The following is a 110,309-nucleotide window of genomic DNA, read 5'->3' as shown; positions in this document are numbered from 1 at the left end:
AACATAGATTCATCTGTTTTAGAGATTGGTCCAAAATGTTCACTTTGCTTAGTTATTTTGAACGATGTAATGAATTTTTAACTCGAAAAGTTGTTTGTAATATTTTTATTATCATCAACATATAATTTTTTTTCAACTTAACCTAAATATTTAAATTATTTTCTTAAAAGCAAAATTCATACATGTTCTTGGTCTTTAATAACGGTTCTTTATTAGAGCACCCTTACTAATATTTGCGTTAGTACACTACTTGAGTTCATAGCTTCTTTTAGTGTCACTGTCACGTCACACTTGAACCAAATTTTATAAGGTTTCGCTAAAGTGGAGCCAATAAGTTCTCTCTCTAAGTTAATTAATAAATATTTTATAAATTTTCTCACAATTAAGCTGAATTTAAATTATTAAAACACTGACTATCTCTAAATTAAGTTACTCTACACCGATTCTTATATTTAAATTGAGCTCTTTCGAACTGCTAATTCATCACAATATATATCGTTAACAAATATTTCAAAAAAACAAGTAATAATATTATTTTTATATTTGAATTCCGTGATACCATTTTATTATTTAGTGAATATGTGTTGAACTAAGATCCTTTAATCATAGAGCCACTTCAATAACTCATCAAGATAGCTCTATTGCTTAAAACAAACTGCTAAACTATAAAGTTATCCTATGTTTACAACAAATCAAGATAGCTCTTTTTCATCCAACAGTTTGTGTGCGGACCAGAAGAAGGGGTTGCTTAATATGTGGTTATCAATGCGACACTTTTTCGTAATATTGGAGCTCTTATATATTGGATTCGTTGTCGGTGCTAGACGTGTCCCAATAGAAAAAAAAAATGCTTGCTAATAAGTTAAAAACTCAACGAAAAATGTCAAATAGTATCCATTGTAAATATGGTAGGCGATACGTAGGACACGTATCTTAGATCTGGCCATAGTCTTCACAAAATTAAATACTTGACACGCATGATGTTCCCCTAAACACGTGGTGATATTTGATATGAACTGTAATTATAACACTAGGCTAAGTAGGTACCGATATGTTAACATACAAACATTTTATACAATAGAAGCTAACGTCAAATATTAATTAGAAGATAATTAAAGATATGTTATTCGTCTTTATCATGAATTTAATTTTAAAATGAAATTTATAGATGTTAATATATATCAGTCTCAAACTGTAAATATGAAAGATCTAATAAAGTGTGCGTTAGGTCAAATAAAATTATATAATGTTAAAATATCTCAAGAGTTCGTATGTAAGAAATAAAAAAGCATTCAAATGATTACTTTATATATTATTTTTGCATAGGGAGCTCAAATTTATAGTGGAGATATTTTGCTTCCATATTGTAAAAATAACCAGCAGCTCATTCGTTTGGATTAAATAAAACTAAATCACAAAGACCCTCACGATCACTCTTATTCCTAAGATAAAGAGACTTGAGAAAAAAGGTGATTAATGGCCAATCAATTTCTACTATGTACAACATCATCACAAAGACCCTCACTAACCGAATGAAACTCATCTTTGATTCTGTCATATCCCAAAATTAAAGCACATTCGTTCAAGGTCGGCTTATTACTGATAATGGTATTGTCGCTTTCGAATTGCTAAAAGAAAGAAAGGACATAATGGTTGAGTTAGCCTTAAACTCGACATGAATAAGTCATATGATAGAGTCGAGTGAATTTTCGTAAACTTGGTCATGAAGGAGATGGATTTTTTATGATCGCTAAAGTAATAATGGATTTCATCTCAAATCCTGTGTAATTGACTTATATGAGGCAGCATATGGTCAAATGATAAACTTCCAAAAATTAGCTCTCAAATTTAACCCGGATGCTAGCAATAATACCCAGAAGGAGTTGGCGGATATAATTGGGATGTAACGAAGATCAGAAACTCATGTTGGCCGATCGATGAACAAGCCATACTGAGCATCACACTTAGTATCGACTCTACACCTGACTTATTGACATGGCACTGACAAGTCGGGCTACTGCGAATCTTCATGAGGCCGATGCAGAGTGGCTTCCTCCCATCGACTTTGTCCTTAATCAGGCATGGAGTTAAGTGTTCTAGTTCATGCTCCTTTTGCGGTGTTGATAAATGCGATTTATTCACACTTATCGATGTTTTTCGACTAAGAATTGAGAATTTTTCTTAAGATTTGATGTTATTTTTGTAGTTTCTTCTTATGTTCGATCTAGGTTATTAAGGAGCTACATGTGTTATGAGGGTAATCGAGCAATTTTATGTTGATTCCTAGAATTCTCGGACAAGTTAGAGCAAAACAAGAAACATACCGCTCTCTTCTACACGATTTGGAGATTTATAACTGACGACTTTGGATGAGTTTTTTTTTTTTTTTTTTTTTTTCAGAACTGAATATATCTTCCTTGTAGCTTTCCATCACATATTCGTTTTCTAAAATCGGAGTTCGAAGTAAGGAGTTATGGCAAATTCAAAACCCTTGGGCATTCTAGACAGAGTCTCACGCGAAGATCGCGGAAGGTAGGCACGACCAAAATTCTAATTTTGGCGATTTTGAGCTGATCTCTTGACCCTTGTATCACATCCAATGGCTCAAAAGGCTCCGAAAATACTCATGGAAACACTAAATACTCTTTATTAGGTTTAGTTGATATTATCTCAAATAAGACTTAATTTTGGAGAGTTAAGGGGGAAAAACTAGAGCTAAGGAAGGCTTCGAGTGAGAAGAAGAAGCCATTGAAGGAGATTGAAACTTTTGGAGAGAAGAAGATGAGGAGGGAGTAGAGGACCTTGTGACACTCTCTCCAATAAAATTTCTCATCAACATCAATCTTATAGTTTTATCTTCCTATCCCTTACTCTCTTTATTTGTTGATCTTGAACTCTAGTTGTTTATCATTTTCATTTATTGTTTGAATCCAAATTAGTTGATTTGAGATAACTTTAGTTGATATGAATTGAGACTTGGATTTGCTTATTTCGATTTGATTGTTGTTTTTGAATGAATATGTCTCGCTTTGTGTTTATGTTTGGGCTCATCTATATAATGCTTTATCTTATCATAATTATGAGTGACTAAATACATAGGAGGGGCACAATGTAGTTGGGTGAATTGATTCGGTTTGTATTATTCTAGATTTGTGCTTAGTTGTGGTTTGTTTGTGGTAATAAAGAGAATTGGGATGGTTAATATCTTAGCTTAGCCTAGCTAACTAGGTAATGAATCTCTAAACCTGTTTAGACACTGAGAGATGGTAATCGAGTGTGCTCAACCCGTTGTCTAATCCACCCACCTAGCTCTGTAGAAAGACTAGGGGAGTTTGTGTAATTTTTTGAATTCCCGTAGCAAATGCAATTGTTTGTTTTAATAGGATCCAAGATGAATGTGTAAGTTCGTCAAACAATAAAGCCTGTTTCTACTCAAGAGAGATTGAAGGGTATTCAAGATGGAATTAGACTAGGTTTTGATAAGTGCAATTTCATTCATACTTATAAATGCTTTCCGAGAGTGAATCGAGGCTTGTTCTTGAGGTTTTTGATGTTATTTTTGTAGTTTTTAATATTTAAATGTTTTTGAGCCATAGGGAACATTTGGAGCCTAATGGAGCAATTTTGGAGTGATTAAAAGACTTTTGGATAAGTTCAAGCAAAACAAGAAACATAGCGCATTCTTCTTCACGATTTGGAGATTATTAATTGATGATTTTGTATTATTTCTTTCAAGAATTAATTACAGCTTTCTCTTAGCTTTTCAACCCCTATTTATTTGGAAAAATCGGGATTCGGACCAAGAAGTTATGGATAATTAAAGTTAGTTGCGCGTTTCAGACAGCTGGTTAGCGCACTGGGCGCGCTTCAAAGGCACACCGCACCAGTGCATTTTTTTCAATTGGGCAGCACGCCATACAAGTGGCGTAGCGTGCCATGTCGCAAACCAGCACGCCATACAAGGCTATGAAAACACCCATATACTATGGTTTGATGTTCATTTGGGTATAGACTTGATTTGAGGGAGTTTAGAGCGAAAACCTAGAGTTAAGAAAAGATTGGAGAGAGAAGAAGAAGAAGCCATTGAAGGAGATTGAAGCTTTTGGATAGAAAAAGATGAAGAAGGAAAAGAGCTTGTGACACTCTCTCCAATCGAATTCCTCATCAACATCAATCCATATTTTTATCTTTCTATCGTTTACTCTCTTTATTTGTTTCTCTTGAATTCTATTTTGTTTATCTTTTCCGTTTCTTAGTTGAATCTTGTTATTATTTTGAGATAATATATGTTGATATTTATTTAGACGTTGTATTTTATTGAATTGGATATTGATTGTTGAATGACTATATCTCTCTTTGTGTTTATGATATTGTTCATTTCAATATTTTTTTTTGCTTAATAATAATACTCATGAGTAGCTAAATACATATGAGAGGTGCAATGCGGTTGGGTGAATTGATTCGGTTAGTATTATTATAAGTTTGTGTTTAACTGTGGTGTGTTTTTGGTAATCAAGAAAATTGAGGTGGTTACTATCATTGCTTGGCTTAGCTAAATAGGTAATGATTTTGTAGACCCGTTTAGACATCGAGAGGTGGTGATCGAGCGTGCACAACCCGTTCACTCATCTTCCCACGTAGCTCTATAGAAAGACTAGGGGGTTTGTGTAGTTGTTTGAATTCTCGTAGCGAATGTAATTTTTTGTTTTAATAGGATCCAAGTCGAGAGGTGTAAATTCATTAAACAAGCTCAATTCTTTTTACATTTTCTCAACTCAAAAAGATTTTCTAATTAGTTTGCATTGAAATATAGACAAGTTCCTTGTGGGATCGATATCCATGCTCATGCACACTTTATTACTTGACGACACGTGTGCTTGCATCGTGTGAGTTTTCTTAGTTAAGGATAATATCCATCAAGTTTACACAAACACTAACCGTTGCTAGAATTTTTAGAACCGACCGAATCGATGAACCCAACGAAATCGCGCCCCTTCGCTCTCCTATCATTTGTCAAGTCTTTGTTTTATTGCTTGATCATTTTTGCATTTTACTTTCATTTCACTCTAAATCATCAAAAACTCCCACTTTATACATTTTCATAATTCATTTAGATTTTCTTGTTAATTAATATAAAAAATTAGAAAATTTTCTCCCACTAACATTGACCTGATTTTTCAGTATACTTTAGTGCTTAATGAGTAATTTATGGTACATTCCGCGAGTCACAATAACACGTCGAGATTTATCCAACATCATATGCTAGTATAAATTTGTGAAACATGTTATTTTATTTCTATATCTTTAGCTAATTATAATGTATATAGACTGAGTTTATCCTATGTCTTTTTTTTTATATAGTTCTTAGCTAACCTATGTAGTTATGCTATCACGAGAGTGTTGAAACCAAAATTTACAAAGTTTTTCTAACATGTGCGATATTGTTTTTACCAGGGTATCATAGTTTCCTAGGTCAGCTTCCGCAAACCTCTCATCTTTCCCTTTGGGTGCTTTTAGTCACCACCAATGACTATCGGCTTAAAAATAATAAAGAGCCCTATAATAAACTGTTTAAGAACAATATGTAGATAAATATCAAATCCGTCTGTAAATAAATTTTAAAAAAATTAATTTTGCCTTAATATTGGAAGAAATTTGACCAGTTAAAAATTTACTAATTTGTTTTATTATCAACTTTGGCGAGGCCTCGGTGCTATAGGACCTCTTAAAAAAAAAAAGAGTACAGATTCACCAAGAAAAAACAAAATTACTTTCTATGTACAGATTATAAGCATTAATTGATCAAACAAAAAGCAGCCCAAAGCTGCCTAGCGAAGACGAATAAGTGTTCAAACTTTGCATGAGTCAACAGCACTTATTTAAACAACCACCACCGCCAAACACCCTCCAAACTTCCAACACACCCAAAATCCTGCGTATAAAAACACCACACAAACTTCTCATTTTTTTCAACACTTGACTAAAACTCACAAAACACACTAAAACAGATTCTCAGTTTTATTTTGCACTTTAGTCCCTCCCCCACACACAAAAAATGGCAATCAGCTCCTCCGTTGTTGCAAAGCTCCTTTGCTTGGCATTGGTCACCGCGGTGGCCATAGCTCCGGCGGCAGAGGCGTTGACATGCGGACAGGTGTCGAGCAGCCTATCTTCGTGCATCGGGTATCTCAGGAGCAGAGGTGGGGCCGTCCCATCCGGATGCTGCTCCGGAATTAAGTCTTTGAACGATGCCGCCACAACTCCGGCGGACCGCAAAACCGCATGCAATTGTCTCAAATCCGCCGCCGGAAGCATCAGGGGCTTCAATTACGGCCTCGCCGAAGGACTCCCCGGAAAGTGCGGTGTCAGCATTCCGTACAAGATCAGCCCAACCACCAACTGCAACAGGTAATGCATAATATATCCAATATTGTTTAATAAATATTGGGTTAGTTTTTGGCTTCCTACTATATTTTTGTATTTCATTTTATATTTGATGGACATGCATGCGGTACAAGAGTGTTTCCGTAAGAGACCTATATTCGATATCTAATGCCGTATCTATATATGATATGTTTTTTTTTTTACTGCACCAATTCATTAAGAGATTAAATTTGTCTAACTAGTGTGATTTACTTTGTGATAATGTAGTGTTCAGTGAAATCCCGGCGGAGTCGATGAGTATTTTCAGCTGTCAGTGATATTTGATGTATTTCTGTATGATATAATACGCATATATATGTGTGAGAAAATAAAACGTGTGGATGTTTATGTCCATGCACGCTAGCTTGGTTCCGATATAGTGTTGTTTTCTATTACGAAGCGCTCTTTAATTCGTGTAATATAAGTTGAGTTAATAAAATGTATTGGTTTATATATAGTGACACTACTCTTTTTTCGTCATGCATGTCAAGTATACCAGTGTTCGGACTAGTTACCAGAATTAACAACCTTAACAAAAACATACTTTATTACTAGTACGGGTCAAGTCATAACTGTCGATCCTTATCAATTTTGTAGGATCGCGACACATCTGATAAAAAAAATTAATATAAAAAAAACGAAAAATAAAAAAATAAACGAAATAAGTAACTTAAAAAATTGAAGTCGCAAAATAGCCAAATTTTTAAAAAAAATCCAAATTTGATGATATTATAATTAATTCAAATTTGCATTCCGATCTATTCATTTGCTTATTTAATCGGGTTTTTGTTTCTAAATCTGACTAAAAATTGGGCTAATTAATTGTGTGATTCTTTGTTGACGGGTAATGTGAAATCCCAACTTTAAAATTCACGTTATGTGTTCATAATGATTTTAATATGACCTTTGGTGGCATCATAAAAGCTGCTACCGAGGTCATTGAATCGCTTCAATGCAATCTCCAAGGTACGACTCCTTTGAATATAAGTCATAAAAAGAAGCTGCTCCACTTTGATATAGATGTTGCCAGGCTTGTCCCTAATCACGTTGTTTGGTTGAGATGATGGGCTTAAGCTTAATATTTGTTATTCATATAATTTGCGCAGTCCGAGCTGGAGCTCGGATGCACCGAGGATAATGGGGATTCAACGCCGAACCTGAGTCAAATAAGTCCGAAGGTTCATGACATGTTAATGAACGACCTGTTCATATATATATATAAGGAAAGAACGACTTTTACCGAGCAGAACTTCGGAGATAAGAGAAGCTGATATATAAACATGTGTAAACCAATTCAAAATTAAATAAAACGCTCACTTTAACGGTTATGCCGAGCAGACGAGCAAGTAACCGTCCACTACCCACGCTCTGTGGTGGTTATTTAGCAACTGTAAAAAAACGTGGGACTATAAATAGAAGGAAGCGCGGCTGAAAACATGACAAGAGACATTCTCATACACACAAGCACTCGTCGGAGACTTCACCTATTGTTCAACACCCTCATTTACTTTCTCTCTTTTACTAGATGAGATAATCTTACCTAGACACTCTGAGTTCTCGGGACTGTGTTCTCGAAACTAAGTATTCTTCATGAGACAATTGTTGTACTACTTTTGTTTGTCAACAGTTTGACGTTAGAAGGAGGGGGGTAGCGTTGAAAATTATTCATCGAGATCAATTTTCAAAACCTAAAATCTAATCTTGACTTACTTGAAGAAAAATAAGAAAAAAACACGATTAAGAAATCAAGCTAGCTCGGCAATTTAATAGGAAGATCCGACCAGAAGATTCACAATTGGTGACAAAGTCCTCAGCAAAGTCTTTCTTCACACCAAGTTTCCACAAGGAGCGCTCGGTGCTAACTGGGAAGGATCACATGTCATCAAAGAAGACTTTGGAAACGGGGCATACTGATTACAATCGCTAAACGGGAAAATAGAAAAGAATCCATGGAACACCGAGCATCTCATCCGATTTTATGCTTAATCGCATGTTTAAGTTCAAAAAAGCGGCTTGGTCGCAATATAGTGTTTAATTTTCCCAAAGCGGCATTTGTCGTAGCTTTTATGTACTTATCGGAACCTTGTTATCTTTTTCATATTAATATATAAGTAAATTTTATTATATATGTTTCGTCTCACATTTTATTTATGTAAAGTGTTAATTCCTTTTCGGCTCATATCCTGTTGTTTTATCATTTACTTCGATAACAAAACACCAAGGGGATGGGAAGAGGTGTTTACCTTGGAACCACCGCCACTTTACTTTTTAGTTAAATCCTCAAAGACTTAGAAATTTTTTGAAAACTTTTCTTTCAAAATTTTATTTAGAAATAATTAACAAACCTTTTTTGAGAAAAATCTTGGACTAAATACTTATTATTAAGGTCCGACCACGTACCGATTCTATAAAACCCACACGGGTCAACAAAACATAATAATATTACAAAATTATAAAGATCCGACCACAGATCTATTGTTCAACAATCTTTCGGGTTAGACGCAAATAATACTAAAAAGGATAAAACAATAGAGTTGTCTTGTGCAAGCTTTCACTCTCCACCTCGGCCTCCTTCTCTTGAAGCTCCTCGGGACCTTCAGACTCTTCATTAAGGTCCGAAATATCCAGGTTAGGATTCTTCGCACCAAGAAGTCTAACCGCCTCGTCTATGCCAACCGAGTATAGGTCGTCTCTTGGCATACTCCTCTGAGGATTTGTACTCTTCAAACTGCGGTGGCGCGAGCGGTTTAAAGATCAGCGTTGTGCTTCACCCCCAAGGTTTCCAGTTTGGAGCGGACCTTCCCGACCTCGGCCCAAGCTGCATCCTGCTCCCGAATATAGCGATTGTTTCGACTCTTCAACGAGTTGAGCTCGCAAACCGATGGTGCCGACCAGGATGACAAGTCCCGCCAAACCCTGAAACAAAGAAAAGAGGATTAAAAAACGAAAACAAAGGCAATATGAAGATGAGAAGAGAGATTAGTCACTATAGACTTAGCGACAACGATCAAGCGGTCAAGAGGACCCTGGGATTGTAGGCGATAGATGGTCTCTGACGATAAATGACTTCGCAGAAACTCGACTGTCGGGACCAAATGGTCATTCTCCTCCGAAAGTCCCGAGGATACCTCTTTCCCACGAGAGGAGTTGGACAACTCCTTTTGTTTTGGAGGAGCCGGATCCGGAGCTTGAGCAGGAGCTTTGGGACCCCGACGACGTTTTGGGGGTCCGAGTGTACCATGGCATGAGCGCTCCTTCTCTCTGTCATATCTATGTGAAACAAGGAAGATCTAATAAAAAATTAGTAAGATTTTGAACAATAAACAAAAAAAAGATAAATCAAACAAAGCTTACTCAAGTACGGAAAATAATAGAAGTCGTCCAAAAAATATGGATCCGATAACGTATAGGTCGAGCGCTCACATTCCGACAACTAGACAATTTGAAAAAAGGTCAGAAACGCTAGAATCCTCGTACTGAGGGAGCAGGCTAGTCAAAGAAAATCCTAATCAAATACTTAACCAAAAACTGAAAGTATATAAGTAAACTAATAAGAAATCTCTGAGCCACATCAAGCTCGGCATACACAGTGGACATCGGGAACTTCGGGAAGTCATAAGCCCCTTCCACCCAGAAAAAGTAATCTTTCCATTCTTTTGACTGGTCGGAAGATACTCCACGAGCTTGCAAATTATCTTCAAAATAGCTTTGTTGAAAGTCACTTATGCCTCATTTTTTTTCCTAGTAAAAAGGATGTCGATGGGATCCGGAATCACAGACGGGAGTGTGAAGTTTGTTTTGCAGGTCCCATTGATGTCCATTCAAGCTTGCAAGCTAAAATCAAAAGCTTAGTTTGGTGTATTCATCATCTAACTCCCCTTTACGAAAATTGAAATTATTGAGAGAAATAGTAACATACTTATTGATGCTATTTAGTTGAGTGGTATATCTCATGTTATTATAAAACAAAGGGCACCGTAGCTGCTATAAAACTAATTTTAAATTTGATTTTAAGGAACTACTCAGTGTTTGTTTATTTTAGCATATTAGTCATTTATCAAATTAATGTATAAAAATGCTAAGGACAATCTTGTAAAATACTGTATGATTAATGAGGTCATGTCATCAAATGTGCTAAATTTTAAATATGTCTAAAATGTTAATTAGATTATAAATATAACATTTCATGTGACCTAATTCATGGAAAATTATTTTAAAATAATTCAAATTTAATTATTTTACAAAATTAATATTTGCTAATGGCTAATTTACTACACTATCCATGAAAAACCGAAGACAAATAAAACTAGGGCTGTTTGAAGCTGATATCTCAAACAAAGGTCATGCAAAAATCATCGACCACCACCACCGTCCCTTTAGTTTTTTATATAGCTAAATATGTAGTTTTTCATCAATTTTGATAATCAGTATTGTTGACGTGGCCCAATTGAAAAAGGCATATAAGTTAAAAAGTCAAATAATAATATGCTTTACATAAGATTGTTCTAGGGTCATACCATTGGATGACAAGGACACGCGTTTCAGTCTCACCAAAGCTGTTGAAAAAAAAATTAATATTTTTCATACTATAGGTGATATATGATATATATGAGGCGTCATTTTAGTCATAATTATTAAAATTCCGCTTACGCAAAGACAGCGCGTCAAAAACTATGTTAAAATAATTAGTTTATAAGATGCTATGATAAAAACTAATGAACAAATAAGTAAGCGTAACATAAAGAAACAAAGCATTATTAACCTAAATTTAATTTAATATAACATTGGGGTTGTGATTTGTTGAAAAAGAAACTCACACACCAATAAGCAATTAATAGTACATATCGATCTTATTAATTTGACTGGTCATGTGCAATGCTTTTATTCGTATAACTATCTGTGAATTTTAACTCCACTTATATATGAGATATTCAGTCACATTGTACTCTAACACTCACCAAAGTATTTGTTAGATCATGATACATTACAAAGTCAAATCTCTGTCACTCCCAAATTTAAAAGAAGAACAAGGCATAGATACATGCATGCACTTACAAACTACTTTTGCCGCGCAAAATGGCTCAACAAATTAAAAAATATATTGCCAAAGTTGTGCCAATAAAAAAAAATCGTCAATAAAACACGTAACAACAGTTTGATAGAATCTAGCAAATATTATAATATCTATCAAGTAAGATATGTTTATTTTATTTTATAAACTAATATAGAGATGAAATTTTAAAGATATTAACATAACATCTTCATCAAAATATATAAGCTCTCAAGTGAGGGTTCGGTCCAAATAATAGATTAAAAAATTAATCATTTTTAAAATGAATATGTTATGATTTTATATATGACCATGAAAAATGCACATATTTAATTTTTCGGATTATAAATATTTGTCAAGAAATAGTTAAAGCAGCTTCTACAACATTGTAGTAGCATTAAAAGCAGTCCAAGCCCAAAGCTGCCTAGCTGTGACGAATAAGAGCTCAAAGTTCAACGAGTCAAAAAATCAAACATAACACTACCACCGCCAAAAACACCACACAAACGTCTCATTTTGTCCACACACAAAAAAAAAAAAAAAAAAAAAAAAAAAAAAAAAAAAAAACACTTGCCGCATAAACAAAACCATTCTCATACGCAATAGCTATAGTGAATAGGGCTGGCTGTGATTTAGATGGAAAACGTCCTTATTTTTCTTTCCGTTTTGGAATGTCTTAATAGATTTAGTTGGGATTCTTAGTATGCCCATTTAAAAAGGCTAATAAGCTGTAGAAAAAAAAAAAAAAAAAAAAAAAAAAAAAAAAAACAACAACAACGACGTATGTCAAATAAAAAATAACCATTGCAAGAGAGTGCAGGATCATAACATAGGACGGCATGGACCGTTGACTTAGGTTTGCCAATGTCTCACTAAAGCAGTTGGGAAAAAAGTTATTAATCAACAGATATGCTGTTACCCTAAACACGTGGTGATATATGATAAAATAATTATTAATATCGATAGTCTAGTCATCAATATATTACTTCAAATTTATATGACATAATACATTGCTGGACAGTATAAATTTTATAAGATAGACATGTTAATTCTGTTTGTTGTGAACTAATCTTGAAAAATAAAAATTATGGTTGTTAATATTCTATAATAATCTAAATATAAAAGATCCCAACTCAGGGTTCGCTCCAAAAAGAAATATTACAATATTTATAATCTAAACATGAATTATATTAGAAGATTTCACATGATGAACAAAAAAATATTTGAATTTATTAACTCAGTTAATTTCACATACGAAGGTGGCTATAACGACTTTGATAACCGTTATTTTTTTCCCTTGTAAATAAGTATTCATCAAGCAATAGTCAAATCACGTTCTACATAACATGATAGCGTTAATTGATGAGAGAAAAAACAGCCCAAAGCTGCCTAGCCAGGACGAATAGGTGTTCAAAGCTACATTAGTCAAAACCAAACATCTAAACCACAACCACCAAAAAAAAACCCTCCAAAGCTTCCAACACATCCAAAACACTGGCCTATAAATACACCACGCAAACATCTCATTTTTCCCACACAAACAAAACTAAAACACATTTACCAACATAACCAAAACACTTTCTGTATTCTTTTTGCAGTTTAGTCCCTCCCAATCACAAAAAAATGGCATTCAGCTCCTCGATTGTCGCGAAGCTCCTTTGCTTGGCATTGGTCGCCGCGGCGGTTACAGCCCCGTTGGCCGAGGCCTTGACATGTGGACAGGTGTCGAGCAGCATGTTGCCGTGCATCGGGTATCTGACGGGCAGCGGTGGGGCCGTCCCGTCGGAGTGCTGCTCCGGCATCGAGTCTCTCAACGCCGCCGCTCAAACTCCCGAAGATCGCCAGACCGCATGCAACTGCCTCCAATCGGCGGCCGGAAGCATCGCCGGAATCAATTACGGCCTCGCCGCCGGACTGCCGGGACAGTGCGGTCTCACCATTCCCTACACGATAAGCCCATCCACCGACTGCAACAGGTAATCAATAAATCAAAGATTCTATGTCATATCTTAGTTAATATATGTATTTGTATACCGAATATTTTGTTAAATTTATATATATATATATATATAATATCTTATGTTAGGGTTCATTAAGAAAATAACCAATTTAAACATTTGATATTGTTAAATAACCAACGTTTGATAAATCTTAGATAAATAACCATTTTCATGTATTTAATTACAGACGTAAATTTTAGATAAATAATTACCTTCATATATTAGGCTATGTAATTATTAACGGCTATTTATCTAAGATTTATCAAACGTTAGCTATATAACAATGACAATCGTTTAAATTAGTTATTTTTCTAATTTTTTGTATATCTTATTGCATGCGTTTCTCTATCTAGCGTCTCAAGTTATGTTATATTAATGGTACGTCATTTTTGTCAATGCAGTGTGCAGTAAAATCGCGGGGGAGTCCATGAGTGATATTTTCAGCTGCAGAGCAGTAGTATATTTGATATATGTCATTTCCATATATACGAGTATGTGTGAGAATATATAATGTATGTGTGTTCATGTCCATGCATATTGTTATAAAATATATGTTGTTTGTGTTTACGACGCTCTTGTACTACACTGTATGAGTTGAGTTAATATGATAGCTATTGGCCGAGTTTATTAAATCTATAAGTTGGCTCTTTTATTTTGTATTTTTGTGACGGAAGCAATCAGTGACGGAGCCAGTATAGGCTCAGCAGGGGCTTAAGCCCCCCCTAAAAAAAATTGCACTTTTTGCCCATTTAAAAAAAATTACATTTTTTCTCTTGAAAATTTATACTTTTGGCTCAATTTTTATAAATTTTTTACAATCAAACCCCCCTTGAATTTTTTTTTTTCAAATTAGCCCCCCCTGATGGGCTTTTCTGGCTCCGTCACTGCCATATGCTAGTATGAATTCTTCTTAAATATGGTATGTGTATTCTAGTATCACGCCAATATTGAAACCAAAATTACAGAGTTTTTTTTATAACATGTGCGATGTGTTTTTTCACAATATTAAGTCAACTGTTGCAATAAGGAATTAAAAAAATAAAAAATTAAATTTAAATAGTAAATGAAAAGGATTAAACTGTTATAAATTTTAAAAAAGTATTAATATGTAAACTGAATTATATGATGAAAATTTTAAAAACTTAACTATATAATTAAATTACATAAACTAATCTATATAACAAAAGTTATATGAAAAATTTAATTATGTAATGAAAATTTTAAAACCTAACTATATAACAAAATTAGAATATAAACTTAAGCCTCCTTCAATTATTTTACACTTTTACCCCATTTTATACCTTGAAAATTTACAAAATAATTTCAAAATGTGTTACTGAAACAAAATCATAGTCTAAATGTGGGCGGCTGGAACAAAATAAAATAAGTGTTAACAATCCAATCCTCCGGGGAGCATGAAGCCTAAGAGTCAAGTCAACTGTGCTGAGGTCAAAGATCAGGCAGTCAAGCATGAGGGTCAAGACCAGTTCACAACGGCTCAGCTGCTTGAGCAATGCAACCAATTGATGTCCATGTTCTCCAGTCACATGAATACCTCCAAGCCTAGCTCCTCCAACTCAGATGTCAATCAAACTACCTATGTCACTGGTGCTTGTTACTATGCCAACTCTTGTGATTATCTCTCGAATACACATAAAGTATGGCTTTCAGATTCTGGAGCTTTCAAGCACATATGTGCTCATAGCTCTCAGTTCACAAGCCTCAAACCCATAAATGGTGCTACTGTTACATTACCCAATCATACAGTCATACCAGTGCATTTGTTTAGAGATGTGAAACTCAACAATAATCTGGTTTTGAAAAATGTGCTATATGTTCCAGGATTCAAGTTCAATTTATTGTCAGTTTGAGGTATCACTGAGCAGTCTGGTGTTGAAGTTACATTTATAGATGGTGATTTCATCATTCAGGATACTCGCAAAAAGATAACGATTGGCAGGGGTGAGAAACATGGAGACCTTTATGTCATAGAGGGATCACCGAGTACGACAGACGTGCAAATTAATCAAGCCTCTTCACAGCTATGGCATGATAGATTGGGTCACTTGTCGTTCAAGAAAATGGAAACTTTGAAAAATGTTTTGAATTACTCATCTAGTAGTAAAGCTTGCCCTCATCTAGTGTTTGTCCATGGAGACCTATCTGCTTGCTGTTTTGATTTGGTTCATTGCGACGTGTGGGGTCCATATCATGTGGATTCCCACTCTGTCCATAGATTATTTCTCACCTTAGTAGATGATCACTCTCGCTTCACTTGGATTTACTTCATGAAAGCAAAGTCTTATGTTCATGCTTTGATTCCAAGATTTTGTGCTATGGTGGTGACGCAATTTGGCAAACAAATCAAACAGTTTCGTTCAGATAATGCTCGTGAGTTGGTGTTCGCTGAGTATTTCTCCAAAATAGGTGTCCTACATCAGTTCTCATGCGTTGAGTCTCCACAACAAAACTCGGTTGTTGAGCGCAAGCATCAACATATCCTCAATGTCGCTCGCGCCTTGTATTTTTAGTCTCGCGTGCCCATCAAGTTTTGGTCAGAATGTGTCCTGACAGCTGTCTTTTTGATCAATCGCACGCCATCTCAGGTCTTGGGGAACAAGTCACCGTATCAACGACTCTTTAATTAACAAAGATTTTGACTACTCTATGCTTAAAGTCTTTGGCTGTTTGGTCTATGCTTCCACACTCACAACTAAGAGAACAAGGTTTGATCCAAGAGCTCGCCGGTGTGTTTTGATTGGATACCCTCAGGGAGTGAAGTGCTACCGATTGTTTGATATTGATAAACAGAAAATATTTATCTCACGTGATGTCATTTTTTATGAGAATATTTTCCCTTTTGTCAAAATCACAAATCTGGAAGACCCTGTTGATCCCTTCAACAATTGAGCAGGGTTATCAATTTTCAAATTCTTTAGCACAAAATTGAGCACGTGGTGCTAGTATACAGTTTTTCTTAATATGGTATGTGTTCTTTCACGCCAACACTTCCTTAGGTCAGCTGTCGCAGCCCCTCATCTTACCCTTTGGGTGCTGTCTGTGACCAATGATCGTTTTAAAATATTCAGCCATCATAGTTAAATAATCTTTTTATAACGGTAAACTGTCATTTTAGTCAATATTGTGTAATAATTGAAAATTAATAACTTAGATAATTAACTAACTAAAAAAGACGAAATCTCTTTTGACCGATTTTAATTTAAACAAAATAAAAAAAGACGAAAAATGTTTTATGGTATGCAATATAATTTAATTAGAATATGTTCTTTGTGCTAAGGCTTTGCAATTCAAACTTTAAGTCTCCAAGACTAAGAAACATGAGAAGTCGATTAACATAGATATGTTAAATCCTGAAAAAATTAGAATGGTAGTTCTTCATGGAGATAAGTTCTCAGGGAAAGATCATAATAATGAGGAAATTTGTGAAGGTCTCTATATTAGTAAAAGACATTTATATTGATCACAATGGCTAGAAATGATCATTCTATAGTAAAAGAGATATAGGCATTTATATTGACTAAGTCATCATCTGACACCCAACTCACTGGATTCCTTGAGAGATTAATACCCAAAAGTTACAGGTTCAAGGTAGCACCAATGAATTTTAGACAAATGTCTCGCCACGCTGTCATTTTTTTTTTTTTGTATTAAATTTTCCCGTCCACCAAATGCCATCTATATAATTCAAAATAAATCAAAACTGATCATTTCATCTAATTTTTAATCGAAATTTGTGATTATGTAAACAAAACTACTACAATATCCATATCATGTTTATTTTAATGTACATTATAATTTTCTTAATTTTACAGTCTTAACCGGCTTGTGGTACATCTACACATACACACACACACACACGCACACTAGCTCAACGCGAAAACTAGTTCCAACTCCCAATATATATGTCATCAGTGCATCTTTCCAATGTGATTACGTAGCTTGTAATATATCATATATGAAATAATATAGCCTCTTAAAACAAAAGTTCATTGGAGAGAGCTAAATTTAACTCACTCTCACAACCACCACCAAATAACACCCACAAACCCTATTCAATGAGCCCAACAAATTACCCTATATATTTCTGATAAATCATAAACACATAACACTCACAAACCCTAGCCAACAAAACTCGTCTAAACTCGATCTTGCATCCACAGTCCCTGTCCTTATGGCTATCAAAACACGCCCATCACTTACTGTGAACCTCCTCATTTGCTTGGCGTTGCTTGCCATTGCGACGGTGGTTTCTCAGCCTCAGCCGCCACTGACGGAGCGGTTGAGCTGCGGACAGGTGTCAAAGAGTCTGTCGCCGTGCGTTGACTATCTCAAGGCGGGCGGGGCGGTACCACCGCCACGGTGCTGTGACGGCGTTAAGTCTCTGAGCGGAATCGCTAAAACTCCGGCGGACCGCCAATCCGCTTGTAGGTGCATTAAATCGGCCGCCGCCAACATCAAGGGAATCAAACCTGAACTCGCCGACGGGCTTCCCGGCCAATGTGGCGTCAATATTCCCTACAAGATCAGCCCATCCATCGACTGTGACAGGTTTAATTATCTCTCCAATTGTTATATAATATGAGAAATATCAAGATGATGATAAGGTTTTTTTCAGCTAAATATTAATAACAATGAACTCACCTCTCATAGTCTCATATATATTGCTTATACATTCAGCATGTTAGGTTTCAAATTATTATTATTATTATTATTATTATTATTATTATTATTATTATTATTATTACTAGGGTGTCCGATATATTTAGATATATATGTATATATATACTTATATATATATATATATATACACACAAATGTTTCGACTTCAATTGAAAGGTAAAAATCTATTAGAAATTCTACGTAACTTTATAAATGTACAACACATATACATAACACAGTGATTATTGTTTCTGATTTCCTGTTTACGAACTATGCGCGTGTTAGTCCTAGAAAAGGAATTATATGTAATGAAAACAGTCATTATAGCTTAGATGTTAATCGTGATTAATTTATATATGTTACAAATTACGTGATATTTACTTTTGAATATTTCCGCAGTGTGCATTAAGAGCTTTATGAACTGGCGTTGAGTCAAAGGTTGGACGTTGTGGTGGTGTTCTGTCCGAAACAATAAGTATACCATATGTGGTAGTGAGAATAATTTGTCTTGGTGTTTTTTTTTTATTTTCTGCACTCTTGAGTTGTTTTCAATTTCAAGTTTGTAGCTAGCATATTGATCGTAATGAAATTATGATATCTTATTAAGTTACCGTTCACGATACTCTGAGCCTTGCCACGATTATTTAATATTTTACGATTTGAGAACATGCTGATTGAAAAAGATAGTAATTGACATATGTTGATAAATAGTGGCGGCATATATAAATATATATATATATATATATATATATATATATATATATATATATATATAATGCCAATACTAGGACTAAATATTAAATAAACGTGCTAATAATTATAATACGAAACCAAGCGATAACTATTAAACATTATCTATCCCTATAATATCAAATATATATCTCGATTCATTGATACAACATCAAACAATTAAATGGATCGAAAATGATATAATGCAAATCCATTTAGATTTCTATATGAGCGAACTCAAGCTTCTTGAAGAAGAGGGTGAACAACGAGTGTTCGAGACAAATTTGAGACGAAGAAGTACAATTGTATTATGTATTCCATTACATGAGATTAAAAAAAAAAAAAAAAAGCAGAAGTGCTTGACGAAAGAAAATGAGTCATCGACATAGTATATAGTAGTTACTATTTAGTTTCAACTTTCAATTGAGAATTGAATGGCTGATAGATCCTTTGGGTATCATCAAAAGATATTTTGACCGGTCGGGCTATCAAAATGAGGGGCGATGAACTATTTTACTAGATGATACAAGAGGTGATGACACTGAGTGGTGCCTTTAAATATTTGTTTAAAGAGTTCAACTAATATTTACTCCAATTTATAGCATCTAAATCCAAGCTTGTGGCCATGATCATGGCAGGTAGTGGTTGCGGTGGTTGGGGCAGCTATGGTCGTGTTGTGGTTGGATGGGGTTCGATAGGATGGCATGGGTTACACACTATACGTATCACCATCGGACGAAGACTATGAGCGTCTGTATCTTGATTGTTTCTTACAAAAGATATAGACAACCAACAATGAGGTATGAGTGATGTCATGTCTTTATGAGTTTTGGGTGATCAAAAACATCGTACCGAATGTTGATCAATATTGTCGTATGAGCGGCTATGTTGATCAATTGTCCAAATTTTTTTTACCGTTTTCACATACTCTCAAGAGATCGAAAACTTTATACCAAATGTCGTATGACTTGAACAACATTCAACCTGATCGCCATTCAAGTACTATTTTACCTTTGAATATAAACATTGTTTTAAGTATATATTTGTTATGAAAATCTCTTGGTTTACCTCTTGGTTTGCGGTTTTTTTCTAGGGTAACGATTGACACGTAGATATGAGTTACATTGCTTTCCAATAACTCATGGTAATTCCCTGCGGTAAGGAAATATCCATAAAATTTGAGTCTCGCGTGGTAAAGTGAAGCGGTAACTCAAGCTTCAATCGGTTTATATTTTTAGTTTTCAGAAATATCAGACATATTCCTTCAGTTTAATATAATTGACATATATCTCTCTTACAAATATATTATATTATAAATATCACATTTTTCGTTTATTTTTTACAAAAAAAAATTTGAATTAAAAAAATTTTTACAAATAATTTTTATTTTCTATTCTTTATACAAAAAAAATTAAATTAAAAAATTTCTTCTTAAAAAGTTAAGGATTTTTTTATAAAGAGAGATTTTGATTTTTTTTTAATAAAATAGTAAATAAATATTTATTCTATTAAGGGTATTAAAGGTGATATTTGTAATATAATATTTTTTTAGGGGAGGTAAATATGTCATTTATATTAAACTGAAAGAATATGTCTAATATTTCTAAAAATCGAAGAGATAAATCTCGCATTTCGATTAAACACGAAGGTCAAAGTAGTTATGACGCTAGTAAATAGTAACATGTGCTATTTTTACCAAAGAAAAAAAGAATGAAGATATAAGTAGTCTTTTTTTATCTAAATATTGAGTATTTTTACCACAATTTCTCTTTTTTTTTTAATATATTCATTTTTATTATATAGTACATATTTTTTCAATTTTGATGTTGAAACTAGTCATTTACTGTTCTAAAACTATAGTAATTCAATACATATTTAATACCTAATATATTTGACCAAAGAAGTAGTTTAGAAGTCGAGCACATCCACGTACACCCATGTAAGACGGTGGATCCGAGTCAGATATAGGACTCTTAAAAAAATATTCAATCCTTAGGCCATCTCCAACCGATCACTCTATTTCTCACTCTATTTCTCACTCTATTTTTCTGTAAACAGTGATTTCTCTCCAACCGAACTCTATTTTCCACTCTATTTTTCACTCTATTTTTTCCCCCTTTATTTCCTATTTATACTTATACCCCTATATTTTTTATTATTATTACTAATTAGATAACTTAGAAGAATTATGATAATGAGTAAAATATTAGTCTATAAATTAATTAAAATTATAAATATAAATACACATTAAATAAAAAAAAATTTATTTAATAAAAATCACAACACAAAAAATAAAATACAACACAATACAATTAAAATAAAAAAATTACAACACAACTCAATTAAAATAAAGTAAAACAAACTACAACACAACAAATAAAAGTAACTTTAACACAAACAATTATGACTCGGAATTAGAATACTCTTCCCACAAGTGCTCAATCAATGCATTCCGAAGTGCGATGTGTGCATCTTTATCTCTTATTTGTCTATAACGATTAACGAATTGCTCAAATCTTGTGTCATCATCCCCCACCATTTCAACATTCGCTGGTGGTGTTTCTCCCGCAACTCTTATTGGAGCACTAAGATCTCGTTCATCTTCAATTATCATGTTATGCATAATTATGCATGCAGTCATTATATCTTGTAAGACGTCTTTTCTCCAAAATCGTGTCGGTCCGGCAACAATTTCAAATCGTTGTTGGAGAACCCCGAATGCACGTTCTACGTCTTTTCTGCACGCTTCTTGCTTCATTGCAAAATACTTTTTTTTTTGGCCACGTGGCTCTCGGATAGTTTGCACGATGGTTGACCATTTTGGATATATACTATCAGCCAAATAGTAACCCATATTATACTCTATTCCTTGTATGACATAATGGGCAGGAGGAGCGATACCTTGAGTGAGATTGGAAAATAAATGGGAAGAATCTAGCACATTGATATCATTATTGCTCCCTGGCATACCAAAATAAGCATGCCATATCCAAAGATCATAATCTGCTACAGCTTCAAGTATAATAGTAGGCTTTCCACCGCGACCCGTGTATTGGCCGGCCCATCCAGTGGGACAATTTTTCCATTTCCAGTGCATACAATCTAAACTTCCTAACATTCCTGGAAAACCACGTTGTTGACCAACATGCAGAAGTCTAGCAATATCATTGGTTGTTGGTGATCTTAAATATTGCTCAGAAAATACCTCAACGATTGCCCGGCAAAACTTCTTCATGCTTTCAATCGCCGTTGACTCTCCTATTTTGACGTACTCGTCTGTGGCATCTGCCGGAACACCGTATGCCAGCATCCGAAATGCAGCTGTTATCTTTTGAAGGGGTGACAAACCTAGTTTGCCGGCGCGATCCACCCGTTGCTCGAAGTAGTTGTCATGACCTTGAACAGCATCCTTTATGCGGAGGAATAATGAGCGAGACATCCGATATCTCCGACGGAACATGGCTTCATCATACATCGGGGTTTCTGAAAAGTAATCATTGAATAGTCGATGGTCTGCACTCACTCGATCACGGTTGATGAAAGCACGTCCTGGCACTGAGCCTCCCGCTCTCATGTCTACTTGGCTTGAATGTTGACGGATAAGCTCTGTAATCAAGATATTGTTGTTGATGATAGCACGAGTTATGGCCTCCTCCTCTTCATCCAAACTAGTAATGAAATCGTCATCCGAGCTTGAAGACGACGAGGACCAATTAGTATTCATTTTGGGAGATAAAATGAGAGAATGTGTATTATATTCAGAATAGAATGAGTGTGTGTATTAAAACTCATGATAGAATTGGTATTTTATAGAGAAAAAAGTTAATGATAAAGCTGAGAAACGAGTTGAGAAACGTGAGAATCTTGTAAGTGAGTAGTCAAATCGCGTCAGAATGAGTTGAGAAGCGTGAGAATCTTGTAAGTGAGTAGTCAAATCGCGTCAGAATGAGTTGAGAAACGTGAGAATCTTGTAAGTGAGTAGTCAAATCGCGTCAGAATGAGTTGAGAAACGTGAGAATCTTGTAAGTGAGTAGTCAAATCGCGTCAGAATGAGTTGAGAAACGTGAGAATCTTGTAAGTGAGTAGTCAAATCGCGTCAGAATGAGTTGAGAAACGTGAGAATCTTGCTATAAATATTGTCTTCATAAGTTGTAATTTCACCACATCACTCACCTTACTAAAAAAAATGTCTAGAGCTTCTAATTACTCTCGAGATGAAGACAAACTCCTTTGTAGGGTTTACATGGAGATTTCGCAAGACCCAATCATCGGTATATACCAATCATCCGATCAGTTTTGGACTCGTGTTGCGGAAGCTTACAACAACGGCAAAAGTCCGGATTCAGAGATGCGTTCGACGCGATCAATCCAGTGCCGTATTCAAGTGATTGAGAAAGCTACAAGGAAGATGCATGCATGCATTCGACAAATTGAGAATAGACACCCAAGCGGTGCTTCAACTGAAGATATTGTGAGTAATATAGTTTATTATTTTCTCACGATTAGATTTTTACTTAACCATTGTTTTATCAACTTTTAGATGGATCAAGCTAAAGTATTGCTTTCACAAGATGAAAAATTCAAGAAAGGTTGGAAGTTTGATCATGTGTGGAACATTATTAAGAATTTTGAAAAATTCCAAGATGGAGCCTCAAGTGCAAGACAAACATCTCGAGGTTCATCTTGCCCACAAGAGTCAGAAAATCCAACTCCTGAATCTGCTAGACATCCATCTCCTCCTGAGCGGCCGATTGGGGTGAAGAAAGCCAAATTAAAAAAAAAAGTGGATGATGGAATAATGTCTAGAATTAGTGGTATTGAGGAAGGAAATAAAGAACTTCTTGAGCAATTGAAGAAGACAAGTGTTATCAGGCAACGCCACTTGGAATTGAAAGAAATCAAGGAAGAAAATAAAATATTGTTCCGGGATTTAAGTTCAATACCAGATCCACAGGTTCGGGCATATGTTCAAGCCGAACAAGCGAAAATTATGCAAAAGAGGCTTGAACAACAACAATCCCATGCACCACCTCCGACTTCTGATTCATATTCTCAATATTTTACCGGTCTCGGGGGATCCGGCACCAATCTTCCAGAATATTAGTTTATCTATTGTTATTTTATTTTGTTGCATTGTGTTTTTAATGTCTTTTGAGTTTTTTTGTTGACTTTCTTCTAAATTGCTAATGTAATTGTGTTTGGTATTAGTTGATTATGACCGTTTTAATATTATAATTTTCTTGCAATGTGCAAATATCATTGTTGTATTTTAAAATATTGTTGTCTTTTAAATTATGCACAATAATAAATTTTATATAAATTAAATAATTTTAGGGGTAAATATTAAGTAATTATATACAATTTGGGCATTTGGGTAAATTTTAAAACCTAAAAGAGAAAAAAAAAAAAAAAAAAAAAATTTTAACGCGTAAACAGTGCAGCGCTACAAATAGCGCTGCACTGTGGGGAAATAACTTCCCACGCTAATATAGCGTGGCTTATTGCGCTCCAGTGGGGGCACTAGCGCAATAACAGGGAGGTTATTGCGCTCCACTGGAGACGCTCTTACTGCATAACTTGACTATCTAAATAACCACAAACACTTTATTAACTCTTCCATGAAACTCTAATAACACTAGTTAAAATGTCATGAAATTTCCTGTAAAATTAACACAGATTATTTATGATTTTTTAAATTTTAAACAAATACATTTTTTAAAGAAAACATAACCATATCCATAAGAGCTATCAATTCAGCTTTCATACTAAAAAAATGGACAAATAAACCATTATATTTAATAGAAAAAGCGAAAATGTAGATATGTAAGTATAGACACACCTCAACTTTTTGTTTGAATAAAGCTTGCTACCTCATCTTTTATTTCGGTGGGTAACATACTTGTTTTTTTTTTGTTCCACCGTTATGAGTTAAAGTAAATAGATGGTCCAGATTTAACAGCCCTCATTTTATTCTTCTTTTATATATTTATTTATCATAAAATCATTACAAGAACAACTAAAACAAATAAATTAATTATCAAAACTTTTGGGATAAATTAATAATTTTTTACCCTAAACCTTATTACATTATTTATTATTATTAAGGTGAGTTATAAGTTTTAGGTATCCACAAACAAAAAATTATACCACAAGAATTTTTAATAAGGTAAATTATCATTATGTATGTAGCCAAAGCTCTCAATTATATATACATACATATATATATATATATATATATATATATATATATATGCATATATATTGTGCATTAATAATAGAACGATAACTAACAGGTAATTTCAACACGTACGTACGTCAATCTTAATAACCGTCCTGACTTCCAAAACATTAACTTATTGCCGCCCAACTATATGTGTATAATCAGCAATTATAGTCAAAACATTAATAATTAACTCGCAACTTCCACCTAATTACCTCCTAAGGACCTAATAACCACATTATAGTTCAACTATAAAATCCCCTAAACGTTGCTGAGTTTTAGACACACCAAAATAAGTCAGACATAACCCTAAAACAAAAACACTTTCTCAAATTTATCTTGCACTCTAGTCCCTCCCCCAATCATGAAAATGGCAATCAACTCCTCCGTCGTTGCAAAGGTCCTATGCTTGGCATTGGTCACCGCGGTGGTCATAGCTCCGGCGGCCGAGGCCTTGTCATGTGGACAGGTGTCAAGCAGCCTGTCGTCGTGCATCGGGTATCTTAGGGGCAGCGGTGGGACCGTCCCGTCGGGATGCTGCTCCGGCATTAAGTCTCTGAACGATGCGGCCCAAACTCCGGCGGATCGCAAAACCGCATGCAATTGCCTCAAATCGGCCGCCGGAAGCCTCAGCGGAATCGATTACGGCCTCGCCGCCGGACTCCCGGGACAGTGCGGTGTCAGCATTCCCTACAAGATCAGCCCATCCACCGACTGCAACAGGTAATTAATTAATTAATTTTTTTAATCTACATATATTTCTTAATAATATTTAGTACGTATGTGTTGATCAATGCTACGTTTTTATTTGATCATTATAATTAAGCCTTTGATTTCTGCATATATATTATACGCTTAAACGTCTTGGAAAGAAACAAGAATTTTTAAGATGCATAAAAAATAAAATTAAAAATTAAAAATCAAATGAGCTGTTATATAACTCAGTATATTGTTTTATGTCGTGTTGCAGTGTTCAGTGAGTTCGGTGCAGCGAAGAAGATCGATCGTGTGGCTTCAATATTATGTTTTATTACTACGAAAAGAATGAATATGTGAGAGAATAAATCGAACGTGGGTGTTCATACCTGCATGCGCATGGTTGTTACATATATGTAGTGGTCTTTTTACGGATATATGTAACAAGCTTTCATGTATTATATATTACCGAAAAATCTATGCTACTATGAGTTATTAGTTTGCAATTACACCTACTCCTAATAATAAGATCTATCCGATATAATGTGCTACAATAATCTCTGCATAGTGCTTTTGCATATGAATAAAATTCAATACCAAGCAAGGCTTCGTCTGGAGCCAAGGAAAAAATATTAAGAAAAAGAAATATTGCTCTTTTGTTTGGACGTTGAAAATATTTAGGATAAAAGTTTCATGAAAAATTCGGCAGAACCAACCTACCTATGTATGGATTTTTTTTTTTTTTTTTTAATCTTGGAGAAAATCAAGACCTAAATTACTAATACAGATGTTGAATTCTCATTCCCCACGCATTTATGACTTATTTCAATAATTTAGAAAATTAAGTTCAGTCGTATAACACTAGAAAACAAGTTTTTAAAACATTAAACAATAGAAAAAAAAAAAATAGCTATGTAATTTAGGGTGTATAAACGAGAATCGGTTTATCAAATAACTGAACTGATCAATAACTGAAATTCATTCAGTGCCATGTATGTTAAAAAAAAAAACGAATATTCAGTCCAATCCACTTTATGAAAGTGGCCCGGTTATAGGTTTTGATTTCCAAGATACTGGATTTCAGTTATTTTAGCCGATATTTCTTTATTTATTGTATATTTTCTTTTGGAAGTTTGTCACATACTTTCCGTGAAAGATGAAACTGTAATATTATTAATTGGCTGAACTAACTAATCCATGCTCTTACTGTAAATTTATTTTTATTAATTATGTGTTGTTTCTTTTTCTTTTTCTTTTTCTATTTATTTTCCTTTTTGTGTGTGTGTTATCTTTGTGGCTATGTACACTTGTATTCATGTTGCTGGAAATATATTTTTTGCTTTAGTGTACATTTTTTTTTTATCGATGTACATTTATTTTATTCAATGTAAATAGCTAGAGGTAGAGGTTCAAAACAATTTTTTGAAACTAGTTTAAAAAATATATCCAGGTTTTAAAGAAACAGGTAATCGAATTATCAAAACTGGATTAAAAAAAATAGATCGTTTTGCCTTTTCTAGGATTACATTGGTAAGCGTTCATCTCAATAAATGGTTGGTTAACTTAAATAGTTGAGAAATTGCCCAATTTGCCACCAATTTCAAAATATTTTTCCACTTTCTACCAAAAGAATAATTTTTCCCAAAATACCACCGAGATGTCAACATTGTTGACATCTATGTCAACAATGTTGACATCTCATAGTGAAGGGCAAAAATAGATGTCAACATTATTGACATAGATGGTGGCATTTTGGGAAAAATTAATCTTTTGGTTGAAAGTGGAAAAATGTTATGAAATTGGTGACAAATGGAGCAATTTCTCTAAATAGTTACAATTACTTCGTTATCTTTGCGACTTAAGATTCTTTAAAAATCTCACATCAAAACATAAATAGCATATGTAAGGTTTATAATGTCATGGATTATTTTTCTTTTTGTCCCTTGGTTTTTAGATCGAACTTTATGGCATTTAAAATGTTATTAGAACTATGAAGCCCATACGGGCACCGGCTTATAAATAATGGGATCCCCTCTGAGATTAACAAACACAAAGAGCGACTTTTTGACAATTAGAATCGATTTTTGTCGCTTTTGCAGGTCTTATTTGTAGTAGTGCAACCAAATGACGAAAACAAAAGGAGCGGATCCACTAGTCCTTCCACTAATCAATGTTCATCACATCACCAACTCAAGCACCTTTTTTTAAACAAAAATAAACATGTATTTCTTAGCCTATAAACATACTTTTTAAATCGTCATATAGTATGTATTTTTCTCATCATTCATTCTTATTAAAACCTCTAGTTTCTCTCTAAATAAAAATTAATAAAGAAAGAAAATGGGCCATGCTCAATAAAAATGCACTAAAAATATAATTTCAAAGTGACTTGTGAGGGATTTATTTATTTATTTCAATACTTTATTTTTGTGGAAATTACTTCTGGTAGTCGTTTATTGCAATTTATTGCGAAAATAACATATTTAGAGTTTTTACTACAAAAATAGTTATTTTTTTATTTTTCTTGATGTTTACTATTTTTTTTAAATATTTGTATACTATTTTGGGTAACATTATTTACTGTTTAAAATTTAATTTAAAGGAAAATAATTATTTATTATTGGATTTTTAATAATCGTTATTTCGAAATCTTACACTTAAAATAATTATTTTTTTAATTCCCCTTTTTCTTAATACTAAAATTAGTCGCTGAACTCCTCCACAATTAATAAGAAAATCACCGCCCACCTATCTCTGTGTGCATTCTTTGTTATGTACATAAATAGATAAATGCTCTCTTTTTTGGGATGTATTGGTTAGAATGTACTTGCAAGTAACAATTATTCCTATTCATATGGTTCCCATTTGTGAATAGCTAATATTGAGCTCATTAATTGGCAGGATTAGGACTACCAACTTTAATGGGAAAATCTTTTTTTAAGTATGTGTCAAAGCGCACAAATGATAGAATGCATTTGTGCTTTGTATTTATTACAGCCAATGTTTTGACCCCATATTTAAAACTTGGGATTTTGGACACTGCATTTCTTTCTCTTTTTTTTTTTTTTTTTTTTTTTTTTTTTATCTTTTTCCTTTTCAACGCAATAGGTTAATTTGGGTGATATTTCATCAGTACATATACAGCCACACGATGTCACGCGTCAAATAAGTATAGGATGTAGAAATAATACTAGCTATTAATTCTAGCAGATGAATTATTCAACGGTACGTATTGCTTGTAATAGTTGAGGCCATATTTTATCTCTGGTCTAATATACAATAGATACCACGTGGTTGGTTGCCATTGCATAATAGAGAGAGAGAGAGAGAGAGAGAGAGATCTAGAGAGAGATGATATATATTTATATATGTGTGTATTGGAGAGATGATAATATATTTGGCTAAAAACTGATGAACCTATATGTCGGCAAACGTAGATCTTTAGAAAAGAGAGAGCTATAGTAATAATTATTAATCTATCGAAAAACAAAAGGAGAGAAAATTAAAGTAATACCGGCCTAACAGGAATTAGATTCATTCTTTTTTAATTGGCTATAAAATATAGTCATTAACAATGGATCCTTTTAAGAATTAAATTTTCCCAATCTCGTATAACAGCATTTTGAAATCAACCACATTGATTCGTTTCAAATGGGTGTTATGATATACGCTTGTGAATTATTTGGACCATAAATAAAATAGTCTCATGGTTTAATTTGCTATATTATATCAAGAGTTGTGTATAAATTTCGGAGGATGACATATATAATTAACATGATGCTGATCAGTACTAATAATTAGCAGCATTGATCTGAAAGACAACAGAAAAACTAAATCCTGTTTGTCACATAGACGAGGACAGGAGATGTATGCAAAGAACGTTTAAGAAATTAATATATTCCTATTCTTTTTAATATCATTTATAATTTTTCAGGCTAATTCTTTTTTCTTTAAATGTATTTTGACATATATAGAGTTTTGATCATAGTCATACCTGTTTTAAGATTACAAACTTCCACACATTTCCGATACTTAATTCTTTCAATTGGTGTTATAAATTGAAAATATTGACCACATTTTAAGATTTGAAAGACTAGTCTTTTTCACGAAGTAATTACACAGTCAACATTTTAGCCGGCCGGGCACGCAATTGACTCAATGGAATCCGGATTGAAAGTGCAACCATTCGTTTTTTCAGCACATCTTACAAACCAGGGCACAAAATCAATTATTTAGTATATAGAAAGAAAGCTCTAGTCATATAGCATATGCAAGCATGCATTTATGCATACGTCCCATCCCATCACAAACACAAACATAGATAGCATTTAACACTCTCAACCACACACACACAAAGCATTGAATTCCCAAACCAACCCCTTCAAAAAATAACCCATACCCAATCGAAAAGCCACACATCTTCCCTCTCTTATTCACCGCCAACTTTTCGCCTATAAAACCCTAAAACAACCACATAGTGTTGTACTCCACACAATATATCACTAACCCAATCCCTTAAGAAGAAGAAGAAAGACAAAACCCTAATATACATCATGGCGAAATCATCATCATCATCTTCTTCGCGCATCGCTACGATCCTCGTGGCCGTGGCGGTGGTGGCGGCGGTGGTGGGGTCCGCGGAGGGTCTGACGTGCGGGCAGGTGTCTGGGAAGCTGGCGGGGTGCATCAACTACGCGAGGAGCAACGGCGCATCTCCGCCGCCTAAGCCGTGCTGCGACGGAATCAGAGGCCTCAACTCGTTGGCCTCGACGCCCAAGGACCGCCAGGACGCCTGCAACTGCCTCCAGTCCACCGCAAAGTCCATCAGAGGTATCAACTTCAAGCTCGTCGAGGGCATCCCCGGCAAGTGCGGCGTCAACGTTCCTTACAAGATCAGCCCCTCCACCGACTGCTCTAGGTAAATAATCTATCTTTTTTTTTTTACATATTTATTTACGACCTCTTTTGAGGTGTTACTAGTGACTAATATTTAAGTGACATTAATCTTTGTGCTTATGTATATATAATTAACTAAAAGTCATTTTTTTGGGTGGTTTTGCAGAGTGCGTTAGTGAGATGTGCTAAAGGGGATGATGAGTCAAGTTGTTTTCAGCTACTTCAGGGATATATAATAGTATCAAGCCTTGAGAATAAATTTGTAATGGGTGTTCTATGAATACCCTTACAGACATTGGTTCCCCTACTTTGGGGAGTCTGTGACGGGTGTGTTTGTTTGTTTGTTTGTGTGTTTGTGTGTTTCGTTGCTTTATAATTGTACCTGTAAGCTGTAATGTTGGATCTTTCGTGTAACTGTGTTCATCGAGAGCTATCAATTTCTCCGGATTTCATTTGTATCGATAAATGATAAAAAATTCTCTGGTTTTCAGACAATAATACTTCTTAACTGCCGATTACTTTTTAAAAAAAAAAATCATTACAAGGATGGCCCATATTATCTGATATATATTAACTACTAAAATTTATAAGCATTAATATTCTTTCAAATATATCTTACAGTCATCATTTTAATTATTTTCAAAGAACTAGTATTAATGAAAAATATTAGTTATGTATCATCATATATAAATAGTCAGACTGAGTATCCTGGTCCAACATGATAACGTGCATGTTATAATAAATTAGACGTAACGTACATTTGGCAGAGTACGTATAGTCTATTACCATTAGGTCTCTAACACTGGCACATTCAAGAAGTGTTATATCATGATGATAAAAAGCTATTAGAACATCAGTGAATTAATATAAAAATTTATCAATGAATAAGTAACCCTCATTAAGTCTATTACCGTCAAGTCTCTAACAGTCTATTACCATTTAGTTGAAATGTTAATTATATTACACAAGTTAACACTTAAACTTATAACTAATAACTTTGATGATGTTCTCATGAGATGCATATTCTCATGGCTAGCTTCGCTAGGTCCACTTGCCAAGGGACGAGCAAGCCATCGCTTGCTTTTGAGTACAAGTCTTCGGTTGTGTACATGTTTAGGTTCACATTTCAACCTGCTTAAATAGGTTAATAAGGTGTTGAATGCGTTTTTAATCCACGTTAATTAAAGACGTGTTAGAGTATGATTCAGACCAAAATTGTGATTATACAAACTTCTCCTATGGTGATTGAGACGCACAAAAAATGAAAAAAAAAAAAGTGGATGAAATAGAGAGCCAGATGTCCTATTTATAGCTTAAGAGATTCATAAATCAAGCAAAAAATAATCTCATTAAAATCGAAACAATATTAGAGTCTCTCTTTATAAATTCTTCACTCAACATATTTCAATTATGTGCATGAATTCTTTGTCTTTTTTCTGAATAATGTGAGAATAAATCTGCACAGAAAAATATTATCTAAGTAGAGTAACTATTTCCTAACTACAATATCAAAGATATGGAGTCAAATGCTATACCTATTCACATTTTTTTTTTTGTTATGCAATTTCCCGAATTGGTTTTGCTGCTGGCTACTCCTACAGGCTAGCTATTTATGAGATACATCTAATTCAAACTGAGAAGAGATGACCTCAAAGAAGACGTGTTCTCAAAACTGAAAATTTGATTGTAGGAGTGTATGTCTTTTTCTCTTATTACATTATCCTATCTAATATATATAATTTCTAAAAATCTAGTTTAAAAAATTAAATTTGAAGACCAAACACTTTATGAGAATATATATATATATACACATGAAATTTCTTGAAATTTGACTAAATTACATCAGCTCGTATAAAACACACTCTAAGAGAAATGGATGAGCTTATATAATATATTTCCTATTATATTAAAACCATTAGTAATTTTCCTGGTAAATTATTTTTTCTTACAACTAATTTTCTTATATAGCATTTATCATGCTAGTCAAAAGATTATTAACTCCCAATGCATCCCCGCACCGACATATGTTTTCTTAATTAATTGTGTACTAACTAGGACGTACTAGCGCAGAAGAGAATTTATTGATCTGTTGACATTTTTTACCACATATTTCTTCATCAACGTATTACCTTCGGATATGAAAGACTGCTTTTTATTCTATTTTTTGTATTTTGAAAGACTAGTCTTTGTCACAAATTAATTACATTCACTTTTTAGTTGGACACCTAGATTTGGAAATATATCCTCATTCGTCTCTATCTCAGTCTCAATCTGGATCGAAACCGCAACCACATAGATTTATATGTTGATCTTTAATCGGGAACTTTTAGCTCAAGTAAACCTCATATATCCATATATGACAAAAAAAACATGAATAAGAAAGAAAACATACTTATATATAAAAAAACGACACTTTATAATACGATGTCTATATCCTTCTTATATTAATTTTCTAGAGAAAGAAAGCTCTAGGCTTATCTAGCAGTATATAATCTCATTAAAAAAAAAAAAAAAAAACATTAATGCAAACAGCATTTAATAACCAAGAGGCTCAACCAAACACAATAATTGGGTGGCCAAATTACCAAAGCATTAAATTTCAAAACCAACCATATACACGATACACCCAACCGAAAACCCACACGTCTCCTTCAATTATTCATAACCCTAATTACTTTTTTCCTATAAATAAAACCCCCCCTTAATCACACAGCTTAAACCACCACCAAATCACTACCTCAAAAAAAAAAAAAAAAACCCTAGCTCTCAAATTTTGTTCCCTAATATGGCCAAATCATCATCATCATCATGCATGGCTAGGATCCTGTTAGTGGCGGCGATCGTGGCGGCGGTGATGGTGGCTTCGGCGGAGGGTCTGACGTGTGGGACGGTGTCGGGGAAGCTGGCGGGCTGCATCGGGTACGCGCGGGGCCCGGGCGGGACCACTCCGCCGAAAGCGTGCTGTGACGGCATCAGCAGCCTCAACGGGTTGGCCGCCACGCCAAAGGACCGGCAGGACGCATGCAACTGCCTCAAGTCGGCCTCGAAAAGCATCTCCGGCATCAACTACAAAACCGTCGAGGGCATCCCCGCCGCGTGCCACGTCAGCATCCCTTACAAGCTCAGCCCCTCCACCGACTGCACCAAGTAATATATTATTATTATACTTATTATTGATTTATGACTTGACTTTTAATCACGTAGATGCATGGGTGAGTCATGAAACTTAATATAGTTTTTAGAGGGGGCTTATATATAAATTTTAGCTATATATATATATATATATATATATATATATATATATATATTTTGTAAAGAATTGTATTAAACATAGTACAAAACTTTAGGGCGGGCTTACACCTCGTGTCTATATGATGGATCCGTCCATGCATGGATGCAAGGATATGAGGTGGACCTAGTTTTTCAAAAAAAGATATTATTACCGTTATAGTAATCACTATTAACTATATACCATTTTATTTTATATATGTGACGGTTGAAAATTAATGTATTGATCCTTAGTTACACAAATAGTTCTACTTCATAAGGCGTGGAGGGATCGGTTTTATAATAAATGCTGACTAGTTTCTAATAGTTATCCCTTTTTTTTCAGAATTCATTAGTGAGAGTGAGAGCTTGAAGGGCATAAGTCAAGCAATTTTCAGCTGCTTCCGGGATATTTTAATAAATAAATGAAATAAAAAAGCTTTGAGAATAAATTTGTATGGGTGTTCCATGAATGCCCTTCAAGATATTGGTTCCCCTACTTTGGGGAGTCTACGTTGTGTGTGATTGTTGCTTTATACTTATATCATGTTGAATCTTCGGTTTTATTGTGAAATCAACCTAGCAATATATCCAGGTTTCTTTGACAAAACAATTCATTGTTTTTCAGACATTATAATACTATATTTTTCAATATTTCAAAACATTAATTCTTTCAATTATGTCCTGCGATCATGATTACCTGTATGATCGGATATTACCATAGTTTTTTTTTTTTTTTTTTTTAAATCTCCTTTTATTGAAAAGACATATATGATAATATATCGTCATACATAATACCAGAATGAGCTAATGCTAGTTACACAATGATCAATAAAATGTATGGCTAATTGAAAGCATCCAACTATTTGCTATTTAGAGGTTTATCGTGTGACGGTTTGCTACAACTCTCTTAGATAAAATGTATGGCAATAATTCTGCTAAATAAATTGTAAATCGTTAATTTGGAACATTTAAGAGTTGTAAATGATCCTTTATTTTTCGTAATAAAGTGGGATAAGCCATCACTTTTATTTTAAAAGCTTCAACCTCATTTGAACATTTATAGCTCCAATAATCAGAGCCAAAACTTGTACTCATGATGAATATATTTATATATATAAGAAAATGAAATCATATAATTTTTAAAACTTAGGAAAAAAAAAACAGTAGGTAAACGTAAAACATAAAAAGGACATTGACCTTTGAACCACCAACAATGAATTAATGGCTCCGACTCCGAGTTCTATCAGACAACAGCGTCATTAAAATCCATGTGCCCCTTATACATTTCAGCTACCTTTCATCACCAATGAGACCACTTTAAATGTGGGGATTTTATAATAGCTAAACTTTAAAAAAAAATATTAGACAAATAACCAACAGGCTGACATGACACCGATTTATACTATTATAATCCTTATTAATTAGATTAATTATAATTTATTTTTAAAATTAAAAAACTCAATTTATTATTTAAAATCCTTAATTATTAGGATCTCATATCTCTCTCTCTCACACACATATTTAGCCATGGACAAAAGTAAAAAAGATTAAAATCGCAATTAATAGTCGTAATAATTGTTAATAGTTTTCTGATTCAATTAATAGTCGATAATAGCTGCCTATTGACAGTTATTACCGATTATTAACTGCAACGTTTTTATTTTTGACCTTCGCTATGGCTAAACATGTGACGAGAGAGTATTTAATTATATATAAATTGTTTTCATTTAATCCAATGCTTAGTGACATATTTAAATGCGACATGTCGCATCTAAAATTTAAAAATCTAATTTAAAATTATCATTTTTTTGTGAAGTTCGGTGATGCGTTTGGATTCGACTTGTACTTCTAGTCGCATCCGATCAAAAGCTAAAGACCTAATTTGTCTAGTGTTATATATATATATATATATATATATAAAATCTTTTATAGGGATGTATAAAAATAAATAACATAAGAAAGCAACTCCAATGAAAATGAGAGTGCCATCCCACCAAAAGAGCAACTGCTATTACATTTTGCATTGTGAGAATTTTGACGGGTCTTATAGTCTAGCCGTTGGTACTCCGCATCTTCATGGAGAATTCAATATCACCGGGTCCATGTTTGGAGACAGCGGGGCAGTGAATATTGGGCATTGGTGCCTTGCCTTTTTCTTTATATAATTATTATATAATGACTAACAATACCTAAATAAAAGAGTTATTAGCGGTAAAAATATTTAATGTACTCGATTTGTTACAGTTTAATACAACTCTTTAAACGTTGCGGGAAAAATACTCAATGTTATCATATCCTTCCTCCATTAATACCGGCCCGTTAAAATAGATGGAAAAGAATATGTTATTTCTATTCTATGACTTGTACCAAGATTTTGGACCAAAATCTACTAAACCCAAATAAATCCTAAACTATGACTACCTATTTTCACTAAATACAAAAATACCCTTACTTTTAATAATATTTGATTTTCTTTCTTATTTAATTATTTGACTTTCTTTTCGTTTTGGGTTCAGCTCTCTTCCACTCTCTCTTTTCGTTTTTCAGTTCGTCATCTTTATTTGGGTTCATCTTTGTTTTTTCAATTTGTCTTTTTAGTTTAGGGTTAGATTTTCATGAAAAAAAAAATTTGACTCTATTCAAAGTGTTTAAGTCGTTGAATTTCTGTGGTTTTTGAAGTTAAAAAACAAATAAAAAAACAATTCTCGGGATTCTGGAAAATTTTGAAAAGTTTCTGAAAATTTCTGGGTTTTCGTTGAAGATTTATTGACATTGATGTCAATAAATATGCATTTTTATTGACATTAATGTAAATAAATCTTCAACGAAAACCTAGAAACTTTCAGAAACTTTTCAAAATTATCCAGAATCAAATCTTCAACGAAAACCCAGAAACGTTGAAGATTTATTGACATTAATGTCAATAAATATGCATTTTTATTGACATTGATGTCAATAAATCTTCAACGTTTCTGGGTTTTCGTTGAAGATTTATCTTCAACGCTTCTTGAAAATTCCTTTGAAGATTTATTGACATTGATGTCAATAAATATGCATTTTTATTGACATCAATGTCAATAAATATGCATTTTTATTGACATCAATGTCAATAAATCTTCAACGAAAACCCAGAAATTTTCAGAAACTTTTCAAAATTATCCAGAATCCCGAGAATCGTTTTTTCTTTGTTTTTTTAACTTTAAAAACCACAGAAATTCTACGCGGAATCCATGGCGGGCTGTTCCGGCGGACACTTCGAGGTCGCCGCCACCGGGATGGCCATGGGCTGCTCTCCGGCGGCTATGACCGTCGTTCCCAGGAGCTTCAGCGTCGGAGATTCCCAGGGCTGCTCTCCGGGTTTTTGTAATGATGTTTGTTTTCATAATATAAACTAAATAATTGTTTTTGTTTTATTAATTAACTAATAAAAATAAACTAAATATGAAGGATAAATATGTAATTACTTATTTCATTAAGTCATAGTTTAGGATTTATTTGGGTTTAGTAGATTTTGGTCCAAAATCATGGTACAAGTCATAGAATATGAATAATTAAGTGGGAAAAACAAAAAAATATTAAAATTATCTCTCCTCTCATTCCTTATGAGCATTTATATATGATTTATGTAATTTATTTTTACAAACTTCATGTATTGATAACATTTATTTATTATTAATTTTTTTCTTTTAATGCTTTTGAAAATAAATAATAATTTTTATTTAAAAAATAAATAACGTATATTTTTAACTCTTTATTTATTGTTAGTTTAATATATTTGTAATTTATTTAAAAATAAATATTATTCAAGCCTTTTCAGTGTAAAATAAGTATTAAAATAAACGAAAATGCGTTGAAGGGAAAGATGATTCAGGCCAAGGAGAGAGAGAGAGAGAGAGAGAGAGAGAGAGAGAGAGAGTACAATTTTGTTTTTATTTTTTTTAAATATTATAAAAAAAATTATGTTTATTATTTTTAATGTTACTTATCTAGATGACTTATATGTGTTTTTCCATCTATTTTAACGAAAGTGTATTAACGGAGAAAGGACAACGTGACATTGAGTATTTTGTCGTAACTTTTAAAGAATGAGTATTAAATTACAACAAATCGAAAATATGAGTAATTCTGCCGCTAAAGCTCTAAATAAAATAATAGAATATTAAAGTAGATCATAACGAGTAACTTTTAAACTCGTTTACTTGTGTCAAAACCAACACCTCTAAACATTGAAGTTGCTCAACAGAATATACAAAAAAAAAAAAAAAAAAAAAAAAAAAAAAAAAAAAGAAGCTGTATAACTTGTTCAATATTTTCTAGACGCAATAATTGTATGGGCATTCATGTATTTTCCAGATCGATAATAGGGCCTTGTAGATTTAGTCTAGTTGAAGCTCGACACTATTGTCTAAGACCATCTCCAATATATCTTTAAATTTCACCTTTATTTTACATATTTACATCAGCGAATAGTATTTGTTATCTATACTCAATCTCTATTTTACATCTTCTTCAAAGAATATTTTAAGTATATCATCTCCCACTATAATTTTTTATAATTTGGTTCTTAACCCATTATTATTTCTATATATTACAAATTTTCCCAACAGAACTAATTTTGTTCATATTAGTCCGAATACATATATATAATTAATAATATGTCCTAAAATGAAAAAAAAATGATAATTCCATTGCACAAAAAATATGATAATTTATTGTACCTTTAAGTTTTTATTTTATATGTCTATGTAGTATTGTGACTTAAGTTTTAATTACGTAAGTTTTAAATGTCTTGATTTTTTTTAATTGTTTATGTCAAATATTGTAATTTCTATTATAGTAGTTTTATTTTATTTTAATTATAAATTGTATTTGAATTAATATTTTTTAGAATGCACTAATTTATAAATAAATACATATAAAGTATTAAATTATAGTTATAAATTAGACTTTGGGCTAATTTGATAATTTTTAGATATTTTGGGTATTAAAAATTATAAAGATAGAATAGTGCACCTTCAAAGATACACTGTTTAATTCATCTTCAAAAATGAAGGATGAAGATGAGTTTGAAGATGCATTGCAAATCCATCTTCATCTCCATTTTCAAATTGAAGATGCATTGCGGAAGCTCTAAATAAAGAAAAACAGTAAAAAAAAAAAAAAAAAAAAAAAAAAAACTAAAAAAAAACACAAAGTTATTTATCTTTGAACCACCAAACATGAATAATGGCTCCGAGTCCTATCAATCAACAACGCCATTTAAATCCATGTCCCTTATTCAGCTACCAAAAATTAACTGCATTCCAAAAAAAAAAAAAAAAAAAAAAAATCAATAATTTAAATCTCGCTGGAAAATATATGGCCCTTGTTAACTATGACCCCAACAAGGCAACTTAGTCTAAACGAGAGCACATTTCCAATTCCATCATAATATATCATAATATTTAAAAAAAAAAAAAAAAAATGCAAAACAAGGGAAACATACCATTCCTCCTAGCCCTCCTATGCATTTTGTCAACAATAATGACGATTCTGCCCCCGGGGCGGGCAGCGGTTTCTTGTGGCCAAGCCACGAGCATGATGGCTCGGTGCGTGCCGTACCTGAAGCTGAGAGGGACCGGAAAGGAAATTCCGGTTGCTTCGTGCTGCAACAACGTGAAAGCCCTAAATCGCATGTCTCCGATGAGGAGCGACCGCCAGGCTGTTTGTCGGTGCCTGAGCGGGCCCGTCAGAAACGCCCGTCGTATCAGCGATTACAGGCTCTCTCAGCTCCCCAAAGTTTGCGGAGTCACGCTCTCTTTCACCGTCTCTCGCAACTTGAACTGTGCAACGTATGTACCTAATATATATATATATATATATATATATATATATATATATATATATATATATATATATATGTAGTGTTTAGCTATTGGGGGGTTTAAATTTAAGTTTTTTTTTTTCCCTTGTTTCTTTTATGCTGCAGCATCAGGTGAATCCATGAAGCTGGTCGGGAATCCGGATCAAGCCAAGAAATATGATAATATGATTGTTGGTATTGTTTGTTTTTACCTTCTTCGTAACTATGTTTGTATTGATCGGTTATAGATCATCTGATGGTGTGTAATACTTTGGACTTAATTTTTGTACTAGATCTACCATATACGCATGGCCAACGCAACATTTAGTCTCCAAGGAGGAGCTCTTTGCAACTATTTTGCAATTTTAACATCTATTGATGAGAAAGCTATAGTAACTGCATTATGGATATATTAATATGAATGTAGTTTTAACGATTGGTAATAACTGTCGCTCTTATGTTTTTTAATTTCATGATAAAATGTTTTCTTAAGTTTCATGAAAAAAAACCGGATATATTATTTTTCAATCTAGAGATAGTCATTTCTATATTACAACTTTTTAGGACTATTCTTTTAAAATTGTCGCATAGTTATATCTTAGCTCGAGTGAAAATATATCGTGTAAAGTCATTTTCACTATAAAGCGCGATAAAAATTCAAGTGCTCCGGAGAATATTATGCGGTGTTTGCGAAGCTTAGGGGTGCTTAGCAGCAGAGCGGGGTTCACTGAGATCGGGCTCTAATTTTGGCTTTATAAGTCACACAAAACCGGTACACAACAGAAATGTATTTGCAGGGTGAAGCCTTCCTCTAAAATTTGTGCTGATATTTTCAGCCAAAAATTAATTGTTCTAAACTTGCAACAAATTTTAATGTAAATTCTAAGTATGTCACTAATTCTTTTGCAAAACATACTGCTAAAAAGAAAAATTAAGTTATATTTTTTTAGTTTTATCTACATTGCAAAGCTACACATTAGAAATTAGTTGTCTTAAACAATGTGCTACATTTCGTTTAACATAGCAGCGTTAATATTTTGAGGGACATGGATGCCAAACTAAAAACTTCATGGAGGTGAAGTGAAGAATAGTAAAATAAAGTGCAGTTTACCAAGAAGAAAAATTAAAAAAAATAATATTTTTACATTTTTTTCATCAAGAATTTGTTGTAACTAATCATTCCCTTAAAACTCTATTTAAGATTCTAGTCATAGTTTGAATTTATTAATAAAATAGCTCAACTCGCAGTAAATTAATTAACTAAAAAGTAAATTTCATTTACTCTATAATTTACTCTTTACTCAATTAATTTACCGTGACCCTTGCTGTCTTTCTTTTAATAGAATGAAACTTGTGCTATTTTTTTAAAATGAGAGTGGATTATTGGACTACTAACCATAATTGCCCATTTTTTCATGCATCTTTACTATCTTTAAAAAAAAAAAAAAAAAAACTATATGAAACAATATTTATTCTATTTGTAGCTCACTTACCTATTTGCATAATTTTAAGATTAGTAACTCGTAATTTTTCTAGTTACTTTTAATATGAGATTCCTCAAGGGTGTGCAAGAAAATCGAAAAACGGTAAACTGGATTAAACCAATGGCTTTTAAACTGATGGTCCGATTTAAGACAATTTTTTGTCTTAATATTGGTTCAGTCCAATTTCAAAATATGAAACTGCGCACCGGTCCTAAAGTTTTATGGTTTTTTAATTTTTTTATTATTATTCTAGACACATCTTAATCAAAGAATGTTTATGTTCATAATTTTTTAAAAAACTTTATTAGCTAATCTATTTTAAATTTGTAAGAAAATTTTAAACTTTTTAAACCACTCCAAACGTTTAATTTGTTCCAGTTTATATTATTTTCTTAAATGATTAGCATCAATTTTTCCGTATTATCTAAAACACTCCAATCTAATTTATAAACCATGTTAAGACATGAGTAAACCTTTTTAAAAAAAAAAAAAAAAAAAGCCTATTGTTGGAAAATTTGAATCATCAATTGGGATTTTTCAACAGGAGATATTGTTTTCTATGTGCCAATGACAAAGACATTTAATGAATAAAGGGTGTATATAATAAATATAGAATACATATGCAATTTGGCAAAATTTATCTCGAGCACATAGATTTCAAATTTTAAACTTAAATCTATTTCTCTCAGTCTACCTCTCTCATACACGTCGGCTCCTCTCTCCCTTCTCTCACTTTCTTTGATGATGAATCGTTGCCGCTCTCTCATTTCTTACTCATTTTGGTTGCCTATTTTTTGCGCAAGCGCTCCACTTGAGCTTCATTCCCCACGCTATAATAGCGTGGGATGTATTTTGACAACAGTGCAGTGCTAAATTTATAGTGCTGCACTGTTAAGTGCTTTATTTTTATTTTATTTTTTTAGTTTTAAAATTTGCCCAAATGCCCAAATTTCATATAATTATTTAATATTTATCCCTAAAATTATTTAATTTATATAAAATTTATTATTTTGCATAATTTGAAAAACAACAATATTTTAAAATACAACAATGATATTTGCACATTGCAAGAAAATTATAATATTAAAACGGTCATAATAAACTAATATCAAACACAATTATTACATTAGCAATTTGGAAGAGAATCAACAAGAAAACTAAAAAAAAGACATTAAAAAACACAATACAACAAAATAAAATTACAATAGATAAACTAATACTCTGGAAGATTGGTGCCGGATCCCCCGAGACCGGTAAAATATTGAGAATATGAATCAGAAGTCGGAGGTGGTGCATGAGATTGTTGTTGTTCAAGCCTCTTTTGCATAATTTTCGCTTGTTCGGCTTGAACATATACCCGAAACTGTGGATCTGGTATTGAACTTAAATCTCGGAACAATATTTTATTTTCTTCCTTGATTTCTTTCAATTCCAAGTGGCGTTGCCTGATAACACTTGTTTTCTTCAATTGCTCAAGAAGTTCTTTATTTCCTTCCTCAATACCACTAATTCTAGACATTATTCCATCATCCAATTTTTTTTTAATTTGGCTTTCTTCACCCCCAATCAGCCGCTCAGGAGGAGAGGGATGTCTAGCAGATTCAGGAGTTGGATTTTCTGACTCTTGTGGGCAAGATGAACCTCGAGATGTTTGTCTTGCACTTGAGGCTCCATCTTGAAATTTTTCAAAATTCTTAATAATGTTCCACACATGATCAAACTTCCAACCTTTCTTGAATTTTTCATCTTGTGAAAACAATACTTTAGCTTGATCCATCTGAAAGTTGATAAAACAATGGTTAAGTAAAAATTTAACCGTGAGAAAACAATAAACTATAATACTCACAATATCTTAAGTTGAAGCACCACTTGGGTGTCTATTCTCAATTTGTCGAATGCATGCATGCAACTTCCTTGTAGCTTTCTCAATCACTTGAATACGGCACTGGCTTGATCGCGTCGAACGCATCTCTGAATCCGGACTTTTGCCGTTGTTGTAAGCTTCTGCAACACGAGTCCAAAACTGATCGGATTATTGGTATATACCGATGATTGGATCTTGCGAAATCTCCATGTAAACCCTACAAAGGAGTTTGTCTTCATCTCGAGAGTAATTAGAAGCTCTAGACATTTTTTTAGTAAGGTGAGTAATGTGGTGAAATTACACACACTCATTCTATTCTGAATATAATACACATTCTCTCATTTTATCTCCCAAAATGAATACTAATTGGTCCTCGTCTTCTTCAAGCTCGGATGACGATTTCATTACTAGTTTGGATGAAGAGGAGGAGGCCATAACTCGTGCTATCATCAATAACAATATCTTGATTGCAGAGCTTATCCGTCAACATTCCAGCCAAGTAGACATGAGAGCGAGAGGCTCAGTGCCAGGACGTGCTTTCATCAACCTGTTGAGAATATTGCCCACTTGAAGATAATGATTACTAAATTCGATAATAAGATTACTTTATTAGCATTATATGATTAGTGGGTTGAGTTCTAAACAATTAGAATCAATAACAACTATCTTCCATAGCCTCCGTATCTAACTGAGTCACGTGCTGGGCACCTGAGTTCGGGCGGTGTGCTAAAACATGGTCGATGACTGATATACGCATGGAAAGCTATATCTAAAGTCATATATGTGGAACACATAGGTGAAGGCTGATCACTATGTGGGAGCATTCTACACTTGTGGTAAGTGTACGACCTGGACAGGTCTTGGTGTAGATGTGTCGTTTAAGGACCGTTACGACACACTAACTGAGGCCACTATGATGGTCACAGTGAGACTTGATCTAAATCCTGAAGTGATCATGGACACTGGGTTATGTTACTGAGCTCTTTGACGCATTCGCTAAAAGGTTATTCATGCTAATCACAGCTTATGTCTTGGGAGTTTTCTCAGAGCATGATTCGAGTGGGAAGTGATTTACAGATACGGAATCCAGCCTTCCTGAAAGAAGGTTAATGTTCACTCACCTAAGGGTTGATTCCAGAACCGATAGATTGCTAGCACTTTCGAAGTAAGTAACGTTTGAAAGAATCTTTCGCTGGGGAAGCAACAATGCTTAGGGCCGATATGTATCAAGAGAAGTATAACGGAAAAATTGACTTCTCTTGACACGGGTTGAACCTGGAGGATCTTGATCACGAACTGACTATATCAGTGGACACTCGTCACGATGAGTAAATATAATTTTAGTATAAAGGAGAGTTCAGTCTTGGCTTACAAGGTGGAGTATTTGACCAAGATTAGACGAATCGATGGACAAAAGAGAAAGGACTATTTCGTCTTTTTCATCGGATTTGTTAAGCTCCTATTACTAGGTCCATAGTCCCCGATTCGGCTCTGATAAAGGCGGATAAGAACTTTCGTATAATAATGTTTATCATTATTAATCTCATTTGCTGTAATTGTGATTGACAGCATTAATTCTGGAAAACGGGTATTCGCATAATTAAATAAATATTTATGGTAGAATTGTTTATTTATTGTTTGATCAAGTAAATAAACAATTGTTAATTATTTGTTTATTGTTGGACCAAGTAAATAAATGATTAATTGGGTTTTAAGCAATTGGGCCTTGCACACATGGAAAAATCGAATTGGGAATTTCGGCATAAGGACTTGCGCAAATCCCCTTGGCCGTGTGCCTCCAAATCCGATTTTTTCAATATTGGTATTTACCAATATTTTCTCTTTAGTTGTTTAAATAAAGGAGAGAGAAAAATATAAGATATTGTCCTATATTTTCTCTTTATTTAAAGGAAAGTATTTAGGAGAATAATATATTCTCCTTTATTATCTCACTAAATAAATTATTCTCTATTTAAATAAAAGAATAATATCACATAGATATTGATCTGATGGATTAGAGAAAAAGTAAGATTCACTAGATGAGATCCAATGGCCTAGATTTAATCCACTAGTGTGAACACAATAAAAGGAAATAAAATATTCTGGAAGATTCCATGAATATCTCCTTTTTACTACTATAAATAGAGGTTCATGAGAAGGCAAAAATAAGCAATTATTTGGTGAAAATTTCGTGCTCTCTAGCCTACCTTGGCCGAACACTTCTGCTTCTCTCCCCCTCGGAAATTCGTTTCCATTCTTAGTAAAATAAGAGCGAGATCTCGAAACACCTAGTTTCGTGATCTAGTGAGATAAAGACTGTGCTCACTCATCTTTTTTATTCGTCTCGGAGATTACGTTTCGGAAAACTAAGGTGTCATCCTTGAGTCCTTCATCAAGACGACGCAAGGAGTACGCGATTGGATTGGAGCGTTCTGTAGCTGAACCGAAAATCAATGTAAGTACTCGTTTACTCTTATATCGGTTGCTTGACTTATATGCTCTCGTGAATTAAATTAATTAAACATAACTAGATCTTGTTAATTATAACCATAATTTAATTAGCTTATGATTAGCGTAATTAATTATTTTTCCGCATTAATATGGTTATATGGTGGAATCATCTCAGACGAGTCGCATCGGAGCGATCGTTCGTGTCCGATGCGAGCTCAATCCACCGACAAGTGGTATCAGAGCGATTGTTCGTGTCTGATACCCACTCGATCCACCAACACAACCGTGATCGAGTGAGTGCAGACCGTCGACTATTCAATGATGACTTTTCAGAAACCCCGATGTATGATGAAGCCATGTTCCGTCGGAGATATCGGATGTCTCGCTCATATTCCTCCGCATAAATGATGCTGTTCAAGGTCATGACAACTACTTCAAGCAACGGGTGGATCGCGCCGGCAAACTTGGTCTGTCACCCCTTCAAAAGATAACAGCTGCATTTCGGATGCTGGCATACGGTGTTCCGGCAGATGCCACAGACGAGTACATCAAAATAGGAGAGTCAACAGCGATTGAAAGCATGAAGAAGTTTTGTCGAGCAATCGTTGAGGTATTTTCTGAGCAATATTTAAGATCACCAATAACCAATGATATTGCTAGACTTCTGCATGTTGGTCAACAACGTGGTTTTTCAGGAATGCTAGGAAGTTTAGATTGTATGCACTGGAAATGGAAAAATTGTCCCACTGGATGGGCCGGCCAATACACGGGTCGCAGTGGAAAGCCTACTATTATACTTGAAGCTGTAGCAGATTATGATCTTTGGATATGACATGCTTATTTTGGTATGCCAGGGAGCAATAATGACATCAATGTGCTAGATTCTTCCCATTTATTTTCCAATCTCACTCAAGGTATCGCTCCTCCTGCCCATTATGTCATACAAGGAATAGAGTATAATATGGATTACTATTTGGCTGATAGTGTATATCCAAAATGGTCAACCATCGTGCAAACTATCCGAGAGCCACGTGGCAAAAAAAAAGTATTTTGCAATGAAGCAAGAAGCGTGCAGAAAAGACGTAGAACGTGCATTCGGGGTTCTCCAACAATGATTTGAAATTGTTGCGGGACCGACACGATTTTGGAGAAAAGACGTCCTACAAGATATAATGACTGCATGCATAATTATGCATAACATGATAATTGAAGATGAACGAGATCTTAGTGCTCCAATAGGAGTTGCGAGAGAAACACCACCAGCGAATGTTGAAATGGTGGGGGATGATGGCACAAGATTTGAGCAATTCGTTAATCGTTATAGACAAATAAGAGATAAAGATGCACACATCGCACTTCGGAATGCATTGATTGAGCACTTGTGGGAAGAGTATTCTAATTCCGAGTCATAATTGTTTGTGTTAAAGTTACTTTTATTTGTTGTGTTGTAGTTTGTTTTACTTTATTTTAATTGAGTTGTGTTGTGATTTTTTATTTATTTTAATTGTATTGTGTTGTATTTTTTTTTTTGTATTGTGATTTTTATTAAATAAAATTTTATTTTATTTAATGTGTATTTATATTTATAATTATAATTAATTTATAGAGTAATATTTTACTCATTATCATAATTCTTCTAAGTTATCTAATTAGTAATAATAATAAAAAATATAGGGGTATAAGTATAAATAAAAAATAAAGGGGGAAAAAATAGAGTGAAAAATAGAATGGAAAATAGAGTTCGGTTGGAGAGAAATCACTGTTTGCTGAAAAATAGAGTGAGAAATAGAGTGATCGGTTAGAGATGACCTAAAGCACGCTTGTCATCGCACGCAAATCCTTCATCCTCACCACCACTCATTCGCCACTGCCCATAGGTTAGAAATTAAATGATTGTTGGATTGACAATATTGGATTCTTTGTGGGTTTCATGTTTTCAAGTTTTTTGTCGTAATTGTTTATGATAGATATGTTCCTTGTGTTTTTTACGAAACTCATTCGTGTTGTGTTCAGTTTGATGCTATGACATGTGGGCTCCTGCACTGATAAGTAGGAGCATAAACTGAAACAAATATAGTTATTAAATCGTTAGAACCATATTAAAAAAAATCTTCTACTGAACCAACTAATTTTGGGTCAGAGTGACATTTCACCCCGAATCACAACTCATCTGATTCTTCAACATGAGTCAATTCAAACCTCCACTTAATTTCACATAAGCTTCATCTTGCTCATGAATAGATCACTCAGGTTTGTGTCCATTCTTCAAACTCTGATTTAAATATTGTTCGTGGAGATCTAATCAAGAATAGACCAAGATCCATATTGCAAAAAATCATGATGTGACCTTGGGTCAAGGCTTTGGTTTGTCCAGCGATTATGGAGAGATTTGTCATAGTTCTTACGAGTAGTGCTAGTACTCGGCCTAGATAACAGCAATATGGTGCATCATATAGAGATGATGGTGAATGTGGTGATGCATATGAATACAAGAATAAATGTGGTGCAATGTTTTCGACGTGACACAGACTCTAACGCTACATAAGTTTGCATAGTCATATTGACGTCTCCATTGTTAGCGCAGACTGAGTTAAAATGCAAATCATCAAGTCCAAGATCCACATTATATTTGTAGACAGCTTCTTCAACGAGACTAGAGTTTAGGACATGGACATGACTGCAAATTACTCTCTTGTCCTTTCTTTGGCAGGAACGGGACGATCAATGGTTACATTCTTCTCATTGCGAGTGACACAATAGATAATTCTAACCATACTTAATGTAGTAATAAACTTTGTCATCATGGCAAATTGGACTTGGAGAACATTGCACATCACCATTCTATACGGAACCTCTATTTTGAGATTAAAAAAGAAGAAGTAATCCACATTGAATATATTGTATATATAGCTTATCCAATGGCTTGCAAAACTTTATGTTCATCAAAATATTCATAACATGAGTACTGCTACATCTAAACGTGGCCAAGTCATCATGTTTGAGACCCCAATTGGCTATGCAGTCCCAAGACCTCTACAAGCAGTCTTCTTCCGCAGATGTCGCACACTACTGCACCAAATTTTAGCGTTTCACAATTTTCCATGTGTGCGTAGAATTTTTCATAAATCTATAATAAAAAGTTTAAATTTATGCTATTTCATTACATTATAGTACGAAATATGTTTTAAACCTTGAAATAACAAAAATAACACACTTATCCATTACAATTTAGAGTTTCACGTCCCAATTTAATCGAGTGACTTAAAAGCACTGATGCGAGCGATGAGATGGCCATGGGATAACGACAAAAAATCTATGGATATGAAGAAATATGATGAGAGAGAGGGAAGATTGTGAATTATACCTTTTTTTTTTTTTATCATAGGACTGAACTTTATAGGGCAAAACCAATATTTATCTGCAATAATTGCAAAAGTTATAGAAGATGGAACATCATAAATCAAAGTAACATAATTAAAAAATTTCAAGGTAAATTTAGCAAGTACACTAGCTGGAACTTGGTATTTCAAGGACAAAAAAGAGATGGTGAAAGATTGAAACTCCATGGTGAGGTGGCGAATATCGTCAATGATGAGTCCCAACTCTGTGATGGGAGTTGTGGGGGCTGAGATGAGCTCAGGGACTTAGAGACAGTCACATTAAAGTTACATAGTGAAGATTTCGCCCATGCACGAGTGCAGACCCTCAAGAATGACTATTGCTTCAGCTATATCCGGCGCAAATAGAGTAGGAACCGAAATAAACTAAAACAAAACATGTTGTAGTACAGAGAAGAATGCCAAACCCGTTGTGACCATCTGAGTCGTTGATCGTTGCACTGATGATGACTATGGTGACGTTGGTGTTGCGAAGGGAAAATGTGTGGGTTGACAGGTTGGCGGTCGGTGCTGCTTGTTGGAGGCTAGATTGGATGCAATGCGTCGATGAGGCGGTGAGCTCATTTGAGGAGGTACTGAGGGTTGAGGCACGTTTGGCCGTTGTGAACTTGGTCGCGATAGGTCCAACACGACCAATCAAGAGTGAAGAATAGACGGGGTAGATGCGGGTTGAAGAGCGTGTGTCACATGCATTAGGATTCCAATATGGTTGTTGGTGTTTTGCCAAAGTGCATAGGCATCGACACATGTCCAAATGGTGTGAGCATCGTTTTCTGAGGTTGATCTGCTAAATAAACAAGTCGGATCAGCAATAACATTTCTTTGGATAAGGGAAGTACCAATGGAGAGCCAACTACTATTGAATTTCCATAGAAATATATTGATTTTGAGGGCGAGGTCAAGTTTCCAAATAGTGTTCCACCATGACTTTGATGAGTTTGAGTTAGAGGGGGTGGTGGGTTGATTAAGAAAAAAATGCAATTAAGTCTTTAAAAGGAATAGATGCTAGTATATGAAAAATAAATATAAAAAATAATAGGTGTTGTGCTTGTGTTTAAATATTGTTTTCGGATTAAATTACACATGTATTTCAAATTTATTAAATTTAACTTCATTTATTGAAGGGAAAATAACACATTTATACCCTGTGTTTTAGTGAAATGTCGAGTTTAACCATCGGTTTAAAAATGTCGATTTCATACCTTCTGTTTAACTAAAATGACGAAATTATACATTTTGTTTAACTAAAATGACGAAATTATACCCTGAAATGAATAATAGCGTCACAAATCTCTCTTTCATTGATATTAACTCTTATATAAGAAAAATTAAATCAAATCTAAATCAATACTCTAACTTCCAAATTCTAAATTTTGAAATAAAAATAGCCTTAAATTGAAATTAAATAATAAAACTCATACCTCCTAAGAAATGACTTCATTCCGTGTTCGAATTGTAACTCTAAATCCTGGATTCTCTATTCGAATATGCGATTTTGATGACTATCAACTATCGATGTTTACCCCTTTGTCTCTTTCTGTGTTCTTCACGATCAAGAGACTTGTTTATTTTTTAGTTTTTAAATAAATTACATATATTGCGCGAATGAATAAAGATAATTGGTGTTTATATATAAATATTATAGTCAACGTCAATGAAAAGTCAATAAAAAGAATATTCGTGATACTGTTGTCTATTTCAGGGTATAATTTCGTCATTTTAGTTAAACAGATGGTATAATTTCGTCATTTTAGTTAAACAGAGGGTATGAACTCGACATTTTTGAAAACCGAGGGTTAAACTCGACATTTCACTAAAACACAGTGTATAAATGTGTTATTTTCCCTTCAATAAATGAAGTTAAATTTAATAAATTTGAAATACATGTGTAATTTAATCCGAAAACAATATTTAAACACAAGCACAACACCTATTATTTTTTATATTTATTTTTCATATACTAGCATCTATTCCTTTTAAAGACTTAATTGCATTTTTTTCTTTAAAAGGAATAGATGCTAGTATATGAAAAATAAATATAAAAAATAATAGGTGTTGTGCTTGTGTTTAAATATTGTTTTCGGATTAAATTACACATGTATTTCAAATTTATTAAATTTAACTTCCTTTATTGAATTCATCTACCATAGAAACGAATTTTCCCTTTTAGGTATTGATATATTTCTAACATAAAAATAGTAAACATTTCTCCATATAAAAAGTATAAATTCTACAAAAAGTCATTTTTTTTTTCAAAATATTGCCCCTTTTTATTTTTCCTGCCAAAGAAACAGAACAGTAAGAATAAAGTTCACCGTCGATGATGTTATGTAATTATAAACAATAATAACAAAACCATCAAGGAATTCGAAAATGGAAGACGCAGAGACGCTGGTTGAAGAGCTCCAAAAAGTTGGCGTTGAGATTGAAGAAATAGCAGGCGAGTATTCAATCTATAGATATTCTTATAATTACAATGATTATCGGCGTCCTCATCTGAAATCCAAAAATCTGTTTGCCTAGAACTTCTTTGGCGTTATGATGTCTGAAAAAGAGACACCAAGTATTGATACTAACGCAAACTCTTTGAAAATCTGGCAACGAGAAGGTTGCAGTTTGATTTTTTGTTTTGTTGTTTGTTTTTCTTAGTTCTGCTTGAACATGTTCAATATAATCAATTAGGTATTAATTTCCGTAATGTGTTTTACTGTGGTAGCTAAGAAATCTAAAGCTACTAGCTTTATTCATGTATGAGTACTGGTGGGGGAAATTAAAACTTTTGGGGAAATTCGAGGAGAGGAAATTCTTTATTTTTTTTGTTGGGTGAGTCATTCTCATTTACGGTAAGTGTGATTCAATTCCTTGCGCAGACGAAATAAAGGTTCTGTCGGATATACAAGAGGGTTTGTACCAGAGACAATCTGAACTGAAGGCTCTGCTGAAAATATTGAAAGGGTCAGAGAATGATGCTAAAAACAATGCTTCTTTGTGGTCCGTGGAAAATTGGTCCGGGGCTTTTGAGTGGGATTCCAAGGCCAATGATGCCCGGCTCGATATATTTGGCTTATCCACGTATCGTGCGAATCAGCGTGAGGTAACAATACTCGTACATCGAAATTACCTCTTGAATTGGATTCTTAATTGAAGATTTGCACCCCCAAAACAAAAAACAATTTCGGGTCTTTTTTTAGATTATCAATGCAGTGATGAGTGGAAGAGATGTGATGGTGATAATGGCCGCCGGTGGTGGGAAGAGTCTATGCTACCAACTTCCCGCTCTACTCCGCAGTGGAGTTACACTCGTTGTCAGTCCTTTGCTCTCATTGATCCAAGATCAGGTGTGATTTTTTGAGGTTTTTTTTTTTAATGCTTTTTTATATTTATATATATATATATATATATATATTTTTATTTTTGTTGAGGGTATACTTAGTGTTTTTCAGGTAATGGGTTTGGCGGCATTAGGCATTTCGGCGAGCATGTTGGCATCAACAACCAGTAAGGAAGATGAGACACGCGTTTACAAGGCTCTTGAGAAAGGAGAAGAGGATTTGAGAATTCTGTATGTGACGCCCGAGAAGATTTCAAAGAGCAAGAGGTTTATGTCAAAGCTTGAGAAGTGCCATCAAGCTGGGCGTCTTTCTCTCATCTCAATCGATGTAAGTGTTAACGTTCTGTGTGCTTTGACCATTTTTTGCTTGATCCTATGCACCAAATGTTTGACCAAACGGAACTTAGGACTGAATCACGTAATGAACTTGGCTTCGTTTTTGTTTTTGTTTTTGTTTTTTGGTCCACCCAAGATTTTTATGCATAAATTTATCGACCCTGATTGTCTTCAAAATCATATGGTTTCATTGATAGGAGGCACATTGCTGCAGCCAATGGGGTCACGATTTCCGACCAGACTACAAAAACCTTTCTATCCTCAAGACACAGTTTCCCAAAGTTCCTCTGATAGCCCTTACCGTATGTTTTTCGATTACCTTTTGATTATTTTCTTTTGATTATACGTAGTTATTATGCTTTTATTGTCAGATTGTTTGGTTGAGTTCATAATTTTTTGCTTTATATGTTTCAGGCAACCGCGACGCAGAAAGTTCAATCTGATCTGACAGAAATGCTCCGAATTCCAAAATGTGTCAAATTTGTCAGCACAGTCAATATAGGCCGAATCTTTTCTATATGGTATGCTTTAATTTTTTTTTTTTTTTTTAATTAAGTACAGTGCTTGAGTTCTTGTGGTCGAAAAAACTTGCAGGTACGTGAGAAGTCTTCTGTTGGCAAGATCGCCATTGACGAAATCGCGAAATTTATTCAAGAATATTATCCGAATAGCGAGTCTGGGATTGTTTATTGCTTGTCCAGAAAGGAATGTGAACAGGTCTGTGATTTTGTTCATGACTGTGTTTATCAGAATATCAGATATGTATTAACTTCATAAAACGGTGATAAACAAAAATCTACAGGTTGCACATGAGTTGCGTGAAAGAGGAATTAAGGCAGATTATTATCACGCAGATATGGATTCAAAAGCTCGTGAGAAAGTTCACACATCGTAATGTTCTCGTGGCTTTGCAAATTTTCTCTCCCCAAACAGTTCCTTATTTAATTTTCCCAGTAATTTGATCGCTGATTTTGGGTGTATATTATTTTACAACATAGGTGGAGCAAAAACAAATTGCAAGTCATTGTTGGCACTGTACGTGTAGAATAAATCTACTTTATTTCCTCTATTTTCTCTTTCCATTCTTCTAATAATTTACCTCGATATGTTTGGTTAATATCCCAATTGTATTTTCCAGGTAGCGTTCGGTATGGGAATCAACAAACCAGATGGTTAGTAAGTCGAAAGTACCCGGTTTTCTTTTTATTTATCTTTTTATTTTATGTATTGGACTTCCCATAATTTAGTACTTATTTTCTTTTCCACACATCTCTCCATTTTTCTCATATAATGTAGTCAGGTTTGTGGTTCATCACAGCTTGAGTAAATCCATGGAAACATACTATCAGGTTTTTACTCTTAATTTTCTAGAGCATATTGAGTTCGTTAGTACAATATTTTGTTTCGTCTTTGTGACCGACTTTGTTTCAGGAAAGTGGCCGAGCTGGACGAGACGGACTCCCTTCTCAATGCATACTTTTTTTTAGGCCTGGCGACGTTCCTCGGCAGGTAAAGTCAACTACTAATATATATATATATAAATATATATATATTTGCATAATACATACATATGTTTATTTATTTTATTTTGTAACTGATATATACGAGCAAAGTTCTTTTCTTAACAGAGTTCGATGGTCTTCTACGAAGCATCAGGGCTGAAGAATCTCTATGACATAGTACGATACGCAATGGTAAGTAATACCATATAGCGGAAACTAATCACATTGACTAAAACTAACTACCACAATTTTTCAAAGGTTTTACTTGCAGTTATTATGAAAAAAAAAAAAAAAATTGGGTTACCCTTTTCTTTTTCTATTCGATTGCAATTTCATCATTTAAGGACTTGATTGATGCTGTAGCCACTCATTGAACCTTTATATACAAGGATACACTTTAGTCTTGTCCGATATATCTAATGTTTTTTTTTGGCGCCTCGTTTTTTTATGAGATTTCGGTCCTATGATGTATATTTCACATAAATGTCTTCCGTTTCTACTATCAGAAGTAACTCAGCGTTGACTCTCGTGTGTAATTTCAGTCCAGAAAACGATGCCGTCGAAGTTCTATATTTCGACATTTTTCCGAGCTACCCCAGGATTGCAACGGTAATTTTTTGCAGCTGAGTGGCGTGTCAAGCAAGGTTTTATATTTTCATATCTAGATAAGCTGAGAGTACTAAAATGCAATTAATGCTGTCTCAGGGATGTGTGACAACTGTGCATCCCCAAGTGATGATGTACAGGAATTGGATGTCTCGGGTACGGTTCTATCCCAATTTATTTATTTGTATTTAATCTTTTTTCTTTTTTTTTTTTTTTTTTTTTTTTTACAAAATTTTATTACAATGTGAAGTGTTTATTTTGTACTCTAGACTCTTGAACGAGTCTTTCATGTATAGTTATGTGTGTCAAGTAGTTTTTTTTTTATATGTTTTATGATGGTATTGGGTATGCAGATTTTGCAAAGATTATGGTTTCTTTGGTGCAAGAAACACAAAAAATGGAACAGCGATTGACAATGTTACAGCTAATTGAAAAAATGAAAACCAAGCGCAATGACAAAGGTCGGTTTATTTAAATATATCTTGTATGAATAATGACTTTGAGAAACATGAAACAGATATGCGGGTTCTGAAGCCTTTTTTCTTTCCTTTTTATCTTTGCTGTATTTGAATTTTAATTCCTCAGGTCAAGTCTTAAAGAGAGAAGAAATGGAACAACTCGTCATACAGCTAACCTTGGATCGCATTTTGGTATCAATTTTTCACCTTGTATCTTGAGTTACCAAGTTACTTGTAGCACACATATCTTCCTCGTATCTTAAGATAAGTAACTTTGATTGCTTATCTTGTTTTGAATTCTCGTTCATTCTTTGTTTCGCGTTGGATCAGGATATTCTAAACAGTTTTTTGTTGTCATTCTATTTGGGCTTATTTTACAATATTTAACCAACAATGATTCCCAGTTATTTCTCCTAATATAAAATCCGTCTTGTTTCTGTTTTCTATAGAAATAAGTTTTTTCATTCTTCGATCTGCTGTGTGTTATAGTTATCATATTTGGTATGTAAAAACAAATATTTCATGATTTTTATCTTAATTATGAATTGTCTTTTTGTCACATTGACACAAGACCTTAATCACTTTTGATGTAGAAAGAGGAATTTCAGCATACAGCTTATACCACTAACTCTTACGTAATAACTGGAGCGCTGGCTAGTCAATTGTTGCAAGGTAAATAATGTTTCTATTTCACCCAAGAAGACATCGGTTTTCGCGTTAGCATCTCCAATTATTATTCATCAGAATACATGGTCTATATTCAAATCCACCAATCCTCTAAATTGAACTTTTTGTTTTGTAGGGAAGAAAAGTGTCACACTCGAGGTATGTGGCAGAGAAGTGCTCAAAAAAGCATCTCGCACGAAAGAAATGAAACGCGAATTATCGGGTTTGGAAAAAAAGCTTGACAAGTTGCGTAACGAACTCTCATCTATCCATGGAGGCATATTTCCTCATTCTATTTTGTCTACTCAACAAATCAGCGCTTTGAATACCCAGAAACCGAGTTCTGTGGCAGAGGCAAGTTTTTTTAGTTGAATGTATGGTTTAATGGTTGATATCTACAATTGCATATTTGATCTTTAAAACTTGGTTCTATAATGCAGTTGGAGAAAATAATTGGCAAAGTGAAGAGCGATAAGTACGGCGTTAGAATTCTGGAGGAGATAAGCGAGTACTGTGATTTCGGGACATCAGAAGAAGAAGAAGAAGAAGAAGAAGAAGAAGAACCGAGCGAAGAGAGAACCAAAAAGAGGCCGAGAAACCACAAGACTATGGTTGTGATAGAGAGTAGTGATGAAAATGAGTAGCAAAGAAAAAAAAATGTCAGTTGGATGAGTAATATCAATGCTAATTTAAATTCATATTACTGCTGGTAGTCTTCATAAATTAGAAAATAAAACACTATGGTAAAAATAACTTAGCCAAATACAAATTCCATGTAAATACTAAAAAAAAAATACAAGTTCCATGTTCTCTGACGTTGATGCTAGTTCTGTTTAAATTTAATTGGGTTTTGTCACAGCTATAGATTTCAATTGTTTAAATGGTTTTAAATTAAAATTTTGCTTTGGTTTGTACTTTTTAGTATATTTTGTTCCCACAAAATATAATAAAAATTGTTCTTACTAATACTTTTTTTTTTCTTTTATCATAATAACAACAGCTTTATCCTGGAATTCAGATTACTCTACCATCTAAACCTAGAAATAAAGTTGAAAATTCGTTATTTGAGGTCATTTCTCCTATATACATATGTTAAGATTAGGATAGAATTGTAATAGGTTATAACACTATTTAGTTTCATACGGGTAATAACCAATAAAAACATTGTCACAATGGGCTCTTACCTTTCCTTTTTATTACCCACGATTTACATGTTACTACTTTCATCAAGCTATAACGTGTTAATTCAATTTAGTCTCTCTCTCTCTCTCTCTCACACACACACACAAAATTTAGGCCGTACTCACCAGTCCACTTAAGCGATCCCATTTGTTCAACATAATTATCCTACTTCAAGTGGTTGTATTTTAACGAAACCTCTTTCCCTTAAAACCACCCTTCTTAAATGAAAATTAAAAGTTACAATTTTTATTTTTATTTTATATTTTTATTTTATTTTATATTTTATTATAGTACGCTTGCAAGCAGAAAAGAACAAGGAGGGCACAAGCCTCTAAAGTGGTCCATACGTTAATGGAATCTTTCTCGTGAAAACATGATGTTATTCCCGCTAGTCTTGTCCTTCTAGCTAATAATATAATGAGTTTTAGCTATATGAATGTCATGAGCTATCCTATGCTATTTTATATCTTTATCCACTTAAATCCCATTGGACATCCACTTGTAAAAAAAAAAGTAGGTGAAAACATTTCAAACGTGTCTAAAGTAAACTACTAATTATTAGAATATCACTACAAGAAAACTTGGCCTAATTTTGCCCTAATCACAAATTCCTATATAAACTCCCTTATAAGCACACTTCAAACATCACACAATTTGATATATATTGAGAGGGTTTTTTTTTTTTTTTTTAATATAAATGTGTTTTTTTGTTTTTAAGGATCGGATATTATAAGTGTTACAATATTTTCTCATGTTCATGTTTGTGTTAGCGAGTCTTAATATGCCATGTCTTCTAATTTTAAACTGGTCATTATCATTTTGGGTATTACCGATATTAGCAATATACTTTGCAAGTTTGTATAAACCATTGAATAAATTGCTCGTGCGTGAACTAGTATTAAGGGTCTTGGAGACAAATGCCCTGTTTATGTTTTATATATATCAAATTAATTGACTTAATTTGATGTATGTTTTTCTTTGTATAATTTTTTTCACGTTTAATTTTTTATTCCCACGTTCAATTGTTCAGATATATAAGACTATATTTGTAAAAATATTTTTGAAGTGATAAATTGTGTATATAAATTGACAACGTGACTTTTACTATTTTACTGAAAAATTGATTTTTTTTTATCTATCTTATTAACGAATTAGCTTCAAATATTTATTTTTATATAACAAATATTTGTTGCAACTAGTCAATCTCTTACATTATTTTAAAGATTTAGTCAAAATTTCATTTTATTAGAGAAATACTTCATCAACCTGAAATTAATTTAATTAACTAGAATTATTTTTTTAATAAAATAAATTTTAGATTATGTTTTTTTTAAAAGCAGAGTAGATTATTGGATTATCGACTTAATCACTTTAAAATAAATTATGCGTAAAAAAGGGTCCTAGCTCAACATTAAGTAACTTTACTACCTAGGGTAAAAGTGAACTGACTTGACTTCCTTTTTGTCATCACTCATCCCGTACCCTTTAATTATCGTTTGTTCTCTTATGTGTAAATGACTAAATGCCAATAAATTGTATACATTTAAGTATGGACTTATATACGGTGCTTTAGTGCCCTATTTAATTATATGGTGCGTGAATCGCAAACCTTGGCGGACGATATTTGGTTTTTGAAGTGTACATCATCACTCTTTTTTTTTAGTAAGATGCGAATATTCTTAATTAAGCTATACTATAGGCTCCATAGACATATATCACTTTCTTTTATATCAGTAAGGTATTTCTTATATACTTCTTAATAGATATTTTAGTTCTTTTGGGTGTTAATTACCATAAAAATATGGAATTACCGTAAGCTAAACAAAATTAAATAAATAAAAAATCTTTTGGAGATTCGTAAAATAAAATAATAATAATAATAATATTAATAATAAAATAAGAAATGAAGGCCATGTTTGTTAAGCAACTCAAAAACTGTTTTTTAGTTTTTGAGTTGAAAAAATTGAAAACAAAAATTGAAAACATGTTTGGTAAAGTGTTTTTGGAAAAAATTTTCAAAAAATTTTGAAGTTGTTTTGGAAAAAAGTAAAGAAAACTGAAAACAAATAAAATGTGTTTTTGAAAAAAAATTTCTTCTCTTCTCTCCTCTTTCTCCTCATCTTCTCTTTTCATTCTTTCAAAAACAAAAATGAAAACTATACCAAACACTTTTTTCAGTTTTTTCACTTTCTCAAAAACAAAAATGAAAACTGTACCAAACAACTTTTTGAAAACAACTACAAAACAGTTTTTCAATACAACTACAAAAATTAGAAAACAGAAAACAAAAAACTTTTTGAGTTAACTAACAAACACAACCGAAAAAGTTTTCTTTCTGTTTTTATTTTTCACCACTTAATTGTTATCCGTTCCGCAACGGCTGTCCACAGAGTAATAAGAAGGTGAAAAATAAATTACACCACATGACTCAACTCAACTCAACAAAACAAATTAAAAATAATAAGCTTTTTGTTTTCTTTTTTATTTTTATCATCAGACTCTTATTCCACATCGTAAATGTTATCACTTTACACTTACGCCACAAAGGACGTCCACGTGTAACAAGTAGGTGAAATAAATTAAAACAACGTGACTCAACTCAACAACCATGTTATACAATAACGAAATATCTCCAATGCCCAAAAAAATCCCACAAATTTCTTCTATAAATACTCGCAATTCATCACATCACAATATCAAACACCATCACAATATTATCTTCATAAGCTCTTTCTTCATAATCAAATTGAGAAAATGGCAAGCTCTTCTTCTTTGGTTCTTAAGCTTGCTTGCATTGTCATCATGGGCCTCGTGCTGGCGAATGAGCCTCCGCGGGCCCACGCGATGAGCTGCGGGCGGTTTTTGGACAAGTTCTCGAAATGCAATCAATACGCGAGAGGCGGGGCCCTGGAGCCAGCGTGCTGCCAAGGGCTCCGCGACATTAAAAGAGAAGACACGACGAAGGCGGCCCGCCAGCAGTCTTGCAACTGCATGGTCGGAATTCTAAACAACGTCCCGGGTCTCATCCCATCCCGTGCACTCGAAATTCCCACTCTTTGCAGAGAGCCCATGCCGTACCCGATCAGCACCACCGCCAATTGCAACAAGTAATTTTTTTTAATAATACAAAATAAGTAGTTTTGAGGCGCTATTTCACTCCCAAACTTTGTTTATGGACCTAAATTGTCATGCACATAATAGTTTCAGGTTTATATTTATTTATTTATGATAAAGGATCGTTTATTAATATGATTTATTAATTAATTTTAGTTTAATGAATAAAAATATCGAAAACTAAACAATTTACTAGATTGTACGACTAATTTTAACATAAATTGATACAAAAAATAAGTGATTTTCTTTCTTCTTTAAAGATTTTTCTTAATTTCCTTCAATTGTCTTGCAGGGTGACTCTTTGGTCGATCATTGATCAACTTTATATGATGGCTTGATGTATGTTTTGAGGAACGGAGATAACAAGTACTATAAGTTTATGACTAAATAAATATCCGTCAACTTTATATGTATGTGTCCACGTGTATGTACGAGTACTTACATGAATCTCTACGTCCGTATATTCAGCAAGAGTTCACTATTCATTTCGGTGGATTATGTGAGTGGCTTTGGAAGTACTATAGTATTTGCAGTGTACTTTGCGATTATCCTTCAATAAATGACTCGCGTTCAAATTGTGACAAAAGCTGTATTTTCAAATCGATCTATTACATAATTATAATAGATATTACAAACGGGGCAGGCCCAATACTTACGAAAGTTTAGGCAAAATATAATTATCAAGCCTAATATTTTTTTAAATATGGCAGAAAAAATTATATAAAAAAAAACATAGAGAAAAGCCATTAAAGTAAATCATACTTATTACATTGGATCTTTTTTATCCAATAAAATGAGTCATCTTCAAAATTGTGAGGCCTTAAGCAATTGCACCACTTCTTTTAAGATCAGACCGGGCTTGATTACAGTCGTTGCACAAATTATTTAGAAATAAAATTGAAAATTTTAAGTTTTGCATGATTTTGATAAAGTAACATAATTTAATAGTACATGTGCCAAAATCATTATATATTTTTGTTCGAATTATATTTTCAATTCTCTATAAGTAAAAAATTATCTTCGTACAGTTTACATATAGTATAATAAAGGAATATATTTTCTTTAAATCGGGGCCACAACATACGAAAGTATACCAGAAGTAACCAAAGATAGAAGAAGTAAATTAACGACACTTACAACAAATATCACGCACACATTTTTTTTATGACATTTATCATTTAATGTTGCGGTTACTTTTATCTACAATGACATTTTGCTACACTACTACAAAATCACATTTTTGGTGCGGAAGGGTATTATGAACGACATGTCGCACTTAAATGTCGCACTTAAGCTCATATTCGGTGCGAAATATCACACCGGATACTCATCCGAGTGATTAAAAATTTCGCTAACGTTAGTGGTATTCGGTGCGACATTCGTCGCACCGAATACCTTTAGGTGCGACAAATGTCGCACCTAATGGATTTTAAATTTAAAGTTGTCAAGCGAATCCCTCCGAAATTTTTTGGATCTGGGATTTCATATTGGGTGCGACACAATATGATTATTAGGTGCGACAGCGTCGCACCCAATAGTCTTAGGGGTTATTAAACCCAAGCCCTCTTCTTCTTCTTCGTCCGAGCTCTCACTCATTCACTTGAAAACTTGCGCATCCCCCCGTCTCTCTCTGCAACTCCAGCGAGCTTGACCTCGACCCAACCCCCCACGCCGCCGTCCTCCTCTCTCGATGTGTCTCTCTTTCTCTCTCAATCTGACTCTCTCTCTCCGACCAAACGCCATCGGCGTCGCCGTCAACCCCCACCCCACCATAGCTCTCCGGCGCTCCCCTTCAGCCACTCTCCGGCGACCAACCCCCTCCGGTACGCCCCTCTATCTCCCTCTCACCCTCTCTCAATCTCACTCTGTCTGTCTCTCTCTCTCTCTCTCAGACCAGCCCCCCGCCCCCTCGCCCCGCCAGCCGTGACCAGCCCCCCGCCCCGCCACCTGGACCAGCCTCCTCCCTGCCCCCCGCCGCCTGGACTAGACCCGCTCCCCGCCCCTCGCCCCGTCGGCCATGACCAGCCCCTTTACTGCCCGTCGCCCCACCGACCGTGACCAGCGCGTCCTCGCTGCCCCCCGCCCCACCAGCGACCAGCCCTCTCCACCCCTCGCCCCCACCAGCCATTAGCCCTTCTGCAAGCCTCTCGCTCCGACGACTCGCGCCCCTACAAGGTTCGTTAAGTTTATGTGAAGTTGAATTGAAATGTTTAATTTAGTTTGGTTTTAAATTATCGTAATTATTTGAATTGAAATTGAAATTGAAATGTTTATGAAATTGATACTTAGTAGTTGAGTTAGTTTAAGTTGAATTGAAATGTTTAATTTAGTTTAGTTTTAGATTATCGTAATTATTTGAATTGAAATGTTTATGTGATTGTTACTTAGTAGTTTAGTTAGTTAAGTTGAATTGAAATGTAAAATTTAGTTTAGTTTTAGATTATCGTAATTATTTGAATTGAAATGTTTATGTGATTTAATTAGTTAAGTTAATTTACTATTTTTCGTCTGCTAATTAGTTTAATGGATATATGTTGACTTAAATTGTTTGTTTAATTTTATTGCAATTTGTTGAAAATTTGATTAATTAATTAATTAGTAACATGTTTAGATAGATTAATTAGTAATATATATGAATATGATAGTCTTGGTTGGTTATATATGTGGTTTTTTTTTTTTAATTGCAAATTTTGGTTAGTCAATATTATAAGGGAAACTCTGTCGAATTTCTTGTAGAATAAAATGTATTTGTCAAAAAATTAACCCTTTCGATAATATATTTTAACGAATTAACTAATTTGTCGAGATTGGTTAACTTATTAATGAAATCAGTAGTGAATTTGTATTAACGATTCACTCTCAATTTCATAACAATTCACTCTAAATTTCAAATATTAACGATTCACTCTTAATTTTACCTCTCAATTTCCTAATAATTCACTCTTACAAAATGAATTATAACGATTCATATTTATCTCTCAATTTCCCATCTCATTTAGCAGAAATGTCAAATCCAAATAGAGATTGGATTACCGAGAACAATCGGTTGAGTTTAAAATATAAAACACGCGTGTTAACGAGTCCGCCTTGCAAGCGAACTCCCGAACGAAAACGGTCATTATCGTTGTCCTTGTAAGTCTTGCAATAACGTGAGATGGCTGGACATCGAGGTCGTAAAGAATCACATTTTGAACAAGGGGTTTACCCCGGGATACACCGAATGGTATTATCACGGCAAATGTCATGTGCTTACCCAAGTAGAAGATGCCAGCGAGACTAACCATAGAGGAGTCGGTGGATTTCATGATGCTCTCTATGATATAATGGATCACGAGGACTTCGATGATTTTACGGATCCGACTCCGAGTGAAGTGCGTGCAGAGGAGCAAATTGAAGACTTATTCGTCGAGTTAGAAGCAAAATGGTACCCTGGATGCAAAGAATTTTCGTCTTTGTCGTTCTTGGTTTCGTTGATGCACATCAAAGTCACGAACCATTGGACGAACAAGTCGCTTACAGAATTGTCGCAGCTCTTGAGGAAGTCTCATCCAATTGGTAACCGAATTCTGAAAAAACACTACGAGGCAAATGCGAAGCTGAAGCGTTTTGGCATGGGATACGATATGATCGACGCGCGCATCAACGATTGTGTATTATTTCGAAAAGATCTCGAGAAAGCTGAAATGTACCCAATTTACAATGAGAGCAGATGGAAGCCAACCGGAAAGAATGTATCACAAAAGATATTACGATACTTTCCTGTGAAAGATCGACTGAAGCGATTGTACGCTTCTCGACACATGTCGCTTGAGATGCAGTGGCACGAATGAGATCGCGTCAAAGAAGATGGCGTTTTGCGACATCCTGTGGATGGTTCGACGTCGAAGAATCTAGACGATTGATACCCAGATTTTGTTGCAGAGCCTCGTAACGTACGTCTGAGAATAGCTTCTGATGGGTTCAACCCGTTTGGGGAAATGAGTCTAGCGTACAGTATGTGGCCCGTGGTACTAACTGCGTACAACTTGCCACATTGGTTGTGCATGAAAAAAAGTACTTGATGTTGACGTTTCTGATACCTGGACCGAGCTCACCTGGAAAAGACATGGACGTGTTCTTACAACCACTAGTTGAAGAGCTGAAAGAATTGTGGGATACTGGGTTCCAAGTGCGAGATGGGACGAACGATGAAGTGTTTCGGTTGCGTCATCGCCCAGATGATAGATATTTTGTGGCAAGCAGAGAAGCAAAACACCGTGATCTCCCAAGAAGATGCAGAGATGTACGCGATGCGCGACATTTTGGGAGTACGCAGAGACTGGGAAGTCGGTTTATGGCATTCGATCCCAAGGTCATCGCTGGGTGTTGCCGAAGCACTAGATAGAGGCTCGTCAAGTTTGTCATCTCAGACCGATCCATTGGTTGCCGAGATGTGAGTTCAGATGGATGCCCAACAAGCCGAGCTGCAGGAGATGCGGCAACATATCGCCTTCCTTACCCAGATGCAAAACCAGCCTCCCACGACTCCCCAACCTCCGCCTGCACCGCAACCAGGTGGCACTGATCAGCAGACGTCAGGTTCCACGCCGGGTCCTACGCCTAGTTCTATGGATTTCTTGCGAGACCGTCCTTACGGAAGCAGCGGAACGAGCGGCAGCGCGTCAGGCAGCGGTGGACGAGAACGCGGAAGCGGTTCCCGAAGTTCTGGAAAGTTATTCGGTAGAAGGAATTCTACTATCGATAAGTTGTATAGGAAAAAAAATTAGGAATTATTTTTTTTCGTTTTCGTTAGAATGGATTTGTATTTTTAACTAAGAATTCTATTTTCAGAATATTATTTCTAATTTAGAATTTTGTTAATTAATTTTTATTTAATTATAGATGAATTTTGATTTAATTTTCTAATTTCTAATTTCGTAAAAAAAAATTTTAATTCAAATAACATATTCGGTGCGACATGTCGCACTGAATATAATGGCGGGAAGAGTATTAGGTGCGACAATGTCGCACCCGATATGAATTTACCCGCCAATTTCTATAAATTTGGCAGGAAAATAGCTTGGGCATTAGGTGCGACATGTCGCACCTCAAAGTGTCGCACCTAAAGATATTCATATTAGGTGCGACATGTCGCAACTAATGCTTTTAGCGACGGACTTTTAGGTGCGACTTTGTCGCACCTAAAGTCGCACCTAATAAACTATTAGGTGCGATTTTTGAGGTATTTGATGCGACAATCGTTGCACCGGATGACTATATTTGTCCTAGTGCTAAAGATTTCATCAAATTAAGTAACTATGAAATATTTAATGATATTTGCATGAAAAATGTTGTGATTTATGTAATGACAATAAAAAAAACCTTTGGCCTATTTTAACTAAATAAGTACCCCCTCTACTACCATATTTTCTAGAAACTTGTCGCTTTGTATTGGATATAGAAATTATAAATAAAAGTTCAGTAAATACTATGCAACAACACAAAATATATATATATATATATATATATATATATATATATATATTAACGATTTATAGGTACAAAGAAATGTCCAAGTCATATATATATATATATATATATATATATATATATTTTTATTAAACGTGTTATGATCTAAATTTAATAACACCGACTAGTCACAAAATACTGAACAAAATTCCGTTCGAAGTTTGAAAAAATGAGGAATGCACAAAAACATAAGCTGAATTCCGAATGCCAATTAGCATAATAAAAAATGCCGAAAAAGCACTCGATATGAGAAAGACTAGTCGAATCAAATCTTACTATAGTCACATAAAGCATCATTAACCACTTAAATAACCTACGACTAGTTATCTGAGCAGTTACAACGCACAATCAAAGCAGTTATTACATAACCGATCAAGACATGCAAACTGATCAAAGCAGTTATTAAGTTCCTTTTCATATCTGTCCCTGGGTTGAATGACTGACAGTTCGCTAGTGTTGACCCGGTTTCGAACCTTAATATTTTGGCGCTATAAGTAGAGGGGCACGAAAACATTCGCGTGCTCTCACCAAATCCACGTTTAGAGGCCTTACACCGAGACCTCCTAATTTCTCACACCCTTAATCTCCACTCGAGACACCACACTCGATGATGGCACCACCCCGCAATACCTAAAGAAGAGGCACCTCGATGAAATAGGTATTCAAGAGAAGTAATAGATTTATATCCTTAACTATAAGTTTATATCCTTTGTTCCAATAAGTAGTTAGGTGTTCAACTTATTATTTAATCAGATAGGTGAACAATAATCTCATTACACGTCAAGTACTTTCAAACGGAATGAAAGAGTATTTAAAATTAATCATGGTTGAGTTTGTGGTAATAATTTGAGCAGGTCCAAGAGGGTTTTGATGGATTCTTATTATTCATAACAAAATTCATAAAGTTAAAAGTTGATTATTAATTTGCAAAAATTGAAGGGAAATAACCTCAACTAGTAGTAACTTTGATACTTTGGACAAAACTAGTAGCAACTATGTTTTTAGACACTTTTACTAGTAACTGTGAACTTATATATCTACAATTGTTGTTAATTGTAGACTTGTAAGTCTACAGTTTATGGCAACTGTATACTTTTTTTTTTTAGAAACAACTGTATACTTTCATGTCTACAGTTACTAGTAAAAGTGTTCAAAAACATAGTTGCTACTATTTTGGTCCAAATTATCAAAATTACTACTAATTGAGGCCATTTACCAAATTTGAAACTAAAATAAATGAAAAATTGATGCTAAAATGTTACTAAAAAGCATTATTTTATGAAAAAAGGAAAATAAGTTCGGCGCAGGTTAAACTGTGAAAAGCAATGAGATGTGAGCGTATTTTGCAAAGAAACTTTAAGAAGTCGTCAATAATGTAGATAATCTATCTTTTATATTTGACAAGTAAACATTTTTAGCTTATTTTATAAATTGCGATGTTTGATCATCTGTAGTGTGCTTTTGTTCTTAACCTCATGAATAAAATGGAAAATAATTTCGGCGTAGGTTAAACAATGAAAAGCAATGAGTTGTGAGCGTATTTTGCAAAGAAACTTTAAGAAATCGCCAATAATGTAGATAATCTATCTTTTATATCTGACAAGTAAACCTTTTTAGCTTATTTTATAAATTGCGGTGTTCGGTCATCTATAATGTGTTTTTGTTCTTAACCTCATGAAAAAAATGGAAAATAAGTTCGGCGTAGGTTAAACAGTGAAAATCAATGAGTTGTGAGCGTATTTTACAAAGAAACATTAAGAAATCGCCAGTAATGTAGATAATCTATCTTTTATTTCTAACATGTAATCTTTTTTTAGCTTATTTTATAAATTGCGGTGTTCTGTCATCTGTAATGTGTTTTTGTTCTTATAACCTCATCCACAGACAACAGAGCATTATAAACATAGATATTTATTTCCTCTTTAATCTCATTAATGTAAATAATTGCATCTTAAACAACGAGCATTATAAACATAGATATTTATTTCCTCTTTAATCTCATTAATGTAAATAATTGCATCTTAAACAATGATATATAGTTTCATCAAAAAAAAAAAAAAAAAAAGAACAATGATATAGTTAAATCTTACAATTTCTATGCTTTGCGGACTTTTTTTGTAAGATATAAATTTCAAGAAAGCGTGTCTATGCTGACGATTGATCAAAAGTAAAAAAAAAAAAAAAAAATACCTTTTATAGTTTCTTATTAGCATATATTAATGAATTACTAACCTTTAATATTGCATTTTTGAAGTTTAGTATGAATTTATTGAATTTTGAATTAGAAAATACAAACAGACTAATTTGTGTTACTTTACGAGAAATTGCTTCATTTGTCACCAATTTCATAACATTTTCCTTCTTTTCACCAAAAAACTAATTTGCTCCAAAATGCCACTATCTATGTCAACAATGTTGACATCTATTTTTTCCTTTCACTATTAGATGTCAACATTGTTGACATAGATGGTGGTATTTTGGGGCAAATTAGTGTTTTGGTGGAAAATGAGAAAATATTATGAAATTGGTGACAAATGAGACAATTTCTCTTACTTTAATTCGATCACTAATAAACTAGGCTGTCTAAAATCTATGAAACAAATAAAAACAAAAATAATTTGGGTTATTCCAAAGGAAAAAAAGCATAATATTGCATTAAATTTAGAGTCATACTATTATTATTTAGAAATTTTGAATGAAATTTTGAAACTCCTATTGGGAAAGTAAGAACTACATTTTTTTTTTGTACTGCAAAAAACTCCAAATCTTGTAGATTTTAACTAAGATGGTGAGGGTCTCTAGCCTCTAAAGCATTAGGAACCTCTACGTGAAAATGTAGGGGAAAAGAATTAAAATGTAGTTTAACTTTAAGCAAATAAAACCACCCATACGTTATCCTATAGTAGCCTCTACGCGCCACAAGTTTTCTAGTACACCACGTTTTAGATTTTATACAAAAAAAAAAAAAAAAAAAAGTCACGTACCTCAAAAAGTTTTTGTAGTTAACTCAAAAAGTTTTTGTTTTCTATTTTCTAATTTTTGTAATTGTACTGAAAATTTATTTTGCAGTTGTTTTCAAAAAGCTGTTTGGTACAGTTTTCATTTTTGTTTTTGAGAAATTGAAAAAAATGTTTGGTACAGTTTTCATTTTTGTTTTTGAAAAAATGAAAAGAGAAGATGAGGAGAAAGATGAGAGAAGAGAAGAATTTTTTTTTTCCAAAAACACATTTTATTTGTTTTCAGTTTTCTTTACTCTTTTATAAAACAACTTCAAAATTTTTTGAAATTTTTTTCCAAAAACTTAAACCAAACATAACTTTCACTTTTTGTTTTCAATTTTTTCCACTCAAAAACTGTTTTTGAGATGAATACCAAACATGACCTTAATGTTATCTTTTCTCAGTCACTGATATATATATATATATATATATATATATATATATATATATATATATATATATAATTACAGCTGTTCAAGTGTCATATAAATTACTGAAATAATGAATATCTTTCTGATATGATCAACGTAGTAGTAGATACATACACTTAGGCTAAACTTTCATTATAACAAATTTAATTTGTAAGTAATCAATTTTCTAATTTTTTTTAAAAGTTTTAGTTAAAATTTCATTTTATAAGAAAACAGTCTACTAAAACCAAACTAAATTAAATTAGCTATAACATATAGTTAATTTAATTTATTTTGGCTTGATAAATTATTTTTTAATAAAATAAAACTGTAACTATTTTATTAAAAAAAATTTGTGGACTATTAAAATACTAAGTAACTAACTTAATTGTCTTTTATTATATTTATGTTGGCTCAAAGTTTAACATACTTTCACTATCACAAATATTAGATTTCACAACGGATATTCCACAACAGGTCAATAGTCCCGTTGTGGAATCATGATGTTTCCACAACGGGTCAATAGTCCTGTTGTGGAATCTGGATGATTCCACAACGGGTCTATTGTCCCGTTGTGGAATCATCATGTTTCAATAATGTTGACATTTATTTTTGCTCTTCACTACTAGATGTCAACATTGTTGACATAGATAGTGACATTTTAGGTCAAATTAGTCTTTTGGTAAAAAGTGAAAAAATATTATGAAATTGGTGATAAATCAAGTAATTTATCTTCAAATCAAAGGTAGCGCAATTTAAACCACTCTGACGTTATCCTACAATAGCCTCTATAGCATCAAGACCTCAACATAAAAAAAAAAAAAAAAGAAAAAAAAAAAAAGAAGAAGAAGAAGTTAGGTAAAGCAATTAAAACGTTGTATATTTTTCATCACACCGCTATACCTTTATAATTGGACAAACTTTGTATAAATTCCCTACAGCACACTCCATTGAGCAAACAATATGATATGTTGATCGGTTAATTCATAATTTGGAAAAAAAATTATTCTAAAATAGCACAACATTTGATTAACAACGTATTTTGCGCGAGTGCTGTTTTGAATAGATTCGCTTCCTAAAGTTATCGCATCAGTTTTGGTTGGTCCAACCTTAGTTAAATAATCGTTTCTAGGGTTTGTCCCTTGTAAAATAAACAAGCAATAGGTCTCGGCGTTGTCCGGGAAACTTAATAAATTTTAATTTAGATAATAATGTAAACGGTTTACAATTGTTGGTTGTCACTTGTCATACGTAAAGTTAGCATTTTTTTTATCAATTTTTAATATATATTTAACCCATTTTAATTAAATAATAACTCAGATATAAAAAATTAGAAATAGTAAGTTGTAATTATGAACACAATTTTTTTAGCAACACAAAAATTATGATTAACCAACATCACTACTTATATGTTCATTAGTTTTAAATAATTGCACTGATCATAAGTAATTTGAAATATAAAACTATTAATCGGCTAATAATTGTTATCGTTTTAAAAATTAGTTTAGAGAATTTTTATTTTTAGAGTTATTTCTGAAATTTTCATTTTTTTAGAGTTGTTTTTGTAATTTTTTCGTTTTTTAAAGTTGTTTTTTGAATTTTGTTATATGGTTACTTATGTAATTTTAAAACTTAAATTGGTATTTTTGGAAATTAAAAAAATGAGAGTTACCGTGAATAGTAAAAAGTGGGTTTTGTTTTATATATATATATATATATATAATAATAATAATAATAATAATAATAATAATAATAATAATAATAATAATAATAATAATAATAATATGTTTTAGCCATTAAAGTCTTTTTATGCATTGTGAATAGGCATATATTTCTTCAGACTCATTTCATTATACTTACGTGGGCTTAAGTTTAATGTATTTTCTGTCATTAATTACCTGTGTCAAAAGTATATATACGTGTATAAAGATAACTGATCAACTATATTGAAGATTAGATTCATTCCTATTTAAATATATGGTATGCCTTGTATGATATGATTTATATTCATCTCTAAATATTTTACTCTTCTTATTATTATTCTACGTCCCTTTAAAATGGTCATCTTTAAGGATAAACTATGTAATTAGCATCCCCCTATATCCATCCGCGTCACAAGTTTTCTCCACGTTTTAGTTTTATTAAAAAAATCGCGTACCTACCAAAACCTTGAAAAGAAAAAAAAAAAGAAAAAAAAGAAGAAGATAGTAAACATACGAGTGGTACCACTCCATCACAAGCTAACAAAAAGTTTATTATATGGACAATTCTTTTTTTTCTCTTCTGCCGATACAAAGTTTGACACGTAGTCAAACTTTTTCCTATTTAAACCCTAGCAAAACCAACCTTAAACGCAACAAACAATAGTACTATTACATCAATATTAAACAAACACACATATTTCTCTCTTTTCTTAAGAAGAAAGAAAAAGAAAATGGCAAAGTCTTTGGCTCTCAAGCTAGCATGCTTGGTCATGGTCATGGCGATAATCCCGAGCGAGGCCATGAAATGTGGGCAATTTTCGGACGTGTTTTCGGGCTGTCTATATTTTGGGAAAGGCCTCAAAGGAGACCTTTTAGCGTGTTGCAACTCGTTAAGTGCTATTAGCGAAGCTGACACCACCGTCGAAGCTCAACGTGACTCGTGTCACTGCATGGTTGGCATAATCAACATCGAGATGGTGAACCCTTATTTCCCATTTGTCCCAAGTACCATGGGAGGACTCTTTGCTTGGTGCCGGACTTTTCTTCCGTACCAGATCAGTCCTACGGCTAGCTGTGACAGGTATATATGTATAGTGTAAAGTAATTTGTTCTTATTATTCTCTACCTTTTTAAATTTGATTACGTAGTGAAAGAATTAATGTATCTTTCCGGACAACTCTGTTCCTCGCATTTAGAAGACCACATATCCAACTAATTGATCATACTTGTTTTTTTTTTTTTTTTTAATGAAGAGAAAAGAAAGTCAAACTAACTACCTTAGCACTTTGACTTTAACTATTTTGCACATTATCCAAATATATGTATTATTAATTGTTTTCATATCTGATTGATCTACTACACAATTGCCCTTTCAACTCTATATTCTAATGATTCTTTAAAAAAACGTCAAAAAAATCGGCGCTATAAAAGAGTTTTAATGTGCATTTGTTTTCAATAAAAAGCCATTAAAAAGCCTCGTGTGCAATGACACCTAGGATGTGCGATTTCAACACATAATTAAAAGACCACTCATATAATCCACTTATGGCGAAGCTTATAATGAATATTATTATTTTATGGTCGTACTGGACGAATTCCTTTCGGTGTTATTTTTTCTTCACAATCCTACATTGATCTTCTCGTGGAAGTATAATGTTTAATTAAAGCCAACGCGGTGACGTCGTGCCGTCTTTTGATGATTTTGGGAAATATCTTCAGTTGTCAATTTCTTTGTAGAAATTTCATAATATAAACTTGAGATTCAATTTGAATACAACGTTCCTTATAAATAACTACATTGCAACTTACTTCTTGATAAGCAATATTAATTTGTTTTCTTTTCAATATTGTATCTTTCACATTTCTTTGTTTACTCGACTAACAGTAATTTTATTATCATGTTGCAGCATCAGCCAGACTACTGGAACGGCCATCTAGGAATTTGCAATGAAAACTACTTCGCGTATTTCTTATTTTGAATAAATAGTGGAAAGCTATTCCTTCTGTAACAATAAAGATGTTTTACTACAATATTTTAAAGAAAAAAATAAGAAGAAGCTGTTTGTAGTTGTACTACATCTCTTACTTCACTTATGATGTAATGAAGATTTATGCATCTATGTTGGCTTCATTTAATTTCGTCTCTGTGATTTTGTGATTGTTTAGAACTTAGACAACCATACTAGCTATATATATATATATATATATATATATATACACACACACACACACACATAAATTACAACAATTATGTATACGAATAATTCCTCAAAAAATTCCCGTTATGGTTCCTATCTGACATCATATTTTTGAAAACGAATGATCCGCAAATTGACTAACCAAATATTGCAAAAAGTTGAGTATACAAACCTTTATAATATAACTAAATATTTGTACGTATAATTCTTTTCAACTTTGTCGAACAATCTATTTTGGTTATTGAATTTCAAGATTAATAGATATGAATATGGCGACAAATAGCTGGTACCTAGTTCAGTGATAAACATTACTTTGGAAGAGCAATGTGCTCAACACACCAAACAATCATCTTCCCGCATAAGGCACACATAGATTGCAATGCTCTTAAACACAGACGAACAAGAAGGTAGAGAGAAAAAAGTCACCGCGGGACCTTAAGAAAGAATAATAGATAAAGTATAAGTATAAACTCTAGATAGTATATATATTGCTTGAATCGATAAGATCTCACTTATATTCCACGAGATAAAAATAGAGTGATGATCGAAAATCTGCTTTATAAGAATTTGAGGATGTGTGATGAACTCGTTTCCATATGATATAAGTTGGATTCGTTTCTTTTCGTTGCTAAGGTACATATTATCGTAACCACGCATACCTCTATTTACTATTTAAAGTGTTGAATGATAATTTGAAACTCCTATTGGAAAGTAAAAACTCCATTTTTTTTTTTACCATAAAAAACTCAAAATTTTGAAGATCTTAACTGAAGATGATCCCTAGAATCTAAAGCATTAGGAACCTCTACTTGAAAAATGTAGGATAACTAAAAGGGAAAATAACACATATATACCATGTGTTTTAGTGAAATGTCGACTTTAACCTTTAGTTTTAAAAAATGTCGAGATCATACCTTCTGTTTAACTAAAATGACGAAATTATACCCTGAAATGGATAACAGTGTCACAAATCTCTCTTTCATTGATATTAACTCTTAAATAAGAAAAACCGAATCAAATTCAAAACAATATCCTAACTTCCAAATTTCCAATTTTGAAATAAAAATAGCCTTAAATTGAAATTAAATAATAAAATTCATATCTCCCAAGAGATGACTTCATTCCGTGTTCGAATTCCAACTCTAAATCCTGGATTCTCTGTTCGAATCTGTAATTTTGATGACTATTAACTGTCGATTTTTACCATTTTGCCTCTTTTTGCATTCTTCACGATTAAGAGACTGTTGTTTATTTTTTAGTTTTTTTTTAATAAATTACATATATGACGCGAATGAATAAAGATAATTGGTGTTTACATATAAATATTATAGTCAACGTCAATTAAAAGTCAATTAAAAAAAGATTTGTGGTACTGTTGTCTATTTCAGGGTATAATTTCGGCATATTAGTTAAACAGAGGGTATGATCTCGACGTTTTTGAAAACCAAAGGTTAAACTTGATATTTCACTAAAACACAAGGTATAAATGTGTCATTTTCCCTAACTAAAATGTAGCGGAAAAGAATTAAAATTTAGGTACTGCAATTTAAAGCTACTCATACGTTATCCTAGAGTAGCCTCTAAAGGACTTCCACATGAAAAAAAAAAAAAAAAAAAAAAAAAAAGTAGGTAGAGTAATTTAAACGTGTTATATTATATCAATATCCCCTCAACAAACCACTTTATTTTTTTATATATATAAAAACCACTACATCTTTGTTATATACATAAAAACCATTGAGCAAACAATCACCAAAAACAAAAAACAAAAAACAAAAAAATGGGTAGCTCATTGGCGTTGAAATTTGCATGCCTTGTTGTTGCAACCCAGATGTTGATCAGCGGGCCTCTTTCGGCCAATGCGATGGGCTGCGGTCGGTTTTTAGACAAATTCTCGAAATGCCTAGAATACGCCACTGGAAAATCGTCAACGGTATCGCCTGTTTGCTGCCAAGGGCTTCGCGAAATCAATTACGAAGACCGGACTAAGGCTGACCGCCAAAAGTCGTGCAAATGCATGATCGGAATTCTCAATACTGCCAAAGGCGTCGACTCGCACAAGGCCCTCACTATCCCCGCGCTTTGCAGTGTCAACATGCCGTATCCGATCACCACCTCTGCCAATTGCGCCAAGTAAAAATAATGCAAAAAATAATTACATACGTTATTAGTGATATATATATTTTCTAATTTAATTGACTTTGTTGTTTCAAATTGGTAAAAGAGAAAAGAAAATTTTAGGCGGCCTATTCTAACTAATTAAGTACTCCCTCTATTACCATCTCTTCTAGAAACATGTCACTTTGTATTTAAAACATAAATTAGAAATATAAGTTCATTAAGTACTACGCAACAAAAAAAAAAAAAAAAAGGAAAAAATAAATTAAAGATTGATTTATTTATTTATTTATTTTAGAGAGAAATTAAAGATTTATAGATATATAGGAAATGTCCAAATTATATATACTTTTTTTGTTTTTAATAAACATTTCCTTGGATATGTAAAGATCTCTTTGAGAATATTGCTAATATAATTTATTTTTTTGCAGGGTGACTCAACCTTTGTGGTCCATCGTCTAGCAAAGTTTTATTATAGGGGGTGTTTTACTAATATATAAACTAAGAATAAAGTTCAACATCTTCGTCTAGTTTATTTGTCACGGCGCTTTCGTCAAATTTTGGGCTTACCATTAATTCATCTTAGTGAATTATACTTGGTAACGCTGTAAAATTGGAAGCTCTACTTTGTAATGAATGTTATGAATAAATATTGATACTCCTGACTCCTGAGTACTATAATTAACTACTTTATTCAATGGTACGCGCTCCTAATCATGAAAAGTTGTAGCCATGAGTCATCCTCACTCTGGAAAACGAAAATACCATTTTTGTTAGTGTAACTTTCATTGCTTAACGGAAATGATATTTTCGTCACGTTTGATAGAAATTAGCATTTTCGTTCATTTTCATTATGTAATAAAAAAATATAAAATAATCAAATTTAAATAATAAATTAAGGGGCTCAAATGTTAATTTTTTTAATTATTGACTATATAAATATTGACAATATAAATAATTATTAAAAAGAACATTTAAATCTAGAAACGAACACATGTAATAGCGAAAATGAAAGTAAAGAGTACAAAATATAAGAACTGAATTTTATAATTGAGGATACGAAGAGTTTTATTTTATTTTATCATGTAAAAAAATGTAATACTCGGTCCTTGAAAGATGAAGTGTTGGTCTCATGCTATAAAATAATCGTCTAAAGGTTGATATATGATTATCGTAACCAAAGGGGAAACTGTACTTGTTATTAGTATGTATCTGTTGAAGTGGGCTTATTGTCGGTATATACTGAGTAGTTGCTTGGGCTTCTGGGCTTTTTAAACCAAGTATTTTATTTTTAAACTAGTTTTTAGCATCGCGCTACGCGCAAATGATTTTAGTATATTATAAATGATAATAACAAGTAAAATTTGTAGAGATTAATTTGTGTTATCAAGATTCGTAAACAATTGGCACCAAAGAAATCGACAATTAAGAAAAAAAAAACTCTTAAAAATCATGAACGAATAATAAAATGTAAAAAATTTATTTTGCACATTGATTAGACTTTCATGGGTAAATAAGACTTTCGTTCGCTTTCCAATGAACTATGGAGACACATATAAGGTGAAAGAAAATAAATATCAAAGAGAAAAAGAAATAGAATTTGATAAAGGATTTATAAAACTAACATACACTCAAAATAATGTATGTTATTGATATAGTATAATATAGTATCAGTAATTATGATTATAAAATACATAAAAAAAAATTATAAAAAATATATTGACGAGAGAGGGAGAAAAAAAACAATATACATAAAAAAAAATTTACAAAATAGATTGAAAAAAAACAAAAAAAAAACGATATAGTATAATTAAGAAAAACCCTTAAAAATCATGAACGAATAATAAAATGTAAAACATTTATTTTGCACATTGATTAGACTTTCATGATTAAATAAGCTGTGCGTTCGTTTTTCAATGAAATATGGAGACACATATAAGGTTAAGGGAAATAAATATCAAAGAGAAAAAGAAATAGAATTTAATAACGAAAATATAAAACTAACATAAAATAATGTATGTTATTGATATAGTATAATATAGTATCAGTAATTATGATTATAAAATACATAAAAGAAATTATACAAAATATATTGATGAGAGAGTGAGAAAAAAAAAACCAATATAAATAATTTTTTTTTTTACAAAGTATTAAAAAACTTAAAAAAAAAACGAAAGGCAAAGAAAAAAGAAAAAAAAAACGGCAAAGGCAAAGGCAAAGAAAAAAAAAAAAAAGAAAAAAAAAAGCCGCCATGTGGCGGCCTTAAGATGAAAGGGGGAGTGATATCTATGTTATAGATATGTTCTTTATGAAACTATAGATTTTGTTGGCCTTCTTCGCATCACATGGTGGGTCTAAACTTTAGAAGGTGGGCTGGCGCTGCTTATTTGTTCAACGGGAGTTTTAAAACTAAGTATATATTGTACAACGTTTTCTTTACTACCACATACATAAATATATAACTTATTTATCAAATATAAAAAATATTTTTTAAATGTCACTTTTGAAAATCACATTTCTAATCGAATTAATGTATTGGTCTGGGACCGAGGTGTGGCATGAGCGGAGATCTCAAGGCAGCTAAGTTCTCATGTGTTAAATTTCATCTTAAAATCAATTGGTGTCAAGTGAAAATTAGGATTCAACCAATATATAAGCACATGTTCATTCACACACACAATCAATGTGAGATTATCTCACTTCAACACTCTTCTTCACGCGTAGCGTGATCAGACCGAGTAACAATCTCACTCACGCTTCACGTTCAAATTGTGTGAATGGACAAGACTCTAATAGCATGTTAAATTCCATCTGAAAACGAATTGGTGTCAAGTGTAGAGATCCAACCGATATATATACACATATACATTTACACACACACAACCAATGTGAGATTATTCCACTTCAACATCGTGGTCGCCAAAATCTTGTCTATATAGTGATTTATACAGCTGCCATTTCTACTATCTGCTCAAAAGTTGTCTTAGTGGTAAAATTTTAGTTTACCGTAATGGCTTACCTGCTTTGATTTAGGATGGATACAAATTAGCCATCTTTTAGTTTTTCGGTTTAGTATCATCTTTGATTTTTTTTTTTTCTATTGACTAAAAGTTTATCACCTTTATGGTTATCGGACCAAGATTTATTAAAATTCCCCATCATTCTCTAGATTTTAAAAGATATCATATATGTGTGTTCAAGTTTAATATGCTCTATGTTATTTTCTTTGTAGGAAACGTGTACAAAGATAGATGAGCGATCACTTAGAATTACACTCATCTTGAATTAAGCAGGTACTATTGTACCTTGTATAAAAATGCTGTTCATGTTAATATGTACCTATAAATATTTTACTCTTCTTCTAATAGTAGAATGTTATCCATTTCAAAGAAAAACTTGGTCATCTTTCAGGATAGTCTATTTAGTTAGAATCCCTATCCAGCCGCCTCACAAGTTTTCTATTACACCCACGTTTAAGATTTTATCAAAGAGTCATGTACCTATCAAAACCTTGAAAAAAAAAAGTCAATATAACTGCACCCATATATATTCTACGCCACTGATATATTATATGTAAGTACAGCTGCTCAAGTGTCATATTAAATAATGAAATGAATATCTTTCAAGTATGAACGTAGTACATAAATTAATATATATTTAACTAGCTAGCAGCCATCTCCAAGCTAGACGCAATTTATCGCTCGTATCCGAATCTTACTAAAGAAGAACAAACACGTATATTTAGTGGTACCACACTCTATAACAAGCAAACAAAAAGTCTATTATATGGACAATTCCTAGTTTTATCTTCTGCCAATAGAAACTTTGACACGTCAACTTTTTCCTATATAAACCCTAGCCAAAACCAACCATAAACACAACAATCAAAGTAGTATTATATCAATACCAATATCAGACAAACAAACATACTCTCCTATTTTCTTAATAAGAACAAAAATATGGCGAATTCTTTGGCTCTCAAGCTTGCATGCATGGTCATCATGGTCATGGCGATAATCCCGAGCGAGGCCATGAAATGCGGGCAATTTTCGGACATATTCTCGGGCTGTCTCTATTATGGGAAAGGCCTCGGAGACGACAGAGGAGTGTGTTGTGATTGGATGCGTGCAGTTGAGGATGCAGACACCACCGTCGAGGCTCAACGTGAGTCGTGTCATTGCATGGTTGGCATAATCAACATCGAGATGGTGAGCCCTAATTTCCCGTTTGTCCCAAGTACCATGGGAGGACTCTTTCAGTGGTGCCGACCCCGGGCCTTTCTTCCGTACCAGATTAGTCCTAATGCCAGTTGTGACAGGTATTTATATATTATATAAAATATTTTGATAATTAATCTCTATCTTTTTTAAGTTTGATTACGTACAATTTTGTTCCTTGCGTCAAGATCACATATCCAAATAAGTAATCGTACTAATTATTCTTTTTTTTTTTTTGAATAATTCAATCGTACTTATTATTCTTGTTTAAATTATAGAAAGAAAGAAGAAAAAAAGTTCACCTAATTAAGTTATTTTGCACATAATCCAAACATATATCTATTATTTTATTTCATATGTGTCCCTAGTCATTAATGACTTTCAAAGTCAGTTATTAAATTGTTTTAAAGATATTTTATAAACATTATTGAAAATAGACGCAAAAGTTTTTATGGCGTTCTTTAAAACAAATTTCATAAAAAAGCCTCGTGTACAGTGACAGGACGGGGTTCCATCTTCTAACACATAAGCCAAAGATAGTGAGACTAATATGTGAAAAAAAAAAAAAAAAAAAAAAAAACAAGTTCAGATGGAACTAATTTGTAAACCTTTACAATAAAAAAAATGTAAATATAATTTAAAAACGGGAAGAAAGAAGAAATTGAAGGAGGCTAACTTCGTAGGTGCCAACATGGTAACATTGCGTCGCCATTTAATAGAAAATTATTTAAAATAATAATTAGATATTCAATTTCATAATATATAAAAAGAAAATAAAAGAATTTGGGGCCAAAACATGGAATAGCTAGGGATAACGAAGCTGACTTTATCATTAAGCTGTTTAGAATCACTTTGAGACCCATATGTAATTTTTTCGAGAGATTCCACTTTATTTTTCTATGTAATAATTTGCACAATTATATGATATTCTCTCCACTTTCATTTAACATATTGAATTTTGAAGTTAAAATCGTATAACAATTAAATTCTAGGTATTTGTATAAATCACTACATCTTTCAATATTCTATATTTCACATTTTTTGTTAGTCGACTAACATTAATTTTATCATCCTGTTGCAGCTTCGGCCAGACAACTATGACGACCCTCTAAGAAAATTCCAAGGAAAAACTACTACGTGTATTTCTTTTCTAGAATAAATAATGAAACTGGGTCTTCTATAAACAATAAAGATGTTTGTACTACATCTTTTAGTAAACTTATGATGTGATGAATATTTATGAGTCTTATAAATTTGTTGGGTTCACTTATTTCGTCTCTATTTATTTGCTGAATGTTTAGAATTTAGACTACAAATTATATATATATATATATGTATGTATGTATATATATATATATATGTATGTATGTATATATATATATATATGTATGTATATATATATATATCGAGTTATTGGCGATAAAAATATTCAATGTTTTCGATTTATTGCAATTTAATACTCAATCTTTAGAAATTGCGGAAAAAATACTCAAGTTTACAATATCGTTCCTCGGTTAGTACATGTCCGTTAAAAATGAATAGAAAAACACATGTACTCATTTAAATGAGCAAAATTAAAAAAAAAACATAAATATTGTTTATTAAGTTAAAAAAATATAACATCAATATCTCTCCCATTCCCTCTCGTGTCCTCTCTCTATTTCCTCACCACGATTTATATCAATATTTATATACGATTTTTTATATACGATTTTTTAACATATAAATAATATTTATGTTTTTTTTTTTAATTTTATATACGATTTTATATAACATCGTATATAAACTAATCATAAATAAAAACATATAAAAATATTGTTTATATACGATTTTTTTTTTTGGCAAATTTCATGTTAATATGTTTTTATTTATGATTAGTTTTTATTCTTTTAATGCTTTAAAAAATAAATAATTTTAAATTAGAAAATCATGTAAATTGTTTTTAACTCTTTATTTATTGTTACTTTAATATATTTATAATTTATTTAAAATAAAGAGTATTAAGTCTTTTCAGTGTAAAATAAATATTAAAATAAACGAGAGAGAGAGAGAGTGCAAGTTTTTTTTTTAATTTTTTAAAATATTACAAAAAAATATTTTATTTTTATAATTTTACTAGCTAACTGAGGAAGGATATTGTAATATTGAGTATTTTTCTGCAACTTTTAAAAAATAGTAAAAATTGAGTATTTTTCCGTCAATAACTTATATATATATATATATATATGTATATATATATATATATGTATATATAAATTTACACAATATTTAAGAATAATTCCTGACAAAAAAATCAAGTGATGGTTCGCTTCTACCCTCAGGTTTTAGAAAAATAATGATCCCACAAAGAATAGATAAACAAGTTGCAAAGATTATACAAACTCATATGAAATAATTAAATATTTGTGGAAGTACATACTGAAAAAGTAGATTAATGTTTAAGTGATGTCTTTATGGATGTTTTAAAAATTTCAGCAATATTTTATCAATTTAGCAGATTAGAACGAGAATATAAACGGAAAGTAAATGAACAAAAGAGATGGTAATCCAGTTTGGCCAACTGTTCCTTTAACACCGTGAATAGTGAGTGATCCGTAGGTTATGTGCAACAGGCTCTTTATGTAATGTCTTTATATGGTTTGTTTTTCTATTCATGTAAGTAGATTAAGGTCATTCAATCAAGTATATCTTAAGTTCAAATGATACCGCATTATTCTGAGAATGAATCGATCCCAAGTTAGTTCTTTTACTTCCAATCTTGTTCTAATTCAAACAGAATGAAAAAGAGAAACTTCACTACACGGTAGAGTAAGTACAATTTCGGACGGTCATGGATAATCACCTTCCAGATCTCCTCAACTTCAAACTACTCTAGTAATTTCTAACTTAGGCTCCCCTTAAGTTTGCGCTCCTCTCACTTTCCACTCACATTATCCCAGTGTTTCAACAACGTCTAAGACAATATGTGTTTGGAATAACTTAAATCAACTGCAAAACAACTCTGTGACCAGCTCTAGTAATAGCAGTCAATCAAACGGACTCAAGCGCACATTCAGAAAAACAGTGTATCGGCAATGACGATTGCACCAGGATACCAGAATGTGTAACCCTACCCAAAAGAGAAAGCGGTACTTTTATAAGACACAATCAAGCATAGTGTCATGGGTTGGTTTTCCAATGCACATGTAGAACTCTCATTGGACGATCGGAAAAACCCAGAAGCGAAACAGACAAAAAGGACTGTTAGTAAATAACTACGTCACAGCTCTGACGTGTAAAGTAGACTGAAAACGTTCTATAAGATGTTCTCAACATCAGAGAGAACACCAGTTTTGCCATAACAAAAACAACCAACACTAGTATCAACACATATAATTTGTTCAAATTTGTCGAACAATTCATTTTGATTATTTAACCATAAAATTATAGTTTCGAAGATCAATGTGTTGTCGATCAAATTTGAACAACAATTAAATATTTTGGGTGGTTCTACCCAAAGCCAAATCAAATGGCCGCGCTTGAACCGGGTATGAAAATCGAATGTCACGAGTGTCGTTGTGGTGGTGGAGGGGCCGGAGAAGAGTAGAATCGCGAGAGAGAGCTTTTTTTTAAAAAAACGGCCGAATACACTGGAGAAGACGAAGTGCAGAAGATTTGATTTTATAGAAAAGCCTAAATTACAGGTGCGACTTTGTCGCATCCGATGGCTCTTTCCGGTGCGATTAGTCGCACCCGATAACTTATCAGGTACGACTAGTCGCATCGGATGATATTAAAAAAAAAATCAGAAAGCCACGTCATAACTGAATGAAAAAAGAAGGGGGAGAATTGGCCCGCTTAAAATTTTAAACACTCAGGTGCGATTTTATCGCACCTAAAAGTTTTTTAAACTATCTGGTGCGAAAAGTCGCACCTGATACTCAAAAGAAAAAACAATTTAAGCAAAATTTTTTGGACTTCTGGTTGACATTCTGGTGCGACTAGTCTCACCCGAAAGTCATTTAGGTGCGACTAGTCGCATCTGATAGTCATGCGCATCAGAAAACCAAATTTGTAGTGTGGCTGAACCTGCAGGGTTAGAGCATGACAAAGGAGTACAAGATTGCGCATAGTGGTCATATGACTCTGATGTGGAACAGGATGAGGTGAGATCATGGGAATTGAAGGAATATGAATAGAGTCAGGATAGGGTGGGAGAGGAGTGGTTGAGGAAGACTGAGACCAGGTTGGATAGGGAAAAAAAGACTTATTGTAGATGACATCACGAGAAATATACACTCTACCAGACTTGTCCAAGCATTTATACCCCTTATGATCCTGGCTAACTCCTAAGTAGACACACAAGGTAGACCTCAAGGCCAATTTATGAGCATTATAAGGTCTGGTGGTTGGAAAATAAGCACAACCAAACATGCACAGGTGATGATATTATTTAGGACTCTGTTTGAACAAGGATTTATAGGGAGTTAGCTGTCCAAGTACAGAAGTAGGAAGTCTATTATATAGATAGACAACAGTTCTAAAGGACTCATCCCAAAACTTAAAAGGCATTTGAGCTTGAGCAAGAAGAGTAAGGCCATTTTCTACTATGTGTCTATGACGCCTCTCAACTAATCAATTTTGTTCATTAGAGTGAGGACATGGTTTCCTGTGTATAATACCTAAGCTCTCCAAGAATTTTGTGAACGGTCTAAACTCCCCAACACAATCAGATTGAACACACTTAATCTTATAAGGAAATTGCAGTTCAACCTGAGCTTTGAAGTTTTGAAAGATTGTGAAGGCTTCAGATTTGGTCTTAAGCATATAGATCAATGTATATCTCGTGAATGCATCAACAAAGCTTATGTAATACTTAAAACCATTTCTAGACTGAATAGGTGATGGACTCCAAAGATCAGTTACAATCAGCTCAAAAGGATTCAAATAGACAGTTTCAGAGGCAATGTAGGGGAATTTGTGAATTTTACCATGACAACAAGCTGAACAAATATCAACTGCTGTTTTATTTGATGAAAATTGCACATTACACTTAGACAGTACTGTGAACTATCTTGGAAGAAAGATGTCCAAGTCTATTGTGCCAAAGAGAAAACACATAAGATTTAGGAATTTTCGTTGTAATAAAGGCTTAACAATTTAAGATAGATTTTGTACATCAAATTAACTTAGAACCTCTAGACATAGGTTGTGGACTTAGTGAGGCCTGAGCTCTGTCAAACACGTACATTCTATCTCTAAGGGTGCCCTCCAAAATAACTGTCCTGAAATTCTGATCCTTGACACAACAATGAGATGAGCTGGACCTTTGATGGACTCATCAAACCTGTAAAAGCATCTGAGAGCCATGTGGCCAAGCTTACCACAAACTTGACACTGAGGCTTGTTATATTGAAAGTTCCGAGGAGTAAAGCCACAACCACGCCCACTGAATGATCCTCAATTTGGACTCGAGCCTCTGAAGTTATTGAAGGAGTGGTTGTAGTGTTGTAGACCTCCTCGTGAGATTGTTGCCTCTGACCTTGATAACCTCCTCTCTTGTCATGAAATGAGTTAATCGAGGTGTAGTTAGCACTCAATGACGACGATGAGCTCTTATGATGAGGAAGATCAAGCTCCGAGTTCTTCTTTTCAGTGCGCGCCTCTGCCTCTACCTCATCAACTGAGAATTCATTGTGCCTAGCGATTGTCACCATGATGAAGCTCTCGTACTCATCTAGAAGTCCTTCACAAATCGCTTCAATAGGATCTTTGACTATGAATGGAGTTCCAACGAGTAGAAGTAAATCAACGAGATTCCTGATCTTCAGTAGATAGTCATTCATCGACATATCTAGTTTCTTCGTTTTCGAAAGCTGAGTTTTGAATTGAGAGACCTTCGCCTTTATTGTTGAGCAAAGTAAGTCTGTAGACTTTTCCACATCTAAGCAGAGGTTTCACAGCTCACAGTTCGTGAGAGAATACCTTCAGTCATGGATGCTAGAAGCCATGAGACAAGTAATTGCTCTTTCCTCTCCCACATTCGAAACGCAGAATTCACTCTATCGAGGTCTTCATCTCCAAGCTCCACATACTTCGCTGGAATTGTACCAGTTCCGAGAAGAAAATCTTGCAGGTCATGACCTCTGACCGTAGAAAGCACATGTTTTCTCTAAGCCAAAAAATTGTTGATGTCGAGCTTCATTCTGATCGAATTGTTGAAAACAAATGGATTTGTTCTTGTAGCTGAAGATCCTGCCGTATCCTTCATTGAAGTCGTCGATGCGGTCACCATGATCGATCTTCAATTTTTTCGACGCCGGATACATAGCTCTGATACCATATCAAGATCTGGAATGAAGTGAGAGAAATTGAATTTAGGAGATGAAGTGTATTGACTCAACTGAGAACGAATTACACACAGAGGTTATATAGGTAACCAATGAAACAATAATAAATCTAGTGCTACACAACACGGAGTAACTGAAAAGGAAAGTCAATAGAAAAAAGCGAAATGGACACGTCATCCAGATGACTTAATATTATCCATAACTTGGTCATCTTTCAGGATAATCTATTTATTTAGAATCCCTATCCAGCCGCCTCACAAATTTTTTTTTGAAAAACCTGGGAAACCAGGGAATGCATTAAGGCATGTCAACACAAAATAGTAAATTACTATTACACCACGTTTTAGATTTTATAAAAAAAAAAAAGTCTGTACCTACCAAAACCTTGAAAAAAGAGACACAAACTTGATGTATATGTTTTCTTCGCTACTAAATATTTATATAAGCTCAAGTGTCATATTAAATATATTAATATTGAAATGAATATCTCTCTAGTATGAACATAGTACATCTATTCATATATATATATTTAACTAGCTAGCAGCCATCTCCAAGCTGGACAAAATATATCGCTCCTATCCGAATCTCTATAAAGAAGAACAAACACGTATGTTTAGTGGTACCACTGTATAACAAGCAAACAAAAAGTCTATATTATATGTACAAATCCTTATTTAATTTTCTCTTCTGCCTATAGCAACTTTGACGCGACAACTTCTTTCCTATATAAACCCTAGCCAAAATCAAACATAGCACAACAAACAATAGTAGTACTATTACATCCATATTAAACAGACAAACAAACATATCTTCTATTCTCTTTAGAAAGAAAAAATGGCAAATTCTTTGGCTCTCAAACTTGCATGCGTGGTCATGGTCATGGCGATAATCCCGAGCGAGGCCATGAAATGTGGGCAATTTTCGGACGTGTTTTCGGGCTGTCTATATTATGGGAAAGGCCTCGAAGAAGACCGAATAGCGTGTTGCAGGTCGTTAAGTGCTATTCGTGAAGCTGACACCACCGTCGAGGCTCAACGTGACTCGTGTCACTGCATGGTTGGCATAATCAACATCGAGATGGTGAACCCTTATTTCCCATTTGTCCCAAGTACCATGGGAGGACTCTTTCCTTGGTGCCGGACTTTTCTTCCGTACCAGATCGGTCCTAATGCCAGCTGTGACAGGTATATATAATATATATATATATATATTATATAAAATAATTTGATAATTATTTATGTTAATTATTCTCTATCTTTTCTAAGTTTGATTACGTAGCGAAAATATATATCTTTCAGGACAATTTTGTATCTCGCAAGACCACGTATCCTACTAATTAATCGTACTTATTATTCGTAACCGAAAAAAAAAATAAACTTCACCTAATTAAGTTATTTTGCACATAATCCAAATATATGTATTATTTTATTTTATATGTGTCACTGGCCATTAATGATTTTCAACATCTGTAATTAAATCGTTTTAAAGATATTTTATAAACAATATAAAAAATCGACGCGAGAGTTTTCATGGCGTTCTTTTAAAAAATGTCATAATAAAAGCCTTGTGTAGGACAGGGTTCCAACACATAAGCCAAAGATGGTTAATGTCTACACATGCAGGAACGAAGCCAAGAACATAGGGGCTGATATGAGAAAAAAAAAGTTCAAATTGGGCTTATTTGTAAATTTTTAGAGTTAAGAAATGTAAAAACAATTTAAAAACTGGCAAAACTAAAAAAATTGAGGGGGACCTACCCTTCGTGCCTGCGTAAATGGTGACGGTGAGTCGTCGTTTTTTTTTAATAGAAAATTTCAAATAATAATTAGAGATTCATTTTCCTAATATGTAAAGAAAATAAAAGAAGGTTTGGGGCCAAAACATGGGCTAGCTAGGGATACCTACGCTTGTTTTATTATTAAGCTGTTTATGAATTACTTTGAGACCCATATATAATTCTTTCGAGAGATTCTACTTTGTTTTTCTATGTCATTTGCAAAATTATATGATATTCTCTCCACTATCATTCAACGTATTTAATTTGAAGTTAACATTGTATAACAATAAAATTTTAGGTATATGTATAAATCCCTACATTGTGATATACAACATTTCTTTTTCTTTTCCATCTTGTATCTTTCACATTTCTTTGTCACTCGACTAACAATAATTTTATCATCCTGTTGCAGCATCGGCCAGACTACTGGGACGACCCTCTAAGAAAATACCAGGAAAAACTACTTCGTGTATTTCTTTTCTAGAATAAATAACGAAAAAAATTACGCCTTCTGTAAACAATAAAGATGTTTGTACTACATCTTTTAGTAAGCTTATGATGTAATGAATATTTATGAGTCTTTGTTGGGTTCACCTATTTCGTCTCTATTATTTGGTGAATGTTTAGAATTTACAATACTTTGTTTGTGCTAAAATATATATATATATATATATATATATATATATATATATATATATATATATATATATATATATATATAACACACACACATATGCACATGAACTTAAACAATATTTAAGAATAGTTCCTGACCAAAATCCAGTGATGGCTCGTCGCCTCTGCCATCAGGTTTTTGAAAAAATGATTATCCCAAAAAGAACAGACAAGCTGCAAAGATTATACAAACCCGGATGAAAAAACTAAATATTTAAGCAGGTACATAGAATTTTGCAGTGGTAGGTTGTAGATTTACAATCATATGTGCATTTCGCCATTTTCTGTCGTGGATATTGCGTCGAAATTTTCCTTGTTGTTGCGGCCATTAATGTCGATTAGCTCATGGTATAAAATACAAAAATCGTGTTATTTTCTTCACAATTTCCGTCACATTTTACGCCGAAATTTCAGCCGCATCGTCCAAAAGCTTATCAAGTTAGTGCAAATTCAATAGTTTTTCCGGAGATTGTGTGGAAATTGCGTGAAAATTGCGTTTATTTGTATTTTTTAGCATATAAATTATAATTTAAAGGTTTTTTTCATTTTTTTTCATTGGATGTTGTTTGTACTTGTTTCATGGTGAACATATTGTTGTTTAGCATTTTTTGAGAGGTTACAAATTTTAAATTGATGTTAATTTGAAGTAAATTGTTAGGGAATTGTTGTTATATATATGTATTCGTAAACAAGTATTTGTAAATCTGAAAAATAATATCTTGTTTGTGAATTTCATATATGGGGTAGTACATGAAATTATGATGTGCTTAGAACTTATTATGTGTGTTTCTTATATTGTGCTTGACTTTGATATTTTTTTTTAACTTATTATGTGTGTTCATTATATGTAGATAGACTTTGAAATTTAAAACTTCTTATGGTTGTGTATTATGTGTGTTTGTAATTGAAACTTATTTTATATCTTTAGAACTTTTTATATATGTGTATGAAACTTATATTTTATATGTGAAATTGTGACGAAAATAACACTAAATATGTCGTTTTCTAGTGTGGACAAAGTATATATATACACTAAATGATATTTGGTGGCACTTGAGAAATATGACGTTTATTAAAATGACCCCAAGTATGTTTATTTTTTAGTGTCAATTGTATTTAAACTGCCATTAAAGATATAAAATTATGGCGGTATTTAAACGCTTCCTAATCTTATAAAAAAAAACCGTTATGAGCGCCACTAAAATTGTTTGTGTTTTTATTTCATTTGTTGTTCTATCATTCTGTTACAATAGAAAAATAGGGATTTTAAGTTATTGACGGGATAAAAACAAAATACATATTTCTTTATAAATAATAATATATCAGGAAGTCTCACATCGACTGAGCATGTATCTTTTGTGCTCCTTATAAAGGTTATGAGTTACTCCTCCTACTTACCAATTGGTTTTAAGATAGAACTTCATGATACTTTAACATGGTATCAGAGTCAAACACATTCTCGATATTGGGCCACCCGTCTCTACAAATTTCACGCACCAGTTGCTCAATCCTGGCCGTGAGGGGGTGTATCAGAAAATCTCACATCGACTGTAGATGTATAATTTGTGCATCTTATAGTGGTCATGGGTTACTCTTCCTATTACCAAATGATTTTACGATGTAACCCCATGATATTTTAACATAATATGTAAAAAAAAAAAATTAAACATTTCTCCCACTTTTCCTTCTAAAATTTAGAACTTCCTGATTGTTGAACGTGGGTGGGCACAAATATGTTTCCCACTTAATTTATTTTTCCTCTTTTTTTCGGAAGTGGTTACCATGAAATTATAACTATACTAAACTTAAAATAATAATAAAAAAAAAACTCCCAATCATCTCAAGGTCACATCACCTCCTAACACCCCAGGTAAAACAAAATTATCGAATAACACCCAGGTTTGTGCGTATCAAAAGCTCTTTTGAAGAGAGGAAGACAAAATTTGCTACATACTTCAAAGGTAGTAAATAATCTCCTATACAGTCCAAAACGTGTCTTAATATATTCCGTTTACTTTTTTTACTTTGCTTTAATTTGCACATATATTATACACACACACACACACATATATATATATATATATATATATATATATATATATATATATATATATATTTTATGAAAGCAAAAGGTTAATGTATGGAGTTTAGAATCATATGGTAATATGTAAGCATCCCTCTTCAAGCAGGTTCATATCCGAATCTTTTGTTTTTCAATGAAATAAACACGTTCTTTGATACCCTTTTAAATTAAATAGAAAAAGTATATATGTTATCTTCTGCCAATAAAAACTTGACACGTAACCCTACATTACATGTTTGACATGTACATATTTTTCCAATATAAACCTTGCCAAAACTAGCCATAAACACAAACAAACAATAGTAATTATCTTTTTTTAAAGAAAGATGAAAAACGAAATGGAAATCTCTATGGCTCTCAAGCTTGCATGCGTGGTCGTCGTTGTTTGCATGGCCGTAATCCCGAGCGAGGCCATGAAATGCGGGGAGTTCTCGGACGTGTTCTCGGGCTGTCTGTATTATGGGAGACACCTCGACAACGAGGGCCGATATCCGCGTTGCAGAGCGATGAGTGCGCTAAACGCTGCAGACACCACCGCGGAGGCTCAACGAGACTCGTGTCGTTGCATGGTTGGCATGATGAACATCGAGATGGTGAACCCTAATAATTTCCCATTCTTTCCCAGATCCCTCTTAAATATCCCTACATGGCGCCGAAATGATCTTCCTTACAAGCTCATTCCCACTGCTGACTGCGACAGGTATGATCGGAACATATCAAACCAAGCTGAATTATATAACTTTGAAACTGTTGTCTTTCAAGTCAAGAAAGAAGAAAAAAGAAAACGTTAAGGCTTTGAGTTTACTTAGTGCATCCCATGAACCGAAGTCAATTCATTTCCAGCGGTACTTTCATCTCTTACGCACGTGCTTATTTTGCATGCAATTTCTTCTCTTTATTTTTCTTTTTTGTCCTATTAATTGATCACTCGTTAATTACACAATTCAAAGAGCACATATATTTACTATTTCCCAAGTGGGAAAGAATATATAATTCTATGTCAGTGTTATGCCGGGGTTGTTTTTGTAGAATTCGAGAGAAAAGAATCGAAAGTGAGAGAGAGTGTTCTGAGACTTTTAATGATATTCCGTGAGCTAAAAGAGACAGCATTCTAAAGCTTCTTCTTAATATTTCACATGAGAGGAGAACCTCTTATTTATACAATGAGAGAAAGAATAAACAATTATATTTGTGCATTGGAACTCTAAAGAATATCTAGGGCATATACAAAGAATATAGGAAAGAGAAATTGCAACTTCCAATATAAGAGAGTTCTAAGAAGTGTGGATTCCTGAGACACGCCTGTCAGGAGGAAGGAGAAGTGACGGCGTGTCAAGGTGAACCTTTGGCGAAGTAGGAGCTCGCGAGGTGACAAGCTAGTGAGGTGACGAGGTGAAGGGAGGAGTGGACTGACGAGCTAGATTTCAACACTCCCCCTCAAGCTTGACTGTATATGTTGAGGAGATCAAGCTTGCTACATAGCTCGGAGAATGTCTCGAGGAAGGGCTTTGGTGAGAATGTCAGCGAGCTGATGATCAGTCGGAATCACTACAAGAAATACAACATTTAGCGACGAAACTATTAGCGACGACTTAATCGTCGCTAATAAATCGTCGCTAATCACCCTTTTAGCGACGATTTTATCGTCGCTGATTTTTTGGTGCGAAAAATGTTAAAGTTTGGCGGCAAAGATAATTAGCGACGAATTTATCGTCGCTAATTCTTTTTTGTCGTCGCTAAGTTCCCGGGAAAATAATTAGCGACGATAATATCGTCGCTAAATGTTTTTTTGTCGTCGCTATACAATTAGCGACGATAATATCGTCGCTAAATGTTTTTGAATTTTGACGAATTTTAAAGAGGGAAAAATCCCTCACATTAAATTACAACGAAATGATTTAGCGACGATTTTTAATCATTTAGCGACGATTTAATCGTTGCTAAATGTTTTTGAATTTTGACGAATTTTAAAGAGGGAAAAATCCCTCACATTTAATTACAACGAAATGATTTAGCGACGAATATTAATCATTTAGCGACGAGTTAATCGTCGCTAAATGTCTTTAAATACCAGATCGCGAATCAGTTTCCCCATTTCGTTTTTCCTTGACCTAAATCGAGTTTTCTCTCAGTTTCGCCTCTCCCGCCGTTCGTCCGCCGTGCGCCCTCCTCCGCCGTGTGCCGCCGACGCCGTCGACGCCGAAGTCATCCTCTCCGGTATGTCTCTCTCTCTCCTCAGTTCTCTCTCTCTCCTCACAGCTCTCTCCTTACCTCTCTCTCTCCGATTGCAGCTCCTCCGCCGCGCTCCGCCACTACTCCGCCGCTCCGCCGCCGACGCAGTAGCCGCTTCCCCGCCGACGCCGTCCTTGGCCGCTTCCCCTTCTCTCTGGCCGCGCGCTCTCCCTCTGACCGTGGATCGGTAAGTTTTTTTTTAAAAAAACTTTATATATATATGTATTAGTTAGTTATAGAATTAATATAGTAGTTATATATATTAGTTATTTATATATATAACTTTAGTTATATATTAGTTATAAATTTATTTTGATTAGTCATATTTACATAATTTATATTTTTAGAATTATATATTTGTTATAAATTTTATAAATTATAAATGAAGTAATTAGTTATAAATGAATTATATATTTGTTATAAATTTTATAAATATTGAAATTAGTTTTATAAATATTTGTTAATTTTTGGGGCTTTTTGATTTCTTAAGGCTTGTTTGTGATCATGAGACGTTTATGAGAGTGTTTAATGGTTGGGTGATGATTGTAGGGCATGTTTTAATTTTTGTTGAATTTTTTTTTGACGAATTTTGGTTTGGAATTGTGTTGGACGTGTGAATTTTGAGGTTTTGTTTGGAATGCTATTTAAAATTCTGTTGATTATGAGGCTGTGATGATTGTTGTGAATTTCGAATTATTGAGACTTGTTTGTTGTCTTGGCCGAGTGCTCGTTTTTGCCATGTGTTATCTTGGCCGAGGATTTGAGTTAGCCGTGTTGTTATTTTTGGCCGAGGACTTGTCTTGACCGATTGCGTTTTGTGATTCTGAGCCTCGGTTATTTATTTTGGTGATTTTGATGAGGATTCGCTTGTTTGTGATTTTGATGAGATTGATGAAATGTGATTATTCCGTTTCGCGTTCGATTTTTGAAGTTGTGATTGGATTAGGAATTAATTTGAAAATGGATTTGACAGTTGAGTTTTGAAATCAATGAATAATGATTTGAGATTGATTTTTTTTTTTGTTCGGGCTCGGCTTTTTGCTAGTTAATCTTGAAGTTGAAATTTAAATTTTATGACGAGTTAGAAAATTTTAATGACAAGTCTAGAAATTTTTATGACAAGTCTAAGGATTTTGTGACAAGTTATAGTTTGATTCGTGTTTGGTTGTGTGACTTGTCTTGACAAGGATTTTGTGCCGTACCATGCAGAGTTTCAGCGCCAGCAGAAGAGCGTTTCACGTCGAGGCGGGGGAAAACGAGTGGCGGGACGACGAAGCAAAGGTCGCGACTAGTGTTTTATTACATATTTTGTATATAGTAGATTTTTATTTGCATATTTGTCGATAATCGAAATCGTAACCGTATTTTATATATAAGTTCATTTCGATAATATAATTTGATTTTTATTTGATTTTTAATGTTAGAATTTCATAAACGAAAAACAAAATAAAAAATAAATAATTAACGACGATAAAAATTAATAATTTTAAAAATCGAAAAAAAAAGTTTGTAATTAGCGACGACAAAGTCGTCGCTAATTATTAAAAAATTAACGTATTAGCGACGACTTAATCGTCGCTAATTCGCGCGCGAAATTCACCCGCGGGAATTAGCGACGATTAAGTCGTCGCTAAAGAATTAAAAAAAAATCTCGTTTAAACATTTAGGGACGACAAAATCGTCGCTAATATCGTCGGTAAATGTTTAGCGACGATTAATTCGTCGCTAAATATATTTAGGCACGGACATTTAGCGACGATAAAAATCGTCGCTAAAGAGATTTAGCGACGATTATGGGGTTATTAGCGACGAAAAAAATCGTCGGTAATGGTGAGATTTGTTGTAGTGAATGTATTTCATGTTGATAATTTTTGCTTCAATCTTTTCACTGATGAAGTATCGATCGATCTCGATATGTTTTGTTCTATTGTGGTGGACTGGATTTTTAGCTATGCTGAGAGCGGCTTGATTATCACAAAAGAGCTTGATTGGACCTTCGATGATGATCTTGAGGTCATCGAGAACTCTCTTCAGCTAAATGCCTTCACATACTCCGCTGGCTAAAGACCTGAGCTCATCTTCAGCACTACTTCGTGAGACAACAGACCGTTTCTTGCGTCATCATATGACAAGATTTCCCCAGACATATGTGCACATATCTGATGTTGATCGTCGGTCTGGAACATATCCGGCCCAGTCCACATCTGTGAACACTTCGATACCACGACTTTGTCTTTTCTTGAAGGAGAGACCTGTCTCTGGGGCAGCTTTGAGATATTGGAGAATCCTCATAACTGCGTCCATGTGAGTTTTCGAAGGATATATTACTCATGAATCGACTTATCATACTTACTGCGAATCCAATATCTGGTCTCGTGTGAGTGAGGTAGATGAGTTTTCCTACGAGCTGCTGAAATCTTTCTTTGTCGGTGGCGGCCTCGGTGGTGCGAGCTAGAAGTTTCACATTGGCATCCATCGTAGTGTCAACTGGTTTGCAGCCGAGCATGCCAGTTTCTTTGAGAAGATCCAAAGTGTACTTGTGCTAGGATACAGAGATGCCCTTTTTCAGATCAAGCTACCTCCATGCCGAGGAAGTATCCCAGGTTGCCGAGGTCCTTGACTTGGATGACAAAGTCTGCTTCAGTCTCTTGATCTCTTCTAGATCGTCTCCAGTGATGACTATGTCGTCTACATACACACTAAGGATGGTGTGCTTGCCTTGTGCGGAGATCTTTGAGAAGATTGTCGAATCTGCTTGACTCTGCTTGTAGTCGTAACGCTTGAGCACATTGGTGAATTTTCTGAACCACGCTCGAAGGGACTGTTTTAGTCCATATAGAGATTTTTTGAGTTTGCAGATTTTGTTGGCACCTTAACCATTGTCGAATCCTGGTGGGAGTTGCATGTAGACTTCCTCTTCCAGTTCGCCATTCAAGAAGGCATTCTTCACATCGAGCTGAATGAGGGGCCAATCTAAGTTGGTTGCTAGTGAATGAAAGATCATGATGGTGTTGGACTTCACGACCGGAGTGAACGTCTCTTGATAGTCGATGCCATATGCCTGAGTGTATCCTTTTGCGACAAGACGAGCTTTGAATCTCTCCATTGTGCCATCTAGATTGTGTTTGATGGTGAAGAGCCATCTACATCCAACAGTTCACTTGCCTGGTGGCATCTCGATGATGTCCCACGTATCATTCTGTTTGAGGGCTTGGATCTCGGCATGACTAGCATCTCGCCACGCTGGAATCTGAAGGGCTTCCTCGATGGATTGTGGCAATTTTCCTTCGTCTAACTTCGCCACGTAGGCTTGGTAGCCCGTAGATAGGTTCCCATACTACACATAATTCCCCACCTTGTATTGACCACACGACCGAGTAGGTTTTCTCAATGCAATAGGTAAGTCCGGAAATGAGGTGTTACCTTGTTCAGTATTGTCGCGGTTCAGGTTCGGAGAGACATCCTGTTCGCGAGCTTGTACCGGACTCTGGGTGATGTTCAGTTCGCATGGAGAAGGTTTAGAGGTTTGCGAGCTGGGAGTCAGAGGCAGACTGGGCGAGGTGATCATGTTTTGGACAGATGGGGGAATCAAGATCGGACTTGGGAGAACTGTGTTTGTAAGAAGTGGTGAACTAGGTGGACTATGAGACGAGGTGAATTCTGGGTTTATGATGAACCAATTTAGGAAGTCATTTTCAATATTATCCCCCTGACGAGTTGAATTGGCGAAGTAAAGACTTAACTCATGAAAAGATACATCCATGGAGACTGAATTTTTGTGACCAGGGTTCATAGCATTTGTAGCCTTTCTGAGTTGCTGAATAGCCAAGGAAGATGCATTTAAGTGAATTTGGTTCTAGTTTACCTAGGTTATAAGAATGGGTGAAGACTGAACAGCCGGATACTTTCGCTGTAGTGTTGAGATGAGACAAGAATGAGGATATATGTCGAGAAGGACTCGGGCTGGGATTTTGTAGCCAAAGATACACTAGGACAAACTGGAGCTTTAGACGCGACAAAAGTCGTGTCTAAAGCCCCAAAAGTCGCGTCTATATGAGCAATAGACGCGACTTCAGACGCGACTATGCTTGCGTCTGTATGTTCGTGTCTGTTGATCAACAGACGCGAGAAGTCGCGTCTGTTGATAGACACGACATTCAGACGCAACAACTCGCGACTAAATGTCAATTTTATTGTTGGCTCATACAGACGCGAGAAGTCGCATCTGTTGATAGACACGACATTCAGACGCAACATCTCGCGTCTAAATGGCAATTTTGTTGTTGTCTCAAATGCTTCCCACCTTTTGACGGGAGAGATACAGACGCGACTTCTCGCGTCTGAAGAGTTTTGTGAAACTTCTACAGACGCGAGAAATTGCGTCTAAATAAGTTCCCGCCAAGAAGCGGGAAATATATTAGACGCGAGTACTCGCGTCAAAAATTGTTTTTTTTATAATGGTTTCGCTGTGCTATAATGGTTTGAAATTTTGAATTTTATATATATATATATATACATATATATATATATATATATATATATATATATTACTATTCGTTTGAATTAGAATTAATGATTAAATTTTTTATTATGTTTGTAACTACTTCCACTAGCTATCAATTGGGCACTTAGGACAAACCAAATCAAGTTCAGATTCGTGTATATGAAAATAGCTATCTAGGTTTAACTTAAGATTTTGGATTTGCAACACCTAATCCGATTTTTTCATCAACAAAAAGAACACAAATCATAAAAATGCTCAAGAACAGGGGATCATATATGGGCAGCAATACTTAGTGGGAAAAAGACTTGCATTAATTATTATCTACCAAACACGTGGCCGTTTTTTTTAAACACTTTCTTGAGGAAAATAATCAAGTGACTGTTTAACATGTCTATGTGTAAAAATGTACTTGGGACTTGGGAGACGAGATAATGACTCTACAAAACATTTGGGATTGCATAAGCAAGCTAATAAGAATTGCTTCAAAGTAGCTTACAAGGTTGACACATCACTATTCTTTGAAATAACCAGACAATAATATCATTATGGCCATAATTCTCCAGCAAGTGAAATGGGGACAGATATTGAAAAGCTTTCGAGGTAGAGAGAACATATTCTTGTGAAACATAAGGGTTCAATCTTGCATGTGTCTTTTTAATCTTCTTGGTTTCTAAGAGCTTTATGTAAAATATATATTTTAAGGCATCTTATTTGAGACACACACGACCAAGCGAAGAGATGTACCAAGCCTGCGTTGAAAATAATACCAATTCAAAAAATTTTGTAACCTTAACAATTAACAAGTATTTTATTATTATTATGAAACAGGTATACAATTTTTAATTTTTTTTACCATTATTTGTCTCAATTAATCTCTTTCAAGTGAAAAAACATCTATAATTTTTTTTCTTCATAATTTGTATCCTAACCTGACGGATTTTTGGGCGAGTTGTGAGAAATTAAGGATCGATTGGCAGATTTATCGAGCGGTGGAACGGACGCGGTGGACTTCTACGAACCAGGCCTTGGACTTCGGTTTCTCAATTTCTTCGCAAACACGCCACTGAATGTTTGCCTGCACTGATAATCAAATCAAACTCTATGTAATCAGGACAATATTCTCTCAGTCACAGCTGCAACACATATGTATTTTTTCAGAGCTTCAAAAGACCATCAACACACAAGTAATCAGGACAATATTCTCTCAGTCATAACTGCAAAACATGTATTTTACAGAGCTTCAAAAGACCACCAACACACAAATAATCAGGACAATATTCTCTCAGTCATAGCTGCAAAACATATGTATTTTTTCAAAGCTTCAAAAGACCATCAACACACAATAAAAGAACACCTACAGAGTAAGATATAGAGAGGCCAAAAAAAAAATGAAGTAAGAGACACAAAAAAAAACTCATCTTCTGCCTAAAAGTACACTAATGAAATATCAAGCTGCTAATATGAATTAAGTTTCAATAATGAAAGACCAAGCTGAATATGAACATCGATATCTATGAAAATCTTGTGCAAAAGACATCAATAATAACTTGATATAAATGAGCCGTACCTTGATTCCCTCGAGTTTCTTTATAAGCCTTGGGATATATTCACTGCAATAATATCAAATGTGAAAGAATCAAACGTTGTCAACAATGGTACTTCAGATAAACTGAACAAAAAATGGAACTCTTGCTGATAAAAGAAAAGCAAACAGAGCCATTTTCTGAATGAATAAGTAACAAGTAAGGATAGTCTAAAACTAATAGAGAGACAACACAAGATAAGAAAAAAAATTAAAAATTAAAATGAAAAATGAAACCACGAAACGGTAAAAAAAAAAAGTACCGTCAACACACGCTGAATGCAGCGGACCAGCATCAATATGTTTCACCTAATCCGTTTACACAATAGCGAGAAAGAAAGAAACAAACAAAATACCATAAGCAGTTTTCGACTAATCTTTCCTAACATTCATATCTAAAACCTGTTCTTAGGTTTTTGGTCTTGGAATAATATAAGTAGAACTTAACTTTAGATACATCTCAATAACGCAATTGATACACTCTGTAGCATCAAACAAACACAAGCACAACCGCAGATAAAGCTCATAACATTCAGTATTTACACAAACACAATTCTATCTCAGAACATTTAGTATTTACCCAATGTTTAATATATGCCCAAACTCAGAGCAAGACACAAAATCTCACAGAGGAAAAAAAAGAAGCAAAAACGCACACAAAAAAATCAAATCAAATAACAATCAGAATTTCTAGGCGATCATACAAAACCAAAAAACATCCAGGCAACACTCATCAAATTCAACAAGCGATCAGACAAAACAAAAAAAACAATACTCTTCATCTGGACAGATTGAGTGAGAGAGACTCACCAGAACGAGTGGCGGAACAGCGGCGAATTTTTGGGCGGGCTCTGAGAGATCGATTGACGGATTTCTCGAGCGGCGGAATGATGGCGAACCTGAGACTTCTAGGAATTGAGGGAGCCGACTTCTGAGACAGAATGAGAGAGTGAGGGAGTGAGCGACACAGATAGAAGGAGAGAGATCGAATCACCTCAACGAGCGGCGGAGCGACGGCCGAAATCGCGCGGAGAAGACAATTTTGGATTTTTGGGAATCGCCAGACCTGGGTTGAGAGTGAAACCTGGGTTCGGAACGAGGGAGTGAGAGAGTGAGGACCTGGGTAGAGAGAAGGAACGAGAGAAACACTAAACACAAACAAGGCGGGACGGAGATGGCCGTCAATTTTCGGGAAATTGCATCGTACACGGAGTCAGGAAATCCCAATTTTTCGTGACAAATAAGTCACGAAATCCCAATTTTTCGTGATATATAAGTCACGAAAGTCCAATTTTTCGTGACATAGAAGTCACGAATTCCCATTTTTTCGTGACAAAGATGTCACGAATTCCCGAAATTTTGTGACAAAGAAGTCACAAAGTCCGAGCCAATTACGTGAAACATGCTCTCTTTCGCTCCTTTGATCTCGTTTGGTCCTCATAAACTTGCTTCTAGACTGTTAAATGAGTTGATTTGGAGGACTAACAACACTAATACATGATTATCAATAAATTTCCACATTAATGATAAGTTAGAGGGGAAAACAACATGCCGGACGGCATGACGTTAAACCTCATTAACCTATGTGCATATGTTTAGATTACTTGACATTGTTTTCCCATTTGAAATGATAAAAAAAATGTATCTTTCATAAAACTAATCTCCATTTGTTTCGTGACATAGAAGTCACTAAATTCCAATATTTCGTGACATATAAGTCATGAATTCGCATTTTTTTCGTGACAAATACGTCACAAAATCTCATAATTTCGTGATATAGAAGTCACGAAATCCGAGCCAATTACGTGAAACATGCTTTCTTTCGATCCTTTGATCTCGTTTGGTCCTCATAAATGTGCTTCTAAATTTTTAAATGAGTGGATTTGGGAGGACTAACAGTCCTAATACATGTGTTATCAATAAATCCCCACATTAAGGAGAAGTTAGAGGGGAAAACGACATGCCTTTAAATCTCATTCACATATGTTCATTTGTTTTAGACTACTTGACACTTTGTCCCATTAATTTGAAATGATGAAATAAGACAAATGGATGTATGTCAACAACAGTTCACAATACAAGACACATCAAAGCTTGATTTGGAGGATTAACAACGCTAATACATGAATTATCAATAAATACTCACATTAAAGATAAGTTAGAGGAGAAAACGACATGTCGGACGACATGACGTTCAACCTCATTAACTTATGATCTTATGTTTAGACTACTTGACATTCTTTTCCCATTTGAAATGATGAAATTGTACAAATTAATGTATGTCAACAACACTTCACAATGTACAAGATACATTCTTTCCTCAAGATCTTATAGGTAAGTAGAGCTTGGCTTACAATGTATTTTTTTCGATTTTTTAATTTTTATATTTATAAGAACCATCGGTCCCCGAATACGTATTTAGTGAAATAAAAGAGAGATTTCTCTTTAAATTCCATAAAAGTATCCAATTTCGTGACTGAAATGTCACGACAACGTACTGTTTCGTGACTTGAAGAGTTTTTTTCGTGACAGCTACGTCACGAAATCTCAATGTTTCGTGATATGAAAGTCATGAAATCTCCATTTTTCGTGACAGAAAAGTCACGAAATCCCCATTTTTCGTGATAGAAAAGTCACGAAATCCCCATTTTTCGTAACAAGAAAGTCACAAAAATTTATTGTTTTGTGTTATTATTTATTAAAAACTAATTTCATAAAAAAAAAATGTGTCTATTTTATTAATTATTTATGTGTGTAAATGTGACATAAAGGTAATTCTAATTTACGTGACAAAAAGGTGACATGTGTAAAATAAATCCTCATTTTTCGTGACATAGAAGTCACGAAATTCTAATTTTTCGTGGCATAAAAGTAACGAATTCCCCTTTTTCGTGACAAATACGTCACGAATTCTCATAATTTCATGGAAGAGAAGTCACGAAATCTGAGCCAAGTACGTGAAATATGCTCTCTTTCGATCCTTTGATCTCGTTTTAAATGATGAAATGGTACAAATTAATGTATGTCAACAACACTTCACAATACATGACAAATTCTTTCATCATGATCTTCTAAGTAAGTAGAGTTTGACTTACCATGTATTTTTTCAATTTTTTATTTTTATATTTATAACAACCATTGGTCCCTTAAGACGTATTTGATGAAATAAAAGAGAGATTTCTCATTAAATTTCATCAAAGTATCCAATTTCGTGACTGAAATGTCATGAAAACGTACTGTTTCGTGACTTGAAGAGTTTGTTTCGTGATAGATACGTCACGAAATCCTAATTTTTCGTGACAGGATAATCACGAAATTCCCATTTTTCGTGACAGAAAAGTCACGAAATCCTCATTTTTCGTGACAGGAAAGTCACGAAATCCCCATTTTTCGTGACAAGAAAGTCACGAAATCCCCATTTTTGTGACATAGAAGTCACGAATTCTCAGATATACGTGTCAATTACATGAAACATGCTCTCTTTCGTTCCTTTGATCTCGTTTGGTCCTCATAAACTTGCTTCTAGACTGTTAAATGAGTTGATTTTGAGGACTAATAACGCTAATACATGAGTTATCAATCAATTTCCACATTAAGGATAAGTTAGAGGGGAAAACGACATGTCGGATGACATGACGTTAAACCTCATTAACCTATGTTCATATGTTTAGACTACTTGACATTCTTTTTCCATTTGAAATGATGAAATTGTACAAATTAATGTGTGTCAACAACACTTCACAATACAAGACACATTATTTTCTCATAATCTTCTAGGTAAGTAAACATCATTCACCTATGTTCATATGTTTAGACTATTAAGATTCTTTTCCCATTTGAAATGATGAAATTGTAAAAATTAATGTGTGTCAACAACACTTCACAATACATGACATATTATTCACATATTATATTTTTATATTTTTTTTATTTTCCACATTATATTTATGTGTTTATTTTATTCAAATTCATGGAATTAAATCAAACTAATTTCATAAAAATAAAAATAAAAATGTGTCTAATTTATTAATTATTTATGTGTGTACATTATTATTTTCATGGAAGTTAAATCAAATTAATTTCATAAAAATAAAAAAATGTGTCTAATTTATTAATTATTTATGTGTGTACTTTAATATTTTCATTGAATTAAATCAAACTAATTTCATAAAAATAAAAAAGTGTCTAATTTATTAATTATTTATGTGTATACTTTATTATTTTCATGGAAGTTAAATCAAACTAATTTCATAAAAATTAAAAAAAAAATGTGTATTTTATTAATTATTTATGTGTACTTTATTATAACATATAAGGACAAAAAATAGAGAGAGAGAGAGAGAAAGGTAGGTGAAAGTGGGATCCATGAGACATTGCCATTTACAAAAAGTAAATAAATAAGGGTATAATAGTAATTACATAAATGAAAAAAATGTCTGAAGTCCTATTTGTGACCTTTAAAAAAAAAGTCCAAAAAAGTCATTTGCATTTTTTTTTACTCCTAGTTTTGGAAAACTCCCTATTTCTTAATACCACTATTTAACTTTATTGCAATTTTGTGGCTGAAAGGTTTTGGGCTTTAACCTATTAGTGCCTTTTGCTACTGAGAGAAACATACTAACGTTGCTTTCGCTTTCTCTTATCCAGACTTAAGGTCATTAATTAATTTTTTTAATAAAATAATAACTCAAAGTCCTAAAGGGAGATTTCCTTATCTAAGACTAAATTAAGGGTGATTTCCAATTTCCTATTTTTTCAAATATTTACCAAACTAGGATTAGTCAAAAAAACCATACCCTAAGTCAAATGAGAGATAATAAACTTTTACCTATTATACCCTTACCAACCTATCTCTTCTTTTTTTTTTCTCTTTTTCCCCGGTCGCCTCAGCCTATCTCTCACCCTAATTTTTTTTCCTAGCTCACATCTCAGTCCAGCAAAGCTTCCCTTCTCTCTCAGAATCACATCTCGGTGGTGGATCTCTTTCTCTCGCAGTCCAGCCCAGCTTCCCTTCTCGCTCCGAGTGTTCGATTTTTCTGTTCAGCCCACGTAATCATCTCTCTTCCTCTCGGAATCATCGCTGTTGTGGATCTCTCTCTCTCTCTCAATCTAGGTTCCCTTCTCGATCGGAGTCATCGCTGCCATAACAGGTCCGTCGTCGTATCCTCTTAATCTGCAAACCACTGTTCCCCTGGGTCGCCGGCCGAGAATCTGCAAACTTCGAGTCCTCGCGTATAATTGATCAGGTCCGTCGAGGGCACATTCTAGTGATCAGGTCTGTAGCAGATTTATGGTGAACGACACGTATAATTGATTTTGTGTGTTTCTTTATTAGTGCATGTTAGGTAATTAGTGACATGTGTACGATTTAGTGTGTCGGGGTAGGTGATTAGTGAAATCATAGTATATTAGTGACATGTACATGTAGTTACTTGTTTTTAGTTTATTGACATGTTTCTTGATTACTGACATTGTCATGTACCAGTAGTTAATTGTTTTAGGTTTAGTGACATGTTTATTGATTAGTGACATCAGTATATATTAGTAACATGTACAAGAGGGAATTATTTGAAGATGTAATGACATGTAAGTTTATTAGTGACATGTACAAGAAACTATTTGAAGATGCAGTGACATTGTTATTTGATTAGTGATAAATACTTGAGTCAATGATTTGAAGATTTAGGGACATGTTACCTAATTAGTGAAATCTGCATGTATTCGTTTAGTGACATGTCGTGTTTGAGATTTTTGATGTGCAGTTATGAAATGAGATATTTTTACGTTCGTCAAGCATAGCGGTGTATGGCTCAGAGACGACTATTACCAAGCCGGTGTTACACATGCATTGCTCATACCGCCGACGATAAACTACGAAGATTTTATGAAATTATTGTTTGTGGGTTCAGAGGGGAAGTTGAATCCAAAAATACATAGGTTGAATGTTAAATACGAAACTGAAGGAGCGGTAAAACCTGTAACGATTGACTCTGACATGAGTTTGGCTTGTTATTTGCACATTCGGAAACAGATCTCGGATACAAGGAAATTCTCCCTGGTTTTGGATATTTTACCTTTGGGCGAAGAAAATGACACTGCGCGTGTGGGTTCAACTCCGAACACAGTCGAGAGTGGTTGTGCAAAAGTTGAACCTGCAGAACTCCCAACTCCACAAGACAGAGGAGCAGAAGTCCCACCTCCACAAGAATGAGTTGCAGTCGATCCACCTCGAGAAGACCAACTCCTAGAAGACTCCACTCCAGCCTTACATGAGATGGGTAATGAGCGCGGCAGCGATGAAGGTGATGAATCGGGTGAGAGCATTTATTCTGGTGAATCTGGTGCGTCTTCTGAAGCGCATGGGTTGACAACGAGTATGGATGTGTTGTCAATGGTGCCCACAAGAAGAGTAGTAGTGTCTATTTATGTACATTTGATGTCATATAGTCTTACGAAGACTCTTGCTTGTAATTGCTTATTCATTAATATAAAGTTGAAACGTTCATTCAATCTTCCTTGTTTGAAGCTTTATGATAAAACCTTAGTCTTTAGTCCATAAACAAACTAAACAACTTGCGAAGAGACAAATGTAGATTTGAATGAACAAACTCTTCGTAGTTTGCTTAAAACGATATATTCGCAATCTTAGGGTCAAAGGACTATTGACCTCAGTACGATTGTTAGAAGAATCTATGATGTCTGGTTATGAGGCATTGAGAGTTGGAGACTCTATAGTTCTTCTAGGTATCTTCCGAAGGTACTGAATTGACCAGTGCACTTCTAGAGACAAGATAAGAACAAACCATTTAACCTCTTATGTCTCGAAGTCACTGTGTATGAATTGCATCATGCTTACCTTAATCCTGAAATGAGACATGCCATTTCACACCTTAGTATTCTCATTTGAGAAAGTTAGAGTTCGGACTCACTATGTGATTCCGAACAGGGCCTATTGGTGAAGTACTAAGTTGTGAGTATGTCATGAGTAACTTTGTGAAGTTCTCATAGATATGGAATTCATGTACAAGATTGCTGAAATGCAATGTATGTCACCTCATGCTTTGTTCCTTGGAATGTGAATAAATAAACTGGCCAGTGTCCAAATTGAGTCCTGACTCTTTTGGATGAAACAATGTGACTTGTTAGCTCCTCGTCAATACATTGTTTCTAACTTATTCACAAGCGACAAAGGAGTTGAGGAAATAACAGCTAGAAGGGTAAAATGGTAATTTAGTAAATCCCGACTAGCTGATGACATTCATTAAGGGTAGCATAGATAATATTCAGTAGATCCGTTCATTATAATTAGGTGAATTCTTGAGTAGAAAATAAATTCATTTGAACCGAGAGATTTTCAGTGTCAGCTCTTTAGTGGAGTCAGTTGGCATTAAGCTAAACTTGGAAAAGGTTTGTGAACTTTTGAGTCCAAGTGTTTAGCTCAAGCTTTGTTCATTTGGGTCCATGAGGTCACTGTCACGAATCACATCGATAGGAATAGTTAAACTGGAAGCTAAGTCAAAACAAGAACGAAAATAGTTAAAAGAGTATTTTTGTCTTTTGAGACAAAGGATGAAATGAATGTCAATAAATTTTTTGACAAGTTCATTTGATGACTTAATGTCACTCGGCCATGACTTGATCATTGGGCCTCGTGAATTAATTTCGTTTCATAAGAATTTTATTGAAAATTCTAAATGGGTCTTTTCTTATGTTGTCATGAACAAGTGAAGAAAATTCTAGAAGCCTTTTCTAGACATAATGGGCGCCCAAATACGCAAGAGAAAGAGAATTCTTTTTGTGCATTAATGTATGAAGATACTTGCCAAAAGAAAAAGAGGAAACAAATTTCCTCTAAGAGGCATAAGGGATTTCGGCCAAACAAGCTTAGAGAGAGCAAGGAATAAAAGAGGAAACAAATCCAAGGTGTCATTAAGGCACATGTTGGTCGTGTGACTTGGATGGGAATGGGCAATAAAGATTGCTCATAAAGGCTTGAAAAATAAGAGGAAACCACTTCTTTCCAAGGCCAACCCTTCTCCTATAAATAGGACCCTCATTCATCTCATTCTATTCATTCCACAGAAGTTAGAGATTGAGAGCTTCTCTGTCTAGAACTTGTGGTTGCCGCCCCTCTTCTCTCTCTCTAGTTTATTTTCGATTTTTCTTGTCTTGGCACCTAGGTCCTCACTCGACCAAGTGTTTAGCTCTGCGACTTCAAGACTTGTTCTTAAGTCGTAGTGTTTAAAAGTGCCCACTCACCGATATTCCTTTATTTCGAGTGATTTAGTGATAGAAACTTTCGTGGTTGCTCGAGGTGCCGAGGAAAGAAAGAGAGACGTGCTGCGAGGGGAGACGAGCGTTGCAAACTTTCCAAAAGCTTCTTCAAGGTTCAAGCTTCAAGAAAGGTTAGTAAACTTCTTAGCTCATATTAGTTTTAATTACATGTACTTGCACTTGTCTAGGTTAGTAAAAACCGTTTTTACTTGTAAAAGAAAATTTTTAAAATTCCGCCGCTTCCCGAAGCGTTAATTATTTTCTTAAACCCTAGATCGATTCCAACAAATGGTATCAGAGCTATGGTCAAAGATTAGCATGTACATGTTTTTAAAATTATGAGCTTGAAAATCGTTTTCGAAAGTTTACTAATTTTGTGACAAGTTAGAATTGTTATCTTAGATTTTTTTTAATTTATTGCTCTTGCCTTTAAATTAAAAATCATGTTGATTTTCTATGAGTTTGAGATGTTTTTAAAACACATTAGAATCAGTTCTAAAATTTTTTAATTTTTTATATTGAAAAACGTGTTTTAAAGGTTTGAGAAATTTCGAGTAAAATTTTGTGACTAGTTATATTGTCTTGCTAGTTTCTTTTTTTTACTTGAATCGTTTTATGCTTGTTGTTATTTCTTTTATGCCTTGTTATTACCTTGCTAATAAAACACAAATAAAAGCTTTAACAACCTTCATAAAACGTTCCGTTATACTCGATTCTTTTTCGCACCTAAATAGGACCAAGCTTTAATTATTTCTTTTTCTTGGAGCTGGAGTAAACCCACATTAAAAGTGGCATAACTCTTTGCTCAGAACTCGAAATATAATGATTCTTGAATTAAATTAAAGCTCTGTCTGTCCTCTGTCCAATGCCACCGGTTTCGGCTCAAAAGGACATCGGAGCCGCCAGATATGGCGATTTTACTCCGAGGTGCACGGCTGTGCTGAAACTCCAGTTTTTTAGAAATCCGGATTTTCAAACCCCACTACCATGAGTTATAGAACTCTAATGAGAAAATTTTCTTGAGCAAAAATGTTTTTTATGTTTATAAACATGATGTGTAAGATTAAAATGTTTTGATTTTTGAAAAGTTTAATTGAAATTGAGTTTTTACAAAACTAGTTTGAATTTTGAAAAACCGTTTTCACTTTCAAACTTGAAAATATTTTGTCCTCCAAACCAAATAAGTTTTCAAAATGTTTTCAAAACTATATCTATATCACATATGTTCAAAATCTATATGCTCTTAAAAATTTGAGTGGGAGGTCTCCTTGTAGACAAGCCGAAAAATAAAAAGATGTGTAATCTCAAACTTTCAAGTGTTCGAGTGAGTTGAAGTTCACACTTCCCTCATGCACTTTCCCGAAATAGAAAATAGGAAAAGATCGAGTATGTACCTTGTGCCTTTATGCACTAATACTGCTCTGAACATGTCGATCTAGGATTCTCTTCTAGTTGTCCGCTATGTCGCTCTCTAAATCTGTTTCCGAACTTATAAGAGTCGATGAACCAACTCCAAAAACTAAGTGGGAGGGTTATACTTGTTGTTTGTAACCCACGATCCCCAACACTAATGAAAAGTGCAAGTGTCGCCGGACTAAGAGTCACCCTCGTGGCCCTCTCTTAAATGAGAGTACTCAAGGGCGCTTTGCTCTGATCATTGCTCAATGAGCTACGTCCGAGAGTGAGACGATGATGGCAAGGCCTCCCCTTGGGGGATTGTTTTTCAAAGTTGACCTTTTGGACTAAGTGGTTGGTTGCACACTTAGACTCAATCCCTAGTAATCCTCCCTCGAGGCCCTGCGAAAGGATGTGAGTGATCAAACCAATTTACAAGGTGGCTAGTCAAAATAGATGTATTGACATCTTGGCTTAGCATTAATGATGTGTCATTTACTTATAAAAGGATATTTTTTGCGGCCTTCTCTTGAGGGAGTAAATTATCGTTTGGTTTATAACACCTTTGGATTTTATAAAAGTCTTAATAAAACTTAAATCCTAAACCAAAGACTAATCATAAACTTGTTTCAACTTAAATAAGCAATTTGTCTCTCAACCATCTCTCAATCATCCTTTCCTCGAAAAAACTCGAAACCATGAGCTACGTTAGATTCGAAACATAACCTCGACATAATACCTACCATTAACAAGCACAAATGGGTACTCACCACCCCGTGTCCTCCTCTGACGAATGATGATTCAACTCAAGAGGACAATGACGCCTTAGCGGCCTGGCTTCGATCTGATGAGATTGTGAGGTGCTATATGTTAGCATCTATGAACAATATGCTGAAAAAGCAACATCGTGACATCGAGACTGCCGCTGACATGCTCTACAATCTCCTTGAGATGTTTGGAGGGCAAAGGCGTCAAGCAAGGCAAAAAGCAGTCCGACAGTTTATGAACTGTCATATGAAGGCTAGGACTCTTGTTAGAGACTTTATGATACTGATCATTAGTTTTCTAAATAAAATGGAAATCCTAGGATCTGAGATTGATGGGAAGAATGTCATAGATGTGATCTTAGAAACTCTCCCCGCATCTCTTGATACCTCCAAGATGAACTACTCCATTAACAAGCTAAAGTACACTGTTACCAAGCTTATGGAGGAACTTCACACTGCTGTAGGTCTCACTAAGAGAAAGAGAAATCAAGGAGAGGCACATGCTACTGAGCACACAGCCTCCGCCTCTAGAACTGAGAAGGGACCTTACAAGGCCGATAAAAAGAACTGTCCCGCCTATCTCAAAGCAAAGGAACATAGTATTGTACTAGTTACCGAAGCATGCTTAGTAGCTGATAATGTATCAATGTGGATTCTTGACTCCGCTGCTACTAACCATATTTGTTGTTCCTTGAATGGTTTCAAGAAAACCAAAAGCTTAGAGGAAGGCGAGTTCTGTTTCAAATGGGGTGATGGGAGCCTGGTGTCTGCAAAGGCTGTGGGATCCGTGACGCTGTCTTTTGAAGACCGCACTTTAAACTTGAATAATGTTTATTTTTTTCCTACCTTTGGGAAGAACTTAATATCCGTTGCTCGACTTCTTGAGCAAGATTATTGTTTAAAGTTCATTAAGAATGGAATTCGTATTTCATTTCCTGATAATTCTTTTGTCACCGATGCATGTATGAAGAATGCTCTTTTCTACATCTATCCCACTCAACCTTCTCTTTTAGACACCGAAATAGATAATGATCTAATTAGGGAGCCAAAGAGGATCAAACTTTCTGAATCCTCCGATCTAACAAAATCAACATACCTTTGGCACTTAAGACTTGGTCATATCAGTCTAGATAGGATTAAGAGACTTGTGAGGGACGGTCCACTCCAAGACTCTGCAATACGTTCACTACCTACTTGTGAATCCTGCATAGAAGGAAAAATGACTAAGCGACCTTTCTCCGATAAGGGTCGAAGAGCCACTGAGTTGCTGGAACTAATACATTCTGATGTATGTGGTCCGCTCAGCCAACAGGCACGTGGAGGATACGAATACTTCATTA

The 110,309-nt window shown here is 33.9% G+C and overlaps 13 protein-coding genes, 2 long non-coding RNA genes and 2 pseudogenes across 16 annotated transcripts; 16 read left to right on the top strand and 1 right to left on the bottom strand.

Moving 5' to 3' along the window:
- The first annotated feature begins 5,964 nt into the window (after positions 1-5,964).
- Positions 5,965-6,878, top strand: LOC149405300 (non-specific lipid-transfer protein 1-like). Its single transcript, XM_089607038.1, has 2 exons — positions 5,965-6,408; positions 6,652-6,878. Exons 1-2 carry the CDS (start codon positions 6,056-6,058, stop codon positions 6,659-6,661), a joined length of 363 nt encoding a protein of 120 aa, XP_089463164.1. The 5' UTR covers positions 5,965-6,055; the 3' UTR covers positions 6,662-6,878.
- A 6,124-nt stretch (positions 6,879-13,002) lies between these two features.
- On the top strand, positions 13,003-14,105 carry LOC149405299 (non-specific lipid-transfer protein 1-like). The gene is made up of 2 exons (XM_089603153.1): positions 13,003-13,449; positions 13,875-14,105. Exons 1-2 carry the CDS (start codon positions 13,097-13,099, stop codon positions 13,882-13,884), a joined length of 363 nt encoding a protein of 120 aa, XP_089459279.1. The 5' UTR covers positions 13,003-13,096; the 3' UTR covers positions 13,885-14,105.
- A 3,560-nt stretch (positions 14,106-17,665) lies between these two features.
- LOC149405298 (non-specific lipid-transfer protein 1 pseudogene) lies at positions 17,666-18,076 on the top strand (annotated as a pseudogene).
- Positions 18,077-23,054: 4,978 nt separating this feature from the next.
- On the top strand, positions 23,055-24,080 carry LOC149405297 (uncharacterized). The gene is made up of 2 exons (XM_089606925.1): positions 23,055-23,353; positions 23,423-24,080. Exons 1-2 carry the CDS (start codon positions 23,069-23,071, stop codon positions 23,984-23,986), a joined length of 849 nt encoding a protein of 282 aa, XP_089463051.1. The 5' UTR covers positions 23,055-23,068; the 3' UTR covers positions 23,987-24,080.
- Positions 24,081-25,388: 1,308 nt separating this feature from the next.
- On the top strand, positions 25,389-26,289 carry LOC149405296 (non-specific lipid-transfer protein 1-like). Its single transcript, XM_089607037.1, has 2 exons — positions 25,389-25,825; positions 26,073-26,289. Exons 1-2 carry the CDS (start codon positions 25,467-25,469, stop codon positions 26,080-26,082), a joined length of 369 nt encoding a protein of 122 aa, XP_089463163.1. The 5' UTR covers positions 25,389-25,466; the 3' UTR covers positions 26,083-26,289.
- A 3,958-nt stretch (positions 26,290-30,247) lies between these two features.
- LOC149405295 (non-specific lipid-transfer protein 1-like) lies at positions 30,248-31,192 on the top strand. Its single transcript, XM_089607036.1, has 2 exons — positions 30,248-30,716; positions 30,861-31,192. Exons 1-2 carry the CDS (start codon positions 30,352-30,354, stop codon positions 30,868-30,870), a joined length of 375 nt encoding a protein of 124 aa, XP_089463162.1. The 5' UTR covers positions 30,248-30,351; the 3' UTR covers positions 30,871-31,192.
- Positions 31,193-33,406: 2,214 nt separating this feature from the next.
- LOC149405294 (non-specific lipid-transfer protein 1-like) lies at positions 33,407-34,623 on the top strand. The gene is made up of 2 exons (XM_089607035.1): positions 33,407-33,841; positions 34,308-34,623. Exons 1-2 carry the CDS (start codon positions 33,480-33,482, stop codon positions 34,315-34,317), a joined length of 372 nt encoding a protein of 123 aa, XP_089463161.1. The 5' UTR covers positions 33,407-33,479; the 3' UTR covers positions 34,318-34,623.
- A 4,689-nt stretch (positions 34,624-39,312) lies between these two features.
- Positions 39,313-40,087, top strand: LOC149405293 (non-specific lipid-transfer protein A-like). The gene is made up of 2 exons (XM_089605261.1): positions 39,313-39,795; positions 39,933-40,087. The coding sequence occupies exons 1-2, from the start codon at positions 39,428-39,430 to the stop codon at positions 39,940-39,942; spliced, it is 378 nt and encodes a 125-aa protein (XP_089461387.1). The 5' UTR covers positions 39,313-39,427; the 3' UTR covers positions 39,943-40,087.
- An 11,150-nt stretch (positions 40,088-51,237) lies between these two features.
- LOC149405292 (ATP-dependent DNA helicase Q-like 2) lies at positions 51,238-56,758 on the top strand (annotated as a pseudogene). The gene is made up of 20 exons (XR_016295511.1): positions 51,238-51,443; positions 51,874-52,097; positions 52,195-52,341; positions 52,447-52,662; positions 52,868-52,972; positions 53,085-53,191; positions 53,265-53,387; positions 53,473-53,561; positions 53,669-53,705; positions 53,809-53,842; positions 53,967-54,019; positions 54,102-54,179; positions 54,299-54,364; positions 54,715-54,781; positions 54,878-54,934; positions 55,132-55,239; positions 55,364-55,428; positions 55,830-55,908; positions 56,039-56,256; positions 56,343-56,758. The product of XR_016295511.1 is annotated as an ATP-dependent DNA helicase Q-like 2 (transcript).
- Positions 56,759-59,773: 3,015 nt separating this feature from the next.
- On the top strand, positions 59,774-60,758 carry LOC149405291 (non-specific lipid-transfer protein 1-like). The gene is made up of 2 exons (XM_089605766.1): positions 59,774-60,191; positions 60,491-60,758. Exons 1-2 carry the CDS (start codon positions 59,839-59,841, stop codon positions 60,534-60,536), a joined length of 399 nt encoding a protein of 132 aa, XP_089461892.1. The 5' UTR covers positions 59,774-59,838; the 3' UTR covers positions 60,537-60,758.
- A 10,700-nt stretch (positions 60,759-71,458) lies between these two features.
- LOC149405290 (non-specific lipid-transfer protein P3-like) lies at positions 71,459-72,961 on the top strand. Its single transcript, XM_089605986.1, has 2 exons — positions 71,459-71,899; positions 72,726-72,961. Exons 1-2 carry the CDS (start codon positions 71,550-71,552, stop codon positions 72,754-72,756), a joined length of 381 nt encoding a protein of 126 aa, XP_089462112.1. The 5' UTR covers positions 71,459-71,549; the 3' UTR covers positions 72,757-72,961.
- Positions 72,962-74,731: 1,770 nt separating this feature from the next.
- On the top strand, positions 74,732-75,804 carry LOC149405289 (non-specific lipid-transfer protein 1-like). The gene is made up of 2 exons (XM_089605183.1): positions 74,732-75,149; positions 75,566-75,804. The coding sequence occupies exons 1-2, from the start codon at positions 74,797-74,799 to the stop codon at positions 75,594-75,596; spliced, it is 384 nt and encodes a 127-aa protein (XP_089461309.1). The 5' UTR covers positions 74,732-74,796; the 3' UTR covers positions 75,597-75,804.
- A 3,254-nt stretch (positions 75,805-79,058) lies between these two features.
- On the top strand, positions 79,059-80,611 carry LOC149405288 (non-specific lipid-transfer protein 1-like). Its single transcript, XM_089601987.1, has 2 exons — positions 79,059-79,452; positions 80,433-80,611. Exons 1-2 carry the CDS (start codon positions 79,094-79,096, stop codon positions 80,461-80,463), a joined length of 390 nt encoding a protein of 129 aa, XP_089458113.1. The 5' UTR covers positions 79,059-79,093; the 3' UTR covers positions 80,464-80,611.
- A 5,809-nt stretch (positions 80,612-86,420) lies between these two features.
- On the top strand, positions 86,421-88,054 carry LOC149405287 (non-specific lipid-transfer protein P3-like). Its single transcript, XM_089601997.1, has 2 exons — positions 86,421-86,864; positions 87,870-88,054. Exons 1-2 carry the CDS (start codon positions 86,515-86,517, stop codon positions 87,898-87,900), a joined length of 381 nt encoding a protein of 126 aa, XP_089458123.1. The 5' UTR covers positions 86,421-86,514; the 3' UTR covers positions 87,901-88,054.
- Positions 88,055-90,553: 2,499 nt separating this feature from the next.
- LOC149405286 (non-specific lipid-transfer protein 5-like) lies at positions 90,554-91,308 on the top strand. Its single transcript, XM_089607806.1, has 2 exons — positions 90,554-90,915; positions 91,245-91,308. Exons 1-2 carry the CDS (start codon positions 90,554-90,556, stop codon positions 91,306-91,308), a joined length of 426 nt encoding a protein of 141 aa, XP_089463932.1.
- Positions 91,309-92,260: 952 nt separating this feature from the next.
- On the top strand, positions 92,261-93,831 carry LOC149405285 (uncharacterized). Its single transcript, XR_016302036.1, has 3 exons — positions 92,261-92,432; positions 92,507-92,634; positions 93,657-93,831. It is a non-coding gene; the product is annotated as an uncharacterized LOC149405285 (long non-coding RNA).
- A 4,078-nt stretch (positions 93,832-97,909) lies between these two features.
- Positions 97,910-99,433, bottom strand: LOC149405284 (uncharacterized). The gene is made up of 3 exons (XR_016294038.1): positions 99,344-99,433; positions 98,519-98,561; positions 97,910-98,031 (listed from the first exon to the last, which is right to left on the bottom strand). It is a non-coding gene; the product is annotated as an uncharacterized LOC149405284 (long non-coding RNA).
- Positions 99,434-110,309: the final 10,876 nt, after the last annotated feature.

Source organism: Urtica dioica, chromosome 2 (genome assembly GCF_054948205.1).
Source record: "Urtica dioica subsp. dioica isolate 48M chromosome 2, U.dioica_male_clone48M_v1_H2, whole genome shotgun sequence".
Classification (NCBI taxonomy): domain Eukaryota; kingdom Viridiplantae; phylum Streptophyta; class Magnoliopsida; order Rosales; family Urticaceae; genus Urtica; species Urtica dioica.
Note: the sequence above shows the minus strand (reverse complement) of the source record. Positions and strands in the feature narration are given on the sequence as shown.

Excerpts from the sequence above, each read along its gene's own strand:
- LOC149405300 (XM_089607038.1), top strand. The coding sequence starts at position 6,056 with ATGGCAATCAGCTCCTCCGTTGTTGCAAAGCTCCTTTGCTTGGCATTG.
- LOC149405299 (XM_089603153.1), top strand. The coding sequence starts at position 13,097 with ATGGCATTCAGCTCCTCGATTGTCGCGAAGCTCCTTTGCTTGGCATTG.
- LOC149405297 (XM_089606925.1), top strand. The coding sequence starts at position 23,069 with ATGTCTAGAGCTTCTAATTACTCTCGAGATGAAGACAAACTCCTTTGT. Across the intron at positions 23,354-23,422 it reads GTGCTTCAACTGAAGATATT|ATGGATCAAGCTAAAGTATT; the intron begins GTGAGTAATATA and ends ATCAACTTTTAG.
- LOC149405296 (XM_089607037.1), top strand. The coding sequence starts at position 25,467 with ATGAAAATGGCAATCAACTCCTCCGTCGTTGCAAAGGTCCTATGCTTG.
- LOC149405295 (XM_089607036.1), top strand. The coding sequence starts at position 30,352 with ATGGCGAAATCATCATCATCATCTTCTTCGCGCATCGCTACGATCCTC.
- LOC149405294 (XM_089607035.1), top strand. The coding sequence starts at position 33,480 with ATGGCCAAATCATCATCATCATCATGCATGGCTAGGATCCTGTTAGTG.
- LOC149405293 (XM_089605261.1), top strand. The coding sequence starts at position 39,428 with ATGCAAAACAAGGGAAACATACCATTCCTCCTAGCCCTCCTATGCATT.
- LOC149405291 (XM_089605766.1), top strand. The coding sequence starts at position 59,839 with ATGGCAAGCTCTTCTTCTTTGGTTCTTAAGCTTGCTTGCATTGTCATC. Across the intron at positions 60,192-60,490 it reads ACCACCGCCAATTGCAACAA|GGTGACTCTTTGGTCGATCA; the intron begins GTAATTTTTTTT and ends ATTGTCTTGCAG.
- LOC149405290 (XM_089605986.1), top strand. The coding sequence starts at position 71,550 with ATGGCAAAGTCTTTGGCTCTCAAGCTAGCATGCTTGGTCATGGTCATG. Across the intron at positions 71,900-72,725 it reads CCTACGGCTAGCTGTGACAG|CATCAGCCAGACTACTGGAA; the intron begins GTATATATGTAT and ends ATCATGTTGCAG.
- LOC149405289 (XM_089605183.1), top strand. The coding sequence starts at position 74,797 with ATGGGTAGCTCATTGGCGTTGAAATTTGCATGCCTTGTTGTTGCAACC. Across the intron at positions 75,150-75,565 it reads ACCTCTGCCAATTGCGCCAA|GGTGACTCAACCTTTGTGGT; the intron begins GTAAAAATAATG and ends ATTTTTTTGCAG.
- LOC149405288 (XM_089601987.1), top strand. The coding sequence starts at position 79,094 with ATGGCGAATTCTTTGGCTCTCAAGCTTGCATGCATGGTCATCATGGTC. Across the intron at positions 79,453-80,432 it reads CCTAATGCCAGTTGTGACAG|CTTCGGCCAGACAACTATGA; the intron begins GTATTTATATAT and ends ATCCTGTTGCAG.
- LOC149405287 (XM_089601997.1), top strand. The coding sequence starts at position 86,515 with ATGGCAAATTCTTTGGCTCTCAAACTTGCATGCGTGGTCATGGTCATG. Across the intron at positions 86,865-87,869 it reads CCTAATGCCAGCTGTGACAG|CATCGGCCAGACTACTGGGA; the intron begins GTATATATAATA and ends ATCCTGTTGCAG.
- LOC149405286 (XM_089607806.1), top strand. The coding sequence starts at position 90,554 with ATGGAAATCTCTATGGCTCTCAAGCTTGCATGCGTGGTCGTCGTTGTT. Across the intron at positions 90,916-91,244 it reads CCCACTGCTGACTGCGACAG|AATTCGAGAGAAAAGAATCG; the intron begins GTATGATCGGAA and ends TTGTTTTTGTAG.